The sequence below is a fragment of the Rhinolophus hipposideros genome (genome assembly GCF_964194185.1).
Source record: "Rhinolophus hipposideros genome assembly, chromosome: 2".
Taxonomy (NCBI): domain Eukaryota; kingdom Metazoa; phylum Chordata; class Mammalia; order Chiroptera; family Rhinolophidae; genus Rhinolophus; species Rhinolophus hipposideros.
In genome coordinates this window covers 100,270,739-100,382,504 of record NC_138048.1, presented here as the reverse complement: position 1 = coordinate 100,382,504, position 111,766 = coordinate 100,270,739, and the positions used below count along the sequence as shown (strand labels likewise).

General features: G+C 45.9%; 2 protein-coding genes across 9 annotated transcripts; one reads left to right on the top strand and one right to left on the bottom strand.

Annotated features, from left to right (window-relative positions):
* Nucleotides 1-4,176: 4,176 nt before the first annotated feature.
* Nucleotides 4,177-12,026, top strand: LOC308487770 (cilia- and flagella-associated protein 298). Of its 3 annotated transcripts, none has more exons than XM_081026440.1 (7): nt 4,177-5,088; nt 7,360-7,527; nt 8,569-8,636; nt 9,123-9,281; nt 10,079-10,210; nt 10,952-11,047; nt 11,363-12,026. In XM_081026440.1, the coding sequence occupies exons 1-7, from the start codon at nt 4,950-4,952 to the stop codon at nt 11,471-11,473; spliced, it is 873 nt and encodes a 290-aa protein (XP_080882566.1). In that variant the 5' UTR covers nt 4,177-4,949; the 3' UTR covers nt 11,474-12,026. The 3 variants fall into 3 exon arrangements, with proteins under 3 accessions (XP_080882566.1, XP_080882567.1, XP_080882568.1); XM_081026441.1 differs by having other exon boundaries at nt 4,716-5,263; nt 11,363-12,019; XM_081026442.1 differs by lacking the exon at nt 4,177-5,088 and adding an exon at nt 5,533-5,927 and having other exon boundaries at nt 11,363-12,019.
* A 27,214-nt stretch (nt 12,027-39,240) lies between these two features.
* EVA1C (eva-1 homolog C) lies at nt 39,241-110,942 on the bottom strand. 6 transcript variants are annotated; one of them, XM_081025229.1, is made up of 8 exons: nt 109,730-110,933; nt 79,706-79,902; nt 76,260-76,383; nt 70,811-70,963; nt 58,775-58,918; nt 51,177-51,257; nt 49,764-49,853; nt 39,241-39,881 (listed from the first exon to the last, which is right to left on the bottom strand). In XM_081025229.1, the coding sequence occupies exons 1-8, from the start codon at nt 109,887-109,889 to the stop codon at nt 39,505-39,507; spliced, it is 1,326 nt and encodes a 441-aa protein (XP_080881355.1). In that variant the 5' UTR covers nt 109,890-110,933; the 3' UTR covers nt 39,241-39,504. The 6 variants fall into 6 exon arrangements, with proteins under 6 accessions (XP_080881355.1, XP_080881356.1, XP_080881353.1 ...); XM_081025230.1 differs by having other exon boundaries at nt 39,247-39,881; nt 76,260-76,380; nt 109,730-110,942; XM_081025227.1 differs by having other exon boundaries at nt 39,247-39,881; nt 109,679-110,314.
* Between the last annotated feature and the right edge of the window lie 824 nt (nt 110,943-111,766).

Here is a 111,766-nt window from a genome sequence, read left to right as displayed (position 1 = left end):
TGTAGTATTTTGATATCATTAAGTAATCCCATCAGAAAACTCCTTGAGCAGTTGTGGTTTTGTTGTCAGCTTCAGCTCAAATCATCATTACCCATTAAGACTTAACATTAACGTTCCTTTTATATGAAGAGTTGTATATGTCCATCTAAATTCCATTGTCCACATTTAACCTTTAAAGATGTGCATTGGGGAATATCAGAAAATAGAGTTAATGGCTAAGAATATGTAAAGTGGAAAAGCACAGCAAACTGCATTGCACTTAACCACATAAAGCAAATCTATTAGGACAAAATACTTTTCTAAGTGCTCAAATGTTATCAAAATACTATATTTATAGAATTAATCCTCTCTCTACTAACAGCCAGGATTTGCTGTTAGAAATAACTCTTATGAGTTTTATATTATGCTTTGGGGGGGGGTTCTAATCATTTCAGCATTGGTATATTTTAAACAGCAGTATTACTATAAGCAGTGTGCTTCAAAATGTGAATTAACTTGTTGAAACTGTGGCTTTAACATCTGTGTGATTAGTGTATTTGGTATTTGCTCTCTATTAGCAAAATAATTCATTATAAACTTCACTAGTACAGATTGCAGTTCTGTTTCCTATTGAATATAAACTACTGTCTAAAATATACATCTCATGCAGCAGCTCAGCCTTTATCAGGAGAATTATATTTGGCAAGTTGCTGAAAGTGCACAAAGTTAGGAAAGTTAAAGGTATGCTGCAAATAACTAGCCATTATTCTGTGTATTATTAAAATATTTACCAGTTCTGTTAAAAGCAGAGCAGAAATTAGACACTGAGGATCTCTTTGTGAATTCTTTGTTCTCTATAGTAGATTGCTGTTTATATGTAAGAATTTTATTGCTTATGTGGCATACAGTATTTATAACTATATACTTTATAGACATACAGTATTAAAGTCAGTGGTACATGAACAGTCTGTACATATCCTGTGAAATGTGCTGTCATATGAAATAAATATACATGTCTTTACCATATTGACTGCTCAAAAGGGAAGAATTTTTCTCAGCCATTTTCCTTGAACCTACATAAAACAAGTTTAGTGACATTTGGGGATTAACTCTGATTGTTGAATCAGGTATTTTAATTCAAGATCTTATTTTCATCCATTTCATTTCTCCATATAATACTCCAAAAGTAAGAAGAAAGATATTCTGAGATTACTAATCATTAAGAAGCCCATGCACTTATTCTGTAAAAGAGGCCCTCATTCAAAATCGTATTGGCTTGAAAATCACACAAACATGAAGGATGATTTTCTAACCTCCAGCAAAAGAAAGAACTAGGGGCGGGAGGGGGATCAGTGGGGAAACAGGCACACAAATAGCCAGACAAGAGACTGGCTAAAAAGACCCAAATAAGAGACCAAGGCCACTTGGTGAGTATTGCCCTTTTTCAGTGATTGCTATTCAAAACAATAACCTTGATTCATAAGTAGTTTAGTTATATCTATTAACCTCTGATTAAGTTACAGATACAGAATAATAGACTTTATATTTTTTTTTAGTTTTAAGGTAACTGTAGATTTATGTACAGTTAGAAATAATACAGAGATCCCAGGCACCCTTTCCCGTACCCACAGTGGTAACATTTTGCAAAACTGTAGTTCACTACTGTAACCAGCATATTAACTGATACAAAGCATTTCCTTCCCCACAAAGATCCCTCATGCTGCCCTTTCCTCACTACCTTCTTGTCCCATCCCCCATTTTCCCTGTCATTAACTTCTGGCAACCACACTAACTTATTCTCCATTTCTATTATTTTGCCACTTCAAGAATGTTATATAAATGGTATATAACTTTTTGGAATTGGCTTTTTCTACTCAGCGTAATTCTCCAGAGATTTATGTAGATTGTGTGTGTATAATAGTTCATTCCTTTGTATTGCTAAATAATATTCCATGGTATGGATGGACCACAGTTGGTTTAGCCATTTGCCCACCCATTGAAGGACATGTGGGTTGTTCCCAGTTTGGGGCTATTATAAATACAGCTGCTGTGAACGTTCATGTACAGAGTTTTGTGTGAACCTAAGTTTTCATTTCTCTGGGATAAATGCTCAGGAGAGCAATTAGCTGGGTCATAGGGTAGTTGCATGCTTGGATTTTTAAAAAACTGACCAACTGTTTTCCAGATGACAGGACCATTTTACATTCCCGTGTAAAACGATGTGATCCAGTTTGTCTGCATCCTTGCTTGCATTTGCTGCTGTCACTATTTTTTATTTTAGCCATTTTAGTGGATATTTCATTATGGCTTTAATCTGTTTCCTTAATAGCTAATGGTGGTGAACATTTTTCATGTGTTTATTTGCCATCTAATATCTTTAGTAATATATATGTGTCTTCTGCCCATTTTCTAAAGGGATTTTTTTTCCTATTGTGTTTTGAGGTTTCTTTATTTATTCTACATACGCATCCTTTATTGGACATGTGATTTGCAAATATTTCTCAAGTCTATAGCTTATTTTTTCCTCTTCACGTGATCCATAGCCACATCCTGAGCTCTGCAGGGCCATGAACTACAGCGTGGATGATTGACACATGATAACCAAACTCACCAAACACATGTATGAATCAAAATGCCAAGTTATTAAGTTAGAAAAATAAGTCTGACCCCATCAAGATTAGTGAACGTAGAAAAATGGGAACTCACACACTGTTGGTGAGACGGTAAATTGGCACATCAATTCTAGAAAGCAATCGAAGTGTCCAGTAAAGTTCATATGCTCTTATCACAAGGAATCTGACTTGTAGAGAAGAAAGTCGAGTACATGTGGAATGGACATGCATTGTTTGTAATGGTGAAAACTAGAGATACAGTGGAATACTATCCAGCAGTGGAAGTAAATGGTCATAAGATGTCCTTCACCTTAGGAAGGCAACAGTGCCTAAGATATTCAGAGAAAATTAGCCAAAATGCACAAGACCACACAGATATCATCTTTGTCTTCAAATTCAGAACCCACGTGGGTGGTGGCCAGACAACAGGCTTTGACATGATTGATAATTGCTTAAACCACACTGAGAAAAAGCTACACCCACATTTGTAAGACATGGACTGCAGGAGAAGAAAATGACCTTAATACTGAAATGAATGCACTAAAAGGAGACAGGAGGACTGCAAAGGCCAAAATCCGTACTGACAAAGATTTAACAATGCAAGGGCTTGATCTGTGGCGATTTGGCAGATTTTCCACCAGATGATTAATAAACTACATACATATATTTAAACAAAACTGGATGGACAGTACATGGGTTTTCTATATTTTTCATTAATATACTATTTAAAAATATACCCAGAGAACCTGTAATACATGAGTTTGTGGATAAATGGTTCTCACTAATCAGAAGGCTATACTGTAAACCAGTTTTTAAGCCAGAGTTGTCTTGATGAGTATGGAATTGGATTCAGGAGAAACAGGGGGATGACCATAAGGCCATAAGGCCAGCAGTCAGGAGGTAAGAGGACACAGTAGGCCCCTTCGTCCCTCTCGGGAGAGACATTTGCCAGTTTGCCCAGTACTGCCTGTTCCAGGCTCTGGGTGACCCTGCCCCAGCGGTACTAGAGATGAAAACACATCTCTCCCTGGGCTCCACCCGGCTGCTATCCAGTATCAAACAGCCTTCATATGAGGCCCTGGATTGCCTTTGAACCTTTCCAGACCTACTGTCACTCTCCACTCTGCCCCAGGAACCCCAGGGATGCAATTTCAATGGACAGAGCCAAAGTTTCAGGAATTCAAAGTAGTGGTGCTTGTAATATTCAAATCGATCCACAATGGACGGTGGCCCTCCCAAGAATACAACCAGGGGTAGGGCCTTGCCCTGTCAGCTTTGCTGGCACTTGTCATCAACGGCTCAGAGCAAATGTTACTCCTTAAGGCATTCCTTGACCATCCAGTCTGAAAAGCCAATCATCCTGTTTTCTTTATACCTCTATTTGAATTTGCCTTGTCCGTTTATTTCTGTTTTCTCTTTGTCACTTATACTGGAATATAAGCTCCATGACAACAGTCACCCAGGATCTGTCCCCGTGTCACCAGCTCCTGGAAGAAACAGCGCCTGGCCCGACTGCCGTTCAGTCTGATTGGTTGGATGGGGCTGGCTGGGCAGGCCGGGGAGGGTCGCTCCGGAAGGAGCCGCCGGAGGTACCCTGGATACACGAATCTGAATCAGCCCGCACACAGGAATGCCTGCGCTTCCCCCGGCTCCTCCGAGCAGAAAAACCAGAGCAGCGCCGACTGCAGGGCTGAGCCAGGCGAGCTCACTTCCCCAAACTTTTCCAGACCGGAAGCACCAGGAGGCGTTTGCGGAAGTGGAGACGCGGCAGAGGGAACGCCGCTTGGAGCGGCGGCGGAGACGCTGCTGCGGGCTCGGCGTTCGTGGGTGCTCAGCACCGCCCCCACTCCCCACCTAGCAGCCTCTCTCCCAGCCCACCCATCTCCCCAGGGTGGAATCTCGGGCACCAGGCGAGAAGACTGGGCGTTCTGCGCTCCTCTCCGACGGCTTGATCTGTGTTTGAGGGTTGCCTGGACAACAGGTACTTCCGGGGGCGGGGCTGGCCGTGTCCGGCTGGTAGCCGCGGCCGGGACAAGCTGGCTTCTCCGACTCTGTGGATTGTTGGGGAGCAGAACCTACTCCCGGGCGTGGATTGCCGGCTCTCCGCGCACCATTTTGCCCACTGTCGGATTTAGACTTTGAGCTGGTGGCTCCTCAGAATCCGTGTTTGTTTGTTGCTCTTGGAAACAGTCACTTCCGGAAGCGTGTGCCGTTTACCCCCTCGCACCGCAGGCGCAGGAGCCGTGGGTTCCGGCTTCTAACCGCCGGTTAGTCCGTTGTGGCTGCTCGCCCCCTGGGTTTCTGCGGGCCGCGCATCCCGGGCCTTCTCGCCGCCTCGGCGGGACCTCTGCTGTCGCCATGGTTCTGCTGCACGTGAAGCGCGGAGACGAGAGCCAGTTCTTGATGCAGGCGCCGGGGAACACGGAGCTGGAGGAGCTCACGGTGCGGGTGACCCGGGTCTACAACGCGCGGCTCAAGGTGCAGCGCGTCTGCTCAGGTGGGCCCGGCGGCGCGGCGAGACTGCGGGCTGGGTCAGTGGAGCCCGGAGCGGGGCGAGATGGGCTCCCGGGCCTCACAGGGCCCGGAGGGAGAAGAAACCGGGCCAGATGGGGGCTGAGGAAGTTGTGCGGGACCCACAAGGCTTTCTCGGGCAGGCTGGGGGCGAGCGTCAGGTTTGTAAAGATTCGCAGAGACGTGCGGCAGCCGGGCTCGAAATGTGACACCGGGGTGGGGGTGGGGTGGGGTGGGGGTGGGGTGCGGGGTGGGGTGGGGTGGGGTGCGGGGTGGGGGTGGGGTGGGGTGCGGGGTGGGGGTGGGGTGGGGTGCGGGGTGGGGGTGGGGTGGGGTGGGGGTGGGGTGGGGTGGGGTGGGGTGGGGGTGGGGTGGGGTGGGGGTGGGGTGCGGGGTCCACCTGAGATGCGCCGAAGCGGGCGAACCGGGAGAGACACCCGGCAGACGGCGGGCAGGGCGGCAGGGGAGGCCAGGTGCGCTCCCGCGTCTCAGAGCCGGGATGGGGGCGCTGGGAAGAACACCCTGAAACAGACGGGCAGAGAGGGAGAGGCGGGAGCCTACAGACTGGGCCCCAGAGCACGCGTGTGGAATTCAGCACGGTCAGGGGGAACGATCGCCGGCTGTTTTTAAAAGGCGAGTTGACGCGTTCGCAGCCCGAGGTGGAGCCACCTCGCTCGGGGACGGTCCCTGAGGGTGAGAAGACGGTGGGAGAGCCTCGGGGACCTCTCCCTTCGCCAGGAAACGCCAGCCTGTTTCTCACGGCGCAGCGTTTTGTTCACCTTTCCACCGCGATGGAAGAGTGCCCTGTTCGTGCTGCCCAGTAAGGTATATCCTCCAGCCACATGTGGCCCGTGAGCATTTGAGATGGGGCTGGTGCCACCCAGGAGCTGCATTTCCGTTTATTTTATTTTAATTAGTCACGTGCAGCTGGTACCTCCCTCCTTAGGCAGCACAGAACGAGCCATGCTAATACCCCAGGTGCGGCCTAGGATGTTGAGTGTTTTTATTACTATGACATGATCTTTGTATCATGACGAACTCCTTAACGGTCATGGCTTCAGCCTTTATGAGGCGTACATACATATTGTTTCTTAGTAAAATGTACTGATTCTAAAACAAGCTCAATATTAAATATTATTTTAAAATTAAAGCATCAGAGGGAAAAGAGACTCAACTTATTTTTATAAAATTATCAGTTGAAAATGTGATGCAGAATGTTAAGGTGGACTTAGAATCCATACAGTTATTCTAGAGCCGCCACTGTCAGTGGTGATTCCGACAGGCCCCAGTGCTGTGCTGGATGAAAACAGGGAGGAATGAGACCAGCCGCTTGGCCCGCAAAGGCTTAGAGTCTGCAGGGAGGAGGGACAAGAAACACTCCACTCCGTTAAACCATTTGTTCCTAGTATTGTGTTTACAGGCCATGTTCTCTTCACAGTGTTATGGGAAGCTCCAGATGCGTGTGCCTCTTGTTAAGGAAGAAAGGGAGGGAAGAAAGGAGGGAGAGAGGAAGGAAAAAGGAAGAAGGAAATTTTGTACGGTTAAAGCGTGGACTGGTTTTGGGGTGAATATGCGTATATATGGAATAGGAAAAATATAAAGCCATACCTTTGAATAGTGAACATGATACTAGAAAACCAAGGACTTGTCCTGTCTCTGCCATTTCTGAGGGGTTTGAGCTGCCTTAAATCCTCCCCACGGATTGGATTTATACACATTATTTATAAAGTATGTATCCAGAGTTTTCTGTAAAATGGTAACGGTGTGACCTAAGCAAGCCTCAGATGAAACAGCTGTGAATTAGGGAAGATGGGATATTGATAACGGTCATAACTGTCTTGCCTACCTCACAAGGTTAAATTAGCTACAATAATCTATGTGGATACACTTGGAAAGCCAAAGCCCCATGTGGATGTGTAGTTAGCCTTTCCATGAATTTTAACCTATGCCTCCCGAGTACCATAAGGTCAACGTAGCACAGCAGTGGGAGCTCAGAGTCTGCAGCCCGGCTGCCTATGATCTCCTCAGCGACCTCCTGGACTCTGTGCTTCTGTTGACCTGGGATGAATAGGCAACCACTTGCCAAAGGTCAAGGACAGGTCTGTCACACAACAAGTGGTTTCTAAGTGTTTGTTAAGTAAATTCCTGAGCCGGTGGGCAAGACCCCTGACCTCTAAGGAACGTACATTCCAACGAGGTATTAGATGTCAGGATGATGATTGTGATACATCTTGTCTAACCTTCTCTTGTTTTTAAGAAATGGAAGAACTGGCAGAACATGGCGTATTTCTCCCTCCTAATATGCAAGGACTGACTGATGACCAGATTGAAGAATTGAAATTAAGGGATGAATGGGGTGAAAAGTGTGTGCCCAGTGGAGGTTCACTATTTAAAAAGGATGATATTGGACGAAGGAATGGGCAAGGTGATCCAGCATTTTTCTATTCTGTGCATGCCTGAATTTAGCAGCAAGTACTGTGTTTCCCCGAAAATGAGACCTAGCCGGACCATCAGCTCTAATGTGTCTTTTGGAGCAAAAATTAATATAAGACCCGGTCTTATATTATATTACACCCAGTCTTATAGTAAAATAAGACCGAGTCTTACATTAATTTTTGCTCCAAAAGACGCATGTGAGCTGATAGTCCAGCTAAGTCTTATTTTTGGGGAAACGGTATGAAAGCGGTTAAGTTAAAGGTTGACCTCAATATTTCTGTACAAACTTAAAAAGTACTGCAATGCACTGTGTAACTCCTTGTAGTGAAACGCCCATCCCGGATGAGCTGGGTGGGTAAATGAAGCATCTGTCTTCTTGCTCTTCCAAAGTTGCACCCAGCTGTGAAATATATCTGATGAATCATTTGCAGTTACCATTTCTGTTGGTCACAAATGGTTGAAAATTGACAATTTCATATGCCTCAACTGAATAGTTTTTTGGGGGGTAATCACTGAAAACATATTGTGGTTTGCAGAATCTGGGGTTAATGTAGAGATTCTGTGTGAAAGAAGGAAGTGAATAGCAGCACAAGACTCTCCACTTGAGTAGAGGACACTCTTCCCTGGTGCACATGACATAGAACATGTCAAAGCACCGAAGAAATGATTCTTCTTTTAGCATGTGGTTGATCATGTGGAATTTGAAGGAAAAAAAGGATGATAACTCATTTTGATAGCTTGTCCCTTTTAACCTACATAGAAAGCTCCGTTTAAAATACCAAAATGACATTTCTTCCTGTTCTTTGTGGCCTTTGCCACTTTGCATAAAGCACACTCCAGGTCTCTGCTCTCATGAGGAGACTTTTCCCTGCCTTGTCACAGCCAACTTTCTTGTGTCCCCCACCGAAATTCCGTACCTGTACTTTCTCTCATTTCACTTACTCCCTGACTCAGACTGAGGGATTGGAATATTTAAGAAGAGTTTTAAAGATGGCTGCCTCTCTCCCTCTTCCCTTTTTTATTTTTATAGCTCCAAATGAAAAAATGAAGCAAGTTTTAAAGAAGACTATAGAAGAAGCCAAAGCAATAATATCTAAGGTTAGCTTTTTAAATGCTGCTCCAAAGCTTGTCTTTTAAAATACGAACTCCAGTTATGGCTTCCAGAGTTATCTGTTGACCAGCCTTTTCGTTTTTTGTGGTTTTTTTTGGTTTCTTTTCTTTTTAAGCCTTCCAGGGACAGGGGAAACAAGCTTGTTTGGGGTGGGCCCTAGCTTATCCTCCTAGTCCCCACATGTCAGACAGAAAATGTTATTGGCTCATGTCATGCGATTCCTATGTGTTACAGATAGGAACCAATGCATATGTGACTTTGTTTCTTTTACCTTTTTGAAGAACTTGAGAAAGTGAAAGGCCGTGGTGGACATGGCCCAGCCCCTGAGTTAGATGGTAGTCACTTCGGTACAGGCGCTGTTGAATCCTTTTCGTGGCTCTGGCAGTATCTGTTGAGGGTCTTGTACGAAACTTGATAAATAGTTGTTGAATTGATCAACGGCATTGTAGGTAACGGTGCCTGTCCACTTTCAGAAACAAGTGGAAGCCAGTGTCTGTGTTACCATAGAGATGGTGAAAGATGCCCTGGACCAGCTTCGAGGGGCGGTGATGATCGTTTATCCCATGGGCTTGCCCCCGTACGACCCCATCCGGATGGAATTTGAAAATAAAGAGGACTTGTCAGGTACTCAGGTATGTGGCTGTTGGGTAGCCTGAAAAGTGAGTTTGCATCCCCCCAAAGAGCAGAAGGCCCTCAGATTTGACCCTGCTCTTCTGGGTGGAGGTTGTGCTTCGCACACAGCTTTCCATCTTGCTGCACCAAGCTTCTGAACTCAGGGGAGGACCCCGAGAGGGTGGTGCTCGTGGCGAGGGCTTGGCCCCCACACAGCGGTGAGAGAGGAGGTCTGGGAGGCTGCCGTGGGGAGTAACGGAAAACACTGCCATTTTTCTGGCCACTGGAAAGCCAGAAACCTAATTTGTGCCTGTTTCTACGCAAATGCTTTGGTCCCTTTGCATGGAGTTTTGTGTTCTAGCCTTACCCATTGCTTCCTATTATTTTCTACCTTTATGTTCCATTTTCTTTTGTCTCATTTATTCCTTATCCTGTCAGACAGTGTCTGTTCCTCTGAGCCATTTCAAATAGGTGGAATATACAGAAGCAAGCAAACAGTCCCATTGTGTCTATATTTACAAACGCAGCAAGATTCCAGTATTTTCCCTGGAGAGGAAGAGGGGCCTTATATTATGGACAAGGGTACGGCCCAGATAGATACTCCCCATGTCCCAGAGCGAGAAGTTCCCGAGTCAGGGCATGAATTGAAACTACCAGGGAAGATACTACAAAGCGAGGGCTTTGAGGAGGTGGGTTAATTAGTGCTGCCCACGGGGGCTCAGGGAGGGCAGGGTTCCGGAAGCCTTCCCCACACTGGGGGGGAACACCTGTGATTGTGTCGTAGTAGCCTTAAATTGCGCTCTTACCATGGCCTCAGGCAGAACTCAATGTCATTGAAGAATCACAGGCACAACTGTGGTGGGCAGCCAAGGAGTTAAGAAGAACAAAGAAGCTTTCAGACTATGTGGGCAAAAATGAAAAAACCAAAATCATCGTCAAGATTCAGCAAGTAAGTACCTTTGCTTTAAGATGTCACTGTTTTTTTATTTACTTTCAAACTGATAAAAATTTACAATAAATCTGAAAGATTTTAAACTCCTTGTGTAAATACTTTAATCCTGTTGGTCCAGACTTAAAGTAAAACTGTCCCCTTATGCACCAATGAGAACTGGAAGAGAATATGGATTGCTTGGCAGTATCCGGAGTTTGTTGGGAGGGGGAATGCCATGTTAATTTCAACATTAAAAAATAGGGCTACAAGTAAATAAAAATATTTCTTGAAATGAAAAATCCAGCACAGAGCACTGATTTCAGGGTTTTCAAAGTGCTGAGGCTCTGTACAGGAGGAGGACGGTCAGAGACGGTAAGGCTGCAATGTGAGCTGTGTGTCTGCAAGGCTGCTCTGGTTCTGTGCTCGCACCTAAATCATTACTGTCTGATTTTGGGGAGACGGGGTCCCCCATGATTACCGCTGTCCCTTCCCCACTAGACCTGCAGTGGCTGACTTGGGAATGACTGTGACAGGGGCATTGCACATCCCCTGCTCTCCACCCACCAGGAGGCCCTGGAGCTCGGGGCGGCTGAGGACCAGGTCTCCCCCTGATGAGGCAGGCTCTGGGTGGTCAGGAATGGGTGACCTCCATATCCTCAGCTGCTGGCAAAGGCCGTGGTAACACATTCACTGTAACTTCCTGGGTTGTCCCTGAAAGAATGCCTTAGTCCACAATTCGCTCTGCCCTCATTTTTGCAGAGGGGACAAGGGGCTCCAGCCCGAGAGCCTATTATCAGCAGTGAGGAGCAGAAGCAGCTCATGCTGTATTATCACAGAAGACAAGAGGAACTCAAGGTATCGGGTGACGGATGGGTGTTAGATACAGCTGGCGCCTGGGGCATTCACCCCCACGCTTTACCCAAGGGCAAGGGACAGTTGGGGGGCGGTGAGTTCTGCAGGATGTGGAGGGGACTTTCTAAAGCTTCAGCCTCTCCAGGGCTATAGGGGCTCTGCCAGGCACCCTGTGTGCATTAGAGTCTGGAAGTGTCCTACTTCTGGGAAGCGGGGCAGGGGAGGTTGGTCATGGCTTCTTTCTTCAGTCTCTTTAAGTCTCTTTATATTTAAAACACTTTTCTGAAATGCCTTCCTGAATAAAACATTTATTTCCAGAAACTGGAAGAAAATGATGATGACTCCTGTTTAAATTCTCCATGGGCAGATAACACCGCTTTGAAAAGACATTTTCATGGAGTAAAAGACATAAAGTGGAGACCAAGATGAAGTCCACCAGTGGATGAAGCTTTCAAAAATAATTGTTCACCTCTTTTTAGGCAAAATAATAATAACAACAACTAGAAAGGATACTCACAACCCTCTGTGAAACATGTTGAAATTTCTAGTTTTCCTAGTTTTTCTTTTAGTTTGAATTAAAGGTTGTAGAACTTAACAAATACATCCTCAAAAAATATGCCTATGTCGCCAATAATCATCATCATTATTTGTTTCTGATTTGTTTATTCTTTAGATTCCACATATAAGCGAAATCACATTGCATCTGTCTTTCTCTGACATTCCACTCAGCACAGAACCTTCCAGGTCCATCCATTCTGCTACAGATGGCAAAGAACCCATTCCCTTCCCTGGCCGAGCAGTATTCCACTGTATATACACGTACCGCCTTCTCTTTATCCATTCATCCATTGATGGACACCCAGGCTGCCTCCACATCTTGGCCATTGTAAACAATGCTGCAGTGAACATATGTATGTACAGGTCCCCTTGAGGCAGCGTTTTGAGTTTCTTCAGATAAATAACAGGAAGTGAGATTACTGGGTCCTTTGTTTCTTGTTGTATCCTTTGTTTTAAAGTCTGTTTTGTCTGGTATAAGTATGGATACCTCAGACTTTTCTTTTTTCTTCTATTTTCATGAAATACCATTTTCCATCTCTTTACTTTCTGTCTCTGTGTTTCAATCTGAGGTGATTCTCTTATAGGCAGCATACGTAAGTGTTTTCTTATCCATTCAGCCCTCCTATGTCTTGATTGGACCATTTAATCCATTTACATTGAATAATTTTTGATACATATGTAGCCATTGCCATTTTATTCATAATTGTGATTTTTTTTTTTTTTTTTTTTTTTTTTTACTGTCTTGAAGTCTCTGTAACTCCTTGTTCTACTGGTTTGGTGGTGAACTCCTTTAGCTTTTTCTTGTCTGGAAAGCTTTTTATCTGTTCTTCAACTTTAAATAATAGCCTTGCTGGGTAGAGTACCCTTTGTTGTAGGTACTTGCTTTTCATCACATTGAATATTTTGTGCCCAATCCCTTCTGGCCTGCAAAGTATCTGTTGAGAAATCAGCTGACAATCTTATGTTACTAGTGTCCTTTCTCTTGCTGCTTTTAGGATTCTCTCTTTGTCTTTTATGCAATTTTAATTATTAGGTTGGTGCAAAAGTAATTGTGGCTTAAAAGGTTAAAAATTGAAAAACTGCAATTACTTTTGCACCAACCTAATGTGTTGGTGGGGCCTGTTTGGGTTCATCTTGGGACTCTGTGGTTCCTGGACTTTTATGTCTATTTCCTTCACCAGGTTAGGAAAGTTTTCAATCATTATTTCTTCAAACAGGTTCTCAATTCCTTGCTTTCTCTCCTTCTGGTACCCCTGTGATGCAAATGTTTTTACACTTGATGTTGTCCCAGAGGTCTTTTAACTATGCTGATTTTTGGGGATTCTTTTTTCTTTTTGCTGTTCCAACTGGGTGTTTTATACTACTTTGTCTTCCAAATCACCGATTCAATCCTCTGCTTCATCTAGTCTGCTGTTGATTCCTTCTAGTGCATTCTTCACTTCAGTTTTGTATCCTTCACTTCTGACTGGTTCTTTTTAATGGTTTCTATGTCCTTTTTTATGCTTGCTGTCTCTCTGTTGAAGTTTTCACTAAGTTCCTTGAGCATCCTTATAACCATTTTTATGAACCCTTATCTCTGGTAGTTTGCTTGCCTCCATTTCATTTAGTTCTGTTTCTGGAGTTTTCTCCTGTTGTTTTATTTGGGACGTATATTTTTGTTTCCTCATTTTGGCTGCTTCCCTGTGTTTTTTTCTATGTATGAGGTAGATCTATGTCTCCCAGTCTTGGCTGGGTGTCCTTATGTAGTAGGTGACCTGTGGGGCCCTGGCACAGTCTCCCTGGTCACCTGTTCCAGGAGTGTCCCTTCTGTGGGCTGTGTGTGCCCTCCTGTTATAGTTGAGCCTTGATTGCTATCAGCACATCTGTGAGTGGGATTGATCTTCCGGCTGACTGGCCGTGGGTTTTGGCCATGTCCACAGCTTATGGGCTGCTGTGAGGGGGGGGGCTTACCCCACTGAGTGGAATTCGCCCCATTGGGTCTGGTGCCTTTTGAGGCTGCCCTTTGTGCTACTTGTGGAGCTAATTGATTGGTGCTCTGCTGTGATCTGAAGCCAACCTTCAAGTACGTTGGTTCTGGGCCCTCCTGGGAGGGGCTCTGGTGCAGGCCCAGGTTACGCACTGCCTGTGACGAGTCAGGGACTACATGGTAGGATCTACCAGGTGATCCACTGACTCTGCTAAACCTGGAGGCGCATGGGATCGGCCACACTGCAAACTGAGGATGGCTGCCGCCAGCACTGGGCCTGGGACAGCTCCGCAAAAAGCCAGGATACCCTGAGTCCTGCTGGCCCCCTTAAAGTTCAGTCGCTGATGCAGCCTCGTGCAGTGTGCCAGTTGGATGAGGCAGGGTCTCAGGAAGTCAGTAGGGTGGGAAGAGTTGTCACCAGGTGAATATAGACTCGGGTTTGGTGCCAATGCTGAGCTTGGAGCTATTCAGCAAAAGTCAGAGCACAGCAAGACCAGTTACCTACTTCAGGTCTCTGGTCTCCGATAGTTTTCCAAGAAAGAGTGCGATTCAGGTAGGGCTGGCTGCTTGAGAGAAAGTGCTGTAAGCACTGGGGGAGGTGGGTGGGCAGGGTCTCAGTGAGTTAGAAGGGCAGAGCCCCAGAGCTCACCAGACCAATCAGATTCAGATTTGGCCATAAGCGTAGGGGGCGGGCTCAACACATTAAAGATGGCGGCCGCCTGCTGGCTGCTCTGGAAAAGAGCTCACGGGAAACGGGACTGTCCTTCCGCCCTGGCCTCCAAGCCACACACCTCAGTCTGCTCCCCGAATGTCTCCAATGCCCTCTGAATCACCGTTGCTTCTCTGGAGCCCAAACTGAGTACCTGCGAGTGAGTAAGTCTGTGCACGAGCCCTTTAAGAGGACCTCTGAGTTTCCCACAGCCTTCTGTCGCAACTTGACAGTTGGAATCCCACTGTTTTCACAGCCAGATGTTGTAGGGGCTCCTCTTCCCCGCACCAGTACCCCGGCTAGGAAGCCTAGAGTGGGGCTAGGGTCCTTCGCTCCTCTGGGGGGAAGCTCTGTGGCTGAGGTATCCCTCCCAATGTTCATCCACCGCTTGGAGGTTTGGGACCATCCTGCTCTGCATCTCTGCCTTTCCTACCAGTCTTGATGTAGCTTCTTTATATCCTTAGATATAAAACTTATCTAGCCAGACTTAAGATGGTTCTCCAGGTTGATTGTTCTATAATTTAGTTGTAATTTTAATTGTACAGGCACAGTGTTTACTGCACCATCTTCAGTCTCTTCAATTATTTTTAAGGACTATTTAGTATTCGAAGTTCTTTGACAAAATACTAAGGATTTAATTACTTATAAACATTTTTTCTTCCTGATTAGTTTATATTCTCATACAGCTGTTGTATTGGAGGAAATTGAGAGTAACTTTTCCTTCTCGGTAGTCAAGTATCTGATGTAAAACTTAGCCATTCAGTGGCCACTAGAGGCCGCCGGTCACTTGTTCCACGTTTTTCTTAGGTCCTCTTTGTAGATCTGTTGGGGACCAGCTGCCAATCTCCTTTGAGAGATGTCTGTAATCCTGCTGGAGGGTGTAACTAGCCTGGTGTCTCCCAGCTGATGCCTGACAGGCCTTGTCCTCCAGGAGTAAAGGCTACATCTGTGACGAAAGTTGGGTAGTCAATCTAGTCTAACGTTGAAACAACAAATTCTGTATTTTCTGGGCTTTTCCTGAAAATGAATGTAGAGCCTGGTAATGGGCATTTCTCCCTTGTGGGCTCAGCCTGCACTTTGCTGAGTTGCCACTGAGACTGACGGATGGCAAAAGGTTCAGTAACCATCTGGCCACAGGTCACACTGGTGACCCATCATGTGACTGGTTTTCTAGGACACCTTTAATTTTAAATATCCCAACTCATCCCCCAAAACCCTGACATTTCAGCACTGTGCAGCCAGAAGTGGCCTAGAAAGCTTGACTTTTGGTCAGTAGGACACCGTTCCCCTAGTTGGAGGAAATACAACGTGCTCACCCCGAGAAGAGAAGTGATGGGGACTTCCCTAGCTCTGGCCTTCCTGTGCCTATGGCTTCTCTTCCCCTGAGCCACATGGGGCTGTGGGAGCAAGAGCAGGCAGTCTGGGTATAGTTTCCATCTGTTGAGAGGCAGCCTTTCCCTGGGGGTGGGGCTGGGACCAGCTGCTTGGTCCCCAGACCTTGCGGGTAGTAGGGACCTGCCACTTCTCCCTCTGACCGTCTCCGCGGGCCAGAAGAAGTAGAAGTTGGGACACAGCAGCAAGACTTTCCTTCCACCCCCACCTTCAGGGGAAGATATGGGCTCCTGGCAGAGACTAGAAAGCAGAACCCTGAGTACCCTACACAGGTTCTCCCAGAACCTTTGGCTTCCACCCCTCACCTTCCCACCATCCCCCAGTCACTTAGGGCAGCTGCCCCTGAGCTGGCTAGGATTTCTGCTGCTCCCAAGACAGTGTTTTGTGTTTTCTAAAGTGGGCTGTAGCTGACTATATGTCTTGATTGTACTTTACTCTTTGGTTGATTGTCAGATTTTATAAAATCAAATTTGTGTCTGTCTTCTTTTTGACTTTCGTTATAATTTTAAATGTGTCCATGAAAAATTTTTGTCCTTGGATAATGTAAAGTTTGCCATAAGATCCTATGATTTTCTTTTCTTTTTTTTTTTTTTTTTAAAGATTTTATTGGGGAAAGGGAACAGGACTTTTATTGGGGAACAGTGTGTACTTCCAGGATTTTTTTCCAAGTCAAGTTGTTGTCCTTTCAATCTCAGTTGTGGAGGGTGCCATTCAGCTTCAAGTTGTTGTCTTTCAGTCTTAGTTGTGGAGGGCGCAGCTCAGCTCCAGGTCCAGTTGCCGTTGCTAATTGCAGGGGGCACAGCCCACTGTCCCTTGCGGGAGTCGAAACAGGCAACCTTGTGGTTGAGAGGACGCGCTCCAACCAACTGAGCCATCCGGGAGCTCAGCAGCAGCTCAGCTCAGCGGCAGCTCAGCTCAAGGTGCCGTGTTCAATCTTAGTTGCAGGGGGCGGAGCCCACCATCCCTTGCGGGAATCAAGGAATTGAACTGGCAGCCTTGTGGTTGAGAGCCCACTGGCCCATGTGGGAATCGAACCGGCAGCCTTCGGAGTTAGGAGCATGGAGCTCTAACCGCCTGAGCCACCGGGCCGGCCCCTATGATTTTCTTTAAAGAGCATCCTGCCTTTGTCAGGGTAGAGTTTAATGTATATGACATCCATGGCAGACTTGCAAAAAATGTTAATGAAGCCACCCGATCACAGTAGATCTTAATCATTATTTCAACATCATGAGGAATTCTTATTGACTCAATGGGGTATATGCTGTCTGTGGCCATGATAGTTACTCTATTCCTTCATAAAAATCTCCAGAAGGTACTAGCCGAAGGGCCACTCACTTCTGAGTATAGCAATCATTAGATTGTTAGTATCACACAACACTTGTTTATGAATTCTCATGTAAAAAGAACAGTCCTCTCCACCCAGCCTTCTCAGCCCCAGAACCCCCTGAGTTCTATCTGCTTGGACACAGCAGCTGGTCAGAATGTAAATGCATGAGTCGCTCCTTTATGGTCCTCTATAAGGAAAGAGGGACCAGCCATCCCTGCTGCCGGCTCTGTGCTCACCATGCTTATTCGGGCTAATTCACTTTGCATCTACCCGCTAAAGAAGGTGGTGAGGACCTGACTCATCCACGATCATGTCACCAGTGAGGGTAGAGCCAAGGGGCCACACCCAGGACTTCCCAAGAAATCAACTTATCAGCTAAACTCATCTTGCCAAATGGCAGGCTTTGGCTCAGCTTAAGTGTGTGGTCTCGGTGTTACTGTCTTTTTAACCCAGTACATCTTTAGCTCAATATCAAATTTGGAAATGAAGTGCCTGTGTTCTGTACCGTGCCAGTCTGGGTTTGCGGTTGTGTCCTTTTACATCCACCCGTCTTCTCATATGGTTGTTTCATGGAGACCAGGAATGCTAGTCATAAAATTTGTCACCACCTAAAACCCCTGCAACCAGCAAACTAAATACCAGGCGGTATTTCTGTCACAAGATTTCCTCGTTCCTTGGCAACTGCTCTGCGGAGAATGTGCCATCAAAGTTGAAATTAACCGCCACATGCTGAGAGCACAGTACCCTTGAGGGAGTCTGAGCTCCCTGAATTCTCTTACAAGCCTCACAACCCTCCAAGCCCCATGCTCTGATTGTCACAGGATCCCAGGCGCATCACTCCACGTTGTAGAAAGCCCCCCAGCCCCAGAGACTGAGACATGGTTCATTCCAGAAGAAGTTTAACACTAGATGTCACAGCAGTAACAGCTTGCATTTATACCTCCCTGTTTCCCAGACAGTTGGACTAAGCACTCAATATATTTTTCTTACTTACACCTCACAACTGCCAGGTTAGGAAGAAACTAGTATTGTTGTTTCACAAATAAGGAAACCAAAGCCCAGAAAGGTTAATTTGTTCAAGGCAAAGCATCCCCCAACCCACCTGCTTGCCGCAGAATCTGCTGTTAGGTCTCCAGTAGGCTTCCGTGTATACCTAATAGCACACCACATGCTAGTGAGCGGTGGTGAGGGAATGTCCACGGAATACACATCTGGGAAGGGCCCAAACCCAGCTGCTGTCCCCTCCCTGCCCCACACAGAGTAGGCAGACACGAGACAGCATTATTCTGTGACTTCTCTTTTTTTGTCATCCTATTTGCATTGTGGTGGAATGGATCCCAGAGGCTCAGAGCAACTGTATTTTAGTGGTAAATTAGCAAAATACAAAATGCACTCAAAGCTCCTATTGGAATCCTGTTACGACTAAATCGCCTATAATTGTAAAAGAAAAGAGATGGAAATAAAGCAGTTAAGGGCACCGGTATGCAAGCCAAAACCCTCCCCCAGAGCTGCTCTGCAACCTTGGCAGAATGTACTCAGCTCATGTGAACGGATGTCCACCTTTCCATACAACTGTTTCCAGACCCCCAAACTCGTGGCATTTCTAGAGGTAATTTCCATTTAACGAATGAGAGAATTTCTGATTGGCATAGCTCTTGATTTTTCTTTGGGAAGTACCGTGTTTCCTCGAAAATAAGGCCTAGCCAGACCATCAGCTCTAATGCGTCTTTTGGAACAAAAATTAATATAAGACCGGGTCTTAATATAACATCGGGTCTTATATAATATAATAATATAATATAACATAACATAATATCATATAATTAATATAATACGAGGTCTTATATTAATTTTTGCTCCAAAAGATGCATTAGAGCTGATGGTCCAGCTATGACTTATTTTCAGGGAAACACGGTAAATATGATTTACTTCCTGAATATAAGATTTTAATAACTTTATACTAAAAGAACTCAAATATTGGTGAATATGTCTAGAAAATAAATGTTGCAAGTTGACTGTTAGCAAATATGATTTAACCTATTCAAGTTTCCAATATGACGTTGTCTATATTGGAAAATTCAGCCTGAGTGGTGAAGGCAGAAAAGGAAAAGAAACATTACCTGTCTTAAAACAACAATTTGTTTGGAAAAAAACAGAAAGAGAGAGACCAATTTTAGATTGTATGGCCATTCCATCCTTGTTGAAACAATTAACTTCTCAGAGTTGGGTATTTTTCTTCTTTTCAAGGTGGATTACATTTCCTAAAACGCCTCAGAACATACTACCATAGTTAAAATATAATTTTAAATATTTTTAAACTGTAGATTATATTTTTGTGTAATTTATAAAATTATACACACACATACACACACACACACCCCTGGGGTGCCAAAAAAATTCATACAAGTCGACACATTGGTCAGCGTTGCTCAAGCAATAGTTTGCTGTAATCAGACGTGTCTGGACGCTGATGGTAACCACTTTGAGCACCTCTTGTAATTGCAGAAGTCAAATGTGACTTATATTCATCTTTTCTTATTGGTGTATGTTGAGTATTACAATTTTAGTACAGTTTTTTTCTTAAGATATGTATACATTTTTTTGGCACCATGTGTGTGTATATGTATACATGAATGTGTAACATATATTATACACATATATATACACACATATATATGTGTGTATATATATATATATATATACACATATATACACATATATATATGTAAAATCTCCAACTAGGAGCATTTTTTTGAAGAGGGACTGCCTTTAATGTTATCAGAAAAAGGAAAGTTACACTAAAACAGTTACCAAAGTCACCTCCTGGCATCTCTGTATTTAGCTCAGGCACTTGGTCCTTACGGCTTCCTCAGATAATGCGGTTCATAAAGCTGACAGCGAGCCTGGAGGTTTTCACTTGCGAGCCAAAATTCAAATGTGTTTCATATACCATAGTTACAAAGGCAGTATATAAATCAATTTTTAAAGTATAAATTCAATTTAAAATGTTTTTCTCAGTTGAAACCTTGTCTATATAACACAACTTTTCAATTTTCGCCAAACTCCCACAGCCCGGGCAAAGGGACAGGTCCCCTCTCAATTCCCCAAGTTTCCAGACATGGTCACCACACCTTGAGCTAACTGAACCTATACCAAAAAAAAAAAAAAAAAAAAAAATCACCAAGGAACTCCACGAAACCTTTAAAGATTATTTAATTGCAAAGCTGCATAACCTATCACAGAGCATAGGGACATTTGCAGTCACTTCTATGAAGCTAATATAATATTACTGTCATAACAAAGATAGTTCTACATCACTAATAAATATTGATACAAATTTTTTAAAATAAAAATACAAGCAAATAGAATCTAAAAACATTAAATGTATCACGACCAAGTGAGATTTATTCCAGAAATGCAAGGCTGATTTAATATTAGGAAACCTATCATTTTAACGCCCCCCCCCCCCCCCGCTGGGGGATCACGTGACCATCTCCATAGATACCAACAAGGCAACTGACGAAATTCAACTCCCAGTTGATGCTGGTCATAAACTACAAACCACACTATATAGATGATTTACACCGTACTACACTTCACTCTGCTGTTAGATAGTCTTCCAAAACACAACCAGATGCGTTCCCAGGGCGTTTCTCTGGAGCCCCCTCTCTTTGAGGAGGTTGAGTATCGAAGATGAGGTTGAGAGCTAAGGTGAGAGGAGGAAGCCAAGTCGATCTCAAATGTGGGAGCTGTTACAGAGGAAACAAAGACCCACAGATTCCCTTCGGGGGAGAAGAGAGAGGTTTCCACAATTGCCAAGGGCCAGGTGAGGGCAGCTCCCACCCTATGATCTCATTTAACCTGAATCCCCTTTTTAAAGGCCCAACTCCAAATACAGTCACCTTCTAAGGTACAGGGGGTTAGAGCTTCAATGCGAATTTGGGGTGACACAGTTCAGTCCATAACAGGCTCTGTCATTGAAGAGATACAAGACCTTGGGTAATTTCTTGACCTCTTAGAGTCCAGTGTCCTCCTCTGTACAATGGGGATAATAATGCTGCCTATTTCATCCAGTAGGGCTGCATTTGGCTGAGACAGTGACCACAGTAACTTAACCAAGTAGGTGCTACATGTTCCTCGTTACAGGAAGCTGGAGGCCAGCAGCTCAGGGTTGGTACAGCTGAAGATGCCATCAGAGATACAGGCTTCCTGCGCCAAGCCCCATGGCTTGAAGCTTCCTTCTTCATGGTTGGAAGGTGGCGATGGTACCTCTGAGAGCCCCAGCTGTGTGTCAGGCAGGGGGATAGAGGAGGGGTGAAAGACAAGAGGCCACAATGGGGACGTCACTGGTGTTTGTCCCCTTCTGAAGGAGTTCCCTCAACCTCACCCAGCAACTTTCTTTTATGCCTCATTGGCCAGAACTGATTGTATTGTCAGTCATAGCAATAAAGGACTCTGGGGTGGTCAGTATTTTAGCCACGTACTGTTACCTTGAACAAAATTGGAATTCTGCAATTAAGGAGGAAAGGGAGAGTAGACTACAGATAGATAACTGCCTGTATCTGCCATACCTACCCTTAGGGTTGTTGAGAAGATTCATTGAGATACCTTGTATGAAGCAAGATAAGTGAATAGCAGTGGTAATATCAAAAACCTTCGCCATTAATTCAACAAATGAGGTCCAGAAACATCATGTGTGTAAAATGTAGAATTACGTTATTGCAAGACCAGTGAAAGGAAAAGGGCCACCCTGGTCCAGAGCTGGCTGACGATTTCAGGAGTTCAACTACTGGAATCAAATCTGTCCTGGTCAAAATTGAGATGTGGCACCTCCGTGTGGTTCTGATGCTTTGACATCTGGGCCTCGCTGACTCTGGAGGGACTGCCCCTCCCAGCGTTGCCTGATTCCCAGAGATGGCAAACAATCCACCTGGGAGCACATCTTCTATATGCAAATCAGTCAAACCTGAACCCACCGCAACACCTTTGTTGTGCTCTCACAGGCCTCCCATACTCAAGACCACTTATCTCCCTGCCCTGGCCACCCCAGGGCCAGGTACCAGACAACTAGGGACAGTCATGTACCCCAGAGCCTGCTGAAATTATTCAGACGAGCCCATCCCAGGCCTGCTTACCCTGCCTTGCCCATCCCTTCCTGTGAAGCCACAGTCAAGGCTCTTGCCCAGATTTTGTTCCCCAGCCTCCTGACCAACCCTGGTGCTTCCCGGCGCCGCCCCGTGTGACGAGGCGGGGCCCCTCGGTTGGAACAGTATAACTATACGTTCAGTGGTGGTCGTCTCCGGAGCTGATAGCCTCACTGCACCTGAATAATAATAAAACCTACATTTTAAAACATGAGGGTGGCACAAGCATTTTGGAAAACAGATTGGGCCTGACAGTGTTGCGGGGATTGTGGCGTGCAGTTCAGCCTCAGGTGGGCTACCTGTCTCCCCCCAGTGCTCAAGGGGACAGCTTGTCCCGTTGAGACAAGGGTGGGGGGGTCGGGGGGAGGGGGAGGGGCAGAGGGAGCGCCTGGACACCGCCCGCCGCTGCCCCCAGGAGGCGGCACTTGTTGGCAGCTGCCCCACATAGGTACTGCCCGTCCAGGTCACGCTGGGGCTGCAGTGACTAGACGCCTCGCCTCCCAGAGTGTGGGGCAGGGCCCATATTTGGGGAACCGAGAGAGAAAAAAGGCAGCTAAGTTTAGAATTTCAAAGAGAGGTTCACAGCCTGGGAACCCAGATGCGTTCTGGGCTGTGTCAGTAAAAGGAAGTTTATATAAAGCTGTGGGAAATGTAACACTTCCTTGGATACAAACAGTTACAGAGTAGCTCAAGATTTTGTCATTGTGAGAAAGAGTCTCAATAGCTGGGGACCAAGCCGCCTCTCAACGAGACAAAATGGTGGCCGAGTGAAACCCGAGGCCCAGAAGCCAGTTCTTGTCAGGCCCCGGGCTGCTCAGCTGGGGAGCACCGGATGAGCACGGCGGAGCACCCCCCCACACACACACAGGGTGGGCAAGGTTGTCACAAACCAGACCCACACTGATAACTCACAACTGCCAGTCACTCGTGTGGTAGAGTTTCCAAAAGTCAGAGTGCCACCTTCTCGGAGGCACAAACCGCCCGTCACAGATAAAGCAAGACCCTGGGGACTCTGCCACCTTCCCTGAGAACTGCGAGGTTGTCCAGTCAGGCTGGTGGAGGAACTACCGTGTCCTGCTGGCTCTTTATGTGGTTTTCCCCTGGCCTTGGGGGTAGTTCGCTCACAAGCGTGTGCTGATCCGTTCCCAGTGCGTTCCCCAGGGGACCCTCTGCTCCCCTCTGGGTTCTCTTTGTGCACCTACCTGTCTCACCTCCAACGCCCTGTTCCAGGTGCTCCACCCACTAGGTCTCTCCCTGGCGCTCACCTCCATGTTTTCCACCAGGCTCCACCTGGGTGGTCCCTCCCGAACCTACTCTCAGGGCAGAGAGAAGGGGTGAGAGGGGGTGACGGAATCCTTGCCTGATATCCAGTGTCTCGAAGACATTGTTTTACTTATTTATTTCAGTTTTTTTAGTTGTTTCAAGTGGGAGGGTAAATCCATCCTCTGTTCCTCCATTTGGGTCAGAAGAACAAGTCCAAGGATCCTCCCGTCAATCAAATATTATGTTCACTATAGATCTACTATCAGTCACACTCCCATGCTTAAAGAATTACGGTAAAAGAAAATGGAGCGCCTCAATCAATGACAACTGTGCTAAAAATTACTTGTTTTTCGTTTTTTGATGAAAAGGCAATTTGGATTCTCATAGTATTCTGTGGTCTCCAAATTGGACCTCTGCCTCTATTTCTCTGTTTTCATGATATGTGTACTGATGGGGAGAAAGGGGGGAGAAAAATCAAGGTACAAAACTATGTGTAGGCACTCAATCATTTATTTTAACAAAAGAAATAAATACATATGTATGCTCACAAACTCCTACAATGTTTGTGGAAAGATCACAGAAACTGGTCACAGTGACAACTTGTTGTTGAAGCTACAGGAAAGCAGGGAGTGGGAGGCATCTTTTCGCTGCAGGTTCTTTTGTACCTTTTGAAGTGTACGGGGCGCTCTGACGTCTGGGCCCTGTGACAGCACTTTGCACTCCTGATCTCATTTACTTCTTGCAAAAACCTCTGCCGTGGTGCTACTGTGATTGCCATTTTCCAGAAGAGGAAACCGAGACACAAAGGGGCCAAACAAGCCACCCAAGGTCACGCAGCTACCAAGTGGCATAGATGGGATTTGAACCCAGATTACCAAGCCAGCACCCACCCTACTGACCATGCTGGCCACCTCAGTTCACACTTACATAAGCCAACCTGCAAAATGGAACAACACCGCAAACTCCGGCCACTTCACAGTGTGGTTTTAAGGCTTGAAGGAGATACACACATGCACACACAGACACAGCCATGCACACATGTGCACACATGCACACAGGTGCACGCACACGTACACATACACATGTGCACACATGCATTCATGCACACAGACACAGCCATGCACACATGTGCACACATGCACACAGGTGCACGCACACATACACATACACACGTGCACACATGCATTCATGCACACAGACACAGCCATGCACACATGTGCACACAGGCACACAGTTGCACGCACACGTACACATACACATGTGCACACATGCATTCATGCACAGACACAGCCATGCACACATGTGCACACATGCACATGTACACATACACACGTGCACACATGCCTTCATGCACACAGACACAGCCATGCACACATGTGCACACATGCACACAGGTGCACGCACACATACACATACACACGTGCACACATGCATTCATGCACACACAGACATAGCCATGCATGCATGTGCACACATGCACACAGGTGCACACACACGTACACATACACACGTGCACACATGCATTCATGCACACACAGACATAGCCATGCACGCATGTGCACACATGCACACAGGTGCACACACATGTACACATACACACGTGCACACATGCATTCATGCACACTGACACAGCCATGCACACATGTGCACACATGCACACAGGTGCACGCACACGTACACATACACACGTGCACACATGCATTCATGCACACAGACACAGCCATGCACACATGTGCACACAGGCACACAGGTGCACGCACACGTACACATACACACGTGCACACATGCCTTCATGCACACAGACACAGCCATGCACACATGTGCACACATGCACACAGGTGCACGCACACGTACACATACACACGTGCACACATGCGTTCATGCACACAGACACCCACAGACTCAGACACATGCATTCTGCGTGTGTGTATGTGCATGAATGCGTATGCCCTTCAATGTTCTTTGTCCTTCAAACAGCTAATGATTCTGATGGAAGGAACAAATATGAACACCTGAGCAAATGAAAGCATGAAAGCCTTGTTTCTGCTGCTGTCAGGCAGGATAGTCTGTGAGAGGGAGAACACCCTACTCTGCCTCGGTGTTGATAGGGCTGGAATTTGAAAGTGCTGATGGATCCTGCCCCCCCCCCCCCACGAAGGCACCTTGTGTGAGATCCAGACACACCTTCACGCTGGAATCAGGGTGAGGAGCTGAAGCGGAAACAAAGGACACCTGTGCTTGCAAAAGTGCATTTAAACATACAGTATGAGAAATATAATGTTGTAAAGATTATGTAGGATGCGAGATGGGCACTGGACTTATGAGGGGGATCACTTCATAGACCACGTAGATGCCTGACCACTGCGCTGTACACCTGAGGCTGATGTAGAATAATATTGAATGTCAACTATAATTTTATACATATATAATCACGGGACGTAAAGTACAGCACAGGGAATATAGTCAATGGCATTGTAACGGTTATATATGATGTCAGAGAGGTAGTAGATTGGAGGGGGTGGTTATCACTTTGGGAGAATGTAAATGTCTATTATTTTGTTTTGTACACCTGAAACTAATTTAAAAATATTAATAAAAAAAGAATTTAAACAGACCCCCCCTGTGAGCAGGACGAGCACAACAGGAGAAGATGGGAGCCTCACCAGGGAGAGGTGGGCAGACTGGACCCTCCCAGAAGCCAAGTTCAGCCGACCAGCCCGGGGCAGACTTGCCAGCCCGAGAGGAGCCAGGCAGTCTCTATAACCAGCACATTCTTCTTTCTTTTTTTTTTTTAGGGTCGCATTCCTGGGGGCACTGAATATGTCAACCTGACATTTCATAGTCCAGCCATCCAAGTGCAGAAAAGGGCATTATTTTAGACTGAAAAGGTGTATTTTATATTCACACACTTGACTTTCAAGACCCTGAATGAATTTTGCTGAAATAAATATTCCCCTTTGGGTTTAGTCCAAGTCTGTGAAGTTTTAGTCCCAATCGTCTTTTCTCTTTCTTTCTTTTTAAAAGAATATTAAAAGCAACTGAAAAGAGGGATTTAGAAATGAATGGCTATTTTTCAACATGCCTTATAAAATGAAAAGGAGCAAATGCTATAATATTTCTTAGAGACACAGTTTTAAGGAAAATGAGATTTAGAACCCTGTGTCTGTGCGATGTGAGATTTCTATCTTGCAGGCCTCAGTATTCAACAATGCATAGTCAGAAGGGAGGTGAAAATTTAGGTGACCACCCATCCGATTGCCCAGCACTACCCCCCCGGGATTTAGCACAGATAGTCCTATGTGGCCAAAAAACCCCTCGGTCCCCAGCAAACCAGGATGGGTGGTCAGCCTAGCTGGGATTACCATGGGTACGAGAAGTGCTCACAAAACCCTACTCAACCCAGCCCAGGTGACCCAATTTTTCTGTCAATTCTTCATAGTGCGTTACATCAAGAATTGCACACAGGGCCAAGTGCAGGGGTTTTAGAGGGTTCGAGAAATAACACCTTATTTCCCACCGCAGCTCTAATCTAACTGCGAACCATTTCTCACCTCCAGGACGGATGAAGCTGAGCGTGGAGACCAATGCTGAGGTGTGTGGCAACACAAGCTTAGAGTAACCCCAGAATTAGCCACAGGCATGTGTGGACGACCACGGGCCATGCACTGCACTGCAAGCTGCAAAGTCCTTGCCTTCTTCATGGTACTATGGGTAGTACCGGCCTACTTCCCGACACACGAGCCCTTACTAAGTAACTGTTGTACTGGGGAGAAGTGTCGTGGTAAACATGCAAAGAGAAGAGTATGTGCACCTGCACGCACGTGAGTATATGTGTGTGCATGTGTGTGCACGCATCAGGGGGAGACAAATAGAGGGAGATATCAGGAGGTGAAGCCAGGGCGCAGTCCCCCAGTCTGCAGCAACACCAGATGCTTTTGTGGGGTCCTTCCCCAGTGCTGGGCTTGGAGCAGATGCAAGTTAACTGCCACCAGCTGCCACCCCATTGTTTGTCCTCAGCGTCCTCTCCCCCACTCCTTCTTCCAAGCATTAAGTTCAGGCTGATAGTATGTATCTCCTGGACAGTTTCCTTGGAGGCTCTCCAGCCCCACCTTCTCCCTGCCCCCCTGTGACCAGCAGGTCTCCTGAGAGATCACAGATGTGAGCTCATATGGCCAGGTATAGTCAACATCAGATGAAGATGGTCACCTTCACGCCTCCAGAAACCCCAGACCCTCCCATAACCTGTCCTGAAGCTTGTACCTTATTTCCTTTCCCTTCCTCTCTTCCTCTCTTGGTGTTGTGCCTCCAAGCTGACCCAGAGTGAGTAGCCTTGTGTGTCTGCCTACAGGACTGGTGAGAAGCTGAGGTGAGAGTGGATGGAAGGTTCAGAGGACAGGGAGGGCGAACACCCTTCTGAGGGTCTCTGAGCAGGAGTGTTTAGGGACACCCAGGACCCTGCCAGTCTCTGTCCCCAGGCCAGCTTCCCTCTACTGCCCAGGGCAGATCGGGCCGGCCAGGCTGGGCCACGAAGTAGTCATCCCTATAAGACACCACCTGGGCTTATAACATACGTAAATGTAATATTTTAACAATAAAAATACAAAGGAGCAGGTGGGAATGAAGCTACATTGGAGAATAGAAATGACATGAAATAGTAACTTGAATCAATAAGAAGAAATAGAGAAACAAAATGGGAATTAAGAAGGTTAATATAAAAAACCTCAATAAATATGTTTGTGCTTTCCTTTCTTCTGTTAGCGTTTTTAAAAAACATAATAGTATATAAAGCCATGATTATAACACCGTGTAGTTGGGTTTGTAACATATAGACATAATATGCATAATAATAATAGTACAGAAAAGGGAATTGGGAATGAAGTGGATTCTGATAAGATGTAAGACGCAGGAAAACTACAAAAGCAAAAACAAAAGGCAAAACTTAAAAAAATATAGTTAAGTTTATCAAAGAAATGAAGATTGCACACTGGAAAATATCCATTTAAGAGAAAAACAAGTGGTAAAGAAGGAATGGAAAAACAAAGTAGCCATTAGTAGTCTAGAAAAATAGAAAGCAAAATGGCAGCTGTAAATCCAACAATGTCAATAATAAGATTAAATGGAAATGGATTAAACAATTTAACCAAAAGGCAGAGATAAACAAACTGGATAAAAAGCCAAACAAACCATGATCTAATTACATGCTATCTACAGGAGATACACTTTATATTCAAAGACACAAATAGGTTGAAAGCAAAAGATATATCATGAAAACTACAACCATAACAGGGCTGGAGGGGCTATTATTGATATCAGACAAAATAAACTTTAAGATAAAAACTGTTACTAGAGATCAAGAGGGAAATTTTACAGTAATAAAAGGGTCAATTGGGCAGGAAGATATAACAATTATAAACATATATGCAGCTAAAAACAGAGACCCAAAATACATGAAGCAAAATGTGACAGAACTAGAGGGAGAAATAGCTGATAATCTTCAAAATTCAACAATAATAGTTGGGTACTTCAACACTTCTCTTCCAATTATGGATAGAATGACTAGGCAAAAAACAATATGGATATAGAGCACTTGAAAAACACTGTAAAGCAAGTAGACATACCCCAAAACAGCAGAATACACATTTTCTCAAGTGCACATGGAATAGTCTTCATGATAGACCATATGTATGCTATAAAAGAAGTCTCAATAGATTTACAAGGATTGAAATCACACAAAGTAGGTCCTCAGACTACAGTGGAATTCAATAAGAAATCAACTACAGAAAGAATTTTGGGAAATTCACAAATATGTGGAAATTGAATAATAATTTTTAAATAAGCAGTGGGTCAAAGAGAAAAGCACAAGGAAAATTAGAAAATACTTTGAGATGAATGAAAACAGAACCAACATACCAACCTTAGGAGATGCTGCTAAGATAGTGCTTAGAGGGAAATTTATAGTTATAAAGGCCTATATTTTAAAAGACTATCTTGAATAAAATAATCTAACCTTTCACCTTAGGAATCTAGGAAAAGAAGAGAAAACTAAATCCCAAAGCAACAGAAAAGGGGAAATAATAAAGATTAACATGGAAATAAATGAAACAGAGAATAGAAAAACAGTAGAAAAATGAATACAACCAAAAGTTCTTTTGAAAAAAAAATCAACAAAATTGACAGACTTTTAACTAGATCGATGAGAGAGAGAGAGAGAGAGAGAGAGAGAGAGAGAGAGAGAGAGAGAGAGAGAGAGAGAGAGACTCAAAATACTGGAGTCAGAAATAAAAGGGGACATCAGTACTGATCTTAAAGAAATAAACTGTATGCTAACAACTGTATGCTAACAAATTAGATAACAGATGAAATGAAAAAAGTCCTAGAAATATACAAACTACTGAAATTGACTTAAAAAAATGAATAGAACTATAATAGTAAAGAGATTGGATTAGTAAATTAAACATTCCACAAAGAAAAGCCCAGACCCAGATGTCTTCATTGGTGAATGACGTCATGTAATGCCGCATGCAGTGCCTGGCTCAGTCAGTGTCCAGGAAAGGTTACCTATATTGATTGTTGATATTACTTTTCCATTGTGTGAGTTTCAAACTCTACATTGCCCTTGTCTGTCGTCACTTGCTTGATTGTGAACATCTTGAGGGCAGGGAATGTGTCTTGTTCTTTGAATTTGTAGAGCCCAGCTCCGTGCCTGGCTAATACCTTGAGAGAGGTAGATAGAAAATAATGTCAGAATTCAAAGGAGGGGTGTGTCATATACCAGTCAGGGCAATCGGGAAAGGTTTATGGAGAAGCAGTGTCTGAGACGCGCCTCAGAGACTGGTAGGAATTCATGTGGCAGCGAAGGATGGGAGATTCCCAGGAGAAACCACAGATGGGCTAACATGGGTAGGTGTCCAGCAAAGCTTCAAGAAAAAAGAATCTTTAAAACTTCTCAGTGCAGAAATCCCTCTGATCTTTCTATTGGTGAGAAAGCTCCCGGTTTAAAAACGTCTCATTAATTTTCTAGTCCTTCTGTCTTTCATCTCACCCTTAACGTTGTGCTTCTTCGAAGACCCACTTTCCTTCTCTGTTTCAAGTTGAATTTCAGCAGCTCCTCATTACTGATGCTTCCCAGTGACCCTAAGCAGTATGTATAGTCATGGTCTCCATTTTACAGATGGGGAGACTGAGGGCCAGTGAGGTTAGGAAATCACCCGAGGTCCACAGCCATGAGTGATGGAGGTGGAATTTCAACTCCTTTAGGAACAGTCTTTGAAGAGCTTCAACTGTAGTACCCTACTGAGCCCCCTACTGTTCCACCTACCCTCACCCCCCTTTTCTCTTTGGAGAAAGTATAAGCTGATAGGTTCATGAAGACAAAGATTTTAAAACTCGTCTTGATGAGGTACAGGGAAGGCAATTACCCAGATGTCCAGGACACAACACTGCTCCCAGGACTAGCACGGCCATCTCCCAGCAAGTGTCCTCCATGCAAGTGTGCACGTCCCTGGTCCCAACCTGGGTCAAAGCAGTGGTAGGTATTTGGGGCTGTGGGTGGGACTGAGTGTGGACACACTCCACATGTATATATGTGAGGCCCTTCACATCTTTAATTTATGATAATGTTCTCATGCACTTGCAAGAAACTATATGTACGTTTGTGAAGTGAATTTTCTAATTAAATTTTATATGTGACCAAAAAAAGGGGGTGTGGGCGGTGGGAAGAGAAAGGTGGGCCTGGGGCCAGAGGCTGAGACCGACCCCACCCCCCATTTCTCCCCATGCAGCCACATCTCAGCATCCAATCCTGAAGAGCTTGATAATTCTAAATTTGAACCTGCTCTTTAAGGTCATTATAAAGGTGTATTTGTCAAGGTAAGAGAGAGAACATTTTTAATGTAACTTTTTTTTGGCTTGATGTCTAACATTTTAATATTTGGCTACATGGTATGTGAGAAACTCCATTTCTCTCCAACCCTGCAAATGTTAGGGGCAGACCCATAGACTCTATACACACATAGAAACATATACTTTTATGTTGAGTCTTCTTTTACATAAATGGTATCGTAAATCCATGTATTAGTTTACAATTTGCACTTTTTATTTACTAATATGACTTCTAACATTTTTCTACCTCATTATAAAAAATACAATACAGTGCATCTTTTTTTTTTCCCCAGAGAAAGCTGGGATTCTTCCCAAGACATCTTCACTAAGACGTTTTCCACGTGCATCAACCCAGAGACTTGGGTGAGACTCATTTAACAGAAACCTCTAACAGGCTCCTCTGCTGGAGGAGCCCGCGATTCCCCCTCCGCTGACAGCGCACACCTCGCTCTCCCAGAGTCCAGCAGCTTTGCAATCAGAGGTAAGGTTCTAAGGAAGGAAGTGCAGGAGCTCAGAGATGGGAGGCAACTCCTGGGTTTGCAAATTCTTCAGAGATTAGTAACACGGTCTCTTGCTAGTTCATTGTTAGGAGTTGGGAACATTTTTCCTCTTATCCTTTGTGAGGTAATGTCATGATTTTACACATGCCTCGAACTGTAGTTCCCTCCCTTCCTCAGAAATTAATCAAGCATTTTCCAGGTCAGATTGATGTTTAGTCATCTGAATATGAGGCCCTTCCTCTCACCTTAATCTTTCCCAGGCGGGATTTTATCTTTGAAACAATAGGATATGACAAGGTCTATTTTTCTTTTCTTGAAAGGACTCCATCCATGGAGTCATGCGTTGGAACAGAGAAAGTCCTGGGAAATATGTGGCCCCAGTCGGAAGTGACCAGCTTTCCTCTCTTTGTTCTGCCAAGTCCTGCGGTTCAAGCTTGCGATAGGACAGGCAGTTTGCTTAAAAGCAGGAAGGCGGCATTTTCACCTCGAGATAAATTCCCAATTGAATTTTCTGTTGGACCAATCCGAAAGAAATGCAATTAAGCTGTGAGCAATCTTCAAGCAAAGACTGGGAAGCTTTCAAAGACGGCTCTGCTAGAAATAATTTGTTGGGCCCTTGACATATGTTTGCATTGGCGATATTAATTGCATCTTAAAGCACCCACGTGAGTCATGCTTTCGAGGAGCATAGGTTTTTAATGTCTCCCACAGAATGAAGCCGTAACTTGGAATTTCCAAGATATCAAGACTAACTGGATAGTGCTCAGCAACCTTAAAATCAGGAGCAATTATTGCAACCTGCCCATGACTGGTGGTGGGTGGGCTGACCAGGCGAGTCCCATCATGAAGGTCAGGCTGCAGCTGTGGCCCTGGGTCTATGCACCAACGCACCCTGAGGATGGAGGCCTCAGGACTTGGAGACGAAGGACACATAGGGACCGCCCCAGGAAGGTGAGCCGAGGTGGGAGTAGGTGGTCCCTGGGTCCCACATGTCTGGCCTGGAATTTTGATCCGACTGCACTCTTGGCTGGTGAGTCCCAGGGAAATAACACTCCATTTCATTTCAGGGGGTTGAGCTCGCGTCTTGGTGTCTGAATGAATAGCTCAGCATTGGCCAGCACACCTCTCCACACTGTCCAAGAGAGTAGCCGCTGGCCACGTGGCTACTAAGCACTTGAAATGTGACTGGCGTGCCTGAGCCGCTGACTTCTAAATTTTATTACAGTTGATCCTTGAACAACAAAGGGGCTAGGGGCACCAACCTCCATACAGTCTAAAATTTTCACGTAACTTTTGACTCCCTCCAAATTTAGCTACTAATAGCCTATTGTTGACCGGAAGCCTTACCGATAAACATAAATAGTCAATTAACCCATGTTTTGTATGGTAAAGGTATTATATACTATATTCTTACCATAAAGTAAGCTAAAGGAAATGTTATTAAGAAAATCATAAGGAAAATACCTTTGCAATGTTTTTTGAAAAGAATTTGTAGATAAGAGGGCCCTCAAAGTTCAAACCCATTTTGTTCAAGGGTCAGCTGCAATGGATTGAAATTTAGATAAGCACATGTGCCTCGTGGCTCTGCACTGGACAGCACAGCCCTGGATTGTCACCATCTGTGACTAAGTGCCGTCTCATTCATTCTCCAGGGAGCCTCGGGCTGCCTGGATCCGCAGGGGAGGTGCCTGTCTGTGGGAAATTCCTGAGAGGCTGTGGGGGCATTGGGTTATGAGCTGGCTTCCTGAATTTTCCCTGATGTGGTTGATGGTTATCATGGCTCTTTCTTGCCTTATTTCCAGCTATAGACCTGTATGGCTTCCGGTCAACAGAGCATTTAGTTGGAGTATTTATTTAGGATTTAATCTCCGAGGCTACAGTCCAGTCTTGGGATGGAGTTTGGCCAACTCTGCATTGGTGGCCAGGCTTACAATAGGCTTCTTAAAACCAAACGACCATAGTTCCGGGTTTATAACTCCCCTGCCAAAGCTGGGTATGACCTTTTAAGTCTGTGTGTGGAAGACTCCACAATGGCCTTGGCTGCAGAATCCAGAAAAGGTCAGGCCTTGACACTTTCCTCTGAGCTCTTCAAAGTCATTTCTCTTCTACAGACTCTCCATAGCAGGGTGGAAGGGGGCTGCCTTGTTCTCTCTTGACAGCTTATTTTTATTTTGCCTCTGGATTCTGTCAGATGCCCTGAGCGCAGTATAAATGGCTCAGCCTCGGCCCTGTTGGGTGCTGCTGCGCAAGAGGAAGAAATAATTAAAGACGAAAGCTGACAATGTTGGTCCTATTAGGTGTGAAGCACGACCACTATCAACACCACTAGGAAGGAGGTGCTATTATTATGTCCATTTTATAGGTGAGTAAACTGAGGCACAGATAAATCACCTTGAGACCAAGCTGGGACCAAGTTGGAGCAAATGCTGGAGACAAGAAGGCAACACAGCTGGAGGGGAACCCTGAGGTCCACGCTGGGGAAGAGCCATGTCCAGTCTGGTATCAGCCTTCCAGGGCCTGGGGTGGCGGCAGAGAGGGGAGTGAAAGCTTCAGGGCAGTGGTACTTTTCACGGGGTCCTCACTAGACAACGTGGGCCAGCAGGAGCAGGACCAGCTGGGGAAAGTGGACGATGAGAGCACTTAATCAGCTCAATTACCTGCCAGGGAACACTCACCATCAGGCTTGGTTCCCCAGGTAACTGGGGGCAGAACTGGTGTTCAGGGACCCATGGAGAAAGTCAGGGGCAGATTGAAAGGGGCTTTTCCAAGACTCGCCACACACCATGTGTGTGAACGGCTGATTCTTCCCTGACACCACTTGGTAGTGGGGAGGGACCCTGGTGATCCTTCGGGTCTGACTCCCACTGAGGCTATAGGTGACATTGTGTCAACAATGTGGGCCATCCGGGACCAGCACAGACACCCCCCCAGGTCCACAGAGCCCTCACACCGGATGTCTTAGGTCAATTTCCTGAGATGGAGATTCTTGCATCAGTGATTTATGGAAGGAGTGCTTTCAGTGGAAATATGGCACCGCCCCCATTCCCAACCCCGGTGGATATGTTCCGAGACCCGGAATGGATGCCTGAAACTGCGGATAGTATTGAACTTTACACATGCTCTGTTTTCTCCTATGTGTATGCACATACATTTTCACTTAAAGGAAGCACTTTACGGCTTCTCTTTGGCACATCTGAATTGCCAGCATCACTCCTCTTGTGCTTTAGGGCCATTAGTAAGTAAAACAAGGGTGACCTGAACACAAGTACTGTGATACGGCCACAGTTGATCTGCTAACCCGAGGCGGCTACTAAGTGACTAATGGGTGGAGATCGTCTACTATGTGGAAACGCTGTAGAGATGGGATGAAGCAGGAAGGCACAAGATTTCATCAACTGTTCAAAACACACAATTTCAAGCGTATGCATTGTTTATTTCTGGAATTTTCCATTTAATATTTTTGGACCGCAGCTGACTGTGGGTAAATGAAAGCTTAGAAAACGAAACCATGGATAAGGAAAGACTTGTAAGACAATTGCTATGGTCTGAATGTTTGTGTCTCTCACCAAATTCATGTGTTGAATCTTAACCCCAAAGTGATGGGGTTAGGCCTTTGGAGGTGATCAGATCCTGAGGGTGGAACCTATGAACGGGATTAGCGCCCTTGTCAAGGAGACCCCGCGGAGCTCTCTTGCCCCTTCCACCATGTGAGGACACAGCAGGAAGGGGCCAGCTAAGTACCAGGAAGAAGGCTCTTACCCGACCACACTGGTATCCTGAGCATGACGTCCAGCCTTCAGAACTGTGAGAAATAAATTTCTACTGATTATAGGTCACTCGGTCTACGGCATTCTTGTTATAACAACCTGCACGGACTAAGATAATAACGGTGAGGGGTCAACTGTGTAGAAGAGTCAGGTGTGGGTCGTTCACAGCAGCTGTTGCAGGTGCCCGGCCCCGTACAGGGACGAGGGGGCACAGCGTCAGGCACAGTCCCTTGTGGGACTGCTCATGGCTTCCCAGCACTTGCTCAGTCCCTGGGTGTGTGCTGCTTCTCCCTGAAGCTCCCGCAGCCCTGACAAGCTCGGTGAATCCAGAAGGGCTGAATTTTGCAGCAGGTAGCTCACATCTTGAAAGTCAGTGTTTGCAGCAAGTCACTGACATAGTGACACGTGCAAACCTCCCACCGAGGGCTGGCCTCTTTTCACAGGACTTCCAGGACCCCACAGTTTGGAAATAGCAGGGTGCCTGCTGCCCAGAGATACACACACAGCCAAGAGGCAGCAGGCATGTGTGCCCTGTGCTCCCTGGATGGACTTGCACCCGGGAGCTTCCTCCAACCGCGGCACTGCAATGGCACCCCCCATCCAAATCTGGTTTGGTCCTTTTCCTCCTGGGCTTGGTGCCCATCCAAACACATTCTCAGCAGGACCCCTCAGGCTGTCCATGAGAAGAACGTGGCATTCTTCTTTGGGGCTCAGAAAATGCAAATAAACAACTCACTGCATTTGCACAGGCCAAAGACTGATCCTTGCCTTGGCAGGCCTGTCCTGCAGCTGCCTCCTCAGGGGTCCTGGGAGGGCTGTGCATGTGTGTGGGTGTTGGGGGGTCAGGGGGAGACTCAGATGAAGGAAAACCTATTGTGGAATTCAACAAAAACTTTCTGACTGAGGTCAGTGTGGGCCCTGCTCTTTCTCCGGCTGGTAAAGTGAAAACCTTCAGGGGCCATGTTCTCTTCAATCCCAAGAAGACAGTCATATTGATATTCATGGAGCCAGAAAAAAATGTGCTTCTTGAGAACTGGGACTAGAGACAACGGGGAGGGGCTGCTCGGAGAGCTGGGACAATATACCAGCATGCTCCTTGCTGGGCTCAGGGAAATGAAAGGACAAGGATTCTCTTTGACTAGAACGAAATCCTCAGGAAGAAGTACTGCAATGGAGCTATATGTTTACTTCATTCTTTGCTGGGACCTAGAAGAGACTCATCTCTAATGACAGATTTAAAACACGTCATCACAACCTCATCAACTTCTCCCAATCCCCTACATTACGTCCGAAGGACTCAGGTACCTGGAAGTCCTGAGGACGTTCAGCCTCTGCCCAAACCTGTCCGGGTGACACTTCTCTTGGTCAGTCCCTACCTAACACTTTCTCGGGCCAGGATAAAGAAGCTCATTTTGAAATTCCAGAAGCAGGAGGGAAAAGAGGGGTTATCACTCTGACTCCCCTTCACTCCCCTTATCTCCGTTGAATGGAAATCAGGGGATTTCTCACCAACCCTGTGTGTGGTTGCCATTTTGTGTGATGATTTGCTGCTGTTAAAATAGCACCCACGAATGTTTACAGCAGCACCACTACAATAGCCAAAAGTGGAAACAACCCAGATGCCACCAGGAGATGAATGAATGAACTGAATGTGGTACGTCCATGCATTGGACTCTCATTCCTCCATAGAAAAGAGTGAAGTACTGATACATGCTACGAACCTTGAAGACATTTGCTAAGTGAAAGAAACCAGTCACTAAAACTACGTATTGTGTGATTTCATTTATACGAACTGTTCAGAACAGGTAAATCCATACAGAAAGCAGATTATTAGTTGCCAGGAGCTGGAGGAATGGGGAGTGACTGCTTAATAGGTATGGGGGGGGGTAATTTTCAGGTGCCTAAAATGTTTTGGAAGTAGATAGAGGTGGTGATTGCAAGCCATTGTGAATGTACTAAATGCTACTGAATTGTGCACTTTAAAATGGCCAATTTTACTTTATGTGAATTTCATCTCTGCTATAGATTAAATGTTTGTATCCTCCCAATACTCATGTGTTAATTCCTAACCCCCAAGATGATGTTTCTAGGAGGTGGAGCCTTTGGGAGGTGAATAGATCACAAAGGTGGAGCCCTCATGACAGATTAGTGCCTTTATCAAAGAAATCCCACAGACCTTGCTGCCCCTTCTGCCAAGTGAGGACATAGATAGAAGGTGGCTGTCTATGAACAAGGATGCCAGCCCTCACCAGACTCCGAATTTACTAGCGCATTGATCTTGGACTTTCCAGACTCCAGAACTGTGAGAAATAAGTTGCTATCATGTATAAGCCACCCAGACTATGGTACTTTTGTTATAGCAGCTCGAATGAACTAAGACAAACTGAATTAAAACAATCAAAATTGCAGACCCCTCCCCAATCTGGGCAGCGGGGCTGGTTGATGAGAGACAGGCCTCTCTCTCCACAACCATCCTTCTCTGCATTCCTTGAATGGACCTTTCACTCTCTGGACCTGGAGAAAGACTGAAAAAGAAACGCCTTCTCCCGTATTTGTCATTCATTGCTCAGGTTCCTGAGGAAAAAGCTAGTGTTTCCTGATTGCCTCACAGTAAGTCAGCTCCAGCACTTTCTATGGTGTGACTTGGGCCCCAATGCTTACGTGTTAGCCTTCACTTCCTCATCTCCATACACCGATTTGCAGGGTTGATGTGATAATAAAGTAAGATAAGGCAGGGAGAGCCCCTTTGGAGTGGGCATGTGAGATAGAGGGAAACCGGGAAACCACTGTTTTTATTCTCTAAGCTCACTGGGGAAAGAAAAGGAAAAAAAATTCTTTCTACTCCGTAGCTATACACCTCCTGTCTATCAGGGGGAGCCTTCTAAAGGAACGCATCATCAGGAAACTGTTTCCTTAACTCCTTTTTCTTTTGGTCCTTCACCTGCCCTTCCCGCAATATGGTAGGACCCATTTTTCTGCAGCCATTTAAAGGGTAACTACACTTGATCCTTGCCCACAGGACTGCTGGGTAACCTGGTTGATCACTATTTACTACTAGAAGCTCTGTGGTTTTAAACTTTAAACCAGGAGTTGGCAAAATTTTTCTGTAAAGGGCAAGAGCAAATATTTTAGACTTTGTGGACCATACTTTATTTACAAAATCAGGTAAACGCCTCTTGCCTTTTGGTGTACAGCTCTGAACTAAGAAATTTTTTGACATTTTTAAGTAATTGATAAAAAGCAAAGAAGAAGAATATATGACATGTGAAAATAAAATTAAATTCAAATTTCAGTGTCTATAAATACAATTTTATTGGGTCACAGTCAGTTCATTCATTATATATTAACTATGGCTGCTTCTGAACTTCAATGGCAGAGTTGAGTAGTCGTGGCATGAACCGTAATGCCTAAAATATTTATCTTGCCCTTTAAGAAAAATTTCGCTGAACTCTGCTCTAATCAAATAATGTTAGTGATTAAAATTCACCACCAGTGAACACATAGTGAATAAACCCATGCTTGCTGTGCCATATATGTATATATATATGTGTGTATATATATATATATATATATATACATATATATATATTTTATGGCTCTATAGGGATCTTCTGTTTACTCATGTATGAAATGGGGATGTTGTGAGGATTAAATACGTGAAAAGCTGTGAGAATAGAACAGTGCTCAATAAATGTGAATTGTAATTATGTTAATTTATAGACATGAATTTAAATAAATATAGAAAACAAACCCTTCTTCCCTCCTAATTTATTTTGAAATGTGCTGTAAACAGTGTGGAATGTCCCTTTAATAGCCTTCTGGCTTCACCAGTATCAGATGACGTGAAAAATTCTCCTTCATAGAAGGTACGAGTGAAACAGAATCAGAGGGGCACTTGGGATCCTTTCCTTTTCTCTTCAGAAAATGTAATCACATCAAGATGCATCTGATTTTCAGTAGAACTGGCCCATGTTTCGTGGGAGTGAAGTGTCCAAACCACTGTTCATCCATATTTCCTGGATGATTTGCTCCCTGCGTTCAATCCTCTCTGCCAGCTCTGCAGCCTCTATGGAACTGTAGATGGGATATGAAGTCCTACAGAACCCTGACAGCTCCCCCGGAAAATCAGAGCTAGAAGAGTCCTCCTCCCCCTCTTCATTCTCGCTGTCCTCCTCGGCCTTGTCACTTCCTGGTACCAGGTGCTCTCTCGCCAGCTGCAGCTCCCGGAAGTCTTTGGTGCAGGACCCTCTGACGACCAAGGCGCACAACGTGAGTGCCAGACCGATGCAGACACTGGACACGAACAGCAGGGCAGCTCTCTCAGGGTGGGCTGTGGGGGCAAAGAACATGTCAGGAGCTGGGAGGAGCTGTCAGTCTTCACCAATCCAAAGTCCCATAGAAACGAATGACTCCCCAGGCATGAGGCTAATGCAGAATGCCGGTCCTAGACAGCATCTTTGAGACCACCCTCCCTTAACTGACCATATACCCCCATTGTTTAAAAAGAGGCTTTGAACATACATAGTCTATGTATGTATGTATATGAGAGGACGCACAGCAGAGGGACTCAGAAGGCGGTCCCCTTTAGTTCAAACTCAGATCTGCCTCTCATTAGTTCTCATTAGTGTGAATTTCTCATTAGTGTGAATTTCAGAGCAAGTTACATATCCACTCTGGACCTCAGTTTCCTCACCTGTAAAATGGGGCTAATAGCACCTTCCTGGTATAAGTTGTTATAATAAAATGAGTTAATTCCTGTAACGCTCTCAGAATATTCACTGACACATAGTAAACACTCAATAAACTGTTAGAAATTAGTAGTAGCAAATGATGAAAAATTAACTTATAAAGTTTATATATGAATATAAGTACCAATATAGTAGCTATTAGCCAAGCTTAATTTCCTTTAGATTAAAATGTGAATATAAATAAATATAAATAAATATAGTTTTTCCTATATCCAAATGATTATACAATAATAGTAATAGACATAGAAATAAAGCTAATTTGTACTACGTACCCTGGTCTAAATCCTTATATATGTTTAATCCTTATGTTAAGTCCATGTAGAAAGGACTATTACTCTCCCCATTTTTCAGTGTACCCGCTGAGGTTAGCGCTCCCACTTTGGGAAATAATGACCCAGCCAAGTCCTTCAGATGAAAAGTTGGCAGACTTTTCCTGGGAAAAGGCCAGAGAGTGAACATTCTAGTCTTTGTGGGCCACACAGACTGTGCTGCACCTACTCAACTCTGAAGTTATGGCACAAAAGCCACCACAGACCATATAGGTGCTGCTGTGTTCTAACAAAATTTTATTTACAAAATTGGCCCGTGGGCCATAGTTGGCTGACCCCCGACATACAGGCTCGGAAGGGAAGCCACTGCCCGAGGTCAGTTGGCCTCTTGAGCTGGAGCCAGGACTGGAGCCCACATCTTGAGCTGTGACCTGCTTGTGCATGTGCATTTGGAACCAGCGGGGTCTGCTCAGTTCAGCAAGGCTGAATGGACCCACCTCTGGGCACAATGCCTCCCATTTTAACACACGAGAAGGAGGGAAACTGTGGTCTTGGCTGCCTCTGTCCTTCCCCAGAGGTCCAGGCTGGAGCTTCATAAACTTGAGTGTTGCTAACTAAGTTTCATGTTAGTCAAAGGAGCCAGTCACTGTGACCTGACCAGAAAGATCTCAGTGAGACACGTTTTCTTCTTGAAACGTGAAACCTCCCCATTCTGATGCCTTCATTTGCCTATCGAGTCACTGGTGGAGTCACAGGACTCAGATGTGTTGTGCTTTGCTGCCATTGTCCCGACTAGCACAATGTCACCGCTCCCTTTAAGATAAAGAAGTCTTCATTCAAATTTGATTTTGGCTGCGGAGGGGCAGCGAGTAGTGCCTGTAGTGCGGTTAATAACAATGTGTGTTTCCTCAGGGTCAAGGCATTTTGAAGATTTGGTCAAACACAGACACATATCCTTTGTGAGGGAAGGGAAGGCTGTTTTCAGAGTGGTGGTAGACTGTGGATTGGGAGACTCGGCAACTGGGACAAAGTCATTAAACAATAATACACAAAACAATGCTGAGCCCTGAGGCATGGGAGCGAGGGCCTCCACACAAACGTGTGTCTAACCTGTGGGTTCTTCCTCCCCTCAGCCTGTCCCTGTCAAGGTGACTACCACCTGCATTCCATGGTCATGACTCCCTGTTGCCTGTTTATAGAGTTTATAGCATCTCTATGCTTTCCTAAAACCTTGATGAAAAGGGTATATATTGTGACGTTACAGATAGCATTTGGGGACTTGGTGTTTGTGGTGGTTGTTGTACTTGACATTACATTTCTGTATACTCTCCTATTGTCTTGACTAGACCGCGGTTTATTCAGTCTGTCTCCTGCTGGTGGGTCGTTGTTGGGTTTCTTCCATGGACATTGTGGCTGTGAATATTCTTGTAAATGCCCCTGGTGTACATGTGCCTGTATTTCTTGTGGGTATTGACCCAGGAGGGCGATTGGATGAGCTTTAAGGGGTGTGAATTCTGGGATGTGCTGCCCAAGTGGTTTCCAAGGGGGCTGCAGTGTGTCAGGAATCCTGCGACTCCTCTTTTCCAGCACCTGGCATGGACACCCTTGAAAATTGTTTTCTAGTCGTATGCGTATAAAATGGTGTCTTACTATGGTCTCGATTTGCGTTTCTCTGACCCCAAATTGTTTCATCCTTTCTTGCCCCATAGGATGCAAGCTCCACGAGGGCAGGAGCCGAGCTGTCTTGTTCTTCGCCAAATCCCCCATGCCCAGTGCCCACCACAGGTTACACAATTCCTGCTCAGTGTGTGAAAGGAGGTGGCCATGGAGCTAAAGCACCATGTCCTTTGGATGGGACTCCATAATGTTAGTTGCCTTTCTTCCTCTCTCTGTCTTCTCCTGGGAGGTGAGGGCCTGGATTCTATTGCCAGGAGAGTTCACTCATCAGACCCTAGGTGCCTATTGGGTCAGATATGCCTCTTGCCAAGTCGTCACTCTCTAGGCCATGTCCACTCCAAGTCCACTGAGACCCAGTGGTCAAAGGTGGAAAACAAGGGCAATACTTGGCAAGCCCATTGGAATGAGGCTGTCTAGTCACCTAGTGACTAGTTTGAGGTCACGGAATCGCCAGATGTTAGATGGCACCCTGGAGGTCAGCTGGCCCAAGTCTTCCTATCGTCCAAAGCCATGACTTGGCTGGGACCTGGAGCTCAGGCCAGGGCACTCTCCACAGCTCCAATCTTTACACAAGGGCGCATTTTCTAGGAGCAATTGGACCACTTTAGGCTTTTGCGACTCCTTTTCCTATTCTGCCTTGTGGAAAAATAAAGGCATTAGCCTCCTTGTAGTTAAACAGAATCTTCCCCCTGTGTTATTGTTGGCGTTGTTTTCCTCAAGTGAATGACATTAATTTCATCAGCTGTAGTGAGCCCGCAGGAATCTCACAATGGTGGCCCATGGCCTTGAAGGCCCCTTGACCCTGGAACCCCTGGTCTGGAGCCAACACAAGCTCCAGCTCAACCTTATTTGTGTCCAAATCAGACACGGAGAGGCCCAAGCGAGGGTTCCACCGCCTGGGGCCCTGCTGCCGAGGTGAAAGCACTGAGTACGTTGGTCCCTGGTCTGACAGCACTTAGTGATGCGATAATAACTTTCTGTCATGGAACCAAAGATTAGGGACCGTGGGAACACACCGGAGTCCACACCTAAGTGACAAGGTGCCACTGATTTCCAACCGTCCTCCCTGACAGGGATCATGTAACTCTGACTTTGGAATGTTATTATACTTCTGTTTCAATGTGGGGTTGTCTGATATCCTGGAGTTCCTTTCATATAAAACAATGATGCCCCCCCACCTCAGGAGAAGCTCTGCTTTCTTACCCATGGCCCCAGTTACCCCAGCCACCCCTAAAGTTCACAGCAAGCACTACCAGAGGGCTGAAGACGCACAGAGTCCAAGCTGCAGGGATGGCGTCAGGACTATTAAGGCCACAAAAGGCAGGCTTGCAGACATGTGTGAGGTAAACACATAAAGCAGGTGTCAATAAAACACTAATTAGGTGGAAAGGAAGATGTCAAGTTTCAAGCAAGATCATCTAAGTGAGTCTGCTTAGCGCAATCTGCTAAGGGACAGTGGCCGTGCCAGCTCATAAACTGCCTCCCAATAAGCGCACACACACACACACACACACACACACACACACTCACTCTTCCATTTTTCTAATTTCAAATCTTTTCTATGAGCTCCTTCAGACCCATGATCTAAATTCGAGAACGAATTCAAGGAGTAGGTCTATGCTTGAGATGAGGGTAAATTCAAACACTCCTAAGACGTCTCACAGATCATTAAATGTCCATGAGAGAAACCGTCCTTCAGGGACCCCTGGACATTCTCATGTCTGTTCCACCAACCTCTGTGTTTCAACATCCCAGGACAAGCCCCGGATTTTGGTGTCTACTTGTCCCCCAGGTGTCCTTGGCTGCACCAGTAGTCAAAGCTTCTTGCTCCTGACCTGGGGAAATGTCCTCTTGGATTCTCTCAGTCTACTGTCTATTTGGCTGGTGTTGCCAGAACCTTTCCCGTTCACTCGGCTCCCAGCTTCTCCTGCAGGCAGGCCTCCTCCCTTTGGCGGGTGCCAAGTGACTCCCGTTTGGCCCCCAGATCATGTCCTCCCAATGGCCTGAGGATGCATTGGAGAGTTGACTGGGGCACCACTTCCAGGTGACACTTGCATTGTTTGATGCTGGCTGTTAAATGGCTCAGCCTAGCGTCCTGTACTTCACTGCAGGGTGCTGGCATGTCTGGTGAGGAGAAGGCTGTGGGCTGGGGACCACATCCAGAGTGACCACCCAGAGAGTGACACGCTCAGGAAATCCACAGGCAGTGCACAGGCCCCTGTTCCACTAACACTTGGTTTGAGCTTCTGTGATTTGACAAATGAGCTTCTTGTGGCAACTTCATTTCCCTAACACCAGAAACAATGCATTTAGAGCCTCCTTCTTTTTCTTTTTTGACTATATCCCTTATGCTATACCCTACATCCCCATGACTACCTTGTAATAACCAATTTGTACTTCTCAATCCCTTCCTCTTTTTTCACCCCTGCCCCCAACACCCCTCCATCTGGCAACCATCAAAATGTTCTCTGTGTCTATGAGTTTGTTTCTGTTTTGTTTGTTATTTTGTTCTTTAGATTCCACATATTAGCAAAAATCTCATGGCATTTGTCTTTCACTGTCTGACATACTCCATCAGCACAGTACCCTCTAGGTCTATCCAAGGTGCCACAGATGGGAAGAACCCATTCCCTTCCATGGCCAAGCAATATTCCATTGTATGTATGTGCCACCTCCTCTTTATCCACTCATCCATCAACAGACACCCAGGCTGCCTCCACATCTTGGCCATTGTAAATAATGCTGCAATGAACATATGGGTGCACACGTCCCCTCAAAGCAGCATTTTTGGTTTCTTCAGACAAATACCCAGAAGTGGGATTACTGGGTCCTTCTTTGTCTCTTGTTATAGCCTTTGTTTTAAAGTCTAGTTTGTCTGGTATAAGTATTGCTACCCCAGCTTTTTTGTTGTTTGTTTTATTCATTGCCATTTTCATGAATTAACTTTTTCCATCTCTTTACTTTCCATCTGTGTGTATCTTTCCATCTGAAGTGATTCTCTTATAGGCAGCATATATACGGGTTTTGTTTTCTTATCCACTCAGCCCTCCTATGTCTTGATTGGCGCATTTAATCCATTTACATTGAAAGTAATTGTTGATACATATGTAGCTATTGCCATTTATTATTCATAATTTTTATATCCAACCCCCCCCCCCCCGGTCTTAAAAAAGTCCCTGTAACATTCCTTGTACTACTGGGTTGGTAGTGAACTCCTTTAGCTTTTTCTTGTCTGGGAAGCTCCTTATCTGTCCTTCAGTTTTAAATGATCGCCTTGCTGGGTAGAGTATCCTTCGTTGTAGGACCTTGGTTTTCATCATGTTGAATATTTCCTGCCAATCCCTTCTGGCCTGTAATGTTTCTGTTGAGAAATAAGCTGATAAACTTATGGGAGCTCCCTTATAAGTTACTCGTTGCCTTTCTCTTGCTGCTTTTAGGATTCTCTCTTTGTCTTTGCCCTTTGCCATTTTAATTATAATGTGTTTTGGTGTGGGTCTGTTTGGGTTCATCCTGTTTGGGAGTCTCTGCACTTCCTGGACTAGTATTTCTATTTCCTTCGCCAGGTTAGGAAAGTTTTCAGTCATTATTTCTTCAAATAGGTTCTCAATCCCTTGCTTTCTCTCTTCTCCTTCTGGTACCACTATAATGTAAATGTTGTGATGCTTGATGTTGTCCCAGAGGCCCCTTAAACTGTCCTCATTTCTTTTGGATTCCTTTTTCTTGTTGCTGTTCTGACTGGGTGTTTTCTGCTACCTTGTCTTCCAAATCACTGATGTGATCCTCTGCTTCATCTAGCCTGCTGGTGATTCCTCCTCGTGCAGTCCTCATTTCAGTTATTATATTCTTCACTTCTGACTGGTTCTCTGTTATGGTTTCTATGTCCTTCTTTGTGCTTGCTATCTCATATTGGAGTTCTCTCTAAGTTCCTTGAGCATCCTTATAACCAGTGTTTTAAACTCTGTCTCTGGTAGGTTGCTTTACTCTATTTGGTTTAGTTCTTTTTCTGGAGTTTCTCCTATTCCTTCATTTGGGATGTATTTCTTTATTTCCCCATTTTGGCTGCCTTTCTGTGTTTGTTTCTAAGTGTTAGGTAGATATGCTATGTCTCCCAGTCTTGGCTGGGTGGGCTTATGTAGTAGGTGCCCTGTGGGGCCCGGGCACAGTCTCCCTGGTTACCTTCTCCAGGTGTTTAGGAGTGTCCCTTCTGTGGATTGTGTGTGCCCTCCTGTTATAGTTGACACTTGATTGCTATTGGCCTGTCAGTGTGTGGGATTGACCCTCAGGCTGACTGGCTGTGGGTGTTGGCCCCACCCACAGCTTACAGGCTGCTGTGCAGGGGTTTATGCCACCAAGTGGGATTCACCCCAGCAGGCTCTGGTGCCTGTCGAGACTGCCCTTTGGGTGTGCCACTTTGGGGGCTAATTGGGTGGTGCTCTGCTGTGGTCTGAAGCTAACCTCCAAGTACGTTGGTTCTGGGGCCTCTTGGGAGGGGCTCTGGTGCAGGCCCAGGTCACTCACTGCCTGTGTTCAGCTGGGGACTATCTGGTAGGAGCTACAAAGTGATCTGCATTTTTTTGTTGCCTGTGCTAAACCTGGAGGCACATGGGAGAGGCCACACTGTAAACCGAGGATGGTTATCCAGGCCTGGGAGAGCTCCCCAAAAAGCCAGGACACTCCGAGTCCTGCTGCCACCTGCCAGCTCCCTTAAAATTCAGCTGCTGATAAAGCCTTGTGTGGTATGCAAGTTGGATGAGGCAGAGTCTCAGGGAGCCACTACAGTGGGAAGAGTTGTGTTCACCAAGTTAATGTAGATTCCGGTTTGGTGCCAGTGCTCAGCCTGGAGCTACTCAGCAAAAGTCTCAGAGCACTCCCAGGCCAGTTGTCACACACCTGGGACCCGTTAACTCTGATAGGTTTCCAAGAAAGGGCAATCCAGGTGGAACTGCCTACTCTCAGGGAAAGTGCCTCAAACGTTGGGGGAGTTGGGTGGGGCGGGGTCCCAGTGAGTCATTAGGGTGGAGCTTCAGAGCTCACCAGATTCTGATTTGTCTGTAAGCATGGGGGGAGGGCTCAACACACTAAAGATGGTGACCTCTTACTGGCTGCACAGGTGGAAGACTCCTCACACTAAAAATGGGACTTTCCTCCAGCCCTGGCCTCCAAGCCACACACCTCAGTCTGTTCCTCATATGCCTCTGATGACCTCGTGTCACCGTCCCTCTGCTGGAGCCCAAGGTGAGTGCCTGTGAGCGAGTGAATCTGTGCCTGGGCTATTTAAGAGGATGTTTGCATTTTCCACAGCCTTTCGGGAAAGGCAGATGGTCAGAATAACCATTGTTTTTCACAGCCGGATATTGTGGGTGCTCTTTTTTCCAGCACCTATACTCCTGGCTAGGGAGCCTGGTGGGGGCTGGGGTCCCTTGCTCCTCTGTGGGGAAACACCATGGCTCAACTATCCCTCCTGATTCTCATCCTCCACACACAGGTGTGGGTCCCATTTCGCGTCTCTGCCCCTCCTACCAGTCTCAACGTGGCTTCTTTATATTTTATAGGACTTCTGTTTGGCTAGACTTCAGATGGTTCTCCAGGTTGATTGTTGTGTAATTTAACTGTAATATTTATGTGTTCATGAAAAGATGCAGGCACAATGTTTATTCTACCATCTTGATCTGGAGCGTCTTTCTTTTTGATGGGAAATTTCGTCTTGGTTGTGGCTTGCTGAGATGAATGTGCCTGAGGTCATGAGGTTTCTGTCCCTCAAAATTCTGAAGGTCATACTCCTTGTTTGGAGAAGCCAGAGCACAGGTCTTGTATCTGCTGAGTCTGAGTCCTGGCCCTACGGATGTCCATGCTGTGGTCAGGCAAATGGCTCGACTCCTCTGACCCTCAGTTTCCTTATGTGCAGAATAAAGGATCAAAGTCCCCTTTCTCAGGGTTCTTGCTATGGACTAAATTGTGTCCCCCCAAAATTTATGTGTTGAAGCCTTAACCCCCAATGTGGCTGTATTTGGAGAATCTATAACAAGGTAATTAATGTTAAATGAGGTGGGGCTCAGATCTAATAGGATTAGTATCCTTCTAAGAAGAGACACCAGAGAGCTCTATCCCTCTCTCTCTCTCCCCCTCTCCCTCTCTCCCCATCTCCTTTTCCCCTTCTTCCTTTTCCCTCTCCCTCTCTCCACCTCTCCCCCTCCCCCCTCCCCTTCTCCCCCTCTCCCCTTGCCTCTCTCTCTCCCTCTTTCTGCCATGTGAGGACACAGCAAGCAGGCAGTTGTCTATAAGCTGGGAAGAAGCTCTCACCAGACACCAAATCTGCCAGCACCTTGATTATGGACTTCTAGGCTCCAGAACAATGCAAACATAAATTTTGGTTGTTTAAGCCCCCAGTCTGCGGACTGTCTTAGCATCCCAAGCTGACCGCGGCAGTTGTTGAGAGGAACTGACAAGGCCCATAATGGCCGCAGCACAGTGAATGGTATCATCATGCCTCCTCTTTAATCGTTATTCTCTGTTTGGAGGGTTTTCATGATGACTTTCCTCCAAGGGGTTATCCAGGGACTTTGAAAGCATGGGGATATTTTTGACAATTGGTAACAGCAAGAAATGGAAATGGGAGGGTGGTTAGAAAAGAGAAGAGTCTCAGGAAACCAACAAACACTCAGGAGAAATACGACTGAGGAAGAGGATGGAATGGTGGAGGATCCCAAGACTGTCCTACCGCCTTTGTGGAGATGGCTCCTTAAGCCTTTATTTTCCTCTGAGGAAGGCTCACCCCAAACAGCCCATCTCCCACAGGTCCTGAACAGTAATACTGTAATTCATTATATTAACGTGTATTTTATAAAAACCCTCAGAGGGTTTGGCTTCCCTGAACAGTCAGGCGGGCATTGCTGAAACTTGCAAAGTTGACATTCCAAAATATGGTCTCTGCTAAAGTGGGCAGAGAGGGTGGTGAGGAGAGATGGCAAGTACCACTCCCTCCCGGGTGAGCAGCTCTGGGTCTCTTAAAGGAGGGCTGAGTCTGATTGATCCTGGAAGGGAAGATTATCAAGGGAGCCCTTGGCATCTGTGAGAAGTCACACTGGTGACTCAGAAAGGCACTCTGTCTTCACAGGGTATGACCGGTTTTGTTTACTAAGTGATCTGTTGGCTCAATTTTCTTCCAGCCGAGGGTGGAATTCACTAATCCTATGCCCTTCCCAAATTTTAGAGCTGAGAAATGCATTCCTCAGGTTCCTACTTTTCAAAGCATGAAATACCCATGGAGGCCGACACCTAAATAGTGTGACTTTCTCTGTTTGCTATCTTCCTATGTGGTTCTCTCGTTGGTGGCCTGGTGGGAACTGCACCTGAATTCAGGCCTCTGTGTTTCCGGATCTCAGGAGACTACAAGTTGCCATGTCAAACTGATAGTCATTGTTCTTTATCTATCTGAGGGTTGTGATTAAACCGAGCATTTGTTAGCAAGACTTTAGTATATCCCTTAGCATGCTAAGACACTTCGATGCATCGACCTACCTCTAATGTAAGCAAATGCTGCCAGAGAGTTGCTAACGATAACTCCATCTTTCCTCAGAACCCTTGATCCGCTTGGGTCAAAGTTTATACCTGTTTCATAAAAAAATGCAAGACCAATTAATCACAGTTGTTCATAGTATACTGCCATAAAAATAAGTCATAGAAATCAAACTAATGAGCCCCTGACTAAATTATGGAAGACTAACCCAGGAAGAGCATTTAGTAAGTAGTGCTTGCAAATATGAAATGATAAAAGGGATTTAGCAATTCTAAAACGTGTTGGTTCCAACTTCAGGTGCCACTGAGCCACTTCACTGCAGAAGGGCACCAGTTTACCTTCCCATCCTCAAAGCATGACATTCATCATGTCTGATAAGGTCTTACTTAACCACAGAGCTGCTCTCTGCTCTGTTGACCATAGATAAGACCCACCTCGAATTGAGGAGGGGGGTTGTAATGGGTTACCTTTTAGGGAAATGACAACAAAATGCAGGGCAGGTCTGGTTCTCGATACCTGGTTAAACTGCTGTGATAGAATTTGGGGGGCTCCTGATGGGGCAGCCTTGGGGTGCTGGGGTGCCCTGGGGATGTCAGACAGGGCAGAAGCCTCCACGGAAGGATGGCACAGAGCTCTCGGGCCTGTGCTCCAGGGTGACCAGGAAAATCATGAGATGTGGGCAGGAGCCCTGCTAGAAGGAGCAGTGGAGATACACAGCCTGACAGAAAGCTGAGTGACAGAACCAGAACATACAACTCTGACGATAGTGACCTCTAAGCTTTGAGATGGGGGTGAGTTCCATTTCTTGGTGCTTTCCTATGTTTTCCACATCGGGCATATTTTACTTTTATACTTAGGGGGGAAAGACCTCATCTATATAATAGCAGTAACACAAAAGAAAACTCTCAGCACCCAAAGCTCCACATTGGAGATGCTCAACAGGGGCTCAGTAGTTTTTATCAGGAGCCCCACCCGTCTGAATTCCATTCTAGATTTGATAAGAAAACCAAAATGTTCACACATACCCCCCATGTACAGAAGTCCAGTGACAACCTAAGGAAGAAGGTGGCATGAGAACCAGGCGCACAGATCCAGGCTGGGTCTGGCCCGCCCAGGTTCATCGTCATGGATCATCTTTCCAACAAGCTCATCCTAGAATCCAGGAACCCCACCTTTATTTCTGAGCAGATCTCTTTCTAATTGATTTTTCTCTTAAGAAATAAGAGGGGAATGGAAAGAGGACTTATTTTTTTAACTATAAGTTAAGAAACAAAACAAAATGTTGGCCACTATTTGCAGCTATTAGCCACGGCACCTCCTGACACCTCCTGTCATTCGAACGAAAGTGCCCTCGACTACCGTCACATGGGGCTGTTTACTTAAAGAGAGATGCTAGTAGTAAGCCAAAAAATTACCATATTCATCATCTTTCTGCTTCAGAGAAGGCTTCAGATTAGCAATAGCTGGATCAATCGCTGTGAGTATGTTCTTGGGAACTAAAACCCAAAAAGAAATACTTTAAAGACTTTGTACACTTAATGTGTATTTTGAGTGCAATGTAGATGAGGTTAAAAAGTCAATCTGCAAATCAGTACATCAAACATACACTTTGTCAGATACACTCACACATACACCAGCGGCAGCTGCACGATCATCAAATACACCAGAAAGGTAATTTGGGGCCTATTTTGCAGTATTTAAAAAAACAACAACAATAGAGTATAAATAAAATATGGTATAGCTACGAAGTACTAGTACACGCTACAACATGAGTGAACTTCAAAAACAGTATCCCCTGGGATGGAAGCCAGAGACGAGAGACCGCCTATCTATTGTATGATTCCATTAATACGAAACATCCAGAAAAGGTAAATTTATAGAGACACGAAATAAATAGTGGTTACCTAAGATTGGGGAGCGGAGTGGACACTGGCTGCAAATATGCAAGAGGGAGCTTTTGGGGATCATGGAAATGGTTTAAAACTGGGGTGTGGTGGCAGGTGCACAGCTCTGTGAATTTGCTAGAAATCAAATTGTTTTTACTTTAAATGGGTGAGTTTTAAGGTATGCAAATTATACATCAACAGCGTTATTAACTCTGAACATAAACTTCCCTGAGATGAACTGAAACAAAAATGACTGTAAACGACTCAGAATCCGTCACTGACCTGTCCCAGTACCAACTCTGCTTCTTGTCACAGCTCTTTAAGTCCTTGCTTCCATAATAAGCCCGAAGAGAGTTTTAAGACCCTCTAGAATGATCCTCTGAGTATTGTAAGAGGCTGATAGGAAGATGAGGAGAGGAGGGCAGTGTAACAGACTCCTTTGGAAGGTGGTTAAGATTCTGCAGAACTGACCCTAAGAATAAACCATCTGGATCTCAGGACTCCCCCAGGCAAAGCGGACAAGATAACAGCACCAGCTGAACAGAAGGGCAAAGCAGGAATTCCGAAGGGCGGGAGCACTGCGGCCAGCTGGGAGAAGGGAGAGGAAACCAAATATTTTTGCTGCAGAAGATTGCTTATTTTTGTTGGTTCTTTAGCTCAGCTGGTATCTGGGAAAAGTGGCAACAGGAAACAGAAGTGAAGCCAATACAAACGGTGCAAGATCAACTGCACTGATTTTTGAAAAAAGAGCTAGTAAGACATCTTGAGCAGCAAGAAAACCTCATTTCCTTTCTCAGAGTGCTTACCTAAATCCTTCTGGGGATGTCCCAGGATCAACAACCAAAGAACTTTCCTAAATTGTGAATTTTTTTCGTGTCCATCAGTGGTGAGGATCACTTTCCAGGGGAACACGGTGACGATGGCAGAGGTGACGGAAGCTCTCCAGAACCCTGAGGAACGGCCGTTGGCTAACCACGGTGCTTGCTGCTGATTCCCCAGGTCACTGAACTGTGTTGCCACAAAATACTTTCTGATGAAACCACCTCTTGATCATTGCTGGGCCCCAAGAAGGACGCCCCTGATTTCTCGGCAGGAGTAAATCCTCCCTGCCAGGAGTGGCACTTCTTTCTCACATCCATCTCTTGGCTTGTTCTCAAGATATGGCCAAAGAGTGCTTGGCTCTCTGCAGATGCCAGAGGCTTTACATTTCGAGGAAGGGGAATTGCTCGGAGAGGAAGGGCATTTTAGGGTGAGCTTTGTACAATAACTGGACACTCAAGAGATTAAATTGCCTGCGTGGGATATAGGCTCAGTCTGGAATCTTGCTCATTTACCACGTGAAAATGGCTCTGATAAGAGGATCTTTTAGGACCTTTGAAAAGACAACAGGTATCAACATACTTGTCAGATTCTTGCATCACTTTGTTTTAAGAATGAAGCTGGGGCCTGGGGTGTGATTTATTACCACTCCTCAAACCCACTCCTCTCCACTTTAGATACATTTGTGAAAACACTAGCAAAGCCCTCTTCATGGAGCTCCTAACGTGTGCCAGACCCTGGGCTTGGTGTTTAAAGTGCATCTTGTGTCATCTTCAGAGGTACCCTGTGAAGGTGTGTATCATTCCCATTCCAGCAGATGGGGAAACTGAGGCTCAGGGGTGTGCTGTTCACCTCTGAGGCAAAACTGCAACTCCTGGTCTCTCTCATGCATGCCCTTGATCTTTCCATGGTGCTGTACCGTCCGTGGGACGTTCAGCCTTTGGGAACTGGATAAAGGATTATTTTAAAGGATTGTAAAGACAGCAAAGTGATTCCCACTCAGCCATTCCCATCGAGTCTGTTTAGGTGAAACCAGAGATGATGATTATAATGGACTTGAATGGTCTCTAAATTGGGACAGGGCCCCCATCCTTGAATTTTTTATTATGATTTTTTTAATTCCTGAATAAAATTTCTGTGTCAAGCCTGAGTCAGCACAGATTTTAAGAAAGAAGCCTCCACAGGCTGACCTTAGGGCCCAAAAGACTTCTTCACAGCAGAGACAAAAATGATCTCTGTGTAACTGTTCCTCCCTCTCCACAGGTGCCCAGTCTGAATGAGCACCTGCGAATCCTGGCACCCCCATCCCTCCTGTCCCCAAATCCTGGCACTATCTGTCTGCCTCACTCATCTCCTGAGAGGAGCTGTGCCAGTCCCAGGCCTCTGCCTTGGTGGCCCTCCTGGACTATGGTTGTGGGTATGGAGAGGTGCCCTCCCTGCAGCGGTGACGGGGAGAGCTGGCCGATTTCACCATGTCTCCTTGTCCTATTAGGAGGAAAGCCTAAAATCCAGCATGTCCAAGAAGTGTGGCCAAATGGTACTTCTGGGAGGGAAAGTGGAGAGGATCTCTTTTAGCTACACATTAAAGCAAAGTACTCAAGAGATGCGTCTCCCAGCCCAATTAGTGACCAAGTGCTGGGACCTCTGAGCAGCTTGACATCAGCCAGCAGTGCCTACAGTTCGAAAAGCAAAAGGCCACACAGCCTGAATCATTCCCTTGAGGGTACACAAAGATGCAGACATTCTCCACCCAGCCTAAAAGCTGAGCGCTTTGATTAGAGAGCCACGATTAAATGCAGCTCTATAAAATAGGGAGGAGTGCTCTTTTTAAAATGAAATTGATTACATCGCTTGAGAAAATCCTTCATCGGCTTCCGATTGCCCTAGGTCCAAGCCAAGCTTTAACTGTCATCCCCCAAGGCCCCTGCAGGCCTGCTTGGGTCTCACCTCCCAGCCTTTGCAGGTGCTGGTCCTTCTGCCTGCTCCTCCCCCTCCAGGCCTTCACCGTGGAGACACAGCCATCATCTCACTCACCTGGGGTACCACCTCCCCTGGGAAGTCGTCCCAGTCCCCAGCGTCCTTCAGAGCCTGGGATTCACCACATGGGCTGTGAGGGCATGGCCATATTGCTCAATGACACTTCCCTACCCCCACTTCAGTGCCTGGTGCATAGCTGGCAATCAATAAACATGTATGGCATGAATTAAGCCCAGAAGGCACCAGCATTGCCTTCTCCTTTGCATGGCTCCGTGTGTTCAGCCACAGGGTGGTTCAGGGGCCTTCTGGCATACAGATGCTCACCCACCCTTCCAGAACATTCTGACTGGCTGTGCAACAAGCACAAGCCCTGGTGAGGCAGCCCTGGCCCCCAGCTCAGCCCAGCAGGTCATTTTGGAGATGGGTGGCATGGGTTTCTGTAGAAATGAGTGTCCCCATGGCAGGACCTGCTTGACGTTTGTCACCTGTCCCTGGGGTCCCCTCGGCTGGCACAGCGGGATTGCTGGGGAGAACAGCAATGCCTGGTTGGATGCAGAGATTAGAAGCAGGGTATTGGAACATGCACATATTGGGGTCTGATCCTTACCTAAGGGCGTCTTGACTTGGGTGGGGGGCTGGCTGGGTCCCTCTCTGGTGGCCATATTCATAATCACATCATGCGGTCTCTGTGCAGGGCTGATCAAAGGAGGGGGCTACCTGACTGCAGCCCGGTCCATTAAATAACTTTCTGTTAGAAATTGGGAATTTAAATTGCCAGACCGCAAGTCTTCATATTGTTAGAACTGTAACATAAAAATCTCTCAGTGCTGTGGGGGTGGCTGTATGCCGTCCCGCCCAGGCTCACAGGAAGGCTGTCTGCAGAGAGAGTGAGCGAGAAAGAGAGAGAATAAGGAAGCAGAGGTGCCGTGAGAAGCAGAGGAGACACACAAGCGATGACTGCCACCCCCTTGGCGTTTCTGGTGAGGCCTCGCTTTCCTGTCCTGGCTTCTGAAACTGCTCTTCGAGCAACAGGCTACCTCCCACCCAACCCCAGCTCAAATTGGTTCCCTCACATCCAAAGAGTCCTAACTAAGACACATTGACTTAGAAATTAATTTTTGACATCCTCTGGAATTTTCATGTCAACTTCCACATGGGTGGGGAGAGGTTTTTGAAAATGTAAAACATTTCATGCCCACTTTGTGATCTCTAAAACATGCAGATCATTTTTTGAATGATTCAGCTTTCACACTGAAGATCTAGCTGGCAGGAAGAAAATATTTTTAAAATGTCAGCTACTTAGAAGTTGACTAGAAGTGACTTAGCGGGTGCAAGGTGGAGGGGAGGACACAGAACTTGCCTCACAATGCGAATCACCCTGTCCCTCGGGAATAACTCCTAGAGGACCTCTCTGATGGACAAGGGAGAACAGAGACAAGGAAAGGACACACTCAGGCCCCCCTTTCCTCCGTGGGCCCACATCTGAAACCACAATGCAAACCCCCACCATCCCAGCCTCTGGTCTTCAAGGGGATTCACTCAGATGCCTCCCTCTGCAATTCTTCAACCTCATCCACGAACTCCTACCTGCCCTTCACCTTGCAGCCCCTCCTGTCTGCACCTCCCTCTTTCTCCCCCTTGATTCCACCATCCACCACTGTGATCACTCCCTTGGGAACACCCAACTCGCTTCCTCCTTGCTCGTTGCCCGGTGAGCCTGGAGAACCCCTCTTCTCCATGCCTGGCCTGGAGCAGCTGGGCCCTGCTGGAAGGAAACACACCATCGGGCAGACTCGTGGCCCCAAGAACTTTGAGCACTAACCTCCCGCCTCCACGGCACTTACTTCATACCTTCTCTCATCTCTTTACACTCCACTCCCCTCCCCCAATCCTCACAGCGGATGACCTCATCTCATACTTATTTGGAGAAGCCAGAGGCCATGTGAAGAGCTGCAAGTCCTCCCTTGATCCATTCCCAGAGTCCTTGTCCCCCTGTGATGACAAGGGAACATCCTTCTCTCCTATCAAAGGTCAATCCCATCCCTCTCACCTTCTCTGGACCCCATTCTTTCCGGCAGGTCAGGTCTCTTCAGCATCTCTAACGTGTTTCTGCTTTCCAAACATTTCTCAAACCCAGCCGGTTTTCACCATATCTACTAACACCACTTTCCTGTAAGTCCTCATTGCCCATTGTGGCTAACTGGTCTCCCACTTCATCCCACTCCAACCCGTTCTCCACCCTCCAGCCAGAGGGGTCTTTTAAGCGTCCAACTGTTACAATGGAATGACTTCCCTACTGAAAACTCTCCACTGACACCCCTTCCCGAGACCCTGCAGGATCTGGCCCTGGACATTTCCAGTGCCAACTCATGCCATCCTCCTCCTCCCCAAGTCCTCTCTCCCACGCAGCACCTCTGCATAGTTGCCCCCGCCCTCTCGGCCCACCGGCTGCCAGCTCACACCCACCCACCCCATCGGAGCATAGCTGTAAGTTCACCCCAGGGTAAGGTTCTCTCTGGAAGATTTCTCAAACCGTCACCCCCTCCCCAAAGCTACATGAGGGCCCCTGCACCCTGATTCTCTTGCACAGTAACCTGCCCTTTTCCAAAATAGCATTTATCACAATGGGGAATCATGGGTTTATCTAGTTACTGTCTGTCTCTCTTCCCCAACTGATAATTCCACGAAACAAGGACCATGCCTTTTTTAAAAGAAAAAACAACTGTTGAATCCTTAGTGCCCAGCACAACCCCTGACACACAGAACATGCCCGCAATGTGCTGAATGAGTGAAAGAGAGAAGAAGCTTGAACTGGAACTCATGACCCTCAGGCCCTAAAATCCACCTTCTCTTCACTCAGAGAAGTCACAGCACAGAAATGGCTCTCCCTGCATCCTTTAAGACACAGCAGGAAATTCACCTTATTTACAGGCTGAAGTCCTGCTCCTCCTTCAACACTCAGCGGGAGAGGCCTGAAGTTACCACGAGGACTTCAGATTGATCCACGTGGCTTCTTGGGGAACCTCAGCCAGAAGGGGCTCCCTGCTACCCATTGATGCCGGGCACTGGGGCCGGAATGAAGCCTGAGAGGGCTGATAAAATCGGGCTTCCTGGAATGTATGTTAGGGCGCTATTATTGTGGGAATACATTCATGTAGTCACTTTATTGTACCTACCACAGCTTTGCTATCACAGAAGATAACATGTTTAGCTCAGGATATAAATGGCTAGGGAGATGCAACAGGATGTTATTAGGCCATAAAAAGGAATGAAGGGCTGACACATGCTACACATGCTGGGTCAGGAAGCCACCTGCAAAGAACCACCCACTGTACAAGTCTATTAATATAAAATGTCCAGAAGAGGCAAATCCTAAAGACAGAAGTAGGTTGGTGGTTGCCTGGGTTGGGGTTGGGGGGTGAATTGGGAGATGATTGCTAAAGGGTGCAGGGTTTCTTTTGAGGGTAATGAGAATAGTCTTAAATTAATTGTGGTGACAGTTGCACAATTCTATGACTATACTAAAACTACCTGTTTGTATGCTTCATGGGTGAATTGTATGATCTCTGAATTATATCTCAATAAAGCTATTACCAAAAAAAAAAAAAAATGTCTAGGGAAATCTGGCGTGGAAAGGGGTTTCCATGAGGAAATTTCAAAAAAACAAAGAGTTCATGTGTCAGGATTATAAACTAGAAATCCACCTTCCCTCAGAGAATATTTAACTGTTGATTCCCTTTTAGGTAGTTTTGGAAAATTGGAACCTAAAGAACCAGGCATTTCAGCTTATTCTTGGAAGACACTAGGAAAACAAAGTCATGCTGTCATGTAATATTTCATTGTTTGAGAGTAAGTATCTGATCTGTTGACTATAGATGAAATGGCTGTTGGCAGCATAGAGAGTTAGTCATTTAGGGCCTAAAAGCAGGACTAGAAGAACAAGTAGGAGCCAAACAATACTTCTGTGAACTTGCAAGACACACCCATAAATTTTAGAGCCTCCTAAGAACCCAGATTAAAATCACTATTCTCAGTGACATCAATTTTACCCCATTTCTTTGTTCTTTCTGCACTCTTCCTGTGTGCTGCCAATCTGATTGCGAAAAGGGCTTTTAAAACAAATTTTGACCAGAGAAAATTCTATTGCTTATCTGATGTGAATGTCATAAACAACAATAAAGGCTAGAGAAGGGGCTCTTGACTATGTGGTCGGGCACCAGTTTCAGGAGTAGAGTTGTTTGGCTTATTGCAGGCAGCTCCTTTTGGTCACGTGGTCAGCGCCTCCGGAGAAGGCAGTGTCTCTGAGCAGCTTGTTGAGGGTTTATTCTTACCGCATGCATAGGCGACGGTGAGGTATTTTTTCACTCCTGGCGGACAGGGGCTTCCAAAATGGTGATTGTTGACAAGAATTTTGCATCTCTGCTTCCCGTAGCACCTCCTGGACAATACTTGCAAAGCTGAGTAGGACAAGCAGTCTGAAAGGCAGGAAACAGCATCGAAAATTTTATGTGGTATCCCATATACGGCCACCACATAGCTTGTTATTTTCTGTAAGTAATATACTGGGCTGGATTTCAAATGTCATGGAGATAGGTCCTCTGATAATTTTCTATCTCATGAAAGCACCCAACATGGGCTCAGTAACACATAAGGGGAGCTGGCTTCAAGGGAGTGAGCTGGAAAGGTCTTGAGCTGGATTAAATGCCCTGCTGTCTCCATTTTGAAATTCTTAAGTATTTTGAACAAGGGGCCCTATATTTCCATTTTGCACCAGGCCCTACAAATTCTGTAACTGACCCTGCATACAGAGCAGGCAAAATATGTAGAACATTGAATGAAGATTCCAATTTCTTTTATGACCTGTACCACTCTTCAAAATACTGTATTTACTTGTTTATGTTGAGAATCCATTTCCCCTGCATGAACATAAGTGCCATGAAGACAGGGATGATTTCTATCTTGTTCATCATTAATTCCCACAGCCTGGCCCACTGTAGAAATCCAATAATAACTGATGAATGAATGAATGAATGAATGCATGAATCAATGAGTGAATGAAATTAATATACATGAGGACATGTTTTTCAGCACCCTGGCACAATGTCTTCACAATTAGTAAATATTTATTTTATTTTATTTTATTTTATTTTTTTATTAGTTTCAGGTGTGCAAGACAAGGTAATACTTAGACGTTCATCATTTATATCCCTCACACTGTGAACCCCCCTCCCCCCATCCATTATCCCTCCGACCTCACACCCAGCCATCACATTATATATATAAAATTATAGTTGGCATTCATTAATGTTTAGCTTCTGGTGTACAATGCCATGATCAGGCATCCACATTATCTCTGAGGTGGTCTCCCAAATAGGACGCATGTCCATCGGATACCCAACAAAATCTTTACAACGTTATTGAATAAGTTCCCCAAATTAATTTTCAGAAAACCCTGAGGCCATCTTGTGGTTACCAGCTGCTTCCTAATCCCTTCACCTTTCCCCTTATCCCCAACACCCCCCTGCCCCCGCCCATCTAACAACTCTTGGTTTTTCCAAGACTTGGAACTGTCTCTGATTAGTTCATTCACATATTCTGTCTCTGATTAGTTCATTCACATATTCTTTTCTTTAGATTCCGCATATAAGTGAGATCATATGGTACTTGTCTTTCTCTTTCTGACTTATTTCACTTAACATAATGTTCTCTAGATCCATCCATGTTGTTGCAAATGATAAGATTTCTTTCTTCTTTATGGCTGCATAATACTCCATTGTATAAATGTACCACAGCTTCTTAATCCAGTCATCTACCGATGGGCATTTTGGTTGTTTCCATATCTTGGCTATTGTGTAAAGTGCTGCAATAAACATAGGAGTGCATACTGATTTTTGAATTGGAGTTTTTGATTTCTCCGGGTAGATGCCTAGGAGTGGAATTACTGGATCATAGGGTAGTTCCATTTTCAGATTCCTGAGATACCTCCATACTGTTTTCCATAGTGGCTGCACTAATCTGCAATCCCACCAACAGTGCACTAGCGTTCCCTTTTCTCCACATCCGCGCCAGCATTTGTTGTTTGTTGATTTATTGATGTTAGCCATTTTGACTGGAGTGAGGTGGTATCTCATTGTGGTTTTTATTTGCATTTCTCTGATGGTTAGTGAGGTTGAGCATTTCTTCATATGTCTTCTTGCCACAATTAGTAAATATTAATTGAACTTACATGAAGGATGAGGCACTGTGCTAAGTACTGCCAGAAAACCAAGTCAGTTATTGGGGGGATCACTTTGTAAATTACATAAATGTCTGACTACTATGCAATAAACCTGAAATTAATATAAAATAATGTTGAATGTCAAATGTAACTGAAAAATTAAAAAAAAGAAAAGAAAAACACGTCAGAAGAAGCCTACCTTGCGTTCACAGGACATGTCATGGAGCTAGAGAGACAAAACCCACTCGTGTGATCTGATGTCTAATAATGTGAAACAGGGAGTGAGTGTCAGCAGTGAATGGTCCAGACAAGAGGTGCTGGGGTCAGAGGTAGAAGAGATTGCTCTGGACTAACCGAAGTGGTCAAAACAGGCTTTATGGAGGAGAGGGGCCTGGTCATGGGAGAAAGAGCATGGATTGGGTAAAGGCAGGTAAGAGAGAAGGTATAAACATGAAGGCAAGTGGGTCAGAAGCACGTAAGAGGAATCCAGGGATCTGACCATGAGCTGGAATAGCTGGTGTGGGCAGGGAAGCCATAGAGAATGAGTTGGAAAAGTAAATGGGAGCTACACTGAGATTGCCTTTGAATGCTTAGCTAAATTCATTGGACTTCATTCTGTAAGCAAGAGAGAACCTACAAAAATGGCCGGATGCAACTGTCTTCTAGGGCCAGTGTCCAGGAGACCCGGGGAGAAAAAAGGAACTGCAGGCAGGGAGATCAGTTTGGGAGCAATGTCAGTAACACAGGTTGGGAGGAATTACAGGGTTGAAGAACAAAGGAGAGAATTTTAGAGACCTTGCTAAATTCGGTTCACTTATGAAAACAGCCAGCATTATGACAGCTTCTGTCCTCAGCATTTGTATGTTAACTGATGTAATGTTCCCAACAATCCTATGAGATAGGGTGTTTATTATATATATATATATATTTATTATATATATAAATATATATATTTATAAATTTATATATAAAATATATAAATAAATATATTTATAAATATATTATAAAATATATTTATATATATAAATATATATTTATTATATATATTTAATATATATGTGATATATATGATACGTATATATGGGGTACATTATATATTATTATATAAGTTGTTTATATAATATAGAATAGGTTAGTTAATATATAATATGTTGTTTATATTACATATGTGTGTGTGTGTGTGTGTGTATATATATATATATATATATATATATATATATATGTGCTCCAAACCTGTGTATAGAAGAAAAAAAGATTAGAAGGAGAATTGCCAAGACGGTAGCAGGGGTTATTGTTGGCTGATGGAGAAGAGGCATTTTATTTTTCTTTTCCTATCGATTTTGTTAGTTTGCATTGCTTCGAATTGAAGGAGCACAAAATGAACTTGCTTGAAAAGTGAAATAAAATTCATATCTAGACAGAAGACCGTTTTTGAATATGAGAGACTCTGAGGCAATTTTTTTCCAGAAATGTGACTTTTTTTGTAAATGTAATAATGAACTATTGTTTTATATAACTCAATTTGGCCCCAAGAGCCATGAAAAGTTTATCTAGGAGTAAAGATATATCCTTTGAACTTTCTTCCTGTTTATTTTTATATTGCTTTGTTGAGGTACAGTGTTGATGGCAGCTTTTTTTGCTGTCTTTAGGAGCCTTGTTATTATTTGGGGTTCTTAGCTGAGCACATTTATCAATTGAAAAAAAATCCTTAAATCTCAAGAAATCTGATTGTGGGATGTATGATTTCTGGGTAAGCTAGCTGCATTGGGAAGAAGCAACAGTCTGAATCATAAAATTATTTTCAGAAGTCTGATGTTTTAAAACGTATCTATTATTGTTCTTTCTGTTACAAAATAAATACATGCTTGTAGCTAAAAACTTGCAAAGCACAGATAAGCCAAAACTAGGAAAATTAAAAATTCCCGGTAAATACAACCATCAAGTAAAATACGTTAATTTTTAAAAAAACATCCTTCTAGCCGCTTTTCTATGTGTAAATGTCCTTCCTCAATGGAATCATGTACATATCACTTTGTGTGGTACTTTTTTCCTGTTTATTCAAATCCTTGTGAAAATTTTAACATTTTAAAGAGATACATAGTTTTCATTTTATGGATGTACCAGCTTTATTTACAGTGCCCTATTGGCAGACATTCAGATGATTTCTGTTTTTTAATATTATAAACAGTTCTATAATTGCAACCTCCTTAGGGCTAAATATTTGTACACAATCATGATAGTTTCCATATGAATTCTTAGAAGTAGATTGCTTTGTGAAAGGGTATTCCAAATAATAAGCCTTTTGATACATACTGCCAAACTGTTATCCAAAGAAGTAATACTAATTCACACTCCTACCAGAATTTTACGAGAGTGCCTTAGAAATCTTTGGTTTTCTTAAGATGTGCCTGACTATATTTTTTAAGACTAACAGAGGCAGGAAAAAAATAAAACAAAACAAAACGACTCCCATTTATAAGACCCCAACCCTCTCTGACCCAGGTGGTCTTGTGACCAGCGTGATTTACAGAGGCACACTTTTGCCCTCTGCAGTTACTCTAGGAGTGAAATAATTTATCTTGGTGAGACTGAAAGAACCCACAGTAAATGTGTTTTCAGCAAGAGGCCCAAGGTCATTCAGGTCTGACTCAGGTCTGACCTGAGCTCTGAACCATTGTTGATACTGAGCTCAGAACCATTGTAGGATTTTTCTAAAAAGTGATTACTTCCCTCCCAGGCTGATTTTGTTTGCACCCTCTCTTCCTGGCAAACTACTTTCTACCCCAATACATGTGATAACAAGATATTCAACCATTTAGTTTTTTTTTTTTTTTTGGCTACTTTTTAACACTGAAACTGAAGTTAATCGCTCCTTGCAACCTGTGCTTACTTAGATAATTAGGCTGACTGCTCTTAAGTGACTGTTTTGGCAATGGGAGCTCCTGGCACCTAGATCTCTGGCTGAAAAGTCCAGGCCTGCCCACACTTGGCCTTGGGATGGCCTTAGCCCAGCCTTTGAGGCCCATTGGGTGGTTTTCTTATTCTCTTATTAAGGAAATAGTAGGATCCCAGGAGTCCACCCAGAAAATGTAACTGCAGCAGGAAATGACATGTGACAGTAGCCCAGCCAAGGGATCTTTCTGAGGCCCTGCTTCCTGCAGTACCTGCCACGGTCTGTGGAAAGCTCACTGCCTTCTGTGTGAAGATGCTGTTTCACTGGTGTACCTTTGGGAACCAGCAAAGAACAATCACTTTCATGCCTTCCTTTCAATTTTTCTTCCCCTAGATGAGACGTAAGTTCTGATGGTTCTGACTTGCTAGATCTTTCAGAAATAGCTTTGGGTCAGCACCTTCAAGATAAGATAGATACCAGATCTATGTTTGAATCTGCATGGCAGTAAGATGTCATTTTTCAAAGATGGTCTCACAGCTGGCTCATCAGTCTTGTGTGTCTTCCCTTTTATTTCCTAGTTGTGATTACCAGCCTTTGCATTGGTTCGCTAGGGCTGCCGTAACAAGTACCACGAACAGGCTGGCTAAACAACAGAAATGTATTTCCTCTCAGTTCTGGAGGCTAGAAGTTAGCCGGTTTGGTTCGTCCTGAGGCCTCTCTCCTTGGTTTGCTGGTGGCCGTCCTCTTCCTGTGTCTTCACATGATTTTCCTTCTATGTGTAGCTACGTCCTAATTTCCTCTTCTTATATAAGGTCACCAGTCATATTGGATTAGTGCCCATATGACCTACGTTTAACTTCGTCACCTCTTTAAAAACCTTATCTTCAAATACAGTCCCATTCTGATGTACGGGAGGTTAGGACTCCAACATATGAATTTTCGGGGGACACAGTTCAGCACATAACAGCCTTCAGATGGTTCACCTTCTGGAATTCATACTTGTGTGCAGCCTCCTACCACAAGGAATCAGAGCTGGTCTGTGTGACCCATACAGGATGGTGGAGGTGATGGCTGCGGCTTCCACTTATCCTTTAGCATCACTTACTCTGGGAGGAGCCAGCTGCCGTGTCCTGAAGACACTCAGGAGACCCATGTGGGGAGAACCGAGGCCTTCTGCCAGCAACCAGCAACAACTTGCCACTCCATGAGTGAGTCATGTTGAAAGTCCAGCCTTCAGAGCCAACGTCTCAGCTGCACCCTCACGAGATTCCATGAGACCCTAAACAAGAACTGCCCAACTAAGGTACCCCTGAATTCCTGCCCCACAGAAACCATACTCATTTTTGCTTTAAGTCATTATATTTTGGGGTATTTCACTGCATAGCAATAGAAAACAAATACACATTTTGATACTTGGAAGTGGGTTACTGGGGTAACAAATCCCTAAAATCTGGGAGTGGCTTTGGGGCTGGGCAGTGGCATAAGTTGGGAAGTTCTGGAGGAGACTGACAGTGAAAGTCTAAGGGCTTTGAAGAGAAGCCCAGCATCGGTGATCTTTGCACCCTGAGGCCAAGCGCATCTTCAATGTAGAACTTCCCAACTTGAACAGTGAATGGACACAGGTACACTGGAGGCCCCCAGGCTTCCCTTAGCTCTTGATTTTGGCATTGAGCACTGCCTCCCTTTAAGGCCACAGTGCCATAAAAATATATAATTTCCTGTTTGTGATGATGGGGAAAAGGCCAGGAAACACTATTCAAGGTCAGGGTGTGGTGGGTGACCAATGCCTCACCATGGCCTCGCCTGCCCTGATGCATTCCAGACGGACCAGCCTGGGGCATCGCACAAGAATACAAAAGCTCTGCCCACCCTCCTCTAGGCCCCGACGTGGAGGCCTCGCTGTGGGCCCCCTTACATCCCTGGGAATGTCCATTAGGAGCTTAGGTTCCACTAGGGGGGATTCTGAGAGCCAGGCTCAGGCATCCCTGAGGATACTTATGGACGCATGATGGTGTGACACCATGAACTGGAGGTGGCGGGTGGGGGCGGTTGGGGGGGTCGTGTGTACATGCCCTGACTTCCACCAGGGGCGTTCCCCTCCACTGCCACTCAGCCCATTCTTCTTGAACTTAACATATAAAGTACATAGAATCAAATAATTAATCAGCCTTATAGAACTAACCCAAACTATAAGTTCAGAAAAAGTATACTGTGGCGTGGGATATTCATAGCAGAAAAAAACACATAAAGGAGTCATATCTCTGCTCTGTCACAAGCTCATAAAAATTTATGAAGAAAATAAAGATCCCAGCAGAAAAAAAGGACAAAGGCTAAAGACACAATATCAAATACAATAACCACAAAAACATGGGGAAATGTTCAAGGTTATTAACATTCAAAGAAAGGCGAATAAAAGAATATCCAGAAAGACCGTTTTATACCTATTAAATTGGAAGCATGCAGAACAATCATACACAACGCTGCCAAAGTTGCAGGGAAACCCACAATTGTAGATCGCTGTTTACACATATAAATTGGTACAAAAAGCTTTGGGAAAGAACCCTGGTGGTACATATGAAGAATTGTAAATATGCCCATGACCGCTTTTGGTATAAGCCGTCTGGGAATTTATCCCAAGGAAATAATCCGGAAGAAAGAAAAAACTACAAGCACAAGTTCATTGTACATGATTTATAATATTTGAAAATTAGAAACAGTGAAATAATCCAGCATTGGGGAATGACTAAGTAAATAATGTACTATAATATATCCCTTTAACAAGTTATTAGCAAGTGATGGACATGGTTAGGGTTTTGTTGGCCACAAGGAAGAACACCCATTGTATAAAGTTGAAGCAATAAAGTTCAAATGGATCGGCTTTAGAATTACCATCATGTAAAATTGTCCTGTGTTCACACACTATAGAAGAGATGATGAAAGATTAAAACTTGGAACTTGGACATGGAAGACATCTTGAAAAATAAAACTCTTTCCACTGGGTGGGTACAATTTGTGGCTGAATCTTTTTCTTATTTCTGTTAAATGTTATTACAGTGCTTGTGCAACAATAAGTCATCATAATAATGATCTTTGAAAAAGAACTGGAAATGTTCTCCCTCAGTATCTGAGTGCTAGAACCACCCAGCTGTGCTTCCTGACCACAGAGAGCTTCACCGAGGCCCGGCCGGTCTTCACCACATGTGCTTGCGAGGGGGTACCCAGACTCAGAAGCACATGGGTTTGCAGCAGACTTTAGCTCTTATACACAAGAGGCCAAGCCCACACATGACCTCTCAGAGGCCCACGGTGAGACCTGACCCTCGGCTCTTAGGCAACCATCTGCCAAGTTTACGCCAGCTTCTGGGGTTAGGAATAAATAGCCCTTCCCTTCTTCAAAGTGACGGGGCTGAGCTGCAGTGGTAATGGGAACGTAGAGCAGACATCACACACTGGCAGCTCATGGCCCGGATGTGGCCTGTAAGCATGTTTTGTTTGGCTCACAGAGTATTTTAAAAGTTGGAACATTTCACATGAAAAAAACAAACAAACAAAACGGATTTCCAGCATCTCATGAGAGGTTGGAAGCTGTGACAACAGCAGGCCCACATTCCGGGCCGGCAACCATCCACTGCAGGAACCCCGTGGGAGCACGTCACTAAGGAGGGGTTCTGATTCATTCATGCATCTCCAGATTCACATGGGCACCCACTCGGAGCCAGGCACTGGTCTCGTTGCTGGGAAATCCACAGGAAAGAGACAGACCCAGTCTCTGCAGTGCTTACCTTCTCCAGGGGAGAGAGACCACGTGCACAGAAATGACTATTTCCAGGCTATGAAGGCAATCAAACAGGAGGACAGCTCGAGAGCAACTGCAGGATGAGGGGCCTGCTGGCGGAGTGCCCTGGGGAACCTCTCTGAGATGATATCTAAGTTGATTCCCGAATGACGGGATAGAGCAATGGAGCTAGCCATGCAGAGATGTGGGTGAGAACATTCCAGATCAAAGGAAGGGCCCTAGGGGACGGGTGAGTGTGGAGTAATCCAGAGGTAGTAAGGGATGAGAAAGAGGCAAGACAACAGCTGGGAGAGTGGATTTGTTCTAATTATGATGGGCAAAGTGGAGAGCTTTAAGCAGGGGGTGATGTGATCTGACTTAAATAAAATCTCCCTGGCTGCTCAGTGAAGAAGGGACTAAGGGAAAGGAGGGAACTGGGGAGAGGAAAGGCCGGAGACCAGTCAGGAGGTGACTCGGATGGTCCAGGTCAGAGATGCCCAGAGTGGGCTAGGAGCAAAGTGGCTGGATTTGAGATACGTCGTTGGGGGAGAGCCCACTGGACTTGCTGAGCAAGTGGATGGGGAGCTGGTGGGAGACAGGGGGTCAAAAGAGTGTGTTTTTAAGGTAGGTGATATTAAAATGTGGTTATACAAGAGAGATCAGTTGATGATTTGGGGGGACCAACATGTCAAGTGCAGTTTAAAACCTTCATGCACAGTTTACCTGGGCCAAAGAGTGAACAATTTCTTAGGATCGAGAAAATGTATCCGCAGGGGTAGCCAATGGTCTGTATTTACGCAGGCATGCATGATTCTGGCCTTTAATGCTAACCTGAGAGGTGAGACCAGAGTCTTTGCTTCCATGGGAAACTGGGAGGTGAGATGAACTGGGCACCTTCAAATGATGAGATGAACTTAAGGGCCCTTTCTTTTTTGCTTTGAGCCTCTTCTCACTGAGAGCACAGGGCCCGAGGACCCTGGCATTTGGTTCATGAACTCAGTGAAGAACTTGATCCTTAACCTCGCAAGTACTCAAGGGGCAATGGACAGCAACACTTGACTGACAGGTGGGAAGGGAGGGGAGAAGGACGAGCAGGTTGTTGTTGCCATGTGATTTTGCCAGGGCTTAAGCTTTTAAAGCTGAACAGCCAAGCAAGGGGCACAGTCTTCCCTTCACTGACCTTTCCTGCGTCAACAAGGGTTATTCATGGCATTAGAGCAGCTGGCTGACCTAAGGATTCCTCAAACTCTCTATGGAAACCGGTCCCTCAGCCATAGTGTCTGCTAGCATTTTCTTTGGCTGATTACTTTTCCCTTTAAACCTAATGCCCATCCAACTTCCCAGGGACGTAAGGTAGTGGTCTACTAAATGTAAAGCATCCAGCCTACAGATGGACCTCCTTGGCCTACCAAGTCTGTCTGCTCAAAAGAACAGCCAAAATCAGTGCTACTTATTGCCACCTCCCAAAACACATGCAGCTAAGTTAGATTCAGTAAGCCTGAAAAATGGGGTACATCATCCCAATATGTAGAAGTAGAGTCCCTTTTGGCAAAGAGGTCAGATCAGCAAGGGTGCCTCATTGAGCTGAGGAGACTACGTAATATGGGGAGCCCAGAAGGGCCATCAGCAGATGTGCCTTTTGAAGACTGCCTCCGGCCACCCTGGTGAGCAAGGCAAGCCTGGGAGCAGGAAGACACCTGCAGTGACTAGGCAATGGCCCCTCGACCTAACACAGTGGTAGGAAAAAGGGAGGAGTGGGTGGAGACGTTCTGAACACATGCAGACGTTATATGGGAACAGAATTTCAGAACTCACAGGACACTCACTGGGGTAGGGGGCAGAGGGTGGTGCCATTGGTAGTTAAGGAGGAGCCACCAGCACAAGGCATATCTGCTCCACTTGGCAGCCGAGCTTATTAAGACGGGAGCCCTCTCCCCCAGATCTAATGAAATGCAGCTGGGTGCCATGTCAGTCTGTCTTTGTGTGTGGTCTGCCAGGGCTGCCTTTCAAAAGACCCTCCGCCATCCTGACAGAAGGGCCTTCCTTCCCAGCGTGCCGGGCGGGGGGCCTGGGTGGCACATGTGCCTTGTGAACTCCCTTTTTGTTCTCTCTTGAGTCTCGCCTGAGAGTCTGCTTGTGTGGTGAGGTCACTTTATACTCTTTTCTTTTTTTCAGATCCAAGATATTACTTATGCATGAATTTCATTTTAAAATTAATGTTTAATTTCATAAGGGATCCATGAGTACATTGTAGCAATTTAACACATTAAAGAGCTCATTTTCGATTTTGATGAATTAAGTGTAACTCCTTGGGCTGTTTCACGGAAGGGCCTGTTCTCTCTGGTAAGATGGAGGGTAGGGATCAGTCTGTTTTACCATCACAGATTGGAGTGTGTGATGGTTAATTTTATGTGTCAATTTAGTTAGGCTATAGCTCCCAGTGGTTTGGTTAAACACCAATCTAGATGTTGCTGTGAAGGAATTTTTAAGACACGACTAACATCTAAATCAGTAGCCTCTGAGTAAAGCAGATTACCTTCCATCGCGTGGGTGGGCCTTGACCAATCAGTTGAAGGCCTTGACAGCAAAGACAGATTTTTCTGAAAAAAGGAATCTTTCTCAAGGCTGCAAATAGAAATTCTGCCTGCAGTTTCCAGACTGCTGTCCTGTGGGATTCAGACTCAAAATGGAACATCAACTCTTACCTGAGTCTCCAGCCTGCCAGCCTGCCCTGTAGATTTCCGACTTGCCAGCTACTGCAATCATGTGGGCCAACCCCTTGAAATCAACTCTTTCCATATATATGGGATATTTGGTTCTGTTTCTCTGGAGAACCTTGACTCATAATAATAATATCGGCTGTCTTACACTGATGGCTGGAGCTTTCAGGCCTGCACCCTGGCCATCATCTCTTAGGTCCAAACTGCAGACTTCTAAGCAGGATGACTCGCTGAGCTCTTCTCGACACTGAACACAGCCTCGGGGCCTCACACTGGCTCTTCTGTCTACCTGGACAACTTCCTCTGGTATCTGCAGGCTCTCCTCCTTCAAGTCTCTGCTCCACATGCCCATCAGTCCACAAAACTGTGGCTCTCTGTAGCACACCCCTGCCTCCCCATCTCCCTTCCCCCCTGTGCTGGTCCCTTTAGCACTTATCTACACCTGATTTATGACATATTAGCTCGTTTACTATCTGTTTTCTCATCACTTCCCCATCCACCGTTGGAAGATCAGCCCCATGTGGATTCTGTGTTGGTCATTGAATACTCCCCCATGCCTAGAACAGGGCCATGCATACAGCAGGTGCTCAATCACTACTCATTGTGGAATGGACAGATTCAGGAATGTGGGGCAGAAGCAGACCCAACGTGGTGGGGGGTTCCTCCCAGCGCTCGACTTTCCCGCTAATCCCCTTCCCTGGGGAGCCAGGGCCCTAATCCACTCAGACAGCACCCTGATCATAGCCACATGAAGACACATACCAAACTGGGGCAGCCACTCTGCTTCTGAGGTGCAGATGTCCCTCTCCTGGGTCTTCCTGCCATAGGTCGCAGAGTAGATGTTGAGAAACTTGGACTCATGGCAGTGCAGTTTCAGCTCTTGGTCCTCACACACGGTTTTGTTTTTCAATTCATCTGAAGCAGAAACAAAAATCGGCAGCACCATCAGCTTCCCTCAGAAGGAATCAGTGACCACAGCTCAAGTCCGGTGCAGCTTGATCCCAGGTCCCGGACACAGCTCGGACCAAAGTTTTAAAATTGTCACTTGTGGCCCATTCATGGGTCATGAAATCAGTGTAGTGAACTGTGACCAGCAATTTTAAACAATAAATAATAGTTCAGAAAGCATCACAGTGCATCACACAAAGTAAGGATAAACACCATTTTATAATTTAAAAGATTTTTGTTTTCAGTTTTCATGTATTATGTTGGGCCAAAATGTAGAATGTCTTCCTTTCCTTGGGCTGCAATCAAACCAACCTGAAAGCCCCACCTGAAGGCTTACAGGGAGGCGTGAGCAGCAAACATTAGTGGCCGGTGGGACCTTTGTATCCTGGAATTCATGAAGCTTAAAGCCCCAAACTTAAAACATGAAAGAAAATAATTTCCAAATATAAATTACACTTTCCTGTAACATGTAAATTCCCATGGCTTCCTCCCCCAAACAGAGAAGTCGCAGTGAGGCCAACCTTTGGGGCGGCACAAAGGAAAATGTCTTAGGATCTCCAGATTACCATCAGCTCTGGCGCTGGTAAACCTTGGCACTGTTCTTTAATAGACGATGATGGGGACACTCGAGATTCATGAAGGGTGCAGAGCAGAAACCAGGTTACAAATGCTTGCAAAACCCTCAACTCTCTAGTATCCAAACATACATGAGGGACCAGCAGAAGAGGGAAAAGGTAGGCGGTGACTAGGCCAATGTGTAGAATTCCCTTTACCCACTAACTGGAATCTTAATGTGACAGTTTAAGCTCAGAGCCAAGAAAAGTTTTGCTTTCTTTTTCTAAATGAAAAGAACACTGAGTCTGACCCTGACATTGGAGGGTTGCTTTGGCTGAGTCATCTCCGCACTGGTATGAGTTAGTTCTCCAGGGTTTTTTATACGTAAACGCTATATCCCACCAACACCGAAACATTGCCTGACTTCAAAGGCCGGGAGGAACGATGGCCTTTGGTGCAGCACAGAGGGTGTGGGTAGACACACCAAAAGAGCTCCAGCGCCCTCCCACCTAGGAGAATACCGAAAAATGCTAAGAATGCTTCCCAGGGGCACAGCACGCCAAAAAGGAGGACAAGAGAAGGCAGATGAAAACCAAGCCCGATCTCCACAAACTGGGCACTTGGAACAGGAATGGATTCTTTCTTTTTCTTCCTTCCTTCCTTTTTTTTCTCTATCTGAATTTGTTTTGTAATTATAAGAGTTTTCTTTTCTTAAGGCATGTCATGAAATGCATTTATTAGCCCCCATCTCTCTGATGGACTAAAGCCCATTCATTAAAAGTAGCCTTGATGCCAGCCAACCTCACCCAGAGTAACTCAACACCCGCAGGCAAGGCCTCCAGTGATCTGTCCCCAGATTATGGGCAAATCATCTCTTGGAATCAAGGGGCTGGGAGTGTCACATTACAGGCTTGGGGTTACTGTTGTGTCATGTTGAGTCACTTGGTTCCTTGGGAATGTGCTAATTCACGGTCACCTAAGAGTGACATTTCTGGGTTCTAAAAACAATGAGACGACTTAATGGCTATTTTTCTTAGAGAACTAGAATTTGTTTTAGGGCTGGGTTAGAGTGCTCAGTGGTCTCAGATGGGAAAAGGTGTGGCAGCTTTCCAGAAGTGAGTCTCCAACACCCCTGTGGATTTAGATGGGGAGAGTGACAGAAGCCTGGGTGAAGGTAGAGCCACAACTCTGCTGAAAGGACAACAGTATCAAATTCTCCCCCCTAATTCTCCCAGTCAGAGGGCAATGTGTGATTCATTCTTCTTTAATAATGCATACATGCATTTGCATAGCACAGTGGTCTTTCGAGGATGGGCAGGGGAGAGTCATCTGCCATGATGAGAAGATGTTATTACCGGCATTATTTACAATTGCCAGTGCGTGGCGTTTTTAACACGTAGACAGATACTGAATCACTTTTATTGTGTTTTTAAATTCTCTAAAGACAGTGCACCCTGCTATTGCCTACACCCAGGGCAGACTTTACCCCACCCCTCCAAGCATCACTGCCATTCTGTCATTCAGATCTTTAGCAAGAATTACTTTAATCTGCATATTGGAATAATAGCTACCAATTACTGAGCTTCATGACAGTTCCTGTGCTAAGCATTTTATATACGGCACTGTATTTTTACAATCTTCACAGCATTATGGCCCTAATGCAGAAAGTGCATTATTTTCCTTTTGCACTTGAGTTGGGAGCCTCAGAAAGTTTTTATATGCTGCCCAAGGTCACACAACAGCTACACCACAGACACAAATAGGAACTCAGAGCTGCCTAAATCCAAAACCTCACTGAAGGCAAAATTCTCTAAAGGGATGAGATTTAGGGAGGACGTGAAGCACAATGTACTCTCAGGGAAAAGAAGGTTCTAATGAGGATGGCTGATAGAACGGCTCTCCAGAAAACAAACCTAAGAAACAAGTCGTGACTGGTAGCATCTGCCAATTTCCCTGATGTAACTACTCCCATCATGGCAGATTTCAAAGCATCCAGGCGGAGCTGGGAAGACATGCACATAACAAGAGCTGTCTCTACACACCCCTGGGTGCAGCCGTGGAGCCTTTGGACAGAGTGTCATGCAGGTGCTGGAACTGGGACATGAAGAAGAACCTCAGGAGAAGAGAGGGCTGCAGAAAAAGAGGCAGGCGAGTGCAGGCAAAAGCTTACTTCCACCTCTATTGCATTGTGGCAATAGAAGCTGTCACCCAAACTGCAGTGCCTCGGGTCACCAATGTCCAGGTTACACAAGATATGTTTGTGTCCCCCTGAAACCATATGTTAAAATCTTAATGCCCAAAGTGATATTAAGAGGTGGCGCCTTTGGGAGATGCTTAGGTCATGAAGGTGGAGTCTCATGAGTGGAATTAGTGCCCTCATAAAAGAGGTCTGAGAAAGCGCCCTTGCCCTTCCGCAACATGTGCTGAGAGTGAAAAGACAGCCCTCTATGAAGAATGGGCAGACACTGAATCTGCGTCTTGATCTTGAACTTCCAAGCCTCCAGAACTGAGAAAAATACATTTCTGTTGATTATAAGCCACCTAGTTTATGGTGCTTTGCTATAGCAGTTAGAATGGACTAAGGCACAGGTTTTGCCCTTGTAATCTGTTATACATGGGCCAGCCAGAAGGGGCTATACAACCCCATGTGAGCACCCTCCCTGCTTAAATGCTACCCTAAGATAGCCCAGCTCCTTCCCTGGCTGTCAGGGCCTGGGGTCCTGCTCCAGCAGTCTGGCCAGTGCTCCTCCGGCTGGCTCCCTCCGGCCACAGGTTTCTGGAAGGACTGATTTTTCTGGGCCCCAATCCCCACACCTGTAGTTCTCAGCTCCATCATCACTTTCCTATATAGGGAAAGCCTTCCCTGAACCCCTGCCTGTGGACTCCTCCTCTAGCTACTTGTGAAATACCAAGCCACTCCCACCTCAGAAGCCCTTCATGCATATATTTGCGTGATTCCATAGTGAGCATCAAGCCCCCAACTAGACTGTAAGATCTGGCTACTTAGGATGGGCCACCTGTGTTTCCACAGAGCCAAGCACAGTACCTGGCCTCTGCTAGGTGAACGTAGAGCAAATGCGTTCAACATGGACTGAGTACCAACTAGGAGGGGTCATGATGGTGAACGACTGGGGCCTACCTTTATGATGCTTACATTCTGGTGTGTGTGCGTGTGCGTGATAATATTTATGTCACAAAGACATAAAGTAAATGCACATGGTAAAGCTGCCCTAAAGAAAATAAAACAGGGTGCTGTCATAAAGGGGGAAGGCAAGGCATGGGTTAGGGAATGGGGTGTCTTCTTTAGATTTTTTTTGATCTGAGACTGTCTCTCTGGAGAAAGGTGATATTTGCCCTAGAACCTAAACAAAGAGAAATAATTAGCTAACTGAAGATCTCAGTCAATGCTTGCTAGGAGAAGGAGCATTGGAAACTGCCCAAAATAGAACCGCCATCCAGGAAGCCTCTGCAAGATGTGAGTTCTCTTCATATCCCACCTGCCCCCACACCTGTGCACAGTAGGTGCTTCACACATGCTTGCTGCAATGAAATTAGTAGAGACCTAACCGTACACCACGGTAAGAAGGTTGTGCTACAGCACTGACTTATCCGAGGTTCCGGCAATTTCACAAGGGCCTTTTTTATTTCTTTTAGATGCTGGTCCTTCCCGACTTTTTATCATGAAAAATTTCCAACATATAGAAAATGTGAGAGAATATCACAATAAATGATCACATTCCCACCACCTACATTTTTCCAACTGTTAACATTTTGAGCAGGGGCTGCTTTAAAAAGTGTGTTATCTTTTTCACCATAGAAGGAGGGTGGGAGAGAAAGAAAAACCAAAGCTAAGGACAGTCGGGGGGCGTGACCAGGGGCGTGGTCAGTTTTGAGATTCAACAGTGGGAGGGAGGGATCTGACCACTAAGAACAGGCAGATCTAGAAGTGATTTTTTTTCTGAGTCTTTTGAGGGGGACAGGGGTTGGTGAAAATTCCTGAGCAGAGGGCAGCCGGGTAGACTGTTCTGCAAAGTTCAGGCCTGCGTGTGGGTGTTTGTGGTTGTGTGTATGGAGGCCTGAGTATATTGTGAGTACGTGTGTGACAGAGTGTGTGTGTATAATTAGGATGTACGGGTGTGATAGTATGTATATGTGACTGTCTATGTGTGTGCATTGTGGGTGTGGGATAGTGTGAGTGTGGGTACAAGTGAATGTATGTGTGGGTATATGTGGGAGTGAGTGCGAATGTGTGTTTGAATGCACAGTAAGATGCCATATCACGAAGACCTGAAACCATGGGCTCAGGAGGCAGCTGTGCCCTCTGAGAAGAAGTGCTGCCCTTCAGCTGGGGGTGGGCTTCGTAACAAGACTTCCTGACAAGGAGAACTGATTGCACATTTTGATGAGAAGTGATTGCAGTCTCCTTGCCACCCCAATATCTTTAGCATTAATACAACTGAGCTTTACATGTTAGGATTTTAAAAATTCAGGCATTTGTAAGAATGCACAAGAATACATGTGTGTGAGCACACACACATTCACACACACTGAAATATACATAAACTAAAAAACCGGGGAGGATGGGGCACTCCTATTCACAAGTGTTTCAAAGGTGGACGAACACCGACTGGCAGAGTTTTTGTCAGGGGTGTGAATGAAGTAGGGAACCCACACCCCAAACACACTGACCCCCTCAGCAGTTACTTACTAGGTTGGCATTTAAAGGAGACCAGGAGGTATTTACTGCTTCCTGGACAAAGATCAGGTCCAAATACACGGCTATTGACCAGGAGGTGGCAGGCCCGCTGGTTCTGGCATTCGTCCAACACCTTCTAAAATGAGGGGTAGAAAAGGGACAGGCTTGTAAACCACACTCAGTGTCTGCGAGACCCCATACCTGGGCTGCTCTGGGCTCTGAGAAGGAGGGGCACCTGTCTGCCTGGCCGGGGGGCTCACCCAGAAAACCTCTGTGCTGCTATGAGCTGTGTCTGAGAGGAAAGCACACGCACGTGGGTGATCAGATAGGCTCCCTGTCTCCCTGTCTTTTCCAGGAGACGAAACGTGATCCAGCAGGTGCCAGACCCCCATCAGAAAACCCACTTCCAATTCATCTCAACTGGAAACAACACTGATAGTTTTGTCAAAAGTGCTGCACCATGGAGGCTCCAGAGGGCATGAACAAGATCAGAGTGTGGAGTCGCCTTCTGGGAAAGATCCCCTGGCTTTAAAGCTGAGAGAGCTTTAAACCTGAGAAAAGAGCTTTGGGGACCAGGAATCAGAGTCATAGCCCTTCATCCTTAGAAACAGCCCCACACAGGCCACAGGAGATCTCAGCCTGTGGGGAGGCCTTGGAGACCCAGACGCAAACACAGGCCAACAAATAAAAACCAAAAAGCTGATTCCCAGCCTCAAGGGCATGGGACCTACTTCTCCGTGGAGCAATTTTTTTAGTTGAATACTCAGGCTCTCTGCCGAGCATTTGACTTAAAGACTTTCCTTCAAATCGCTCTCTTTTTCTTGATTTTTTCCCAGACAACTCACTCTTTTGTGAATGCGTCTGTCCTGTGGATGGTCATGGAGACCTGGCGCCCGTCACAGAAAGGTCCAGCACCTCACTGCTGATCTTCTAGTTCCCAGCTCCCCAATGGAACCAGTCTGGCCCATGACAAACACAGAGGTCTAAAGGACAATGAAAGTATTCTCAAGAACCCACTTATTACAGTTGGACTGAATGGAACACAGATTCACGCACACATCTGAGTGGCCATGTTCTCATAGTAGCTCACAGAATATCTCTGTGAAGGATGCTGACCCTACAGGTCTCACCCATCACCTCAGGGACCCAGCATAAAATCAGGAAAAATGCCAGGGAGATTCCAAGGACCCCCAAATGACAGAGCACATTGTCATGACCGAGAGTCATTGTGAAATGACTCAGCCCTTGGAGGGCTCTACACGTTACAACTACAGAAGGGGACTCGGGCTGGCCTGTTTCTGAATTGTGTTACAGCTGGAAAATGCAGACAGGGGACTTCCTGTTGACATTCAGCCATGGGTAGGATCAGCTGAGGTGCTCCTGTGTGGACATCAACCTGTTCTTATGTCAACCTGTTCTCTTCCTACCTGAAGCAGCTTTGGTCTGAGGAACACCTGGCCTCAGCTCCCAAATGCAGGTCCAAAGACACAAAATAAAGGATCACTTGATCTCTGGATGAAAGAGCAATGCACAGGGATGTTTCTGGCAAACAAACCCTCCGAACATCAGAACTGGGTTTACAAATGCTCACTTGGCCTGGTTATGGGAGCACCCACTTCCCTCAGGGCTTCCTGGCAGAGGCAGGCCCCATGTTGGAGGGTGAGGGGGTAGTGGCCATGGTTTGGAGCTCCAGGGTGCCAGGAGTTCATACTTTGACAGAATAGGCCTTGTCACCCTGTTGGCGCAGGCCAACGTTCTTGTCATGCACCTAAGAGGGCAGCAGACAGCCAGGGTACTAGGGGTGGGTGGGCAGGGCAGTTGGGTGAGGAATGCGGCAAGCCAAGAGGGATATGGCTCCAGGAGTGGCACCTAAGGGGAAAGAATGGGAATAGGGTAGGCACGCAAGGGAAGTAACGGCAGCATGCTGTTTCTCCTCAGGGTATGGAAGCCATGTCCAGGGCATTCATTCAAACACATTATTTTGGCTCCTCAGTTGGCACCTTTCCCAATCACATCACTACCCAGATACTATGATGCCTGGAATGGAAGCAACGAACAGTGAGAGAAGTAGAGAAATCCTTACATTATCATACTATTTTTGCTTCTCCTCATTGGGCCTGAGGGAGAGCTACACAGCATTACTGCTAATTCCATTTCTCCTTTAGTCCTCTTAGAAAATTTATCTTTACCCAGATTCCCTACGACTGACAGTCAAACTGATATCTAATATGCTGCCTGCTCTAACCACCCTGACTTCAACGGATTCATATGGGACTTTGGAGGCACTGAAGGAATCCAAGGCCCAGGGACTCCGTGACGCTGGCCAACTAGTTAAAAACGGTGAGGGGACAGGGATAATGAAATAGAACTTGCTCGAGCAGCTAAAAGACATGAGTAATCTAAAATCATGTCTGAATTTTTTGTTTGGACCTCCTCCTCTACCAAATATTTCCCTAATGCCAACCACAACAAGAATGACTCAGCCCACCCCACCCCACCCCCACCCCCAAATCCCTGGTATTATCCATAGAAGGACGAGTCCGCAGAGGCTGCCCAAAGTAGCTCCAAACCAAAACAACATGATTGTCTACAGCCAGGGAAGCAAAACCACAAAAAACAAAAGACAACTATCAATATTTCCCTTTGTCGAGTGCATTCTCAAAGACGGTGACCGTGACCTCAGCTGCCTGCCTCACAGAGATCACTGTGGAGTCAACTATAAAATCCACAGCCTTCCCTCACTCGTGGGACCCTGATGGGAGCCGTGGGCCTGGAGGCTGAAGCCTAACGCAATTATACTTGGCTCTACTGCAGCGAGGAGTCTGTCTGTGAATGCATTCGTTCGTACTGCAGGTGCGGTAAGGGAGCTCTCCAATAAGTAGGAATTCTGTTTAGACTTTCTTTGGTAAAGAATCCTTTTGAAAAGCAAATAATAGCTAACCCTGCAACACTGGAGATTTGTATAAATTGGGATTTTCACAGATTGGATTGGCTGTGAGTGAACTATGTAATCACAAGTATACAGAGGGTGCCAAAAATATGTATACACATTTTAAGAAAGGGAAACTGTATTAAAATTGTAATATTCAATATATACCAATAACAAAAGATGAATACAAGTCATGTTTGACTTCTGCAATTGCAAAAGGTGCTCAAAGTGGTTACCATCAGCGTCCAGACACTTCTGATTATGGTGAACTACTGCTTGAGCAACGTTGACCAAAGTGTCCACTTGTATACATTTTTTGTCACATATGGTACATTGAGTATTACAATTTTAATACAGTTTTTTTCCTCTCTTCAAATGTGTATACATTTTTTTGGCACCCTCTGACAGACAGACAAAGAAAGAGAGACAGAGAGAGAAAGGAGAGAGAGAGAGAGAGAGAGAGAGAGAGAGAGAGAGAGATGGAGAGAGAACCATTTTATCATCTTAAGGCATCTACGAAAGGCAATACCTGCAACGTGGTGGATGCCACACAGGTTGAGCTGTCTTCCCTCTGGGAGGCAGGCTGCTCGGTACTACATGCTCGGTAATCTTGCCCGTAAAATGCCGATTGGACACTTATTGTAGAATGCCGAGGGCACTGTAGATTCAAATGGTCCCCATCACAGGCATAGGCGGTGTGGTTTTGCAGGAGTTTGGTTAGGTAACCTGGAAAATATTCAGCCGGGTTACAAGAGGCCCAGGAACTCACCACTCCACGGATTTCCAAGCAGGAGGACCTTGGCTTCCCCAGGAAGGAGCTGATCAGTGATCAGTCAGCAAGATGTGGGGCAGAGCTTCCCGTGCAGCTCTATGGAGAGGATTCCAAACTAGTCTCGGAGTTGGGGCTGAAGGAGCAGATGTCAGTTTGCCTGTCTGGACTGAACTCCTTGGTCTGGGATGGCCTGTTGGACGGCTTGGCAGGGCTCTTTCCCTTCAGGAAGCACTGAGGGATTGGCCAGGAGCCAAGACATCCTGAAGCATCTCTGTAAAGCAGGAACTATTCTGAGTGGGTGTCCTTTGGGCATGTAAATGCCTGTCCTGGGGACACTTGGGTTCTTTGATCTCCCACTGGCTGGGCCAGGCCTTCCTGGAGTGAGGGGGCACCGTTTTATTTTACAGAACCACTCCTGGGTCTGCCTCAGCCCTGGAGAGGAAAGGAGACAGGGCACCCGACACGGGCTGAGGGCCTGCTCTGCAGGCAGGGGCCAGGGGCATAGTGGGGCTCTGTGATGGATCAAATTGTATCCCTCTCAAATTCACGTTCACCGGAGACCTCAGAATGTGACCATCTTTGGAAGTAGGACTGTTGCAGATGTAATTAGTTAAGATGAGGCCACCCCGGAGTAGGGAAGGTCTTTAATGCAACATGACGAGTGATCTTATGAGAAGAGACACAGAGAGAAGACAGCCGTGGGAAGACTGGAGTGATGGAGCCACAAACCAAGGAACACCGAGGATGACTGGCAGCCATGAGAAGCTGGAAGAAGCAGGAAAGATTCTTCTCTAGAAGCTTCAGAGACAGCCTGACCTTTGATTTCAGACTTGGAGCCTCTGGTACTGTGAGAGAATGAGTGCCTGTTGCCTTCAGTCGCCCAAGTTTGTGGTCACTTGTTACAGCAGCCCCAGCAAACGAATACAGGCTCCCAATTTGAGAAATCACCAGGCTGGATGGGCTGTGCTGGGCCCTGGGCTCTGAGAAGCTAGGCAGATGGCCTGGCAGGCGTGGGCACCCTGGACTGCTTCTCAGCAAGGAGGAAGGAAGGTTCCTCTGAAATGTGGATTCCTTTCCTCCTCCTCGCACCTCAGAAGGTCAATTGCAAGGCAGCTGGGAGAGGAGCCAGGGACTTTTTGGTGAGGTGTGTGGGAGATGAGTTTGGCAACCCTTTGAGGAGGAGGAGGGGGTGGAGAGGAAGGCAGTTTCAGAACTCCCCAATTCCCACGCAGAAGGGCCATGCTTAAATTATTCCTGTTTAAGATTTCAAAATCTTCTCAGAACCATGATTCTTGGCAATGGCACCCAGTCTAGCTGCCTGGGCTTCCCTGAAAGTCCCAGTGACAAGGGCTGAGACGGTCTGCTGTAGGGTAGTCACATTTGCCAATGCACTGTGTTCGGAAGATGAAGTGCTCACTGGCACACTTGATCCAGACCTTAGCTCTCACGTTGCAACTCCCCTCCCCCACTCGAAGACCATCCTACGAACGGCCAAGGAATCAGCTATCCGGAGTTAAGTTCACATAGAGAAGCAAAGTCTAGCGTGAGCAGCAAAACTGAAATCAGGCAGCAGGCATGCGAGTCAGGGTCCTGCTTGTCGGAACAATGTCATTGCTCTCACTGTGTCTCCTGCCAGGCACCCAAAGAAGCCAGGCAGAGATGCCTCGGTGGTCGGCGGGCTGTGGGCTATTGTCTTCCTTCAGGACACACAGGTGGGTCCTAAGAAAGCCGTGAGTTGTGACAGTTCCAGCATCCTTTGGGGGACCTCAGCACCCAGTTATGGCCATACCAGGGAACTCAGAGTCACCCTGATACTGCCCCCAGGCCAGCACCCACTTCCAAGCTCCCTAGGCTGGTTCTCCCATACTCAGGTCTCTTCAAACGCTCATTAAAACTTTTCTGTCCATCACCACATCATTCACCAGGACCAGGCTGGATGACCAGCTGACTAAAATGTTCATTCTGGGAGCACGACTTTGGTTTCATGTTTTTGGTTTGTCCAAAAGGCCATGTGCTACTCCAACTAGACAGACATCATGCTAAGTTCCTTGGAGTGGTGGAACCACAAGACAGAAGGGGCCTGAGTCCTGGAGTCAGAGAGAGAAGAGCTGCCTGCTCCACAGACTGTTCACGACTGAGAAGGAAACCTCTGCTGGGTTTGGGTCATTACTTTTCTTCTATTTGTCGTATAGTCTGTCTCCAGTAAACAGGACTTGACCTCTATGGGACATTTACATCAAAACATAACATGCGTGCTGGGCAGTGGCCGAGCCCCCTGCTTACCAGCTTCATGTTCTGAGAGTGATATTCCGGAGGCAGAAGCTCAATGCAAAGAGTGGACTAACTGGAGGTCTTTCAGGCCCTTTTGCACTCATATGAGGGAGGGGAGACCCGCCCACCAATATGTCAGTCTTAACACTATGCCCATACAAAGAAGATTCTTCAGCAGTAAAACTTGCTCTAGACTCAGTCCAATTCCTCCCTCAAACACTTATGCCTATGTCCAGACAAGGGAAGACATTCAGCCCTAAAATGAAACGAGCTATGAAGCCACAAAAAGACACCACGTTACATGCATATTACTACGTGGAGGAAGCCCATCTGCAAAGGGTACATCCTGGATGATTCCAACTATATAACCTTCTGGAAAAGTCAAAACTATGGAGATGGTGAAAAGATCAGTGGTCGCCAGAGATTTGACAGGAGGGAGGGATGAACAGTGAGCCCAGAGGATGTTTAGGGCAGTGAAACTGTTCTGTGTGACAACATAATGCTGGATACATGTCACCATACATTTGTCCAAATCCACAGAATGTGCAACACCAAGAGAGAACCCTCATGTAACCTACAGACTCTGGGTGACGATCACGTGTCAATTTAGGCTCATATTGACTCGTCGAATATAGGCTCGTGTCATAGGTCCCTTGTAACACAGGGACCACTCTGGGGAGGGGTGTTGATAGTGGGGGAACTGTGGGGGGGCCAGGGGGTACGTGGCAATCTCTGAACTTGCTGCTCAATTTTGCTGTGAACCTAAAACTTCTCTAAAACAGAAAGTCTATTTAAAAGGAAAGAAATGAAAAACCACATATGCCTCCCAGAGACAGCATTACCTTTGGAAGGCGAAGGGTTGGTGACTGGGAAGGGCCATGAGGGGGCATTCAGCTGAGTTGGCAAAGCTGTTTCTTGAGCCGAGGGGAGCATGCATGTTTTACTTTGTGCAAGTTCATCCACACTTAGGATCTGTGCCTCTTTGTGTTTTTTGTAGGTAGGAAAATAAAAACGTTTGTTTAACAAAACCTTTACCTGCAGGTATCTGACCAAATACATTTACCCTAATAAAGTGCAGGCACTGAGGAGCTGAGGATGATTTATAGACCAAGGCGAGTTGTGGAACTTTCTTCTGTAGCCGGCCACATCCACACTAGACACTCCTCTAGAATGACAGCAGGACATGCTCATGGGGACAGGCCATCACCTCTCACCCCTTATGGTCCTTCACAGGAGCACCCCCTTGCCTCATTCTGATTAGCCCTACTGTGCCAGAAGAGGCTTAGAGGCCAGGAAGAACTATGTGTTGCATCAAGGACATCAAGGATCATTGTGAGAGGCATTTGGGATGGGAGGTGGAGACAGAAACCTATTTGGAAAAGGTTGAAAAGTGAGTGGCAGTTGAGGAATCAAAGATGGACGCCCCCACAAAAATGTCCACATGTCCCGGTCCCCAGAACCTGTGACTATGTTACCTTATGTTGTAAAGGAACTTTGCATTTGTGATGAAGTTAAGGACCTTGAGACATGAAGATGTGCCCAGATGACCAATATAATTACAAGGGTCCTTATAAGAGGGAGGTAAGAAGGTCAAAGTCAAGAAAAAGAGATGTGGCAATGAGACCAGCGGTTGGAGTGATGGAGCCATGAGCCAAAGATTGTAGACAGTTTCTAGAAACTGGGACAGGCAAGGAAACAGATTGCGCCCTGAAGGCTCCAGAAGGAACACAGCCCTGCCAACACCTTGATTTTAGACTTGTGACCTCCAGAACTGTAAGAGAGTGAACCTGTGCTGTTCTAAGCCACTAAGGGTATGGTAATTTGTTACAGCAGCCATAGGAAATTAATACAGTTTACACAGATGACTCTTGCAAGAACCTGACAAAGTTGAGGAGAGAACTAGGACTATATTTCTAAGAACTGCCATGAGGGAGAGATGTTTTAAATAACTGTGATTGTGTTAAAGTTGGGAGAGGTCTAGGCATGTATGTATGCGCATTCTTTCCAATGTGATGGGTAGAGGCAACACATTACTTAGTTCCTAATACCATCATCACCTTTGGGGATTAGGATTTCAACATATGAATTTTGGGGGAACACAATCATTCTGACCCTAGCACTTAGGCCCCGACTCCTTGGTTTCTTGGCTGGTTCAAATGAGATCCTTTTTAAAGAAAGACTACTACCACAGCTTTTTGTTAATGGTTCTCTCTGGATCCAATGTGCCATCATGTTGGGTCAGTGAAAAATGCTTTATTTCTTAATACTCTTGGCCAGCATTTTCACACTAGCTCTATATTTGTGGGCAAATATTTACTGCCCTGGAAGAAGGCAGAAGTGTGTACCCTGTTAACAAATCCTGGACCGGCCTGGAAATACTCTGTTGATCCGTGTTAAACTGGGGGAAAGGGGGAAATGGGACGGTTTAGACTATGAGCTTCAAGGCTCAGGGTCCTTCTTACATCTTACATTTAATTCCAAGATACTCTCTTTCCTGGTGAATCTCCCCACTGTGTGCCAGTGGACACTCCTGCAGTCACAGCTAGAACTTTCCTCAAAAGGAACATTCTGAAAGGCTTGGGCTGGGCAAATCTTAGAGTAGTGTAAATAAAGGCTTTTAGGTTTTCCTTTTTTAAAAGGTAGATGAACAGTTCCTGGGAAAGGAACCCCTGAGAGTGGCAGGCACTCTCCTCTGTCTTCAGAAAGACCTGGGAAGTCATTCTTGGGATTCTTACCCCCTCACATGTATAAGAAAATATCATTTATACAAAAATAACCCAGTGACCAGAGAATGACCAGGACATAAAGGACTGATTTTCAAAGACTCATGGGGGTGAGCCCCAAAGTGTTCTATGGGAGGAACAGATGTCCTGCAGGGGAGAAAGGAGGTTCTATGACAAAATAAGCCGGGGGCGTATGAGTTAAAACATGGTAAACACAGTTCTTTCTCTGCAGGACTTACCAGAGCCACAGACAAGCCAGCGTGCATTGGGACTGTCTGGGTGTAGACACAGGAGGTAGAATCCCTCCTGTCACGTATCTGACCACGACCACCCCTTTTCTCTGAAGCAGCTGAAGGTTAGAGTCAAGTACATCATTCTTAGGGAACATTCACTGAGCGCCGTGAAACACAGTCAGTGCTAAGAGCTTCATCTCCCTTGGGTGATTTCAGAAGGCACTTCCGCTTCCCATATGGCTACAGAATCCTTGTCATGAAGCGGGTGATGGGCAGGAGGAGAGAGCAGCAGAGGATTCAAAGCCCCGAGATGATCTCATGGGTAGACTGCACAACTCTAAGGTGTGGCATACAAATTTACCTAGAGCTGTCAGCAGGGGCAAAGATAATCAAGTTACAATCCCAGTAAGGCCTCTTTGCCCTGAGCATTGATGGGTTTACAAGGTCAACACAGAGACAAGCACACAGCTCCATAGCTGCCTTCATGGTCCAGAAACGTCACTGCTGAAGTTGGAGGGAAAGGGAATTTGTCCTCCCTCCCTCCCTCCTTCTTTCCTTTCTCCCTTCTTTCTCTCACTCTTTTCTTCTAAATAAGTAAGGTTTTGAAAGTTACTAATATTTAGAAGAGGCCAGACAGGCTAATGTTCTTCCTCTCTTTCTTTTCTGAGGCCAGAGCCCTCGAAAGTCCCAGTTTTCTGAGGGCTAGTGTTGGCTGAGTCACCCTTAGCACAGGATGTAAGTCTACCAGTCTCTGGCCCCACATCCGTGTGCTGAAGTCCCCTAATCACCAGGGGCCAATTTCACAACCTCACTTCTGGGAAGAGAATGGAATTCAATTCTATTGTCCTTGCCTCCTCTGACCTTTTTCTTTTTTAAAAAGAAAGGGGCACCCTCTCCTCAGTTAATGCTTCAGATAAGAGACCACACCCTTTTCTTCGCAAATACGCAAAGGTGTTGCTACATGTTTGAAGTTCTTTTCCAGAAAAGGGTGGTTTTTTCTTTTGTGTTTGTGAGTGTGTTTAGAGACTTGGCAGGAGCCAGAGGAAGGGGAAGCCCACGCAGCTTTAGAGCAATGAGTCAGTGTTGCTTGGGGTTCACGAAAGGCCCCACAACGGATAAAGGGCTCATGACTGGGCACCATACACACAAGAGCATTAAGATCAAAAAGTGAATTTAGACTTTAGTTTAAGCCCTTTCTCTAGTCCCAAGTTTGGCCAGAAAATTGGAGCCTGGAGGTTAATTATGAAGAAAACAAGAGCCATCAGCCTGTTTCTTAGATATTGGAGGGCGAATCACAGTGGTAGGGATGACCAAGTGTAGCTATTACCACTCTTAAGTGATGAGCTCAGATCCTGGTCCCAAAACCAGCCAGAGGAGGACAGAAGGTGACCTGAGAATCCAGATGAGGCAGGGACAATACATTTTCTTCCCAAGCCCATGGGAGGAGCATATTTTCCAGTCTCCCTTGCAATATAGTGGGTCAATGGAAAGTTCTGGCCAATGGAAAGAGGGCAGAAGTGAGATTTGTCACTTGCAGATCTGACCTTTGGGAGTCAATGTGCCACTCCATTCCCTCTCTTTGTCTGCTGTCATATGTGGAAGATACAAGGGCCAAAGGCAGACTCTGAGGACCCAGAAGATGACAGAGGAACAGGTTGGAAGGAACCTGGGTCCCTGAATGACTGCATGGAGCACAGCCTCCTCCATTTTCTAATTATGCCAGAGCAATGCATGAGCAAGAAATAATCCTTTATTCTGTTATTCCACAGAGATTTGGGAGTTATTGGTTTCAGCAGCTAGCTGACCCTGACTACTTCAGCATTCTGTCAACAAGTACTTACTTGTGTTCAGTAGAAAGCTGGTAGGACTTTGAGACATACGAAAAAATTTCAGCAAACACATCTCACTGGTTTGTGATGGTGTTGTTGACACCACTGCATGTGACCTTCTGTCCCCATTGAGGGATTCATTTCTTTGAGTTAAGACATTGCTACTGAAAAGCTATAACCGAAGTGAGTTAAATTGCAAAGGAGATGGAAGGGATTAGGGCTCTCATTAATTAGCCTACCCATCACCACCCTTCACAACGCTACTGACTTTTAAAAAGTGCTTTAGCAAAAGTGGAAAGCTGAGACTAGTAGGTTCTGATGGAATGCTCGCAGGCATGACAGTGGGAGAGGGGCTGGGACTGGGCAGCCTGGTGTGGTGTTCCGGACAGTGCTGGGCCAGATAAGAAATGCCAAAGCACAGAGGTGGTGGCCACAAGTTATGATGTTAGGAATTCAGGCTTTGGAACCTCTCAGATCAGATGCCTATTTGGGCACATTGCGTATGACCTCATTAGATCTCAGTTTCCTCATCTGCAAAATGGGAGACGCATGCCTATTTTATAGGCTTGATGTGCAGGTGATAAGGAATAGCACGTGTAGGGCACCTTACAGGGTGGCTGGGCATGTCAGTTTCATTCTTTGAGAAGATCATGAGTGTACTAGAAGGAAAAGTGATTGGGAGTCCAAACTCTGAAAAAGGAAGCATGAAAGTCAGCAAGGACAAGGACCCCAAATCCACAGCTTCCTGGCTTAGCCTTGGGACAAAACATCTGGTAAAAGAGTAAATGATGTTTGCTTTCATAGTCTATAAAATTTCCCCCCAAAGAGGAGCTCATCTTCAGGATGGATAGCATGCCGTTAATCCCTCATCCCCAGGTGTGAAGTTGCCATGGAAGCAGAAATGAGCAAAATTCTCCCCGAAAAGAACGGGCTAAGTGCTAATTTGGATACATTTTCTGGTTTCTGATATGCCACTTCTTAGTCTCCAAATTCCTGAAATCCATTTGCCGACCACTTTTCCTCAATAAACTCTGCTATTCTGACAATAAAACTGCTTGGTTTTCTTAAAGCCAAATAAAAAATACTATTTCTAAGGGCATAAAACAAAATAAAACCTACAAAATTTCCATGCTTACCATTGTTTCTAGAGCATGTAAATGAATCTCAAAGTGCATGTGATTAAAATACTCTCAAATTTCTTATCAATGATGGAAAAAATAATCCTAGAAGTTGTCTGCTGACAACCACCCCAGCTCTCTGTGACTTTTCTGTCTTGAGAAATTAGCACTTTTCATCTTTCAGGTGTGCCACGTGGCAGGTTGTCACCATTTCTAAGCACATAGAAGAGACTTTCCCGCTCCCCCTGGACTTTGAATTTTTGTATTTAATTCTGGTTTCTGAGAGCTACCCAATTATTTATCTTGTTACTTTTTCTCCCATTGTCTCCTTTTTTCCCCTCTTATTGCACACCCTCCCCCTCCCATTCATCAATCCCCATGCTTTCCCCTGTAGATTCATATATATATATATATATATATATATATATATATATATATAGTGCATTTTCCTGTGTGGATACCCATGTGCCTATTAATGTGTATGGAGTTCAAATCCTTGTGCCTGCCAAAGTATGTGTCTACACAGGTCAATGGATTATATGGCTTTACAACTCACTTAGACAAAAATACAAAGTCCTTATGGGACTGGGACCCCTTCTACCTAACTGACCTCACCTACTATTGTCCCCCTCAGCTCCGGCCACAGAGGTCTTCTTGTTTCTCAAAACATACCAAGCTTACCCGACCTCAGGACCTTGGCTTTGGCTGTTCTCTGACCTTGAAACCTTCTTCCTCCAAATATGAGCTTCCCCCCTCCGTCCCTTCATTCTGCCCTTTGTTCAGATATAACCCATGGCCACTCTGCAAACCAGCACACCTCCCACCCCCCACCCGGTTCTGCTGTATTTCACTACATAAGACATGCTGTCGGTTTCTCCCCTTCTAAACTTCAGCAGGGACGTTGTCTTATTTATTGCTCTATCTCCAGCACCTAGAAAGTCTGGCATACAGTAGGAGGACAATGAATAGATTCTAAGTGAATGCGTGGGTGAGAGAGGGAGGAGAACCAGCGGAGCAAGAGCAAACCAGAAGTGAATGAGTGAGTAGCAGATTCGAATCCTCATAGCAACCCACACCACACAGTGTGTACAGAGCTCTCTATATAATTGCATTGTCAAGTTTGAAGACTTCCTCTTATCCGGATGCCTGAACATCTCCACACAGTCTGTGGGCAATGACCAGCAGGGCCAGGCCGATGAGGCTGGTCCCTGCCACAAGTTCCCCTGCTCACGCTCCCCTGTGACCTAGTGACATTCAAAGGACCAAGAAAATCCCTCATGCATTTTGCTTGTGTATTCCACCTGACCCCCCAAAAAGGCACTGCCCACGGATCCTCTCTGTCTCTCAGCTCCCCACCTGTTTGGTTGAGCTGCTTCCTGGGTGCTCCTCCCATGTGGCTCCCTGCCATGCCTTCCTCCTCTAGGACCTGTGAGTGTAATAAGTCCTTTAATTTCGTACGCCTCTCCAAGTGTAACTTCCATCGCCACGTGGGAGTGATCCTTACAGACCCCACAAGGAGGACTCACTCCTTCATTTACACACATATACGGAGGGAACGAGAGAAAAGGATATGAAGCAATTGATTAAAAATTAAACGTTCTGTGTTGGACTTGAATTGCATTCGTGATTCCTGTTTTATTTTGAACATAACAAAATAGCTAGGAGCTCCTTTGAGCCTTTTCAACCAAAGGTTTTCAAAGGCTATACAAATGAGCAGATACCTTGCTCAGTAACCAGGTACCAAGCCCAGAAAGGTATTCAGCCAAGCCCATCTGGATTAGATTAGTTTAACAGTAACTGGATCAATCTCCATTTGCCCCAAGCATCTAAACAGATCACTTTTTCTTTCTTTGGGATGCAGAGTAACCCTCAAGCCTCAGAGCCACTTGGCGATTCATGTGGGATCGCAGTGCATTTGATAACTTAATGCAACTTTTTAACCAGCACTTAAAACTCAGATATGAAATCTACACTCGATCTTTTCTGCTTGAAATTGGCCAAACTTGGAAGTGGCTCTATCCCCATGTCCAACAAAAGGCTCTCAGAAACACTCAGCGGAGCTGACCAACCAGAAGGCCCCACACTGCCCAACACACGGATGTGGAGGCGGACAGATGCTGCTCCCACCCACCCCTTAACACATCCTTTCAACTCTGAACTGGTTATTGCATGTCTGCCCACTTTGGGGATGTGTAGGATGATCAAGGTGCATGTGTTATGTTCGAGGCTGCAATGAAGACTTCAGGGCATTCATTTGGTGCTTTATTCAGTTAATTGGGAAATTATATAGTGATTTCACTGCTCAGAATAATGAAACTTTGCTTTTTTTTTTCTTGTTTGTTTTTCTTTTTTTACTTTAGGGATGATGATGTTTGCAGAGCAGCGCTGTAAATCTCAGAAAGCTATTTGGAAGGTTAGGATGATTGGATTCAGGGGCAGGACAAGTTTGCTGTATCCTTTTGACCCAACAGGCTTTGTTCCCTAAGCCGTTAACAAAACCAGAGTGGGGAAGTTTCTAAAACTTGAAACAAATGTAAACAGTGTATCCAAACTGCTGGGCTTGGGGAACAGGGTAGGTGACTGGCTATATCCATTACAGCCTCCTCCTGGGCTCGATGGAGGATTTTGGACAGGTCATTTAGCGTCCCCTACTTTGGTTTCAACCTTAGAATTAGGGGAAGTAACAGCATTTCTTCCTTTGTATTTCACAGGAGGCTGGGCAAATGTAAAGAAATACGGGCGCCCACACGGCAATTAGGCTGGCCTGGTCTCAATCTCTATATTCATCCTAATTGAGTCCCTGGCACGCTTACCCCAGGGCCTGGTTTAAACCTTCTCCGGTAGACTCAGCTTCACTGAATGGCCCCAGGGGCTCACGCTGGCTTTATTCTCCCGTGAGCTCTTATTTACCCTTCCATAGCCTTCCTTCCTTTGCCCACCGTTGTCACCTCTGCCCTCATCTTACCCTTGCTCTCTTTAATCTGTTGTCTTATTTTATATACACCACTTTGGTGACATATGAGTGATTACATCCCTTACTTATGAGCCCTGTTCTGTCTCCTTTATCCACCACCATCCAGGAGTCTTTTTTCTAGCTATTGGCTCCTGGACATCTTCTGGATGGTTAAGTCGAGGAAAATCTGACACCTCGTTCACTGGTATACATAACTGAACCTCATTATTCGCAGATTCCATATTTGCAAATTCGTCTACTCACTAACATGTATTTGGAATCCCCTAAATCAATATGCGCAACGCTTTCCTGGCCGTTCTCGGGTATGCACGGAGCAGAGACAAATAACAGTCACCCCCATGTGCGTGGTCCCAGCTGAGGTGGAACAAGACGACGACACTCGGCCCTTGTTTCAGCTGTCACACTGTCAACAGGTGTCTTCATTGTCTACTCAGTGCGCGTTTTTCACATTTTTGTGTTTTGTGTTGGTGATGTTGTGGTCCCAGGAGTGCTATCTAGTGTCCCTAAGGGCAAGAAGGCTGGGACTGGCCTACAAAGAACAGGCGGGTGTTAGAGAGACATCCTCCAGGCGTGAGCGATAGGCTGTTGGCCTGATTCAATGTTACGGATTCGACAATAAATAAGGTGTCTTTAAACAGAGACACACATAACATAACACGGTTATGAATTCTGCTAGGAGCAATGGTTCGGTATTTGGTAATTCCGTGCTGTGAAGCAGTGACTGTACAGAACCTAACGACCCCCAGGAACGAGAATCAGAGTGTTTGTACCTGAGATAGAGTGGGCTTTATGTATCCACGTGAGTGCTAGCCTTTCAAGTGGTCGCTCTTTATACATAATTTGAACACGCAAAAGTGCTTTCGGGGATTGCCTTCGGAACAAGTCTCCGTGTAACAGCTGCGTCTTTGATTTTTAAGAAAATATAATTATTCATTCCTACCCTTTAAATAAAATGTTCAACCTTTAAGGAGAGCTCTGCCATCTCCTTGCTCGTTATCATCCTCCCAGCAGCTCTCTGAGATGCCCGGGAAGCATTTCACTTTTGGCTGCACAGACGGTCACACGGTCAACTGGTGATGGAGCCAGGGCAAGTTCCCTGCTCTGACTTCTGGTCCAGAGTGTCTTCTCCAGGTTCAAGGGCTCCTCATGAACCTTGGACTCTGAATAAAGGAGGAGCCGCCCGTCACTTCTCTCTCTATACTCTGTTATAATATTACGTTTCGGGTGATCATCAAAGCTGTGGTAGAGAAAGCACATGGGGTGGGTGGAGGGCGAGGGGCCTCTGACCAGCCTGAAAGGCGAAAGGCCAGGAGGGCTTCCGGCTGGGAGGTGATGTCTAAAGCAAGAGCAGAAGCCAACCAGGTGAAAATGAACCTCACTCAGCAGATGGCTGTGCGCCGGCTCAGAGGGAGCTCGTAGATTCGCAGTGAGGCCAGTGTGTAGGCTGGAGAAGTACGCACTGCCTCGCGAAGGTCTGAGTTCTAACCTAAAGGCAGATGGGAGCTCCTGCAGGCTTGTATGCAGGCATGTGGTGCTGTCAGACCTGCAATTCAGAGAAATCCTCCCAGTGGCCTGTGCTGGATCAACTGGAGAGGCCCGTGACAAAGTCAGGGTGGCTGTGGTCCTCCCGGGGAGCAACGGTGAAGGGCTCAGCCAGGACAGCGGCCGTGGGATGAGGTGAGAGGGAGCAATCAGAGACAGCATCATGGGTGTAGGAGCTGAGCAGCTGCACAGAGTCCCACACTCAGAGGCGCCCCACACTGATTTCCTGTTCCATTGCCATCATCTTAAAATTCTTAATAATTCTATCTTTGAATGTGTGTTTTGTAAGTGAAGCCCAATGGGACAATGGGCCATGCGCGTGGGCAGAGGAGACACCCACAGTGTGTGTTTCCACACTCCTGGACACCCCAGTCTCATGTAGCATTTGAGAAACCCTGAGCACGGTGACCAGCAAGGCTCAAGTGAGTACGGGGGACGCATGTCACGCCTCCGACTGAGTAAGCAGAGACGCTGACGGCACCAGGGGCCACACGTTCCGTTACAATCAGAATGTGCTTTGAGTGAAGAAAGAAGGCGATGGTTGTTGTAAGAAATAGGAAAAACCCAGGAAACCCCATCACATCGTTTCTTACTCATCTTACTTCCCTGTAGTAGCCAGCCATGTATGCTGAAAATGATGCCATAGAAGGAAAGGAACAGACAGAGGGACCCACAACTTCCTTTCCTTTCGGTCCTTCCTTACACATCCTCAGCCAAGGTGGGAAGTGGTAGCACGTACAGCACATGCGCAAAGTACGAATGTGTCATTTCTGTAACTCCATGTACCAGCTCAATGCTGTGACATTTGCGTTTAAACCGGCACGGCATAATATGAAAACAAACAGGAAAACCCACGTGAATCACTTAAAATGTTAATTTTCTCTTTCCTTAGAAGAACATTGAAAAGCAAATCAAAAACACACTCATCTATAAAATGACAGTAATAATAATGACACTTATCTCAGGATTGTTGTGAAGATGAAATGAGCTATTATGTGTGAAATGCTCAGAACTCTGCTGTAATAATTTTCTGTAGCTGCTGGGAAAAGGAACCACAAACTAGGTGGCTTAGAACAACAGAAATGTACCGTTTCACAATTCTGGAGGTTAAAGCCCGGATGAAGGTGTTTGTGTGTGTGTGGGGGGGTGCTCCCTCGGAAGGCTCTAGGGAAGTACCTGTTCCAGGCCTCTCTCCTAGCTTCTGGTAGTCCCTTGGCTTGTAGCAGCAAAACTGTAGTCACGGTGTTCTCCTGTGTGTGTTTCTGTGTCCAGATTTCTCCTTTTTATAAGGACATCGGTCACAGTGGATTAGAGACCACTGTAATCATTTCATTTTACCTCGATCTCTTCTGTGAAGACTCTACCTCCAAAGGTCCCCTTCACAGGTACTCTAGCATCTTCTCTGGGGGAATTTCAAGAGTCAGCTGTCTAGAAACGTTCACCTTTATTATCATTACCTCCAGTAGTTGTTTTGTTCAAAGGTATGAGGAAGAGACCAAGGAGAGACAACTGGGTTTGGGGAACTTAAGTTTGTTGTGGCTCCAATCTCCACAACAATAGGACACTTCTCCAACAGCCCTCAACAGCCCAGGTGAAGGTAAATATATGAAGGAGAGAGAACAAAGAAAAGAAAATGACACGTTCTGCTAGGGAGCCAAAGACAACCATGGACAGAAACACAGACAGCAATGAGAGAGGGAAACGGCTCACTCTCCTGTGTGCTTCGGCTCAGGGGCCGCAGGAGGCCAGCTCTACCAGGTGGACACACATAAACACCATCCCCTTCTTGACGGCAGCCGAAACACTGTTTCCTCCATACACCCGGAAGGGAAACCAAATTTTGATCGTTTATTAAAACACATAATAGGCTATATTAATCTGTGGAGTAAAAGGTCTCCTCAGCCAGCAGCTAAGTGGATGCCTTCTGCCAAGGAAAGTTCTAGTGGGTTTTGTTTTGTTTTCAAATGGTAAGCACACATCTGACTTGGAGATAAGCAGTAGATAACAAACAGGTTGAGTCACGAGAAGCATCAAGCTAGACATCATCTTAACAGAAATGATTTCTGGGCCTCATTTGGAAGTCATCAGTCCCAACGAAAGAGATGATGGAGTCGCAAGGTGGGCCAAAGTTTAGAAGGAGAGAGTTGCTCTGTTTTAGGTGGAGGATTGAAAAGCAAAAGTTGAAAAAGTTGCAGCAAAAGTTGCCTGCACTTGCAGGCAGCATAGCCCTCAGCAAAGCCATGGGTAAGCAGAGCTTCTCCTCCATGCCTCCCTCCCTAATCCAAAGCCCCTTCCACAACAAATGCTCTGCTCTCCCTTCATCCCAGTACCAGAAGCAACATTGCTGGTACCTCCTCTGGATTAGGTCCCCTTGCCAAAGCTGCAGGTTCCAGAACCTTTTCTCCTTTCCCCTCTTCTGCTTTGTGCCTTGCTGATCCTGTATTCAAGACCCTTAAGGCTCTGCTAGATAAGTTGCTAACTAAAATGACCAATTAATCTGTGCGAGCATGCTGAGGGTGGCATCTGTAATCTAAAAGAGGCTTGAGTCCCACCTTCACCAAACATCAAAGTTCACTTCAGAGTAATGGGATAAAGTGACATCACCTTCCTCCAAGATTGTCGGATGCACACAGCATCACTGCTGTGACAATCCTGCACAAATGCACAAGAACATAACCATGAAGAAACATCGGACAAAGCCAAACTAAGCGGCAATCTATAAAATAACCATCTCGTCATCGTCAAAACTGCCAATGTCACAAACAACAAAGGCTGAGGAACTGTCCTACATTGCAAGGAGACTAAAGAGACATGACAACTGAAAATAATGTGAGAGCTGGGATTTTCTTTTGCTCTAATGTACGTTATCAGGACAACTGGTGAAATCCGAATGAGGTGTGTAGATTAGAAAACACGATTGTAGCAGGTTAATTTCCTGATTGCGATCTTCATTCTTGGTTATGTCAGAGCGTGTCCTTGTTGTTAAGGAACACATGAAGTGTTTAGGAATGAAGGGCATCCTGTCTGCAACTTAGAGTAGCATAAAGTGAAGGGGATAAAATGGTAACATCTGGGTAAAATCTCAATACAAGTGCAACAGGGGTCTTTCGTACTATTCTTGCAAATTTTCCGTGTCTGGAAAAATAATACATAATATTTAATAAAATGTAAATAGATTAAAAAGTGTGCAATGTTTTGAGCAGGGCTCAACTTTGACTTCACAGTAGAATCGCCTCAGGAGATTTTAAAATATCAGTGCCCAGGTCCCAGTTCAGAGATTCAGATTCAATTAGCCTGGGGTGCTCCAGACATCAGTATATTTGAAAAGCATCCCCAAGGTGATTCTAGACTGAACCTAGAGGAATAATAAACAACTAGTTCAGCCCTTGGTGTAGGCAGGTGAGGGGAGAGTTCTGGGCTGGGGACTTGCTGAGCCCGTTGTGTCCCCTCCTTCAGAGAGCTGATCCTGGGGGCAGTAGTGATGCATGTTAGGCGTGTGGTCTTGGGTCCAATCCTGGTCCTGTCACTAAGAAGCTGAAACACATCCTGGCGAATGGCTTCCCTGTGCCCGGCCTGAGTTCTCTCCACTCTAGGATGAGGCGAAATGAGCATTCCTGGAGGAGAATGCACAGCTCTGTGACTCTTGCATCCCTGGGCCCCCAATGCGCGCAGTGGGTTTGCACAGGATGACGACCGAAAATCTTATGACGCCCAGGTGGAAGAAAGAGGTTTGGGTGGGTAGGGCTGACTGATTGCTGGCAGGTTCTGTCCATGGAAGGTTCCATGGAAGTCTGTAGTTTGGATGCCTCCCTGAAGCCTTCCCCCATCACAAGGACTGAGTCTGGGAGGGTTCTCGGGACAGGAGCTGGAGGGAACAGGAGGACACAAATGCAAGGAGCAGGGAGGCAAGTTAGAGAGGCCAACCTCCCAAGAGGCAACTGGGGCACCTGCGCCTGGTGCCTTCATGAGACAGGCCTCACGCGGGGAACGTGTGGGAAGGTGCCCTCACCAAGAGGTGAGGCCTGAGGCTCCGCCCGGATCCCAGGCCTCAACTTCTGCCCCGCTCAGCCTTCTAAAGCTGCATGGCTCAGAAGGTTGGCCGTGGGCCACACTTGTCCCCTGAGCACTTAAGATGTGGCCAGTCTGAATTGAGATATGCCGTGAAGTGTAAAAGCCACAGTAGATTTGCAAGCCTTCAGAAGCAAAGAGAATATAAACTATCACATTAATAATTTAAAAAAATATTGATTAACATTGAAATGATAATACTTTGGGTCCATTGAGTTAAATAAAATTTACCATGGAAATTCATGGTTTGGGTAGAAAGTCACCTCTTTCTTTTTCTAATTTGCCTAGTAGAATATTTACTACCACATATGTGGATGACATCATATTTCGGTTGGGCAGTTTTGTTCTAGCGTCTGCATATTGTCCTTTTGTGACGAATTTCCCTGGGGATAACTGTATTAAAATCCAATCTCGGAAGGATATGCAATGGCAGCAGCCCTGGGCCCTGAATGCCTTGCAAGGAGAATTGTTTAACCCTTTCCCTGCTGTGGCCCTCAGGCTTCTGTGATGCCAGCAAATTCACTCTTCCCCACAGTCCACTGAAGTGCAGATAGTGCCAGGTGATGTCAATATAATATAATGGTAATTATAGTAATATCCATCCTAACATTCAACACTGCAATTTTAACCCAATCTGTGAGATTGAATCACAGACACTTGACATTCTTAAAGTAAAACTCTCAATGAATACATCAGACTATGTATATTCCACTAAATAATTGATCTACCCACAGATAGAGAATATGTGGGTAATGAAGATAAATGGTGCAGAGTAGACTCTCATCAAAGACTCTAAGGCACTTACAAGTCACATTCCAGAAGGTTCCACAAGGTTCCGTGGAAGTCTGTAGTTTGGGTTTGGTTCACATGTCACTGTCTGACTGCCTTCTAAGGATGAAAGACCTCTTGCTTTTGTGTGTGTGTGTGTGTGTGTGTGTGTATGTGTGTGTGTGTGTGTGTTAGCTACACATATTAGGGCAATTAATTAACTAAGACATTCCCTTGGTCAGGCCTCCTCATAGTAACAACCTGGAGCCACGGAGAGCGGAGGTGGGTTAATCTATGTTCTGTTTCCATGGCCTGATTTTATCTTGGACCTACTCTAGGGCAAACCATGTTGCACAAGGGCATCTCCATGTTAAATCTCCCATTATGAAAACAAACAAACCAACCTTAAATTCAGTGACTATTGAGGTCTTTAAGGGAGTTTTATGGAAAACAGGAAAGAGGAAGTTGTTTTGCTGAGGACTGGTGGCATTGGATACAGGACCTAAATGATGCGTGTGGATAGAAAGTCACTCTCATAACGTGGATGGCAGTCATTTCCCCAGCCCAGAAGCTTACAACCTAGTCACCATTCAGATGAATCCAGGGGTAGAATAAGATGCTTCGGCTCTTTTGTAAAGATGTAGTGTATCAGCTTTATTAATGAGAGAAGATAGAAACACAGAGGACAAAATATGTGCTCTATAGTAAAATATACCATATGTGATGAGAAAACTCACTATTCACTATTTAACATCCTGGGAAGAAATCAGCTAGAAGAGCACCTTCCTTAAAAAGTTTTTCATGCTCATTTTTATAACATCTATACCTGGAAGTAAATGCCAATGCATAAGGCCTTTGCGAAAAGCAAAAATGTCTCTAGGCCTACATTTTCAAAACTGCATTGCTTGTACACCTGAAACCTATGTAACTTTACTAACAATTGTCACCCCAATAAACTTCAATGAAAAAAAAAACCTGCATTAAAAAAAGAGAAGATCTTACAAGAATATATATACGTACGTATATATTACGTGTGTACACAGAGAGAGAGAGGGATAGTCAAATATATTATATATGTATATACATACACATGATGTTTATATATAAGTTAAAATGTATTTATATAACAAACAAGTATATACATACACCAAACATGTTTTTAACTTTTGTGGCAGGAAGCTATGTTCATTTTAAAGACATACTAAACTTCGCTTAGGAACAGGATGCCTTGACAAAAAGGGTGTCGAGGGAAGAGGCTCTGATTCCTTAATATGGACTGACGGTGAATCCTCAAGTTTTATCACACCAAAATGTGCAGGAATGAAAAAAGGAGCAGAGCCCTCCCGTTGGACAGCATTCTTCCATCACCCACTTTAAAATCAAATCTGAAACAGAGTTCTGACAGGCCTATTTTCTTCAGTGCCAAGAGCCACACAATAGGCCTTTTTTTTTTTCTTGGACAAAGCTCTTAAAATACTCGGAGATTCAGATGTACTGAGTCACGAAACTGTACAAATACTGCACACCCATTCCTGCTGGTGCCCCTGCCCAGTCTTTCGGAAACAATACTATATTTTTTCTGTGTTTGGCAGAAGGAAAGAAATATTTTAATTAGTGTTGCAACCTGTTTGAAAGAAGGGTGACAGAGGAGGGCAAGCTCTGGCAGCGAGTGGCTGTCCTTGGGTCTGGTAGCCTCTGAGCAGGGGTAGTGGTTGTTATTTCAGAGGACTCTGTTTGATTCTCCTGCTGCTCTGTGTAGACCCCACAACAGTGCTGAACCCCATGACCACACAAGCTTCCGATGTGCCCTGATGAGTATGTAACACTCAGCACGGCGTGAACAGTGTCACACTGAAATGACACAAAAGTGATTCATCCGTGCAATGAGTACTCTTTGAGACATCGTTGAACATGTCTCTTAGAGAGTGTGTATCACGCAGCAGAGAGATGAACACACATTTCACAGAAACATGAGAGTGTGTGTGTGTGTACGCGCACGCACACGTGCGTGCCAGAAGCTGTCTGCATGTGGGTGTGCAGAGAGGGTGCAGGAACAGAGGAGGAAAGCAGTGGGTGAGGCGGCGGGAGGCGCCAAGGCAAAGCAGAGCTCTGCACAGTTTTCATGACTTTTGCTCTCTCCCTTTTCACAATTCAAATTAAACTGCCCCCCCCCCCCGCACCGCGGTTGCTTGATTGCTTTGCTGAGGTGGTGAAATAACTGAGAGGTGCTGTAAATGCATCCTCACACTGCTAGTGAGCCGACTTCAAGGCTGAACACCTCTCTGGATGGATGTTTCAGTTTCACATTAATGATGGTGAATATCTGAGCTTAAAGTGAGGAGGGCAAAAGGGCCAAAGACACAGGCACGTTCCACAGAGGAAGGCAGGGGCAACCTGGATAAAACCCCACTGGGTGAGACAGGGCAACGCAGTACAGTGGCTGCAGAAAGCCAGCGAGCCTTGCTGAAGACTGCTGTGGAGATGGCGGGAGGTTTTCAACTCAACTATGGTGTTTAAAAACGTGTGCCCACCTTCTTCAGATTCCAAATGTGTAGAAAATGAACAAGGACAAGCCAAATGGTCTAGCCTGGTGGTCCTCAACCCCAGCACGAGGACCGGATCATGCCTTGTGGTCGGGGCTGTCTTGTGCATTGTAGGATATTTAGCAGCATTCCTCCTTCCTGGTTCTACTCACTGGTTCCCAGTAGCAGCCCCCTGTTGTGACAAATAAAACTCTCCAGATAGTGCCAAGTATCTCTGGGAGAACAAAATCTCCCTGGATTGAGAATCAATGGTTTAGACTAAACTTGTGGGCAAGCTAAACTTTCATTGGGTAAAGACAGCCATGAACTATAAAGAAGATATGGCATTTCTGGTGAAAGGTGACAACCCCAAATAACCTGCCTTGAACAGCTAGAGAGAAACCTAGAAGTCTCAGACAAAGGCAGACAAAGTCAGACCTTTTGCCTCAAAGTGCGGGTTTATGGCTTTAGAAAGCCATAAAACTATTTAAAAATAACTGTGGGGAAAAAAAATACTGGGGCACTTTGCTTTAAAAAAAAAAGGTAACTCAGAAGAGAGGGACCTTCACACTTGAACTTGGGGTTTGAAGAGGCAAAACAGACCAAAATTGCTCTGTGGAATTCTCCGCAGCATGCTGCGGCCAATGCTACACAGTGGGTCCTGCAGCATGGGGGCCTTCAAGACCCCTTTTCATGCCGAGGCTGTGGGTGGGGTGGAGTCTTTGCGTCCTGTCTGACCTGTCCACAAAGCATTCGGCACTGTTAGCTTTGGAAGGTGTGTCCTCTGGGCCTCAGAGAAAAGAGGAAGGTGATTACAAAATGACTGTCCCTTAACTTTACAGTCAAATTGACAAAGAGAGTGTGGAAACCTGACCTTGGGGTCAGTGTACATGTTTTTAATAGAAAGGGAATATAGAACTGTGTGCGTTCCTAAAAGCGCATCCCTCAAAAGCTGTACAAATCGGACTTTCCAGATAAGATCATGCTTTCTCATTTCCACCTGTCTCCCGTCAAAGAGGGAAAAGGGCTCGGTGACCGGGTCTCTCTTGTTCCAGAGTACAGTACAATGATTTATGATTGCTAAGCCTGAGAACCTTCGGAAGCTGCTAAACATGAAAAGAGTGAAAAATCTCCTAAGTCAAGAGAAAGAAAGGAAGGACTGGGTAGCAGTCTTCTGCTCGTCTCAGACTCTGAAACACTACTCTGAAGGCTGTCACAAGTATGCATAGCCTAGGCCCCTGCAGACAAAAAGGGTTATTTTATCCAGATTATTCCCCCACATTGCAGGGGGAAGGGGACTCATTTGTAATCATCAAAGGAATGCTGACAGACTTGAAACGGGATTACATTCTATTATACTCATCCGAATTAAAGATTTGTTTTGGAGATCATTCTTAGGTTTCTTCCTTGCTGCTCCCCCAACCCCAAATGAGGTGATTTGTATTCATGGGCTATCTGAGGCAGACATGAAATCAGACAGTTTGCAAACATACATTTCAGATTCAGTGGCCTAAGTTTTGAATTTTAATGTTGCCTGGTTCTGTGTATGTGGAAAACCTGGCTTTTAGGTCAAAACTAATCCCAAGCATCATTTCATTCCGTAATTTGTTATGCAGGATAAATTCTGTTTCAGGGGCCTGAGTGAGCAAATGAACCAGGTGTCCAGAAATGCAGGTATGAGATGTAAAATCTATGCATGGGCAGAGTTGTCTAGTAGGTTTGTGGACACACTACTAAATCCTCAGTTTCAAGCTCAGTGGTTGGGATACCATTTGGAGAATGTGACTTGTCCGATCTGTTAGTCATCCTTCAAACTCCTTTGTTATCTGTGTGGTCACGAACCCCCTGAGAAGGAAGTTTCTCCAGACAGGACCGACTGACTGAGTATTCTTGTACCACATGGAGCAGAGCGTCTGGTACCTGAAAGACTTGAGCATATTTCCCATTCAGATAGAACTCCCCTAGGGCATTCATCATGAAACTGACAACTACCTGGGGAGGAGGCGTGGATACCTCCAGCTGGAAGTCATGAGTCAGTGCAAGAGCTCAATTGGATCAACAAACTGTCTCTTGACATTAGCCGCCAAAAGGACAAACTATCTTAGAGAAATCTCTCTCAAGGCAAGGAGACGGCATTCTCTAAGTAAGAAGACAAAGCAAGGATATGGGCAAAGTGCATTAAAAGTTGTACCATTTCTTTTCTTTGTATCTCAATCCTTCCTTCTGGACTGGGTGTCCTTCTTGATGAAGTATATCCTTTAGTAGTTTTTTAAGGATTTATTGGTGGTGGTAAATCTGTCTATATCACAATCTCTCAAAGGTAGTTTAGCTAGGTATATCATTGTGCAATGATAGGTTTTTTGTTTGTTTGTTTGTTTCCAGAACGTAGAAAATATTTCACTGCCTTCTGGCTCTCACTGTTGTTGCAAAGACTTTACACATGATATTTTTCTCTTTCTGATTGTTTTAAGACTGCCACTTTTTTTTGGTATTTTATAGTTGCAATATAATAAGTACAAATTTATTTTTATTTATCTTGCTCAGGATGCTTGAATCTAAATCTTTCATTAATTCTTGAAAATGAACTCCGAAAGGTATTATCACTTTGAGTGCTGCTTCTCCTTATTTTCTAGTCTCTCCTTCTGGAATACTGATCAGATATATATTGAACCTTCATTCCATCCTCCATGTCTTACAAACTTTTTCTATATTTTTCATCTCTTTACCTCTTTTGCTGCATTGTGGATAATTTCTCCAGCTTTATTTTCCAGTTCACTGTTTCTCTCTTCAGCTAAGTCTAATCTATCCATTAAGCTTTTAATTTCAATGAATATATTTTGCATTAATACAGTAGTATTAGTATAGTTAATAGATATATTTGATATTTTTTCAAATATGCTCACTCTCTTTGTAGACTTTCATTCCTTCTTCATGTTTTGGATTCTCTCTTTTATTTCTTCTTGTTTTAAATTCCGTTTGTTATTTATTAAGCATTCTGTTGTTTTTATTGCTGCTTCTCAGATAATATAGTTTTGGATTGTGTGTTCATATCAGCAGGATTTCATCTATAGGAATCTTGTGCAGTTTGTGTTGGTGATGTTTCTATGCAGGGAGTATTTGTATTTGTTTTTGCCAAGTACCCTGGGGCACAACCAACCTGGGATGACTTTGTTAGTTTCTCAGCTTGGATTTCCTGGTAAAGGCAATGTGAATTCAAACCACAGACTGTTGAAAAGGCAGCCCTGTTTTTATATGTACTCAAGGAAGATTGCTTTTCTTTCTCCAATCCTGAGCCCGGGCGAGACAAGTTTCCTCGTCATCTTTCTTTGCAAGAAGGCTGATTTCTCATCTCTCTTTTTATGAATGTTTAGCCCTTCCATGTCCTGGTTTTATATGGAGATCTTTTTTTCCAACTCCTCACTTTATATTGGTCTAATGCCTCATCTCTTGCTTTTATGTACCTGTTAAATCACAGTTGTAAAGACCACCAAAAGGCCCCAGTGTGGCTATAAGGTCAGTGGCAGCTAACTTTTCCAGTTTTCTGATCCCTTTGTTTTTGTTCCTTGGGTGGTCCTTATATTTAGTTACTGGTTCTTGCATTTAAAGGATGTTTGTTATATTTTATTCAGCACTTGTAGGTGTTTTGTTAGAGAAATAATTTTAGGACCCAGTTCCACCATATTTCCAGAAACAGATTACAGATCTTATTCTGTAATCAGTTCTTTGGGGCTAGAAAAAGTACTATCCTTAGATAGCATGTGGATTGGACAATACCTGTAAGTCTTGGGTTGGGGGGGGATTGGATTTAGCAGATTGAGAGATAAACATTACAGAATTGGCATTGCTTCAAATGACTTGTAATTTATTTGTTTTAATAATAAGCTGCCTGGGTCTGAATCCCCCAAAGTTACTTAACCTCTCTTTGCCTCAGGTTCTTCAACTTATTATAACAGTATCTACTTTGCAAGGTTGTGAGAATTAAATGTTGATAAATATGAAGTTCTTGGAACAGTGTCTGGCACCGAATGCTTTATGAGCTTCATACACTGATAGTATTTTTAACTCACCAACTTCTCTTACTTGTGCTGAGGGAAGCCAAGTAAAGAAGTCACTGCGTATGCTGGGCCAGAGTTTTAACGGAGATGGCGCAGACATCGGAACCCCTGCGGGAAGAAGAGTCTCAGAGAGAACAGACTAGAGCCACTTGCTCAGCCACTCTTCCCATCTGAGGTCCTTCAAACTTTAAATCTTGATGACTCTAGGATTTATGTTATTAAGAAAAACTATTTACTTCGAGAGAAATACAAACACATCAGCATCATTAAAATAGTGACCTGGTATAAAATATCAGAGTACCCTCAGCCTACCTTGTAGGTCCATTACTTAGCTTGAATGATAAGACTATAGATTTTTGAAACCAGGTAGGCATTGGATTCAAATCCTGACTCTACATTTCCCTAGCAGTTGTGGAACTGCTAGTTGGGGGTGAGTAGGTAACAGGGGAGCAGAAGTTCTTTCAGTGTACATTAGCCCCAAGGTGAGGCCTTTTCAAGAATCTTAAACGTGCTAACAGGAGGGGTGAGAAGTCCTTTGAGCTCCACGTTTTTGAAATCAGGAACCCCATCAGTAAAAACATTTTGAGAACACATCTCCAACAGATGTACACTGATTTAAAAATTACATACTGTTCTACTGTCAATTTATATGTTAATTATAAGCAAAACAACTCCTTTCTAAGCTAGAAAAGAAACAAATAGAAACGAAGTTCTAACGTTCTCCTCCTATATCCACTGGATCACCTTGTCTGTGCACACACTTTGGTTGCACTATGATGAAAGATGCTGAAGGAAGGAATGAGAAAAGGTCCGTCTACTCAGTGGGCAGCTAAAACGGTGGTGGCTACCCCATAAACTATCTAGAAAGGTTAAGCAAATCGCGACCTGCTTTTTTCTCTGGCCTTGCCCCCACACTCAGCACACACAGGCCAAGTCCCCCAGCCTGGCCCCACCCTGGGGTTCATGATAGAGTCTGCCATGCTCTGCGTCCTTGCAGGGCAGTCTTGGGAAAGTCAGTTAACCACTCTGAGCCTGGGTTCTCATCTGTAAAGTGAGACTAATACTTACCTCATAGGGTTGCTATAAGGATAAAGTCAGATAACACTGTGCTCCATTAATTTTTACTCCCTTCCTTTCCCTGAAACTGCTGCTAGCCTGCCACTTTCCAATAGAGTGTCTGGGAGACCAAAGCCATCAATAACGCGACCACTCGCTTGCCCAGACTCCTCTTCTCTGCTACAGAAAGAGCCGGCAGAACACTTTTCAAACCTAGTTCCTTTCCATGGAAACAGCCTAGCAGTTTCAGACACTTGCTCTTCATCCCTCTTCTTCTGTGACAGCTGCACAACTCCTTCAGACATTTGGTTTGTTTTTCTTCGGTTATGAGCTGGCTTTTCACTCCATAACATTTTTGAAAGTAAAGGCAATCCCTGAATAAAAGGACGATGTGATGCAGGCCTAATAAAATGCAGAGCTCTCTCTGTGTGTGCATATATACACGCACATGTGGGCATCTTGTGCATATGTGTGTGTTGGGAGGCAGCAACAAACTGATAGCTGGGACAATCGGTTCGGGTGTCCCTGGTGGTGAGCCCTGTGGGAGCGGAGGAAGCGGTACCTGGTCATGCCTGTGTGTCCCTGGATGAACCGATGTACGGGCAGGAGGGCGCCCTGCCCTCTGGATCTGAGAGCAGTGGTTCTCAACTCTGGCTGTGCACGAGAATTCCCTGGGGAGCTTTTAAAAAGAGACCAATGACTGGGTCCTCCTGACCGATGAAATAAGAAGTCCTGGGGTGCTGTCTGAGCACCCACACAAGAGATTCTATGTGCAGCCAGGGTTGAGACCTACCAATTATCTAAGCAGAATAGGAAGGTTCAACTGTGTCCCCTCAGTCAGGACCTAGTTCCCACCCTCCAACTCCTAAGATCAACTGCATTGCCATTTTTCTACTCTGAAATTCCTGGCCAATGAAATAAGGAGCTAGAGTCAGGTTTCCTTGTCGGGCTGCCATCGATCTGGTAACAAGCACCACTTCTTTCTTGCTTGGGCTACTGATGATGGGGAGTAGGGCCCAGAGACCCCCTTCCATTATGCAATGACCTTTCTTTGGGGGGCATTTTACTACCAGGAAGGTTTTAAAGTCTGCCCCAGTCTCCTTGTTTTTCATCTCCTTCCCCTCTACTTCCCACATTCACCATTGTGTGCCCCACGGCAAAACCAAACATGTAAGCATATATGGTCATGACTGCTTTGTCAAAAGTCAGGGGTTTCGAGGAATCCAAGTGGGAACTAGAACTGTTTCCCACCCTTTCCTTCCCTCCCTCCCCGCCCTTCTCCATAAGCCCATCAATCACTTAGAACTTCTGTAAGAAGAAAGAAAAGGGAAAAAAAAAAAAGAAAGAAAGAACAGGAGAGAAAGAGTAAGAAGCAGGGAGAAAAGAGAAGGACAGAGCGGTGTGGTAAACTAAGGTTAGAGACACGGAAATATTACTCTTTAAGGCAGGGCAAAATATGGAGGATATTCAGCTTTTTGTGGTGGGAACCCAAAATGGCACCCCCCCCTCAGCCCTCACTCCTGCTTTGTTCTTTGAGCAAAAGATGATGCTGTTATTATATTTCTTTTTTTTTTTTTAAAGTGATCAGTTTGGACCTCTCAGGCCAAATCCCCAATTTGGGAATGCAGTCAAAAATATAGAACTCCATCCCAAAGAGGAAAATGGATGAAAGCCAAGTGCATTTGAGTGTGGGATTAAGGATCAGAGGCACTAATTTTGCATGAACCGCTCTGGCCTTCCTGGGATATGTTTTTAATGCGGTGATGATAGACTCCCAGTGGCCGCTGACAGCATCTCAGTATCTTCGGGATGAGAGAGAAGGGGGTGTTTGGGGACCCTGTTTCCCAGCAAGGCTTGGAGGTGATTAGCGCAAGTCACGAGCATGTAGGGGGAGGAGGAGGCCACAAGGCAGCCTCTGGCTTATTAAGAGTGAGATCTGATGCTGGACTCCTCAGGGGGAAAAAAAAAATCAATGACCCAGGAAAACTACACCAGCTGACAACCCCAGGAAAAGGCTCAAGGAAGAGTTGCAAAGAAGAGAAAGGCTTAAGTAACTTTCCAAAACTCTGCACTGCTAAATCTCCTGCGAAGCCCTTACTGTACAGACAACGGCTGGGACCCCTGACATTCTGGCACTTTTTTTTCATGTGGATACACCATCCTTCCTCCATCCCCTCTGCACAGGGTAAAAGGGATTCCCTCCATCCTCCCTCCATTTCAGTTTTTGATGTTTCCCTTGTTTAGAAAAACAGGTGTCTGCATTGTCAAGTGATGCTCTCCAGCTCTAGGCAATTGTAAGTCTCCTTGGGGGTCGTTACACTGTCCATTTGCAGGCCTCTGGTTACTAGTCACTTCTCCTAGTTCATAAAAAGAATCAGGACTGCTTGTCCCCAGGAAAGCAGGCATCAGGCTTTGAGGCCCCTAGGGTGGGGTGAGGGGTTAGAGTTACATGACCTGGATCCACTTCTTTGACTAAAACATTCAACTGAACACTCAGACTATCGTCCTTGGAGCTTAGGGATTTTCCTCAGCGCTGTATATCATATGGTTAGAAGGTCCCTATAGATGCATTAAGTTTCAAGACAAATTAATCAACTTTCGAAAACCTCATCTTTCTCCCTGATCCTTTTATAATGTTTCCTGATGCCACACGATATAGAATTTAGATTTAAATTTTAGGGTGTCTGTGATTTGGGAGGATGTTATTTTTCTTGTCTTCTCCCAAAAAGGCTCCCTGACACTTTCGCCCTATAATTCAGATCTCTGGAGAGCAAAGCTGACTTGAGTAAAAGTGGGGGCTGCTTGTGGATGGACCTGGCAATATCACCACCTACTGCTGGCTCAGGGAGTTTTAAACCCTGGAGTTCAGGTTTTCACAGAAAACAGAAGGAAATTCCTTTTATCACTTCTGTCATTTAGAAGAACACGTATCAAGCATCCACTTCCCTCAGGATATAGCCTCCCTCTTTCATAGCTCAAGCTTACCCCTGTAACAGTCGCTACATACAGACAATTCCAAGCTTGGGTGGTAACCTACAGACTGCTACGAGCATTGCAACTGCTTCACTAAAGAAACAAACTCTAAGTGTCTATAATCTATGCAAACAATCTAATGGTTACACCGCAATTTACCTAAAGCAATATTTATTCAGTTGCAATGATGTCACATAAAAAAAGGGCTTGTTGGCTTTCAATTCTTTCCTTACAACATTCAGAGCTAGAAGGTGGCTGAATTCAGAACTGCTCTCCAAAGCTTAAATCAGCAAATACAGGACTTTGCTAGCAGCCAAGAAAGTTCTAGTACCCCCCCACCCTCCCCCCTAAAAAAAGTCAATAGCACTTGAAAAGCATTTCCCTAGCACATTTTCCTCAGCTCTCTGCCTCTGTGGTGCTCAATTTTAAGGACCACAATTTGCTTGCCAAATAGGCATATCTTAGCTTCCTTTGCCAGGTAGAAACACTGCCTTGATATTAAATATTCAAAGAAAAGAACCTCTGACCTAAGGGCTCTCGGCTAACAATGACATTCTCTGTAAGTAAACTAGAAACCCAACTCAGCTTCTGGTTTGCCAGTGTTCTCTGCCTTGTACTAGTCTCCTGCACAATAGGGCTGAGGACTGACTCCCTTTACCATGATTTTATTGCAAAAGACCCTTCAGGCAGGGCCCTCCAGGGACCAGGCAAAGCCTGGACTTTGCAAAAGATCATGGAGAAGGGGGAGAGTGGTGTTCAGAGCTGCTTCCTGGGCTGGGAAAGGGTGAAGGCTCGCCAGAGGGAGACCCACGTCTGTTACAACTGCAAGGACGTTTGCTACTCTAGGCAAGTGCGACGGTAATGTAAGAAGGTGGTTCCTATAGCCATCATCTACTCAGAAACTTCTCTCGCTATGCGGTGCCACACCTACAACCCCAGAACTGCCTGAGATCATCTGCGGGAGACGTGGTCCAAGTCCCCCAAAAGAAAAGCCTCATCGTTTACTGGGAGGAGGAAGTCGTTAAGGAGAGGGACTGGAGAGGGGGATGCTGATATATTTGGGCGGTAAAGTCATGCCACCCCCCTCCACCCCCACCCCCCAGTCTCCTCTCTTTTCTGTAAGCTTCTGCTCACCTCTCTCGACACATCTCCCCCCGACCTCCTGTACTCTCGGGCTTCCCTTGTGTTTGTTGACGGAGACTTCAGGTCGTGTGCCCTGGGATAATCTCTGTACACGGCCCCCGGGCGACTGGCTTGGGGGCACTCGGACTAGGCTGTGGCAAACTCTTCGGACACAGCACGTGTACTTTACAGCATTGGGCGCGGCAAAGGGCTCAGCCTAAGGAGCCTCCAGAGGACACTCATCCGTCAGAGTCGAGTCGCTGATGCTGATGAAGTCAACAGCAGGACGAGAAACTTCAAATGCGTTACCCACCCTTCCTTCTGGGGGCGTGGGGCGGGCCTCTGCCACCACCCCACAGGCAGCTACCTATGCGCCAAGGGCTCACACCAGGAAAGAAAACTGGCTATGAGCGCGCCCAACTTTCATCCAACCCTGCCGTGCCCCCTGGGGGGACTGCCCCCAGACGAGGGCTCACCTGCGCGCGCCGCAGCGCCGGGGGCGCACAGCGAGGGAGGGCGCTTCTTACCGGAGAAGTCCGTGAGCGCTGCGATCTCTTTGGAGCAGACCAGGACAGTGCAGTAGAAGAGGCGCAGGAGCTGCCCCGGCGGCTCTACCTGCCTGCGGAGGCCGGGATGCTGCGCGGGCTGGGGTGCGGGCGGCGGGCGCGCGGGTCCCGGCAGGAGCATGGTGCGCGGCGCGGCGGAGCGCGGGCGCGGGCCCGGGGCACGCGGGGGGTCACTGGGCGGAGGATGGCGTCACATGGCGGGGTGAGTTGGTGGCCAGCGGCTCCGCGGCTCCCTGGCACCTCCCGGCTCAGGCTCCCAGAGCCTCCTCTCTCTGGCGCGGGCCGACACCAGCTCCCCGGCAAAGGGGAGGGGGCGGAGAACTGGGGCGGGGCGAGGAGCCCAGGGAAGGATCCGCGTAGTTTCCCCGAGAGGAAACCTCCGCTGCCACCGCGCGGGAGGAAACGAGGGGGGGGCAAAGGGAAAGTGTAACCTTCGCGCACCCAGAGGCTGCAGAGGCGGGTCCCTGGCGAGCTGCCAGCCGCGGAGGGCCCCCCAACAGCGCGACGATAGCCGCGCAACTTGAGCGCCTACACGCCCGGGTCCCCGCCCCTGAGACCGCCCGGCACCCCTGGCCGGGCCTGCGCTGGCCGGTTGCCAGCCTCGCCCTGGCCTCGGGAGAAGCGCGGCTGGTGCCCGTGACGCACTTTGGAGCCAGCGCCGCGCGGTGAGCCCGGGCGCCCCCGGGCGGGGCCTCAGGAAGGTGGGGTCCTGGAGGTGCGAGACCGCTGCACTGATGTCCATGCGACCCGCCGCGCTCCACGTGCAGAGTCACCAAAAATGCACAGTTGTCCCCATTTCACAGAGGAGGTGACTGAGTCTACGAAGCCAGGACAGGAAAGAGCTGGGGGTCTCAAACCGGTCAGATGGCTCCAGAGCCGAGGTCTTTTCAATTCCTTTGGGTACTAGTTGTACGCGTCTCTTAGAGGATCTGACACTGGACGGATATAAACAGCCACCGAGCACCAATAATCAGGGTTCGTTGGAAAATGGGCCACAGCATCTTTCTGAACCTCTCGATTACGCGCAGTACTACCCACGTTTGGACGCTCAGCCCGTGGGCGAGAAGCGCACTGAGTGGCCCGGGCTCGGGGGAGCGAGGACAAGTGCGTGGGGCCTCCGTGACTGCGCCGGGTGCGGCTACCTGGCCCCAGCGACCCAAACCCCGCGGACCGCGAGGGGCGTCCGGGCCAGGCGGTGCGGGTGGGAGGGAGGAGGGCCCGGCGGCCGGCGCTCGGCACAAAGTGTTCCGGAACACCGCGGGGAGGCCTGCCAAATTCGCGGCGGGCCTGACGCGGAAATGTAGATAATGAGGCCCCAGGGCGGGGCCAGGCGCACGGCCCCGGCCCGCTCGGAACTGCGATTGCGAACGCGTCCGAGTGAGGCGGGGAGGCTCCGAAAGAAAACCCAGACGCGCAGGCCTACCTGTGGGACCCTCTCAGCGGTGGGACACAAGGACCCCAGAAGGCTGGATGACGTTGCGTCCCACACCTTGCTTCCGCAGGGCTAGGGCCGGCCGAATTGGGACTCTGGGCCCAATAGTATTTGTTGAGTGGGTGGAACCTAGTCTGCCAGGCACAATGATTCTTAAAATCTACATTAAAACACTCAATCTTCTCAATAACCTTCATGCCTAAGTAGTATTAGGGTGCACTTTCTAGATTGTGGAAACTGCGGCTGGGAGGTGGGTAAGGATGCCTAACATTTAGTAAGTAATGTTTGCCCCAAACTCAGGCCCCTCCTGTACTTTGCATTCCATCTACTCCTTCATCTGTCCAGTTTAGATGTGAATTGGGTACCTAGTGTGTCAGGTACTGAACTAGGGGTTGAGGATGCTGGCACAGGAAAGGAGCCATGCTCCCTCAGGTGTGTGTGGGGGCGGGGGTGGGGTGGGGGGCTGCCACCGCTGTCTTGTAGGTAGGCACTGGCTTCCAGATGCCAATGTGTAAGGTTACTCACTGTGACAGCACCCCCAGGCTTCCTTATCTGTAAAGTCTTCA

Coding starts and splice junctions, on each gene's coding strand:
- LOC308487770 (XM_081026440.1), top strand. CDS start 4,950: ATGGTTCTGCTGCACGTGAAGCGCGGAGACGAGAGCCAGTTCTTGATG. Junction 7,528..8,568: donor TGGACGAAGGAATGGGCAAG/GTGATCCAGCAT, acceptor TTATTTTTATAG/CTCCAAATGAAAAAATGAAG. Junction 10,211..10,951: donor TCATCGTCAAGATTCAGCAA/GTAAGTACCTTT, acceptor TCATTTTTGCAG/AGGGGACAAGGGGCTCCAGC.
- EVA1C (XM_081025227.1), bottom strand. CDS start 109,889: ATGCTCCTGCCGGGACCCGCGCGCCCGCCGCCCGCACCCCAGCCCGCG. Junction 51,258..58,774: donor CACCGTCGCCTATGCATGCG/GTAAGAATAAAC, acceptor TTTGGGTTTTAG/TTCCCAAGAACATACTCACA. Junction 39,882..49,763: donor AGCATTTGCTTACATTAGAG/GTAGGTCGATGC, acceptor TTGCCCCCACAG/CCCACCCTGAGAGAGCTGCC.